General features: G+C 42.7%; 1 protein-coding gene across 3 annotated transcripts; it reads right to left on the minus strand.

The window, feature by feature from the left end:
- Positions 1 to 22976: 22976 nt before the first annotated feature.
- Positions 22977 to 93189, minus strand: grm4 (glutamate receptor, metabotropic 4). 3 transcript variants are annotated; one of them, XM_034537789.1, is made up of 10 exons: positions 93163 to 93189; positions 75161 to 75377; positions 56822 to 56957; positions 54377 to 54531; positions 53412 to 53552; positions 42279 to 42479; positions 35660 to 35796; positions 33163 to 34098; positions 27990 to 28236; positions 22977 to 24943 (listed from the first exon to the last, which is right to left on the minus strand). In XM_034537789.1, the coding sequence occupies exons 2-10, from the start codon at positions 75270 to 75272 to the stop codon at positions 24894 to 24896; spliced, it is 2115 nt and encodes a 704-aa protein (XP_034393680.1). In that variant the 5' UTR covers positions 75273 to 75377; positions 93163 to 93189; the 3' UTR covers positions 22977 to 24893. The 3 variants fall into 3 exon arrangements, with proteins under 3 accessions (XP_034393680.1, XP_034393679.1, XP_034393677.1); XM_034537788.1 differs by lacking the exon at positions 93163 to 93189 and adding an exon at positions 91598 to 91634; XM_034537786.1 differs by lacking the exon at positions 93163 to 93189 and adding an exon at positions 27105 to 27150 and having other exon boundaries at positions 75161 to 75262.
- Between the last annotated feature and the right edge of the window lie 50990 nt (positions 93190 to 144179).

Below are 144179 nucleotides of genomic sequence, written 5' to 3' on the forward strand. Positions count from 1 at the left end.
AGTCCCCTGTGGTTTTCCTCAACAATTAGTGAAACTGCTTTGAGGTCAATCGTCCAGTAAATCAACGCGACGACTTTTGACTGAGAGATCAATAAAGATGATGATTGGTGATTTCCCCCTAAATCCGTTCTGCAGTGGCACCCTGCTGCGATCTGAAGTGGAGCAGCGCCGTTAGACGTGTTAACCAACCGCAGAAGCCGGCCTTGTTCACGGACTGCAATAACAGCAGGACAGCTAATGGTTAGTCATCTCAACTGCTACAATCAGTCGAAGAAGTGAAGCAAAGATGACGTTGTCTGTCGCCCACCGGTTGAAAACCTGCTCAGCAGTGAGCGGCTAACGGCCCTGAGGAATTCTGTGTTTTAAGCTGAACCTAGACCAGAGAATATTTGGTATTTAAATCGTTATGGGATGTTGTTTTGCCCTCATTGTTCTCTGTGAAGTTTGCCTGTAATTATGAGCGCCGGACTCCCTTTAAAAGATTGCCTTTATAAATGCTACATTGCTTGTCAGCAACCGGTCATACGGCAACTTAGGAGGCAATTTGGCCTCATGTGCAGTTTAACACGCCAGTCGTAATTCCGTTCTATTAAAAACTCCCCTGCTGGTGTTTGCTCCTCGTGTTCTTCACCTCTGGTTTTTAAGCAGAGGGAAATAACGGGAGTAACAAGCAAACGCACTTTAAAAAAGGAATAATTTCTTTTAAAATACCCTGGTTTGCTAGAGATGATAGAAGATGTGCAAGCACAGCTGTTACCTAAATCAGTTGTGCAATCCTGCCTTAATGGGGAAAGAAAACAGTGTGGTTTCATTCAGGGGCAAGAATTGCATCCCGACTGGATTTCTTGTTCAGTATTTCGGTGTCTGAACAAATCTCCAACAAAACAAACGTTAACCGTTGCTCTGTTTAGCCGGGGGGCTGCCGGTCGGAAGGAAGGCCTAAAGATTCTGATGGACTTGACTGGCCGTGAGTGAAGCAGTTCCAGCGTGCCTCTGGTTTGCCACGCTCGGGAATGGGGCTTTTCTTTTTCCTTGTTCCTATCCAACGGTGTTTATTTTTTGTTGGAAAAGCTAACAGCCGCATTTCACAATTGTTGTCCAGTGTCTTCTTGAAGGTATACGAGATGAGCGTCACTGCCCTGGGAAGAGATCACCTGTGAACTGTGATAACATTGTCTCCAATATGTTGCTCTTCATTCATCATCTGATATCATGTTAATTCTTACCAATTTCTGTCGGCGATGGAAAGATGTTTTCTTTATTCCACCTACAAAGCTGTGATTGGTAGGTTGTTTCTCCAACTGTGGGGAAAAATAGCGTTCAATGAGCACCGACACCAAGTCTTGAACTAATGTGGGCGGTGATTCAGAAGTCTGGAACCTTTTGGGAAAGCACATTGCAAAATGGTTTTCAATTTTGAACTTTTAATACAGCATGAAACCCCATGAACCCTAAATAAAGACAGTATTGTCTAAAAGATATACAAGCATGAACCAATTCAAGGTTGATGCATTGTACTGTTGCAGCAGCAGTTTGAAACCTTGGTCAAAGGTCCGTTTAAAGTAGTTCTGTCGGATATTTCTTTATTTCAAACTTGTTTTCTAAATGATTATTTATTGGACACATGGAGCCACATCCTGTAACTAATCTGCTTTGACAATGCAATTTACAGACCTTGACAGAATAATTCTGACTGGAGATGTAACCGTCAACAATGCTAATCCTGTTGTTCACTTAACTCATTAGTGGACTAAGCTCTTTTTGATCGTACCCGGCGTTTCTGATCCTACGCTGAAACATAAACTAGACTTGTTTGTGCTTGTTCTAAGCAAACAAATCCTCCCTGACATTAAGAAAACACTTTGTTTGTAAGGTGTTCGTGTTTGATTGGGTTCATTGTGTTGTCGAGGAGGTTTTCTGATTCTCATTATGTTATTGTTGATGGCTGAACTGTATATTTCTCAAGCAGGGCAACTTAATTCAAGTGAATCATGCATAATTATGTTTGTGGTACATAACTGTGTATCATCTGGTGATTTTAGTAAACATGTAAGCAGCTACTTTCTTTGTGTCGCACCCCAAACACACTCGGTAGATCTACATATTACACATTTAAACAGGAATGAGGGGGTGTTTGGGTTTGTTTGTTAAAAGGTAGCTACCACAGAGGTGTACCTGTATTTGATGGAATTTATATTACCCTCCTAATAACAAAGAACCCCTTTAATTTACCTTTTATTGTGTTATTTAATTATACCACACTATATTTTAAAGACTAACCACAGACAACAGCTTTCAGTTAAAAAGAAAAGAGTTTACTGACTAAATAATATTTACCCTTTCGGGGCACAAAACAGACTTCTCCAACCTAAGAAACAGGACTTAAAAAACTAATCCTTAATACATTTATTGACTAATAATTCATTAATTGACTTTGCTTCATGAGCTATCCTACCCGGAAAGTCCAGTTGCTATGGGAGACTGAGACATGCCAAGTATAAATTGTAAATTATAAAGTGAAGGCACTCTAGGCTGCTTCGTGCAAGAGCAGACTCACAGTCACCTTCATTCTACACAACTGAACACAACATCTTATTTTAACAGCTGTAACTTCATGAAATAATCCAGTCTATAACTGGATAGACTAAAATTACCGTAACAACAAACACAGTGTGAAGAGAAACGCTCAGGATTAAACAGCTCAGTTCAGTTCATTTGATAAAGCACCATCTCTAAATAATTTAGTAGGCGTTACGACGTGCGGCACAAATTTATCAAGCTATCTTAAATGTGAAATGTTATGTTTTGAGGCATTTTATCACTGAAACTGAACTCTTTTTGATTGTGTTGTTAGACGTGCTTGCGTCGGCAAGAAATTATCTGATTCCAAGTGTTGGGATAAGTCCCTTGTTAGCTTTTTCCATCATGTTCCCTGTCACAAGTAATTGACTGTGATTAGCATGGAGACTTTTGATCATTGTACCTCGTAGCGGCTGCAATTACTGCCTCCATGTACAGCTTTGAAAGTTCTACATGCCAGAGAGCAAACCTGTGTTCTGACCTTTTATTTCAGAAATATTCCCTTACAGTCAGACTTGTTGAATATTAATTGATTTTACGCATTTGTATGCACTTTCACAGAGTCACTTTGACAAAAAGATGAGCAGGAGAATAGTGTGAATGGAGCCATCAATTAACCCCTCAACTGCAGGTACACACAAAGAGTCAGACCCAATTACAAGGAGTCTGCTTAGTCGGGTTTAAATTGTTATTGTTTCAACAGCGGAAAACAACTTAAAACAAAAGAAAATGCCATAATATGGGTTATTTTCCAATACATTAATACATTTCTTCTGTGAAATCATAGAGCTGCTAATAGATGTTAAGCGTGCTCTTCACTGACTGTTAATTGAGTAACCCAAGACCTTTTGCCTGGACTAGATTTTACAACATAATGCATAAATCTGTGGGTCATTGTGGGAAGTAAAGTCTCTGTCTGCCTTGACAGTAGCATTTTCATTATCTTTTCCATGCAGATATTGAATATTACATTTGATCACCTGTCTTTTCCTGGCAGTTTTAGTGAAATAGTCTTGACAAATGTGAGAAGGAATTACGAGGACATTTTGGCCGACGTTCATGTTCCCCTCAGGATGTAATTTGTAACCAAATTCCTTTACCTTTCATCCAGGAGCCATCATCACCTCCAACTTTTTAATTTTGAAGTCCTCAAATTCTTTAACTAATGACATTCCCATCAGCCTCAGCTGAACATTGTGCTCTAATTAGCTGCTAACACCTGCCCAGCATTAGCATGTTAGCATCAGGTGAAGCCTCACACTGGACTCAGTCATGTAAGCTCAAATATATATCTGTGATATTTGACTTTGTACTGCTTTTACTCCTTAACAACTTTTGTTATTCGCATGCATCTACCTGATACTTGCTGCAAATGAACCGTACACTAAAAGGGTTAACGGCGGATTTAACTGAGACAGACTCAGAATCGAGTATGAACATGTTTCCCTTCATCAAGTGTCAGTATTAAAAGCTAAATCCCCTCCTCGGCGGTGGACAGGACCGAGCTGCCTGTCGGAGCAGAGTAATGCAAAGAATGAAATGCTGAGGAGAGTTCAGTCAGTCACACGCTCCGTGTGATTAAATGGCGCTGGACTGTGAAACCTCGGAGGGCCTCACAACAGCCGATTCACCTGGGAGAGAAGAAGCCGCAGTCTGTCTGTTACACTTTCAAAGCTGAAGTAAGTGGGGTAACGACGCCAACGTGGAAGAAAGCCCGACACGAGACGATGTCACGAGGGACCAAAAAATGCCGAAAGCCAGAAGCAGCGGTTTCCTTTCCTTGTAGCTGCTGTGACCTTCCAGGACCTCGAACCCGTTCCGGTAATACTGATCTCTCATGAGCATACGTCGTTTTGTGTTTTCTTCCCTCACTGGAAAACAACATTACACAACAAAAGCATGTTTTATTGACGCGACAACGAGAGAGCACTGTTGATGTCCTGAAATATTGATCACAGGAGAAATTTATGCTCAGCATTTATTTAGAGCCGTAAAAACAAAAAAAATGTGCAGCCTTCATCGCCTGGATGGGGATCGTTGGGAAGCAGATGCGAGAGCCAAATAATTAATGTCCACTAAAAGATTTTGTGAATGCTGCGCTTCAAATATTTAGTAAAAGGATAAATCACTTACAGCTGAGACAAATAAGGCAAATAAGTCCACATTTTAGTGTTTAACTTCTGTTTCAGGGCTCGAGAGAAACTTCTTTCTCATGATTTTATTATTATTATTATTATTAATAATGAGTGGTGGAAAGTAACTAAGTACATTTACTCAAGTACTGCTTAAGTACAGATTTGATGCTACTTTCTACTCCCCTCTAAGGTAGATGTTGTACTTTTTACATCACTACAATTATTAATGTGTATATAAGATTTACTGCACTGTTTTACAGTAAATTAATGCACCCAGCAGTATAAAAACAAAGATGAGACCAATTTTATTTCTGATAAAAAGTCTGTCCCGTGAACTTGACAGCAAGTCTTTTTTCATATAAGTCATATATCATCACTAATATCTGATTTATAATGATGTGAAAACTGCATTTATTGGGATAGTATTAGGAGAGCAGATGCTGCCTTTCACTGGGAGGATCGGAACCGAAAGCTTATTACGCTTAGAATAAAAATCATGACTCCTAATAACAAATTAGGATGATAAAAGCCTCAAAGCAGGAAAAAAAACAACTTTAAAATTAGGTTCATGTTTTTGTGGGTCTCAGGGAATCAAGTTCATCCCAGATATTGATGCAGAATCACGTCAGTAACGTCGGAATATGTTCAAATCGAGAATTCAGGTTAAATCTCGCATGCGAATCCTAATGAGCCCAGCGGGACTAATGACAGGGATGTGTTTACTCTCATCAGTACCCATTTGTCCTTGTTCTCTTTACCAAAGGGTAAACTATTGGTCATAAAGACACATACTCTTGTGCGTATCATTGTACAGTTGGTCATTATATTTTGTAGTCATATATTGGCCCTGTGAGGCAGCTTTATCTAGACACATGACTCCATCTGGATGCTTTAGCTGACAACTTTGTGCCGTGAAAAGAAAAAAAGTAAGTGGGCTTAATTCCCTTATTGTTGAGTGTTGTTTAAGCTTCGTCAAATGCTACTGTATGACACATATTTAATATATTAAAATGCGTTGGCATCAATAGTTGTACAAAATGGCAAACAATACACTTTCAAAGATTTCTATTTGGAAAATAGAGTATTTTCATGAAAATGTGATATTCAATATTGAGCTATAAAGCAAGAATACTTGTTCCAAGGAAAAAGACTGCCGTTAAAATATTAACGGCTTTGACAGTACTCCAAACAAATTAATAAAAGTCATAATGCGGCAAAGTGAAGTACACAATTTTCAATTCAAGTGCAGAGTGAAGGAGAGGCATTATAATGGTGGATAGTGTAATGAATAACAATGTAGCACATTTCAATTACTATATTTTGTGAGCTGAATCTGCAATGTATGTCAATGTTTTCCTCTGAAGTTGAAGTACAGAGTAAGTAGTACTCTGGTGAGTTGCATAGTTGCACTGCATTTTCTGAGGTATGTTGGTGTAAAAATGATTGACACATGATTCAACGTTTTTCACATCTAAACATAATAAATCTATAGATGTCCGGGGTCCATTAGTTTGAGGCCCCCGGGCAGTTGCTCACCTCGACCAGAGTGTACTTCACTAGTGATTTAGGTTGGCTGTAGCTCATGCGGATGAGTGGTCCACAAGGTACCCGGTTCGATCCCCGCTCTCCCCATCGTTTCATGTCGAAGTGTCCTTGAGCAAGACACTGAACCCCCAGTTGCTCCCCGGGTGCTTCACCGCTCCTTAATGACTAAGGATGGGTCAAATGCTTTCTTTCTCTTTTCTTCCTGATGAGCAGCAACTCGGGCGTGTGATGTCATGGACGGTGTCTTGCTCCGGACATAAGAAAGTGGCTTAGGTTAATAAGCATTCGGCCCGTTCCGAACAGGCACGTTTTGAACGGGCACGATACGAAGTCGTCATCGTCACTCATTGGTTCGTGGACTGTCGTTTTGAAGCCCCGAGTTCTCCAATTTGTCTGTGGCCATCTTGGCTTTTTTGTTTGTAATGCGGTGGAGTGACGTAGAGACGCTGTGTACGGCGACAGCAACCTGTCAATCACAGTAAACCCTCCCATAACATACTCCAATTTATGGTCTATTTTACTCTAAATGAGACCATAATTTAACAAACGAACGTCACGCTGTATTGAAGAAGACTTGAAACTAGCAATTGAGACCATGAACTCAGTTATTAAATCAAGTGAGAAGTAGGGTCGTTTCTCATATACTTCATTTTGCAAAACCGGAGGAGTCGCCCCCGGTGGTCAGTAGAGAGAATGCACGTTGTAAGATACTACTGCATCGGCTTCACTCGGCAGAACCGGAGGTTCCCGTCTGGTCAAAAATCAAATCGCAGGAAATCCTCCTGTGTGTTTTCCTAAATAACCAACTATATATCTAGACCTGGAGCAGATGGTTTATTGCTGAACAGAAATGTCACGGCATGAATATGCAACCATTTCTATTGAAGCTGCTGGAAGGATATCAAGGGAGGAGAGGAAAGCTGCATTGTTCACCCGGGCCAGAGGAATTGAAGTCCAGAGAGACGTTTTTTCATCCTGTCGTGTGGTACTGTGCACCAGCAGGTTCATAATAGTTCTGCTTAATGAGGGCTATGATATACCTCCACCACTTTATTGGTAGGACTTGGATTCTTTCCCTGCAGGAAACCATTACTCACTATAAACGAAGCCCTGGCTTCACAGTGCACCATGCACTCTGTCTGTGAGGACAAAAAACCCCAAACCACATATATGAAAATAGAAACTGAAAAATTCAATTTACTGTGCACTTCTGATATACCGCGTAATGAAAAAATGGAGGACTTGTTCCTCTCGTCATGAATAAAAGGAAAGTGCCAAATAATACCATGTTGGAAATGAGTGGCATGGCATACGCTTATATAACCTCTTTTATTATTTGGGCTTTTTGCCATATATCCAAAATTCAGGCAAACCATAGCTCGTAAGAAAAAGGGGGAAAACAAACCAGCTCACTATCTATTAAACGTTTGAAATAAAGCCACAGATGATGATGAATGTATATTTTACTATAAATATTGTGCCTGTTTATGACCACCCAAACTTTTTGTTCAGCACGGTCTTATCCAGCGGATTCTATAGTAGTCCTCTTTGCTTTGATATCGTCTGAAGCCCCGGGTGGGAGTCCTCTTATGTGCCGTTGTGAGTTGTATTTGATTGTACGACATGTGGTGAGACATTTCATCTTCTCATCTTTCCTGGAGTTCAGGGCCAAGACAGGCTTTGCAAACACACTTTAATCCCCCAGCAGCTACACAATGAAGTCCAAAAGCTGTCTGATCCCATCTATATCCCTTGAACAACAATAAATATATTTTTTTATTCTGAGATCAGACGAGGCCTTCTGGATAAGATTTAAACCCAGCTATTTTATTCCTCACTTCCTTTAACTCAAGTGTTAATCAGCATGTTGTCTTCAACTATAACGAAGAGCCGCTAGAGACTCGTCTTGCATTAATCCTCACAATTTTTTTTCATTTCACATTAGGCATTTCAATTCTGTGTCATCATTTGGTTGGCTAAATGATCTGTTGGTTATTTGCGGTCGTTTTTTTGAACAACAATAACCAACTTTTACACGTATATTGAATTACCTTTAATATATATACTTGTGTCGGGCTATGCGCCAAAACATTCAATTCTTTGTGTTTTTAAGAATCTTTTTTATATGTGAATTGAGATTATATAAATGACTGTTTTAATGAATTTGTATGATTTGAAATGAAATGCTGAATGACTTTAAAACAGCTCGGTTATTTATTTATTCTATTTGAGAATGTCTTTGTTTCTGTTGCTCAAATGAATAACAGAACAAAAATATTGGCTTTTGGCCAAATTGTTATTTTAAACATTGGTATCGGCCACACATTTCAAAACCAAATAGTTGCATCCATGGTTTCTAAAGGCTCCTAAGTAAATATAGGGATTTGGACATTATTTTGTATCACAAATATACATCATATAGTATATTAGATTTACAAAAGGAAGCCTAACTGACGGGAGTAAAGATCTGAGGAATGACGTTGAAATGAATTGAAATGCAAATATATACTTCATCAATATTCTACTGAACATTCTGTGGTTATTGCTTTAAAGGCTTAAATAATTAATCAGATAAACCGGTTATTCTAAAGATTCACTCGTGTGTTGCACTTTGTAACTCAGACTTCTTTGAGGAGTTTTTGTTATAATTTATTTCATCTCAACTGTCAACATTTATCTACTTGAAATGTCTCATTTCCTGTACACGTAGATGGTTCTATTCCCATGAGCAATCATTTCCTCTGCTTTTAATAAAGGATTAGGTTGCAGATTATCTGCATGAAATTGAAAGATTGAATCATATCTATTTCTCAAGGTTTGCGTTTGTCGCTGTGTCAATAAACAGAGTTGCCACGCATTACTCATTTGTGTGATGCTGAGTAGCATCATAATATTGTCACTTCCTCCCTCCCGCCTGTGGAGAAGGTTACTGTTTTCAAATACCTCTGATGAAGGCACTCAAAATAAATAGTTCATCAAATACTCTTTGGCAGTGAAAACCAGCAATTTGAAGAACACGTCTGAAGTCTGTACAGTATGGTGGCCCTGAGGGTCAAAATACAACGATGTCAGAAAACGCAACAACATTTAAGGTAACGCACAAAATAAATATTAAAAGGCGACCACATTTGAGGAAACATTGAACTAAACACAACATATATATATAAATATATATATATATATATATATATATATATATATATATATATATATATATATATATATATATATAAATATGTGTTATTTTATATACTATATAATTGTACACATACAGCTACATATCTATCTATCTATATATATATATAGATATGTAGCTGTATAATGTGTACAATTATACTGTATAAGCTGTGTGTTTGTGTATATGTATATATATATATATATATGTATATGTGTTATTATATTATTTTTTTTTGCTGGGTCACTGTTAACTAATGCCTACAGGAGCGGTTGGCACTTGGCTTAATGTGTCGTGTAGCTCCTTTTGGACCATCTGTATCGCTGTAACAACAAGATCCTCGAGACACACGGTGAGTTCAAGAAGTAGATTAATGCTGCTGTCCCACAAGATGAGGTTCTTGTCATGGTAGGTTTCTGTCAGCGGAAGAAAAGCCGTCCGCTGCGTCCCGCGTCGACACAGAATGGTGATTACAGCAGTTTTACTCCGACTGCCAATGCCAAAATGCATCGAGGAATAATCTCCCGGGTAAACTCATATTCTTCTAATAGACTAATAGATATGTCAGCATAGCACAGACAGGACAGGTGGCAGACAGGAACACACACTGTTTCACTGGATGCAAGCTGTTGCACGCTGACAGTGAATAACGGCTCCATGCACAACACCATTATTGTGGCATACAGCAGCACTCCTGGAGGAGTTTTTTTGTGCTTGGCCATAAGGATTTCTTTTCTTTTGGTCATTTTTTTCTTTCGGTTCTATTTTTATTTCCCGGCTTAATCATTTCCCACGATCATTTCATTAGCTCTCGAATGAAAAACCACACTTCTGCTGATGAAAGTTTGGGCTGTACACTGCTCCCCTCGGTAAGTGAATTACTAACCATAAAGACAAATGGCCAGCCGTGGCAGCAGATGCTCTGCTGAGGTATGGCATAGTGTTATTGGATGTTTATTGGAACGAGAGAGAGAGATATTAGACGAGTTTTTCTGCACACTCTACTCTTCAGTTAACAACCAGTGGTGATCAATAGGTGATTTCCCCCCACAATGGCTTCATACTGGAGCTGTGTTTGAGCCTGACGCATTATAGAAGCTGTTGATCCTTCAGCGGTATTTCACAGCCAATAATAAACCTGATGGAATAGCGCGGGAGCGTGAAGAGCCTTCACTTACAGTTTTTTGCAATTCAGTTTTCTGTTTTTTGTCAACTCTAAAGAGAAGTCAAGGCACAAACCTTTGCGTTAAATTAAGGAATGAAAAGAAATATGCAAACTATTTGATCTACTTCTTGTTATTGATAAAAAAAATGAAATGCTGCAGCAGGGTAATGTCATTAGACAGAAGAAAGGAGGAAGTTAACTCCACGCCAGTCACCCATCACCTCATGAAAGCAATCATCCAATTTCCCAAAGTAATTACTTGCATCTGAATCCACTTGAACAAAAGCCCCCGATGTTCATGGAATTTCCGGACTTGTACTATTCCTCTCCGTCGCGGCACTGACGGTGTTGGATATGCATGTTAGTAGTTCACATGAAATCCAGCTGTGGACAAAAAACGGAGCAGATATCCAAAACTCTCATTAATGATTCAAAGTGAGTGCTGATGAGAAGTAAATTGATCCCTGAGTACAGCTAACTTCGCGCCACTGGACCGTGAACAAACAGCCTAGCGGGCGGAGGAGCTTTATTTGACTTCAAAATGTTTGACTCAAAATGTTTGACAAGATATGAATGCTTGACACGGGGAACGTCTCAGCCCAACGTGCTTCGTTAGACCGTGAAACAGCATGTTGAGGAGGCAGCGTGCTCATTCGCCAATCGACAAGAGGCAAGTAAATGCTAAATTACATTACTTTTTTTTTTTTATCCAAAGCAACTTACATTCACACACACACACCTACGGGGAGCAATTCAGGATTAAGTGTCTTGCTCAAGGACACATCGACTAGGGCAGGAATTCGAACCGCCAATCCCCTAGATTGAAAGACAGACCTGCTAACCACTGTCCCACAGTCGCCTCCAATACCGTTATGAAACATAATAAAAGTTGCAGGGACTTGTGTCGTCTTGATAGAAGAACATTTCTCTCACTCATCACGAAGGCCTCCGTGGTTTTTGGACAATAAACGGAGGACATTTTTTTAGAGTTTTATATACACTTTAAAGTTCAAAAGTTGTGTTTCCTGATCCAAGAGAACTGTTACCTGAAGTTTAAGGTCTTTCTAGAATAAGGAATGCAACATTTTAATTTTTTTAAATGAATAAGTGTAAATGAAATATTTCTTCTTTTTTTTGTACTTTTTGGGTAACACGCGTCATTATGTTTCTCGTCAGTGAGCACGGAATATGGCTCCTCGGTTATGTCCGTAATGATCTTTGGCCTCATTCACGCTGTTGAGCGCGAACGGATCCAACCAAAGGATATAAACCGACTGCCTCACGAATGGGCTGCGTCGTGTTGGAGAGTCTGTGGCAGCACGTGAACACGCAAAAGCCGACCGACGAATGGGAGGAGGTGTGATTTATTTATTTTTTTAATTTTATTTTTAGACCCGTTTCTCACACCGTATCTACCCTGAGATCGTCTGGGCGAAGGCGGGCTTTCTACGACACCTCGAGCGTGATGGAGGGACCACGACTGGCATACAGCGACCCCAAATGGTTGGAGGCTGCTCATTAATATAGATGGGGTTTTTATAGGAATTGCTGTTGGTCTAAATTATTCAGAGGGTTCAGGGAGACATATGGGCCGGCCCCCTTTCTGCAGCTTACTGAACACGTGAATACCTACTGTGGGGGCAGGTGAAGCAGAGTGCGAGCAAGAAATCGGGTGTCAACGAGAAGAGTAATGACATCCAGTCTTGACAGTCCTAAATAATAAATAATAAACTTTACAATCTGTACACATGCCACAACCTCTGTCTCACATCGGATTAGGAAAAACTGCCCCCCCCCCCCCAAAAAAAGGAAGAAACCTTCGGAAGAGCAACAATGTGAACTGTCACATCCTGTGTGCTTCCTGTTTTATTTTGAAGTCCTGTCTCTCGTGTCCTCTGTTTCCCTGCACTTCCTGTCCCTGTGATTGTCTGCCCTGTCCCTGATTGTTCATGCCCTTCACCTGTGTCTCGTTACCCTGTATGTCTACTCTGTCTACTTGTTCTGTGCCAGATGGTTTTGTACTTCCCGTATGTTCCTCGTCCTCGTCTGACTTTTTGTAAAGTAAAAGAGAGTTTTTTTTCACCTCACCTCGACTCTGCTCCTGAGTTTCAGTATTTGCTAAATATACTTCCGTCTTCACAGGAAACAACTTAGTTCGGCTCAGGCAACAAAACTACTTAGTTAAGTTAAGGAAAATATCGTGAACTACTTGGTTGTGTTTAGGCAACACAGTTAGGTTTAGGAAAAGATCGAGGTTTGGGTTTAAATAACTACAGAAGTATGGAAATGGCGCTGTAGTTAATTTCCCACGAATATAAAGTCAAAAGTAAAACGTGTGTCTTTACAGTTTATAGAGTTTATGCATAAATACTGAGCTAACATTGCGTCACAGTGACATCATTTGCAGTATTGGTTTAGAAGCGTTATTTTGTTTTTGTTATAGTGATGCCGTGTTGATGAGTGTGTTCATGTTATAGTAAAAACCTTAGACTATGTACGCACGTCAAAATGAGCATAATATCTCACCTACTTAAATCTACAGTTGATCAGTCATTTCAACCTGACATGTTGTTAGTCTGTGCGGGTGTTCCAGTTAGATGATGATGTGCAAACCAGACGGCAAGGCTGAGCAGGAAAAGACAGCACGAACAGCTGCGGAGGCTGGTTTAAAAATAGCAGCGATAATATTACTAAAGTCCTTTTCAGAGCATGGACACATTTGATTGACATCTCCTCACAGAAGACTACTGCAAATCTACAAACACAGAAAGTGTGACGATCACCTGACTTTTCATCTATCGGGCATGCACACAAATGCACAAACACTAGCTTATGCACACACACTCACACACACACACACACACACACACACACACACACACACACACACACACACTTACATACTTGAAGATAAATGAGGGAGTCTCATCCTGTGATCTGGTCCATTAAGTCATCCTGTCAGTGTGACATGCTGTTATTATTATTCAAGGAGTTATGGTAATGTACACATGATGCTGTCTCTTGTACTGTAACATGCGAGTCCCGCTGCGTTTATGTCTGTATACAACAGTTATGGAGGAAGTATTACAATCCTTTAGTTAAGTCAAAATAGTAACACTTAAATATAAAAATACTCCAAGTCAAAGTCCTGCATATAAAAGCTTAGTTATTGAGTAAAAATACAAAAGTATAATTTGCAAAATGCACTGAAACTAGTAAGTAAAATGACTCATAACACTGTTATGGTATTAGTAAATTAAAGTATTGCATAATTATGCATACCAACGCATTAATGTAAAAGCATCATTTTAATAGTGGATTCGGGTGACACTTAACCATTTCATGAAAAACAAAAAGTTCATATTTTATTAACCGACCGTACTCTTGGTTTGTAAAAACTTCATCTGCAAGGTAACTAAAGCTGTCAAATTTAATATAGTGCAGTTAAGTACAATATTTGGAGGTACACAGTAGGATAAAAAAATAAATACTAGTGCAGTAAATACATTTGTGTCAACTTGTTTTTTATTTAACTTTGGGGGAATTGTTCCACATTGTCTTGTGGATTTTCAACAAATAGATGATAAGTTACAATAATAATATTATAGTAATGTATAATGATAATAATGATGATAATCATGCATTGTTGATCTAATTCCATCCTTAAAAACCAGGCGAGAGTTGTTGTTTTTTGTTTGTCTCTGCGGTTTTAAAGAGGGACTCTTGCTGATGGAATATTAATCTTTCCTCAACAGGGTTCCATTATGCTGTCATGGAGTTTAAGAGTGTTTGAGGTCCAGTAAAAAGGCTGCCGTGATGCATAATGCGTTTCTTCCCCGGGTGATTTAAATGTGTGTAGTAGATGTGTGCTCATTTGAATTTCAATTATCAGATTCCAGCGCAGGGACTTATTCTACCTGACTGTGTGATGGAGCATGTCCATAAACTCCTGAACTTGTTGGGACTAATCACAATAAAGATGCTGCGCACATATATAACGTCTGCTAAAATATCACGTGTCATCCTAAGATGCACGATCCCTTTAAACATTCATGAAGAAGCGGACGGATGCTCTTGTTTGAACAAATTGAACAAGCCCGTCTTCCCGGGGAGGAGCCGTCAACTGTTAGTGCCTTTCATTTAAGACCAACCGCTTCGGTAGCTCATTTTTATGAATATTATCATGGCGGGGGATGCTTTGTTTCCTCTACATCTGCTGTTAACCCAAAAGCATTTCCTTCAGGCCACAGTCCCCGTTTCAATGGCTTCGTCTCGGTGGCCAAATTCCATGTTACGTGGTTTGAACACTTGTGGACGGCCAGCTGTATAGACTCCGGGCTCTTTTTAAATTGGCTTCTGATCGATCACACACGCACACACACACACACACACACACACACACACACACACACACACACACGGTCCTGCTGCTGGGATTTGAAGCGTATAGAGACAGAGAAGCATGCAGATGCCACACTTTAGCTCAGCACAGTGTATTTTACTGACATTCCTGTTATGTTCACATTACACCTTAGATGCTGATCTAAATGCACGGGCCGGAGGGATTTTAGATTATTTATTTACACTACGTTAGGATGGCCACCTAGCGGCTGGATTTTGGAAGCGGGAGGTTACGTGGTGTTTATTTTACCAACACTTAAAACAAACAAGACATTCATTGTGTAAGGCTCCCAGCGGCGACGAACCCCGCTCTATTTTATGAGGCAGCTTTATGTATATATATATATTAGGTTTCTTTCCTTTTTCCCTTGTGAAAGTTTTTTTTTCTTCTATTTTTTTGGGGGAGTTTTTCCTGATCCGATGTGAGGTCCTGGGACAGGGATGTCGTATGTGTGAAGATCGTAAAGCCCTCTCAGGCAAATTTGTAATTTGGGATTTTGGGCAATACAAAATAAATGTAATTGAATAGCCTGTTACTGATGAGGACCTCGCCATCATAGTACAGGTAACGCTGCCCCTCCCCACACATTTACCCCCCCATAATTACATTCTTAACCTCTAACGTCAATAATCTGCATGATCTCTATTGGTGCCACATGTCACCATAGAGATGATATAAAGCCCAAACAGGGAAAGATACTTTACAAACACCCCTCTACTAATTATCACTTGGTATCTCCTGGAACCATACATTGGTGCTCAGGTACCCGGGGAACAGAGGGGGAGTGACTTGAACACACTACACATTGCATAGCATTTGATTGCACCAAGAAACCGTTTATGTAAAGATTAGCCAAACTAATCTTGCAATTGTCTTCACAGGTAGCTACATTAAAATAAATCATTAACCCTTTTGAGTGTCGTCTCGTTCCTTAAAGCTGTGTTCCAATGTTTGTAATGGAGGGTCTCTATTACACACTATTTAGCATGATTCTTATTTTCTCCAAGTATTCAGTGTCTGCTTGTTGACAGAATCATGGCGTGGCGTGCCAGAACAACCCTCTCTCCTAGGAATGACATTTATATATTTACGGTTTATTTCCTCCAATTTACGTTGCTGTGGCGCGTGGATCTCTGTTTTGGTTAAATGCTAATAAACACGTCAAATCACTGCAGACTCCCCCCCCCCCCCCCCCCCCCCCCTCCCACCCGGCTGTGTTTCTAGAAGTCACGGTTGGCAAGGAACAGACCTGGTTGTCAGACTTTCTTCAGAGGGCATCGCCTGAGAACAGATTGTCACCTAAAATATCTTCACGTCACATCTGTTTGCATCTCTCCTTCCACATGCCAACCAGATGAGCATGTCACCACCGCATGAGCTAAGTGACAAATACAACTCGTGTGCACCATATTCTAGGCTGATGTTGATGTGTGATAGAGGGATATTCCAGTATGCAGACTGGGTTGCTGCTTTTTAACTAAATTCAACTAATTTATGAATATTATCTAAAGTTTTTGAGCACTTTGCGCTTCACAAAAACAAACAAACACAAAAGGCAGAGTGCAAAAACGGCAACGCGAATTGAAATAATAATCCTTTTTGTGACAAAAAGCTTTTTACACGCATCCGTCTGTCTTCTAAAAAAACGCACTAATTGGTCTGATGTTTTACAACTCGAATATATTTCACACAAGACTGGTTTTATTTCTTCAAAACCTGGATGTATGATGCATTATGGCAGTCTGTTGGGGAGAATGTGGGGATTAATGGAGAGACATCTGCAGCACAGACCACAGGGCCGAAGCATTAGAATCCTCTGTGTGCTGGCTTCATGTTGAGCTGTACTGTACCCTCACAGACGGTTTTGTTGCACCTTATGCCCCTTCCAAACCCGACAGAAATCACCCGCTATCACCCACTAACATCTGGCTTTTGTCTTCTGTAGGAAAAGGGTTCAATCCCGGGATAATTGTTGTCTCTGCGGCGGTCGCGGCTATTTATCGGCTCCGAAAAGATGTCACCTGGGTGGACACGCTAAGTGTTGTCCCCTTTTTTGTTCTGGTGCAATTCTTTGTGTCCCTGATTAAAGTGGATATATATATATATATATATATATATATATATATATATATATATATATATATATATATATATATATATATATATATCCACTCTGGATGGATGGAGACTGAATAAGTAAAGAAAAAGAAGTAGAAATGTTCACTTTTTACTAACTTGAAGATAAAAACATTTTGGTATGTGAAACTTAATATGAATACTGTATGCACTATTTGTATAATGAGAAAGTACAACCTTACACAGCAGACAGGTAGTTCCAGCTGGCCTAGTTCCATTCCTTTTGTCATGAGAGCTGTGCAGCCTTCTAGCGCCATCACTCTCGGTAAACCCCTGTCTGGTGCCAGCATTAGCTGTCAGAAGCATCATCACTCACTCAAATTGGGACAAGTGCACGGAGTTAGGATAAATGAAACGCCGCGCGGCGCAGTCGGGGGCAACTGTCGAAGAGTTTGAGGAGAAGACGGACAACCGCATCGTGTTTGACCACAAACAATCCGGATGTCGTTTGACCTCATTCATTCAGCACGGTGTGATGCGCACGGTGCAGGAGGGGGAGAGTCGGCCCACACTCACCGGCGCCTTAGCGTCCCGGACGTATCCTCGCCACATCCAGAAAGAAAGAAACGCCTCATTTTAATGCTTTTCTCCCGGGGACAAAAATTAAGTACCCACTTGCTGGTTAGAGTGGAAATATGAAAGTAATATTTCAAGTGGCGAAAAAAAAACCTTTTTTTCATTTTCAGCATGTATTCCCTAAATGATCTCATGAACAGTACTTATTAATTTGCACAATGGGAATGTTGATGTGGTAGTATTACTTTTTAAGGGGGAAAACTTACAAAAGCCCTTTTTTCTTGGTAATTTGTCGTAAATGATACGGAGAACGGGGCATTCTGGGCTGATAAACCATGCATGAAAGATGTAACAGAAAAATCCAATTCAGAATCTTATTGCCTACTGTATGATTAAAGGGTTAACGGGTTTAGAAACAATTCCGCAGGAGCTAATAATATCTAACTAAGACCTATCTCTTTTAACAAAAAAGCCTTTTGCTTTTCCCTAACCCGTGCTGTACTATTCTTTTCTTTGGCAATTACCATATTGCTGTATCAATATGCCAACTTCTTGAACTGATTTCACCATCTCAGAAAAACTAAATCCTAATTGGGGTCCTCGACATATACTATTTATTGTCATTGCTTCAAGTCCGCTTGAGGAAACCTTTGTTGAATATTGTTGTTATACTGTAATGTTATGATTGTCATAATTGGACAAACGTAAACAATGAGCGTTAAAAATCAGACGTGGAGTTTCAACGTAATCCCCCCTCCCTACATGTCGGAATGCACTTTTTTTTGGGATGTAATGAACGCATTCATATTCGTCTTCTGCATTTCACAAAGCTGTCTGGACGAGTCCCCACTGGGCCTTCACAACGCATCAGGTGATGAAGGCAGGCATCTGCTAATTGGTTTAAATGATTATGACTGATGACAAATGATCTAAATGATACCAGTTCCAAACAGGTGTGTGTGTGTGTGTCTGGTGGTTATCAAAACAGCTTGCAGACAAGTTGTGTTTAAATTGTCTCTTTCTAAAGTAGTCTTGCATCGTCAGTCCTTTGGGGGACCTCCTTAGTCCTGCTGAGTATTAAGGTGGCTGGACACGTCTTGAAAAGAAAATGCCAGGTGATAACACGAATAACATTATTGATCAAGTCTGCAGCCAGTATTGGTATTTGTATTGGTATCTTGCATGGATGCTCACTGTTGCATTCTGAGACACGTGACATTGAGTTATGTCACCTTTTTTAATATGATCACTTACACCTGTGCTACCGCATCAATACATTTTCGGTGAGAGCTTGTCTGCTGCGTGTCCGCCGGGCGGACTCTGTCACGGTTCCCACCAGCGTGGCGTAATGTCAGCGTGGACGCCGGCGTGACGTAATGTCAGCGTGGACGGCGGCGTGGCGTAATGTCAGCGTGGACGGCGGCGTGGCGTAATGTCAGCGTGGACGGCGGCGTGGCGTAATGTCAGCGTGGACGGCGGCGTGGCGTAATGTCAGCGTGGACGCCGGCGTGGTGTAATGTCAGCGTGGACGGCGGCGTGGCGTAATGTCAGCGTGGACGCCGGCGTGACGTAATGTCAGCGTGGACGGCGGCGTGGCGTAATGTCAGCGTGGACGCCGGCGTGACGTAATGTCAGCGTGGACGGCGGCGTGGCGTAATGTCAGCGTGGACGGCGGCGTGGCGTAATGTCAGCGTGGACGCCGGCGTGGCGTAATGTCAGCGACGCTGAGGATGAAGTTACCAGTGACGTTAAAGCTTTCTGCTGTAGCGTTGCATCAGGTGTACATTTTATTAGGCCTTTGCCCCGCTGACAGCCACTGCCGGAGGCATTCTGCGTCCCTCTGGTGTTCAAAGGTCAAGGTCACGGTGACCTCACGTCGGTGCCATTCTCGTGAATGCAATATCTCAGGAACGTCTGGAGGGAATTTCTTCAAATTTTAAAAACAAACGTCCACCAAATTGTAGGGTGTCTGTGAATAAATGCGACACCTCCTCAAGACCAGGCAAGATCTACTTTAAGTGGCAAGCCACTTTATAATTGTTATTATTAATCATTTCTTTGAACTAGTAAACTGATCATCATTATCAATTAGTCAAACTAATTATTGTTGGTTGAACGGTTACTCTTTGACATCCCTAACTATTGCTTTTCCTGCTAAAAAAAAGTTTAAATGTCTATGGTGTGAAAGGTTTATTAAGTAACTCTAGTATTTATATTTTATGATAAAGTCATTAGATTTCATTGCAGGTTAACAAGATGACAAATTGCTTGCTGATTAATTTTTCTTGATTTGAAGCCTGAACAGTCTGATTTAAAAGCAGAATCAAGCATTTATTCCTAAATTTAGTACAATACAGCAATGTATTTCAAATCTACAGGAAGCTTACCTTTTATTAATCAAAACAATGATATGGTTCTTGTTTATTAGTCTGAACCCTCTGTGTCCTTGTCTTTTGCTGCACATCTATACATCCAACATTTGGGTAGATGTCCACAAGTGTTATCAATGTTGGCTCCACGTGTAATAACTAACTACTCACTTGTTAACCTCTACTTCCAGCCTTTTCTGTCCTGCAGTGTCATGGAATCGTTGTCACGTTATTGGGCCGCGAGATTTTAAACATTAAAATGCTGTCGATGAAATATCACAATTTTGAGCTTTAGTTTCAATTTCTTTTTCTGGACTGTTTTTTGCAGCTTCTGGCTATAATAAACAGTGTAGTTGTGATGATCATTTTAAGAATACATGCTTTCCCAATCCGCCGGCAGGTTGCGACTTTTTTTTCTTTTCATTGGAAAAACATAAATGACATTGTAGTTTGTAGATGGAGGCTCCACTAATTAATTACTCCTCAGTAATGTGATGCCTAAGGACAACAGCGCGGCGGTTCCCATTGAAAAAAGACGTGTGCGCGTAACTATGACGTGTAATGCCGATTAAGGGCCCACTTCTTAGACATGTTTTTACATTAATCCTCTGCTCGTATTTGATAGGACGACATACAAAAAAGAAATATACGTTTGCTCTCACAGACGACAACAGCAACAACCCTTTGAATTTGAGAGACCTGCTTTTGTACGAAACCCCAGCAACGCTTTGTCGTAATCTGGTGGTGAGCAACAGGGAGTAGAGACTTTATTAGGAGTTGAAAAATGTACACAACGTCCTCGGGAAGCCTCCTATATATCACAGAGAAAGAGAGACCATACAGTGGTGGACATACTGCTGTGTTGCTAATTGTGCAGGGCAGGAGATTCACTTAGGGCGCCATCATTAGCGTTGTGTTTTCTATCGGGGATCAGCCAGCTGGCATTTCTTAAGCCTGCAGTAAAATGCACTGCGAAGATAGTTTCACCAGCTCTACTTTTTCATTTCGATTGCCTCATCATTCTGTCAGCTTTTATAGATAGTGTGGTATTTTCTCAATTTGTTCGAGGCGTACGCCGCAGGTGTCGCTGACCATAACGATCCACTATTAAACCCGGGTTAAGGACGCCGCTCCCCTGATTACTGGTGAAACTCACAGTGAACGGGCAGCGTTGTCATTCAGTGTTGACCTTGACGTATTGTCGTGTTTGACATGTTCTGACGTCAACACATTGGTTCAGAGGCACGTTCAGAAAGAAGTTTCAGCTCAGGAAGTGGCCTTGAGATCTTCCCCACGTTGCTTTACCATGTTGCATCTTGAACTGCGGTTGAAATCCATTTTTTTCCTCAGCTCCCTGAGAGTTGCTCCTCTGGCAAATCACATGGCTGTATGATTCAGCAGTAAAAAAAATAATAAAAATGACGAAATGGGAAAATCCTGATTTATTTCGCGGGACGTACAAGTCTTTTTAGCTCTGGGCCCGTTCCATTGGTGAGACGTTGTGTATGTGATCTGAATGTGGCCGCCCACTCTTAAATCATGATGCATCGTGGATCAGTCTCCGGGCGCAACTCCAACTCTTGTCCTGATATCGATACACATATCTGGGTTTTTGGATATCGAACGATTCCGAGCAACAAATTGGTCAAAAGTCAAAGAGGAATTTAAATTTCAGTACATAATGTCATATAAACATAGATTGAATTGAATAGATGGGCCCAATTGTCACAGATCCAGTTATGTGAGTATTGGCTGGTTATCGGTAAACGTTATCTCAATCTGCCAATCAAAAAACAGCCATAATGACAACCAGGTCATGAATTCTTCAACCGATGAGCTAATTGCTCGTTCAGATTTAATCATGTCTGTGCATCATGCAATTAAACATAGCATGCCTTTCACTTAGTCTTTTATAAAGTGTCAACTTTGTGAATGCTGTAATTAGGATGTAATTACTGATAATGATGATTGTGGTCATTACCAGGTACTTATGGAAACACTTTTCTTTGTGTCTAAAAATGACACACTCTGTTTTGTATTATATTGATAAATAAAACAAGAGTCATAAGAACACACGGCCACACTATATTAGCAAAACAGTCTTTTATTAGAAATATCTTGTATAAAAATGAACATGCTCTACACATTTGAATTTTTTCCTATAGATAATTCATAAATATCCAGGCACTGTATTTCTTTTTTTATCTTTTTTTGATTTTTTTTTTTTTTTATAATTTAGTACATAAAGCAGACAGGATCAATCCATTTTAATAACGTACATTAACTTGCCACTTAATTTCAGTCAGCACTTACATATTCTATTTTTGTAACACAGACAAAGTGTTTTAGAAAAATAAAAGGGAGGTAGGGGGGTTGTGGCAAAAAGCAGTAAATTATCATATTCACAAACACAAACAATCCCACAAACAATACTTTATCAACCGATGAGAAAACAACATTTGCAGCAACACCGTTAGACTTTTTGTTGAAGTTGAGAGAATCATTGATTAAAACCAAAGTATTTCTTATTTATAATCCTCTGCAGTAGTTTTCCTTCTGGACATAACACCATTTCTCTCAAATTGTTCACATGACTTGTTATGAGTTTTTGACATGCAACATACATATTTTTGCATCGCTGAGGATAACATTTAAATGAGAGAAATTCCAGAGTCACTTTTTATGACAAATACTTGGGACAGAAATGGAGTTTACACACTTAATTATGAATTGTACATTGGGTCCGCCCCCGGCTCCTGTTTGAACAGAACACACTTGAAAGGTGACGGATGCAACAGAGACGACACCATGACAGATCCATGGAGGTAACGGCAGGAGAAGTTGAATGGAAATGAGGCACAGGATGAAGGCACTGGCCTTTATTTATCAAGCAGTTGTTCACCCTCCCCCCTCACCCCCCCCACCCCCCTTTGCATCTAAAAAATGAGAGGTTGTCAATATTACTGTGAAAAATCAAGACAGATTCTTCTCGTTCGACACAATGAGAAATGATTATCAATTTAAAGATGAAAGAAGCTCAAAGCTGCATAGAGCTGTAGACGCCATTCACAACCCTGTCACTTAATGCAGGCTAAATGAAGTGATTCATCTTGTTATGTCTTAAGTCTGACAAAATACTATTCTTTAGGATTGTGGGAGCGCTAGTTACCCCCTAAAGTGGTCGTATTGTGTCTGTTGAGAGGTAACGCACTCCTAAGAAAAGGAAAGGAAATCATCCACTTAATTATCTTTGAACATTTCAAAGGTTTGCACCTTTTTCTAAATGGGTCTTCATGCCGAGGAGCAGCATGAGCCTAATTTTGTACCCAAAATATTAAAGCTCTCATTAGCTATTTCCACTGTGGCCTTAAAATTCATGACCCAGAAAGGGAATAAAGTCATTTTGCAATGAACACATATTACCTGTGCATCCATCACTAAATCATAAGCAGTCCCCATGTATCCCCCCTGGCCGATGTAATCCATCATACTGTAAGCTCTAATATATATTATCTGGTACGACGGCAGACTGATGTGTAGTTTTATTCCTTCACAAATCAAGTGTTAAGTGAAATAATTTACGGTTATTCTAGCCCCAGTGCTATAAAAAAATGCTTAACACATTTATTTTTAAATTTAACATCTTGAAACCCGTGTTAAAATGGAAATAACACTCTGTGTAATTAATTGGGGGGTATTACCAAGTGCAAATGTGTTATTTTTGTCAATAATTGTACCTTTTTGAAAGTTTAATGTACGGCGTAATATTAATTCTCACAATCATTCAACTGCTTGCATTGGCGAAGGCTTCAATAAGCGCGTGATAAATAAAGGCCAGTATATCAAGGATGTTTAAAGTATGCATCGACACATCTTTAGGTCTTGGCTGACATTAATGAAGTGCGGTGTAAACTATGAAGGTATTCCATGACAATTTGCTTTTTTTAGATTTGCTCCTTTTTTTTGGTTGTATTTTTGAAATGACTTCTCTATTCAGCAGAGGGTAACGCGGAGGGCAATGGTCCAAAATGACATCTCCACTGTGAATGACAACCATGACAAATGTTGCATTCCAAAGACGTTGACGACACAGCACAGTACACGTGATGCTCCCAACAAGCATGCTCTGGGACTGTACACTAGGTTTGCCAACATGATGGCATCATCATCATCATCATCATCATCATCATTATTTTTCATGAAAAGAATCCTGGGATGACCCCACTGCTTTTATTGTCCAGGTGTTTCAGGTATGGTTAGTTCATGTAGGAATTCTGGATGTGCTGTCGTAAGGCATGTACAGTTTTGAAGAGTACTGCAGCTTTCAACCCCCGATAATATCAGTAACCAAAAATAATGACTTTATTTATATACTGGTTCATCTTGTGGACTGCATTGGACTTGAGCAGAACCAAAACCTCCCCCCACCCCACTCCCTGTTGTTTTAAATTTTTTTAAATTTTTTTTTTCTTAAATAGAAATGAGACAAACTATTCAGCCTCAGATCTGAACTGAAATTGTGTGCTTTACACTTCAGAAGGACAACATACTGTGGACTCCAGGTGGTTAACTCAGCCTGCATCTGGAAACGTCAACGCTCAGAAAGGGTGGGAAGAGGACAATTAACTGTCAAATCTTACATATTCCAGCTCCCTCCTGCAAAACTACTCATTTCTCATCAACCTGCCATTCACGTCTTTAGAAAAATATGACATCCTTTCTATTCATGGAGTGACAAATTCCCATCTTTCCACCCCAGTCCCTCTATGCAGTTTGGAAGTCCTCCAGTATTTGTTCCCCAGTATTCCCCAGAATCAGGTGACTTCTCCTCCGGCAGGCCCTGGCTCCGCCTCCTCTGTTGGTCCCTGGCTTAGATGGCATGGTTACTGTAGCTTATGTATGTCTGCTTGGAAGCCAACGCTGGAAGTGAAGGTAGGAGGTAGGAGAAAGAAGGAAAGGGTTAAAAAAAAAACAACGCAATGGGTGAGCTTCAAATAGGCGTGCAATGGTAATCTTTCAGGGCACACGTTGGTGTCCAGATTGATGGGAAGTTCTATTTATGGATGCCTTCATCAAATGAGTTCAGGTGGAACCAATCATAATAGCAGGGTGTCGTAATGGGAACGCTGTGTTTACAGCGAGGACGCCTCCTCTGTCGTCGTAATTACATTTAATCAGAAATGGGGAATCCGAAGGAAGTAGACATTTTATTGATTTTGGAACAAAGTGTTGCAAAAATAATAAAGATCTGAAATGGATTCAGGCTGTTAAATAATCTTCCGTCAGTTTTCTCCAATGAATGGATTCGTTGGTTTACTTCTGAAACCTTAAAAAATAGACTGAAAAGAAATGCTCATCGTAATTTCTCAGAGCTCAAATTGACTTCTTCCAACCGACCGAGACGCTGAAAAATATTCAATGTACAATGACAGAAAATAGAGAAATACGCACATTTAAGAAGCCTGAATCAGAGAATATTTGGGATTTATGCTTGAAATCAAATGCCTGGAACCGTGAATAATCAAAAATAATTACTGATTGATTTTCTGCCAATTGAGTAATCGCTAAATCAATTCATTGTTTCTTCTCTAAAACTATATTTTGCACAACTCCATACGCATTTGGGGATAGAAGAACTACATTTGGGTCTTGAGATTGAACAATTGACTGTTATTGTACATTGCAGACATTTTAACATGGAATATTCGTCAAGACAGTGATGAGGATGGAATCAGACTCGTAGTCATATCATGGTAAGTGCCATTAATGAAATCAGGGGAATCCTCTTAATGTTTTCCTCACAGCTGATTATCTCATTTGATTGTGTCGAGAAAACAAAACCGCATCCTATCGAGCCACCAAGCAGATCACGGCATTGGTATGAAATGCAATAGTAACCATTTGAAAGTCTTTTGCAGCATGCAAAAGGACCTGAGGTTTCTCTGTGCGCCAAGCAAAGCATGCAGCAGTCCGTGTATTACGCCAACGTTTAGAATCGTAAAGCAGAGCAGACAATATGTGATCTGACTTGGCACTGAAAGTGTTTTCATCAATGTTTGATGATGGCGCTCAATATTCTTTCACACTCTTTTTTTAAAACATTTATTTAGGTTTCATGGTATTTTTTTTTTTATCAGCTGTGAATAAAACACATTAGAGAGATGACCGCTGGTGAAGCACGACCATCATACAGTGCAGTACCGGTGTGCATGTGTGCAGCCGTGTCGTGTGTGTGTGTGGGTGTGCAGCGTGTACGCGTGCGTGCCTTTTTAAATTTTTTTATTTGATAAAACTGTCCTCAACGAGCATGCTTGGTTTCATGGTAATCACACTATCAATCTGCCAATCTGCCCACAGCAACCTTGGCTGATTGAATATGTCAGACGGGATGAATCCAATCAGAAGACAGCTGAAAGCCAGAGTCGGGCCAAAAGTGCTGTAGAGGAGAGACGTGTAAATGGTAAATGTTTCCGTATATTTGTTGGTGCCACAATGGCTGTATGAAGGGATGGGGGGGCGGCGGCATTCTCGCCATTTTCATCCAAAGCATCGCTTCCAAGAGAAGCATTGATAGATGAATCTTATTTGAATATTTATGTGCTGCGAGGCCAAGATAAAGAATAGATGGTCCAGAAAGAATTGGAGGTGGCAGACCCATCTGTTATGCCTTTTCCCCTTCTTATTGTTGTTGTTGTTGTTATGCCGTTAACGCAAATTCCTCCATTTTGTCAACGCGGAAACAAATTGCAGGCGACACATGGCTATCGCGTGTCTCCTGCACTCAGACAGAGTGGTGTCATCTTCCCACATTAACAGACTTTACCTCGCTCATTTGCCCAGTTTACGGCACTTGTTAAGCCAATGTTGTCCGCCCGAGTTAATGTCAGTCGGTCAAGGGTGCATTTGTGAGGGTGCGATTTACTGCCGTGTGTCATTCAGGGTGCTGCATTTTAGCCAAAGGGGCAGCCGGGGGATAGGCAGGCACGGGTGTTGTGCTGAACATTAGCAGAAATTAACAGGGAACAAAGTGGTCACAGATGATAGAAAAAGAAAGGGCAAAGTCATTGTCTTATTATGTTACCTGAGAGTCTAAAGTCCCTCACAAGGCTCCCCTCCCTCAACACAGTCTGACACATAAGCACAAAGAGCAGTTGTTAGATTCACAGTTCAAACCAGAGGGCGAGATCAGCGCCTATGAATGGGCTCGGTAATAGGATGAGACATACTGATTCCATCCTGAAGTAAAAGGCATTAATAAAAGTGTGGGCGCAGGCCTTTTTGGGTCTCACACACATCATTCTGCACTGTTCAGCCTGTCAAGAGTATAGAATCAGGACTTTTCAGTAATCAGAGCATGTGCGGTTGCTTGATTGGCTGTAACTATGCCCCCCCGCACACGACTATGCCCCCCCTCACTTCATCTTGGTGATTGAAAATCACCTTTTTTTTTCCAACACTGAGCTACCTCGTCGCCTTAGTTCCTTTTCAAGAATCAGAATAGTGTGGCGCACCACTGTCACACCTCCTGATTCACAAATTCAGTGTGGCTTGAGTTAGTGGGAATGGAACTACTTTTCTGTTGCATGCAATTCAAATACATGGATTATCCTGGTGAAACAGAAGAGTTCCTTCTTGTGTTTGTCAAGCACATTTATTTCGATACAGCATATGGGCTGCCATAGGGCCGCCCACTATTAGTCATTAAGTCAACTAATTGGTTGTTTTGGTCTCAGTCAACTGAGAATTCATTCAGTCAATTAGCCAATTTGTTATGCTTTTTCATGCTAAATGACCTATTTCCAAGAAATGTATGAGCTCATCTCGGGTAAATGGAGATTCCTTTGGTTGAGGTCAGCCTTACTATTGTTTTAATGACATCTGCATTGGATCAGAAATAGTCATTTAATAGCACTTGAGTTGAAATGCTGAAGCGGTACCCTCATTTTGCATAAGGGGTCATACCAACCTTGTGTTTCAAGACTTTCACAGAGTTCAGACTTGGCCTCTCCGTTGGGCCTCAGGCCGCCTTTGGGGTTGAACTTGTTGGACATCGTGGCCGCGGTGACCACCGCCTTCAGGCTGCGCTTTCGCTTTGGTACGTTCTGCTCTGGATGGAGGAGGATCACGTAGACCTTGGGCATGTAGAGCATTCCCAGAGAGACCGACGCACTGAGGCTTACGGAGATGGTCAGGGTTGTGGTCTGGATATACAACTGTATTATGGAAGAGACACAAGCGAGCAGAATCATTTGTTAAAGGCGACGCTGACTGATGGACAATGATGTTCCAGTTATAGATTCCTCGGGTTAAATTGAGCACACTTACTGTAGAGCCTGCACAGTTTGAATAAGTCCATAAAGGAAAATCTAATTCATGTATTTTATTCCGAGAGGCAATTTTCTAATAAAGCTGCAGGAAGACGAATGGTTTCTGGGCCATGTGTATTGCCTGAAGGACTGAATAGAACATGTTCATGTAAAGCTTCTACATGTGGGACAACTTTTCTTTGGACAGCACACAGAATCAGATTGCCTTTTTTATTCATTTTTTTTTTTATTTCACGTGCTCGGTTCATCGCCCCCCCACTGAGCTCTGCTTTCACTGATGTGTTTGCTTGTTTATGATAAACAACTAATAGCACTGCCGCCCTGATGGGTGTCTATGTCGTCTGCGCGGAGATGTCTTCACCCCGAGGTTTTAGACAACGGCAGAAGAATTGTGTGCTTTCTGAAGCCAGTGACAGCTGCAGCATATATATATATATATATATATATATATATATATATATATATATATATATACATACACACACACAGATATAGATATATATGGCCGCAGGCAACCACTGTGGAGCAGAGAGAAACATCCTCCAGCATATCAAAAGTGCCTGCAATGGATTTTTTTTCATTCACGATAATCATCCCAGAGCTCAGACACAGTCCATCTCTGATTTGTTGACGTAGGGCATGTGGTGAGTCCAAAAATATAATAAAAGGTAGATTATATTTATATACAACCATATTAAATGTGAAAAGCGTCATTTCTTTAGATTACAAGTGAACTTCCAATAGCAAACCTTACAAAAGTGACAGATTTCATCAGCATCCCACTCCATCGTTCACAGTAATCTGGTGTCAAAACCATTAATTAGAGAAGGGTTGACTTTGCCTCTTGGAGTAAGATGGCGGGGGTCGTCAGAAGTTGATGAACACAAGGCGGAGAGTGTACAGTGGGCGCACAGCTGGCAGACATCCTTCAACTTAGTTTTGCCGGAGGTTTTGTCTGACATTACATTTGCAAACATCACAAATGACTGAGTCTTTTGGCATGGGAATAGCCCACAGGGCCCTGAACCAGCGTGTCAGTCACAAATTGTGTTTCCTTTCGTGGGGTCATGACATATGTTGTTTGTATAACAGCATTTATCCTCGCATTTCAAGATGCTTACAATTTGTACTTAAAAAAAATTAAATAAAAATCTAATTTTACAAACCTTTGCAGCACCGTGACCATCTTAAGTCGTAGGTAAATGCCCATTATTCATTTTTATTAAATAAATTAGCCACAATTTACGGTATTACAGCATTCTTTAAGTCCTCTGAGGGTTGTTGTATTCATAATATAGGTAGGGACTTATTTTATATATTCAGTTCAAGGGAGGGGAAAAGCAAAGATGTACAATATAAAAATAAATAGCATGACTTGTCATACAGTGACGATGATACATGTTGATGCAATAACAAACAAAAACTATACACGCCTTGCACAAATTAAGTTCCCTAAAGCCATGTCAGTTGAGAAAAAAAAGATGTCAGTGCCAAATGGAAGTCAGGGCATTGTGCAATGCCAGCAGTCCTTGGTGAAGGGGGCATGGGGGGGGGGGGGGGGGGGGGGGGTAGGGGGTGTTGTAATCTCCTGAGAAGATTACACATGGCCTGTGGTTCCGGACAATATTGCTACCCCTCTGGAGGACAGGAGGGGAGTCACTCTGTGAGGAGAGCCAAGACCCTTGTCCACTTCCATCGGCCCTGGTGACATAAATTTTCTCTGACACGCCGATATGATTGCCAATCTGCCCCATCGGTACAGCGAAGGGAACGGGTCTGGGGACAGGGACCTCAGAAGACTCGACCATTATGAAGTTTCTTCAAAGCAGGATTGCTCCTTTTATGTCATTAGGCATCAAATCCCTGGTCCTGACAGCTGCCAGAGCTGTCTCTACCTATAGAGCACGCAAACAGGAACACACTCCCACAGCTCTTCCAAGTCCTTGCTCCCAAATAGTTTTGCTTTTTGTTTTTTTTTGTCTGAATATAGATGAATACAATTATTTCAAATTATTGTAATTTTTTTTGCCTATACTTCCAATTTTATTACCAAGACTTTTTTTTATTTTCTTACAATGGATGCACCAAATTATCATATGAACATCGCACGTGGCATATCTGCATATAAGATGCCGTTCACCAATGGCAGTGGCCAACGTGTGCGTGTTATGTAGCATTTATTTTGTACTGGCTAAATGTTGTTTGGGGCGAACGAAAAATATTCAGACACGTTCCAATTACATTTCAAGAGGAGCAACTACAAGCAAGAATTTGGACGGATCAAATGTGAAAAACGGACCTCTAGAAATATTCAACGATTACCTGAAAGCCGATACAAAAACCGAGAGTTTGAAATGGACTTCAAGAGAGCACGGTCCACCGTTGAAGAATGGATAAGATATTAATGGTGCATATGAGAGAATGTGTCACGAATACATAGGATACAATCCATCTGGGGGGAAATTAAGTAAACCGCTTCTCTGAAGATAAATAAACGTTTTCGGGACCTTTCATAATCCTGATAGGGTGTTTCTTGAATAACATATACAGCTTGTATCATTCCATGGCGTGCTGTTAGCTGATATGACCGTCATCCTATGTGATAACAACACAGCAAGTCTTGCCAATTGGATTGGATGGAAAACGTGTTGGATTGAGAATGATTGCCCGGCTCAGTTTATTCACCTGTTATTCCACCTCTTCAATGGTATTTGTAATCGGCTGCTTGTTTTAATTAATTAATTATGTTTTGGGCCACAATCTGAGGGAAACTGGGCACATGCTTCACAAGCTCCCAGCATTAGCATGTTGATGCTAAAGGAATTCCACCGAACTCCAGAAAACACAGCGGGCGCGGAGGACCTAATGGATCCCGCCACGAGCTTATTCCAAATGTATTTGTGTGTGTTAGTTACTGCTGAGCGTTGAGTTGCTGTGCTGTTAATTGGACCATATTGGACACGGCACACAGAGCACAAAGAACAACTTGAAAACACGACTGGTCCAATTCTTTCCTCCTGATCTTCTCTATGATCACATCCTGTGTTACTCGTCAGGCTGATCCTGAAAGCAGGAAGAAGTGAAGACGACCGTTTACCAGTGGCACTTTCCAATCAGAACTTGCGTTTAATTGATCAAATGTTGTTGTTTAATACAAAACTAGTCATTTGGAAAAATGAATCATTTTGTAGTATTATTCTTGTTTAAACTGAGGAGAAGTTTGTCCGAGAAACACTACTTTTTTTTTTAGGCATGTGCCCCTTTTATTACTTTACTAAAACAAAATGTAAATGTACACTTTTTCTATTCTTTTGTGGTCTTCCAACGTACTCTTTTATGTTGTTGCCGGTATTATGGATTCTGTTACGTTTATTGTGCAGCGCCATACAGTAGAATTCAATTCAATGGCCCTCTGTGTTGAGAAACCTCTAACTTAGCACTTCTAAGAGGTTATTTTTGACAGGAAACATCATCAGCCACAATATCTTTGATGCCACTTTCTGCGTGCCTGAACGTGCAGTGACTGACTACTCGGTAGTGCTGCAACGGATCATAAACCTCACGGATCGGATCAAATATCGGTCAAAAATGTATCAAATATGAATCTTAGAGATCCCTGATCATGTTTTCTCTTGCCGCCGACACTAATTGCCGATCATTGATGATCCATAATGTTGTTTGATTATATCAGCTAGTCTACAAGGCTTTAGATTTATTCTTTTTGGCCACCGTCTTAACAATAATGTCAACCAGTCTGTAAACCAAAAAACATTCTAAATGTTATTCTTTTACTTTATTTAAGTTTTTTTTTTCTTCATGAAAACACAATTCAAAAGGATAAGGAAATAAAATATTGTACTTTTATCGATTTAAAACAAATCTTGTCATTATTACTTTTAATGATGTATCATAAGCTACTTAGAGCTTAATGTAAACAAGTCATATATCTCATATCTATTTTATATTGCTGGGAAAACATCTTCATACAACTGGATTTATTCAAGTTTCTCATCCAAACTAAATTTGACAAGATTACATGTAAACACATCATGATATGTACCCATAATTTATTATTAATTTTCACTGAACCGAGATTGAACGCATCATAATGTAACAACGGAGCCGTCGTTCTCCTCGTGTCAACATTTGATTTGTTTACAATGTAACATTATCAGAGATCGGCGACTAGTAAAACATAAAAGCCGATGTCCTGGTCACATATCGTACAGAATTCTGGCGGCTAACAATCGTCAGTGAAAACTTTATTTCACACTGCAGTGGTTAATGTTAAACTGTGTGATTAATCCGCGGTTCACGCGCGTGCCGAACTGCGAAGGGATGATCCGTACCCGATCACGGATCAACCGCGGTCTGTTTCACCAGTCCTACTCGGTATTCCGAGCTGATTCAAAACGTGCACAGAAACACAATTAAAGAAAAGACATCCGAGCAAACTTGAGGTGAATGAATTATCCTCACAAGACGTCTTCAAAAGCCTCGTAATCCCCACAGCGGCGCACGAAACCCATCATCTCATGATGAATAATGGCAGTATCCACAAACACAAGAGGCTGTTGCTATTCAACAAACATCATTCGAGAGGCCATTTTCTTCACAATGAGGCGCATCGGAAATAGAAAAGAACTCCAAATTGAAAACGAGTGAATCAGATTGACCCGCCGTCCGTTGTGTTCTTTTCAGATACAGTGCAATTGAAAGCTAAATGACTAAATTGGCATCTGTGTACAGTTAATTTGTCAAAAAGAGGCACAACTTTTCCACTTTCGCCACATTTGAACACACAATATTCACCTTTTCCGCTGATTGCGAGGTCCCGAAGAAGATGGGGATGAAAGCAAGCCATACGATGCAGGTGGTGTACATGGTGAAGCCGATGGGCTTGGCCTCGTTGAACGTCTCGGGGACCCCCCTGGTCTTGATGGCGTAAACCGTGCAGGTGACCATCAGCAGCATGCTATAACCCAGCAGACAGATGAGGGAGAGGTCTGATATGTCACACTTCAGAACGCCACGGGCCCTTTTGGGATTGGATGTGCGCTGATCCTCATAGTCGATGATGGCTTGCGACGGGTCGACGCCAAACCAGATGCACACTCCGAGGAGCTGCACTGATATCAGGCTGAACGTGAGCACTAACTGGGAGGCCGGGGAGATGAATCGAGGGGCACTGACCGACATCTTGCCCTGCTCAAAAATCCTGTAGATCCGATTCGTCTTGGTGAGCAGCGCCGCGTAGCTTATACTCATACCCAGGCCCAGGAAAATCCTCCGCAGGGAGCAAATAACCACGCCGGGAGTGGAGATCATGAGGAATGTCGTGGCGTAGCACAGGAAGATACCCGTCAGCAGCACATAGCTCAGCTCTCGACCCGACGCCTTCACGATGGGTGTGTCGTTGTAGCGTACGAAGGTGACCACGACGAACAGAGTGGCCATGATGCCCAGGACGGCGATGAGGACCGGGATCACTGCCCACGGGGAGCTCCACTCCAGCTTGACAATGGGAATGGCGTCGCAGCCGGTGTTGTTGGCATTAGGCCGCAAATCGAAGCGGCACATCTTGCAGGTGAAAGTGTCGGCCTGGTACTGGTAACCGTCGCAGTTCTCGCAGTGCCAACAACACGGAATTCCCTTCACCGTCTTCTTGCGCTGCCCGGGGCGACAGGGTTGGCTGCATATAGAGGAGGGGACCTCTTGCGTTGCACCGGGCCACTGCATTTCATTGGTCTGGAGAGGGAAAGTAGAGAGAAATTACCAGTTTATTCCACCTCGCCATACCGACAATCTTTCACTCGTATTTTCACGCCCCCTGAAACCCAGACGCGGTGCATGAATACAGAGCAATTACTCGGTATTATCACATTTTGACCAGCTCACAATCGCAATTAATGAGCACCTCAAAAGGGTCAGTATAGAAGAAAAAAAAAACATGAACGCAATGTACTACTTATTGTTACACTGGTTACATAATGCATAATGCATGAGGACACATTTCAATTAACACTCGGTAGATTAGTTTACGCACACACACACACACACACACAGAAGCGCACGATCAAATGAGCAAACTGTAATTTGGATATTCGCCACGTGAAAGCTGCAGTTTTAGTTTTTTTTATGAAGACATCATTGTCTTAACTCATCGAATGATAACTCAACAGGAAACAACTTTGTCGTTTAATTACTGATGAGGAGTGTTGCACTGACTGGAGGACCTAAAGTCAATGGAGCCTGCTGCAGTCTCGATGCAGTATATCCTGTGACGTTATTTCATCTTTGTAATAAAGCCGTTTGCCTGAGTAAGATAGGACGCAGAAAGGGATTTGGGGATATTCCATTATTCACAGAAACATCTGGATGATTTAGATGTGTGTCTAAAATGAATTCTCCATACGGCATTTTTGATTTTCCTCGGGTATCTCTGCCACGCAGATGAAGTTGATCAGAATGCAGCAGAAACAAAGGACCTCGATGTCTACAGTAATCTGTATTGTGTATAAATGTATAAATGATGCATAATAACAAAAGGATGCGTACACACTGTTCCTCACAAAGTTTGGCATTTCAATTTGGATGATAACCACATGCAGAACTACATATTCATGCATTATGTTTTGTATAGTGAACAAGGAACTGGTGTATTACTGTACTATGTGGTGGTGGCAAATGTCCAAATATGGTTAATGCAAAAAAAGATGGCTTTTTACTTCATTGGAGACGTACTTTTAGGGGCAAAGAACCATCTGTGTTGACCCAAAGCATTTGTTTGCCTTCATGTTTATAAATTCGAATGTCAACCAGGAAAAGGATGATTTATTATTAATAGTATTCCGTCGACGGGTTGCCCTATAAAACCCGACATAAGCTAGATGCATTCAGCATTATGAGGGGATGAATAAATGAAGCTCTTCTACCTGCATTAATATTAGAGTTGTTGTACATGTCACATAAAATGGTTAAGAGGCCGCATTGGCACTGTTGGAAGAAAAATGAACTAAAATTAGAATGCACATTTCAAGATAGTTTTGGCTTTTTCTGTTAATTGATGGATTGGGAATTCCTCCATTCAATACCTTTCTACAGCAGTAAAGGTCACAACATGCATCGTTCCAGTTGGTGAAGATGCATATTACATTTTTTATTAAATTAGTAGTAAAATGCTAAACAACCAAATATTGGATGTCTGGTGGATTATTAACTGAAGGAGGTATCGAGTATGAACACTCAACAATCTGGCTCTCTGAATGCTTGACTTTTCTAACGATCAATCTCTCAGACATATTCATACGTTTAAGTGGAGCTGATCCGTCCAGTGGCCAATGATCTTGTATTCCGTGGCGTTGTTCGTCATCTGGTATTGGTAGATTTCGTAGCGACCAGGAGCGTCTCCGTTCACGTTGAAGATCACCGGCGTGCCAGCAATTCCTGAGGACGAAAAGAAAACGATTACAAATTGTTTCATTGTTCGTTTTAAGCGGAAAAGTCCTTTGTTGCGCAATACAGCACAAACTCAAGCAGTTCCCACAATGCTGTGAGATGAAATGAGGCTGCAAGGGGACTCCAGGCTAATGCTGTTCTAGTGTTAATGATGGGAGCAAAATAGATGTTGACAGCCATGTTGTCCCGGTCCTTTGAGGAGGGCCGGGGCTGCTGTCTGTTGCTGTTCCCACATCATTTCACACTCCTTCATTCTGCTCATTGCCCCGTTTGCTTGTTATCCACAAGGTCCCTTCTCGGAGCGCTAACGAATGACAGCGCCTGATTTTGATTAGCACTTTGAGGTCTCTTGTCATCCTCGTGGTTCCTGTTGCCGCGCCAACCGACACATCCCTCTCCAGCTTTCGCAACGTGTTGATGAAAATCGTGGCGAAAGTGAGCACAAATTCACAGATTCAGTCACACCACAGAGCGTCTCTGAGGGAAAGCACCATTAATAGCATCCCCTTCTCCGTCTATTTGCTTCTGCCATATTTGCTTTCTCTCGCTCAATGCTACCCTCTAACACTCAGCACTTTAACACGTGGGGGCTGTGAAGGGGAATAAATGAAATGGGGTTTAGATTGCCCACAGTCAATATTTGGATGTTCTGTACAGTCAATTCTAGAGCTCCGCCAAAGGGATACGAGTGCATTTCTTTCTGCAACAGAAAAATGTAAAATCATCATATCCAGAAACCACCTCAGTGTTTTCCAGCATTTGGGAGGGAGTTGCTCTTTGTTCCACACATATCGACTACACTCACCTCTGGTATAACATTAGAGGGAATTGTTTATTTGAGTGTGTTGTTCCCTTGAGTACAGGTCACACTATCGATTGTTGCTTGGACCTCTGAGTCAGAGTTGGAAACTTGCGAGTCAGGCTTTGAGATCATTTTCTCCCTTCTGCAGATTTCCGTGTGTCAGAGGTCTGGTGAAAACCCGTAGGATCTAAATGCATTAGTGTGATCCTGCTGCATTATCTAGAGGACATGTCTAAGACAGCAGCAGGCAGTCATGTGCAATTATGAAAATGTTCTTGCTCATCTCAGCAATACGGGGAATTGAGTGGGATGTATGTTACAACTAATTTGATCGCCGTAATCGATTAGTTTCACCTCTACCAAAAAAAAAAAAAACAACAAGACATTGCATGTTTCATGCAGAGCCAGCAAACATTGGCAAACTGCTTGTTTTGTTAACCAGGTCAGGTTTTTTTTTTAGGAAACGGAGCATATAATGTGTTTCTTTTAAAAGAAATCTTGGAGAAAAAAAACCCACATGATTCAAAGGGCAAAGAAAACACACCGCCATCAGCTGATCACAGTAAAAATAAACGTGTTAATTAAACTCTAAAGTGGGTAAACTGGGTTCATTAAAGTGTGTGTGTGTGTGTGTCAAATTCTATTAATACTGATGTGAATACTGACATTTACAGATTTACTTATTGCTGTTATGACTGGTTGTGAACTAGTGAAGCTGAGCCTTGATGTGTGATCCATCAAATCAAATGTGGTCTAAATCCTCCCCATGACTAGTCTGCTAGTTCCAAAACCTCCTCATGTTTATTGTAAAGCTGGCTTAGTGAAAGGATACGCATTTAAAGCTCTACTCAGCCTCCCATAAGAATTGATAATGTATTTAAACAAAACCGTCATTTTCAATTTGTCACGTTTGCAGTTTTAAAAAAAAACGATTTACTCCTCCACTCCATTAAAAGCCATTAGCACCAAAACCGCGAGAAATCTAATGTGTTTGCGAATGCTGTTTAAAAATCATCAAAACAAGATGCAGATTCTGCCGTTGACCTTTAAAAAGCACAGAGGTGGCTCCAGTGAACTCGGTGAAGGCATTTGCTGTAAATCTTTCCTCATAAATGCAAAGCTTTGATTTAGAACTACCAAGATTCAGAGTCGTGGGAGACTAATTAATTTCTATTGTAAATGGAAGCGTGGTCTTACATGGTTATTAGGCGTTTAATTGGCCAGACTTAAGGACCAATCGTGAGGTTGATTATCTTTTCAACTTCCCCCTTTTAATGATGCTGACCTCAGGAATAGTTTTGTCTCTCAAACTGTGTCCTCCCGAGTTGCTGCACTGTTTAATATTCCTACTTCCATGGACAGGCCATATCCATTATTAAGCTGTGTACATATTCTTTCATCTGAGCCCCTTTTTTTTTTTTTTACGGGTAGTTTGCACTCGTCTGAGCAGAGAAATAAAATCGACCATGCACCCACTGAATAATGTACGATCATGTGACATCCAAGTTACATCCAAATGAAATTAATAATCAAACGGCATGAAAACGGGCAGATCTAAATGACATCATAAACCCCGATGTTAGAGACAACTTTTAAACACAACCCTTTTTCACACGGCTTCACTATCAGGTTTATGTTTAGCGGGGTTTACTCCGTAAAAACAAAAATGCCCTCAGGACGACTAGCATCGAGGACTATTGGATGCATTTGTGAATATAACCAGCTTTACTGGGTCTACAATATCGGCCGTGCTTGGTTTTCCTCTGTAGAGAATTCCCAGAATGCACTGGGACAACCCTGTGAACTTTTTTTTTTTTTAAATACTCCATTCCCCCCCCGTGCCCGAAACATTCCGGTAATGTGCAGCATTGATTTCCGAGCCATCCCTGTAGTATAACCCCCAACGGCTTCAGAGCTGACAGGCCGTCCAGTAACACGACAACCACGAATACAGGAATGCGTAAAGAATCGCAGTTTAATTCCATCACACAAGCCGGCTGCACCGTACTTCAGACGAGAGCTTTACTCCAACGCTGGGAGAAAAGATCGATCTTCCAAATATGACTTCAGGATGCATTCAGGAAACTATTCCGTGCTTCTTTTCTTCTTTTTTTTTTCTTCGCCTTCGCAGCCGAGGACTGACCTGCTTACATAATAATAAGCACACTCGGTGCAGGTAAACAATGTTTTGACTTTGAAGATGCGGCCTACAGTAAAGCGCTGCTGAGCGCTGCAAGGTTTCCTTTCAATATCCATTAGTGATGAAAAGTAACTGCTGTAAACAAGTTAACCTTTATTATCCACAACAATAAAGGTTATCTTGACTACATTAATACAAAAAAAATAAAAATCATCCGTACTACATTCATATCCATGTTTCCTCAGTCCCTTCGCTACTACTTTAAAAGTATCTTCCATGAAGTGAAAAACCAAACCCCATCTAAGGAAGTAAATCAACGATTTAGCACATTTTCTCAGATCTAGCCTAAATTTATTTACCAACCAAACATGTCCTTGTTGCAGCCACCCCTTTCCTCTGTTGCCCTTTGGAGGCTGTGCACTACCACGCCTTCATAAAACAACAATATTGTCATTCAAATTAATGCCTTTCGATTTTTTTTAATTCCTGAAAAATGGAATCGGGGACTCGGAGCAACGAGGATGGGAAGGTTAAAGAAAGTAAGCTCTACGTCCTCCCTCCCACTCCCACTTATGGATATACGCATTTTCAATCGTAAGAAACATAATGACTTGCAAAAATTAGATGTACAACATTGGTCCGAAAAAACAACAAAATAAAATACGTTGTTTGTTTTCTGGAGAAAAAAAAAACACCACTAGGTTCAGTTTAGGCACTAAGACTAACTGGTTGAGATTGAGGAACCTTATTGTGGTTAAGAGAAGCAATAGTTTGTCACGGGAAATTAAATAGTTAGTCAAAAAGTGGGCACGCGTTTGGCTTCATCCAAAAGTTCCTATTAATTTTTCTCATTTCCCGTAAATTATGACCACCTTTTACTTTCAGAGGCGTGACTGCCCCTCACGCGAAGATACCACACAGTAATTATCACACATATAAATGTATCCTTTACTGTATAATCATCTGTGAGGGTGGCGCAGGTTTGCATTCTGCTTGATTGCATAAACACTTTGACCCTCAGTTCATCTGATGAATAATCAACTCGAGTTAATGCTGATCTAGGACCTGTTCAGCGTACATTTATGTTCTTTCCTAACAAGCCTGGAGGGTCAAAGTCAATGCACATGCTTCTGTCGTCACCTCTTTAGTGCGCACCTTTGCTTCTATCTGTAAGCCTATCATTATTTGTTCAAAGTTTTTTAAGTGCATCTCACTTGTTGCTTTGTTATTATAGTGGTACATTTGTATAATTATGGGTTAATTAACACCAACATCTTCTCAAAGTCACTTTCTACATTCTTGAGCTGAATATTTTACAATGTTAATTCTCTTCAAGATCTCCAAAAGCAGTCATCAAAGATTAATAGCAGGAGACACAACACTGTGTCTAAAACAAGTATGCTAACAAAGCTAACCCCGCGCAACAATCCACAAACAGGTAAATGTGCAGAGGAGACTTTTGTCATATATTAATAATTTAGGCACGACCCACACATGCAGAAACAGGAATAGATAAAGTCTTTATTTAAACGTTGTAGTTGTTCTCGACTGAGGTCGACAAACAGAGCAGCTTTAGCGATGAAATGTGCAATTTTAACAATTCTCAATCAAGTTTGGCTTTCATAACACTATCATGCCAGAAATGTTTTTGCGTCACTGTGATACGACAGCAGTTCATGCAGATGATATATGAGGCTGTCCACTTGCTTTTAAGTTTTACAGAAAGCAGTGACACAGGAACTTCTGTTGCAGAAATTGAAAAAGAAAATCATTAAAAATCACAACAAATACCAAAATACCCAACGGTATGTTGTGAGGTTCACGACTTTTATATATATATATATATATATATATATATATATATATATATATATATATATATATATATATATAATCATATTTTAGGAAAAAATATAATCTAATATCTGTTCAATATTGTTGTTTATAGCGGCCTTAAAAGAACACCATTTCCCATAAGCCCTAGACCACTGGCAGGTTCAACATCACAGCTCAGGAAAAGAGTCGAGTCGGAGGGCGAGCGCCAACAGAAGGATTGAGAGGACGTTTCAACGTTGCCTCAAACCTAGCTTAGTGTTTCTGGACTGACATTTATTGTTACACATCGGCAACACAACAAATTCGCTGATACGATGCCTCTGCTGTTAGCTGATATACCGGCCCGGCTGATCTAAGGGTCTAGCTTAAGTAGTGGATGCCTATTTGTCTCACAATATGTAAAGTAAATGTGTGTGTGTGTGTGTTTAGTTTAAGTAAGCCTTACATACTGTTAAACTCATTATTGGTAACATCACATGGGCACCTTTTCAGACTCTCACTTATAATTGTCTACATTTTAAACAAATGACTGTGTTTGAGAAGTTCAGTGAGTAGTTTGATTTTGTTTTTAAAGGTGAAGGTACGTGTCCTGAAGACCACAGTGAGTATGACGAGACTGAAGATGCGTCCGGCAGAGCAGCACATTCAAGGCGTAAAAGACAAGGACCACTGATCGAAGACGTGCTGATTGGTAAGGAACCTAAAGTCAGAGGAAGAGGAAGAGGCTCCAACTGGATCAGTCTGTTGATCCAGTATTCAAAGGTCCACATACCTGCTGGTTCCATGTATGACTTCTCATGGTTTTAAAGACAGTATTAGTATTCATAGTAGGCCTAACTTTATATGCATAGAATCTGTATGGACTCATGACGTGTGTGTATTTTATTGTAACTGAAGAGCTCGGAACTGCAGACAAACTAAAAGCCTCGTAAAGTATAATCATTACTTATAACTCATAGCTGTATGGGCTGCTACTTTGGCACAGCGGGGAGCCGCCCCCAGGAGCACACACTGCAATGCCACATTTTTAGGCATCTTCATTTGTATATGACATGAGTGTTCCTGATAGATTAATTTGTTTTGCTTCAGGGAGCTGTCAACAAAACAATACACATTAAATCATTGTAAAACAGGTCTGCTTTTGGATGCAAGTAAAAGAAATCCCAGCGCCCAACTGTTCACTGTGGGTGTGTGTGTGTGTGATGTTAGCCTTCATACGTTCATCTAACTATTTGAGATGAATTGGTCAGCATTCAAGCCACTGGGAAACTCCTGCTGGCTGCTTTAGACGCTGTGCTGTGCGTTAACTCTCTTCCCCTCTCGTTCATGTACCATTTTACCTCGGCAGCCGGTGCCCGTCGAGCAGAAGATCTCTTGCGTGGGCAATTCAATGCTGACAAGATAAGGCGGGACATTCCTGCACATCATCAGCGATGACAAAAGACCCGCTGTCGTGCTGCTGATTGTCAACCTTCCTACGTATCTCTGCCTCTTCGACGTGCTCGGGACTAATTTGCATTCAGTAGCCTGATAATTAAAAAAAAAAAAAAAAACGGGACGTACACGTTGCAATGCACTCAAGGTAAAATAGCTTTGCTAGAAAGAAGTAGATTTCTTTTGAAGACCATATACATTTAGGAAAAACATGGTCCACTGTTTGCGCCCACCTCGTGGAATCGGGAGTGTACACACCTGTGAAGTTGACGTGGCGGATGTACTTGAGCAGCAGTGTGCCGTTAATGGTTTCCATCTGGGGGCAGAGGCCGACCTTTCCAGGGCAGAGGTCTTTGTGCATGTTGTGCAGCGCGTGGGCCATGGCGTACACGGCGTCGATCACAAACTGGACCTTCCCCTCCTGTTCGTAGGACGAGTCTTTCCCGATCCGCTCGTGGTCTAAAAAGGAAACACGAGCACAGCTCCTGACACGATTCCACACTCTTACTCGAGTTCATAAACACTGCACAAGAAATCTTTTATCACAGATTAGGTTTAATTTATGCAATGTATGTTCCCGTGCTTTGTCGCACACGGCTGAGTCGATAGCAATCGAGACGAGAATATTTCCTGTGATTGACATAATATTCAGAACAAAAAAGCTGCACATTGATAGCTGGATGTGTAAAATCAAGCAAATGATAGCCTTTCAAGAGGGTTGATTTCTCAATTGTGAACACGCCATTTTTTCGCTAGATTTAATTTATTTAGAGATTGGAGTTGAATTGCCTGTTGATTATATGCCATTTGTTTTTGACATCAATCAGAGAACCTCCACGTGGGCCGCCAACAAAATATTCTTTATTTCGATATGTATTCAAATAGTAAAAAAACTTATTTTGATGAGGAAAGTTTAATATATAATATTTTTTAAAAAAGAGACGTGAGTAACTCGCCTTCACCCGGCTGACTGACCGCAAACATTTGCGGAACCAAAATAGTTTTCACTTCGGCTCCATGGGAAGAAATCAACATTGTTTATTGGCCCGTGTATATATTGATTACTGATTTTATTTCCCCTCCCAACGTGTAGCGCAAGTGAGGGGAAACCGAACCAGCTCACAGACTGGGAGCCTTTATCAATCTATATAGATATGATTTAAAATTATTAACTTTATATACAGCAGGATATGTGTGTGATTTAAAACAGCCATACGAATATTCAATGTCATTTTGTGTGCCGACTTCGACGGCCCTAATGTGCAACACTCTGTCCATCACTAACAAGGCCCACTCCAGATTTTTCAACAAGACTATTTTGGTGGACGCTCTCATGTCTTGTTTGTGTGATCTCTTTGTGCTTATCCCCACAAAAGGCGAGGCCACCTCCCAACCATTAATCAAGGGAGCAGAGTGTGATAGAGTAGTAGAGGGGGAGAGGAAGACACGGCAAGACAGGCCTAATCATTCTCCAGCATTAATGTAATTAGTTATGACAGGTGTATATTAATCATAGCTGGGGTTGCTCTAACGCTTTGGAAATGTGTTAACCGCCAAGCAAATTTTTCAATTAGCGGCGTAATGCTTTTAATAGCCAATGCCCTGCCGGATGGGCTGAGTGGCAGCAGCACACCGTGACGGCTTTCAAGAACCAGCGAGAACTGACGGGAAATGAACTCGCACGATTGGAAAAGTTTCCTTTTTAAAAAGTAGTAGAAATACACTCCTTTCTGACACGCACCTCCTTTTAAGGTTTAACCGATGGCAATTTAACACGTCGGTCACATGTCTGAAAAAAGCACTGTGCTCGTTTAGTGATAATCTGACCAATTTTAATTCCAACCGCATTTATGAATAAATCCATATCCAGAAAAGCACAAAAAGGTCATAGGTGTAAGAGGAGAGCCCCAAGTTACAGTTCTAAGCTGTCGAGACTGTTAGGTAGCAAACCTCACCTTCTCAACTTCATTACACCATTTTTAATTTTTTCCAAAGTGGAGATGAGTGACCTGCGCGAACTCACGTCAACGGTGATTAATTTATATATATATACACATATATACGTAATATGTAAATATACACTTATATTGTACAACAACAGAGATTCTCTGAGGTCTGAACCAAGAAGGCAAACTTTATTACTCCTTTCAACAACGACAAAGCCAGACCAGATCCACTTCTTTCTTTCCTAACTTTCACAATAAAAGCACAAGACAAATACAGTACACTACGTAAGCATTTACCAGAGATAACTCAAATTTACCCAGAGGATTTAGCCAAAAGAAAACTTAATTAAATAACTTGCATTAGCTCAGTTCATACAACAATTTACCTCAGACAAGTATGAGGGCTGAGTAAATATTATCCAATGAAGACTATATTATAAATGTACGCAATCTGAAAATAGTTATCCGCATTGTTAGTTCCCTGAATGTGAAGTAAAAAGTTATAGTTTTAAAAGCAGTTGTCTAACAAAGCTTCACCAACAAATCTCCCTTTGAAATAAGACACGAGTCAGAAAGACAAGTGATCGTTAAAGTGACAGATAACATTTGACACTTTTGTCTTCTCTGTGAAAATGCCTGAAGAGCTTATTGCTATCAATCCAAAACCACTGACACCCTGTTAAACGGGTTCATTTGTATCAATGCAGACACGGAAAAGAGGAAAGAGGGGCTGTCGTCACTTTGCTGTGCTCATAAGTGCTTTCGTGAGAATTGGCCACTCTATGCTTTTACAGGCTGTTCTTATTACTAAAATGTTCTTGTTCTATAACAAGCATGTAAAGGAGAAAGAAGCACTTGAGTCATCCGTGCCATTGCATTCAGTTAAAGGTGCTATGGCAGTCCTTGTTATTTATGACACCTGTGGCCGTTACGTGAACTGCAGTCAGCATCCTGTTGCTCGCGTGTCAACTAGCTTACCGTTTTGGGAGTTAGCTAACGTCCCAAAGCAGACAACACCTGACCCGTGCTGCATAGCTAAGTTAATGTTAGCTGAAAAAGTAATTTACGAATGACAAGTTAATTAGCCCGCCATGTATTCACCTCTTAAAACCAATTCAATCCCCTTCCATAGAAATCAATGCACACAGGCTGTTACATCACAGTCCTCTCACACATTGGCAACACAAAAGACACAAAATACATCTAAACCTTTTCACGCAGTACTTTTAGGGTTCACGCAACATCACAAGACGCCGTTAACAATGCATCATGATCCGATAACAAAAAAAGCGACACGAAGCAGTTGATGAAGTGAAATTAGATTTTGTAAGATGCCTTGTAAGATGTCTGTGGCAGCCATTTCTTATCTCCAGAGACACTTCATTCAAAACAAGTGCCAGCTTCAAACAGATGAATAGTTTTTGTTAGTCTTGTTGTTATTATCTATATGCTCCCCCAGTATTTGCTGGCAAAAGAAGAAGCAATTTAACATCAGTGACAAGGCTCTGAATGTTTAAGCAGCTTGAATATCCCTAGTTATTCTGTAGATGTGTGCTACAGGCAAAGGGAAGCATGGATAGACAGTCTATCTCTTTTTGGTAATGTGTTACTCTCTATCTCTTCGAAATGCTCTTTATCATTACACAAAGATATACATGGACATTTTACAAATTAATGCCAAGATGCCTCTGAGGTAAGCACGACCAGAGAAACGCCAAAAGCTCCAGTATCCAGTTTAGATGTTTCTTTCCTTCAGTTTTCCTTTCCTGTCCAAAGACGTGCAGGTCAGAAAGATGGTGGTTCCCACATTTTTTGGCGGGCTTTTGGCCCAATAAATGTAGAAGTATGTGCTAATGATGCCTAGTTTATGACCTCATAAAGTGTTGGATTCTAAGGATTTTTATGGGCGCGAACAGCTGATAGGATCAAGTATTTCAACGAAAAAAAATCAATGAAACAGAATTGTTTTTCTTTCTTTCTTTCTTTTTTTTTGCCACTTTTTTCCCCACCTGGTCTTTTATGAAGTATAGTATTTTGGTGGAGACGAAGGGTGAAAGAGTGAAGAAAAGGAGGAATGAATGTTTAAAATGCAAGGCTATTTCTGACAATTTCAGCTTCAGGCCTCTTTTTTGCAGACATTTCGACTTGTAGGAAAAGAACAGGTGTTTTCCGAAAAACACTGACGATGGCTCCGTTCTATTCAAATGGTGGGACGGCATGCACAATAACATAAAAATGAAATTCACAGGGAGAAGAGCCACCGGGAAGCTCCAATGCGTAAATTAAATGGCAGCAGGTTTTTCTTTCCTTTTTTTTTTACGACACAACCTGCCCGGAGAGAAAAGAAAACTGTATATCAGCTGTATATCCGACTGGAATCTGCTTTCCTTACTGACTTAGTGTCTCGTAAAGATAAGGAAGTTCCCCATTGACACTGGTAACATAGAGCCTCTTTCCCTCTCTGTGTGTGTGTGTGTGTTTGTGTGTTGTTAGGCACTCATGGATGCATGATGTGTGATAGAGATGACAAATGGCACAAAGGGAGTGATTGTGGATGCATTAGTGTTTGCGAGCGCTCATTGTACTTCAGCATGGCTGATGTTTGTGTAGGTTAGATGCAGCAGGAGTTGAGTAGTCATGGTGCTTGGTGGTTAGGGGCCTTTAAAAGCCTTAGCCCTGAGGCCCATCTTACCTTGGCCTCATAGTTACATTTTATTGCATAGCCAATGCAAAGTGTATTCACCCAGTAATCCACAGGTTCAGCTGTGACAGTGATGATGAACCAACGCTACAGAGAAAGGACTGTAATGTTAGCTTGAGACTAACATTCGTCAACGGTGTTGAGATTTATGAGCTCGTAATGCTATTGCCATGTTCTTGTCAAGTCTTATTCTCTCTGTATCCTTTCCATGATCACAGCGAGGTTAAAAAAGGAGCGGCTTCTAATTAAATACATGAATGTACAATCAATAATGTCGAAAACCCATATCTGACCGAATTGTTATTAAAAGAGGATTATTTAAACTGTTACAGGGTGTTAGTTGACTAATCGGGTGTTTTAGTCTAAGTCTACTAAGATTTATTTGGTCTAGTAGTCATTTTTAGGTTTTTTCATTCTGAATTTCTTTCATCCCTACCACATCGTCTAATTATAACCCTATCATTTAGTCATTTAACCATATTTCTAATTTGTCTGTTTTTAAATATGACTGCAAATCTGTTTGATCTTCCACTTGCCGTGGTTGAATACATCTTTAACACAGTAGTGCCTTTTGATATTTAGTTTCAGCAGATATCATCCTTCCTGAAAACCTGAAGAAATACCGGAACCCATCCACATTAAGACTGCGTGTTCAATGTCGTGCCGCCATTGGCTGATGGATGGAAACAAAGATCAGCAAATGGATTTGGAGATGTGCTGCGGGAAGGTTAGTCAGCGAGTGGGCGAGAAGTTTTCATCTTGAGCATCTGAAAGAACACAACAATCCAGAGAGCTCCAGGTCACACTGTATGCCTTTTGATCGATATAGTCCTTTCAATGAAGGGAAATTGTTTCTTTCTTGCGTCCTTTTTGTTCATGGGTCCGTTTTTTTTTTGCAATCTTCGTCTAAAGTGTACACCATTTAATTTGTATTAAGTTAGGTTTGGAAAGAAATGTATGACCGTTGAGAAATTAGCAAGCAGCAACTATTTTAGTGAATGATTTTGGGTCAAAATCCTTTTAAAACCACTGTGGTGGCTGGGGCGGGGTGTGGGGGGGTGGCTCAGGGAACAGGTGTCGGGAAGAGGCCTAATTGGCCTCAGCTGCAGGGGATCAGGTGATTGTGTCACTTCCATAGGGATGGAGGCACGAGAGAGGACAGTCTGCTGCATAATAAAGGACGTTACAGAATATACCCTGAGTGTGCTCATCCTTTGGTTCTGGGGAGGGGGGGGAAGAAAACCCATAGGCGACAGCTAGGAGCTTGATACAACCACCGTTCAAATTTTAGGATTTGCTACCTGTCCTTGTTTTACATTTGCATACATATGTCTTTTGGGTTTCCTCCAGTTGTCTGGACAAAAAGAAGATATTTGAAGCCCCCTCGCATTGGACTCTGGGAAATTGTGACTTTAACCAATTTAATTGATCAAACAATTTATTGATTAATCTAGAAAATAATTAGTAGATTAATCAATTATGGAAACCGACATTAATTATAGTCCTTGTCAGGTGTGTGTAATTAGTTGTCACTATGCCAGATCTTAAATCAAGTCTGCAAGCTCAATGGATTTTTAAAAAATAATTTGGATGTATAAATCTTAAATCATCGTAGGTTATTTTTATGTAAATGTAAAATGCAAGGCGGAATACCCATGTGCCCTCCTCTTTATTTGCCTTGTTTCTCAATGATATCCCAGTGGTTGACGTCATAAAGCTACGAGTTGTGGGTAATTCCCTCAGGTAAAGTCTGCAGAAATGCAGACACATGGGAAATGTACAGAAAGGGCTCAGCATGTCTGCGAGAGGACCCTCGGGCACTTGACGCCTCTGAACCGCTCACAGACTCTGCAGAAGCGTGCCTCCAAGTCCGTGAGTCCTCAAGTGTGGACATTGGGATCCGGCCAAACTTTGGTTGACAGCCATTGCAAGCCCCCTCCCATTTTCTTGTTTTAATTAAGGGCATCATCACCCAAAGGGACAAAAATAGACCCTGGTGTTTGTCGTCAGTCCGATGAAATGGACTCATTGTTGCAGCTGCGAGCTATAGATAGCAAATGAGTTTTAACTGTCTTTAAAAGGAATGTAATTATAGGAATCATCTCAGCTAGGACATTGAATATCACAAAAGGGAGATATATATGTTCCCCATTGGTATCATAGAGTGATGATTCTAAAACTCTGCAGGCCAATCTCTTCGTTGTTGTCTGGCTTCTCTTTGGCTTGAACCGTGACCTTTTTTGTGTTGCATCGTACGAGAATCAAATCGGAAGGGGGGGGGGGGGCGAGAACATTGCTTAGCTGTTGGTGTCCTTGGAAGTTTTCAGTGAGCAATGGACATCAGACAATTGAGCAGGCATGCAGGCATATACTCCTGTCTGGTTGCCTGGGTGACTCATGCAGGGATGCGGAGCAACAGAGTGACTCAAACAAGTTCGGCTCCAATCAGACGTTGAACCTCAGTGTGTGCTGGAATGACATGAACAAAAGGCAGTGCACCTGCAGAGGCTGTCATCGCTTCCCCAGTAAGAAACGCTTCATGAAATGGCCGGACTGTCGGCAAATTGATTTACTCTCCGCGTCTACTTTTCATCATGTTTTCATATTTTAGAACACAGGAATGTAAAAGCACGACACAATGTCCTCTCCTGCTTTTTATGCAGTGTCACTTTCAACCGGGTAGATTTGAGGACCTTCGTATACTATCAGCTCTGCTCATTTCTGACACTGTGATGAAGAATATTCTTCTATTCCGACCGATTTCTCTCTCCCTTCACTAGTTCTCTGTTGTATGAGCCAATTCCCTGTTCGTGGTGCATCGTGTTTTATGGTTCAGCAGCGTGAAATGGTGTGATGTACAGCGAGATGGTCTCAGCAGATCAGATCAGCAAACTTGAGAATTATTGGATTCTACACGGCAAACAATTCACATTTGAACCAGTGAGAAGGTAAAACTTCTGTTTGTGTTGTCTATAAACCTCAAATGTGTAATTAACCAGGAGCTTGTGGGATTCCACCAAAACCAAGTTGTTTTTATGAGACCGATAGAAAGGTTTTAAAAGAATGGAGGGCAAAGTGACTTTGATAGCACAGTTTTCAAAACTGAAATGTAGACATCTGAAAATGAAAGCTATAGTAGTAAAGTGGAATTGACTGTTTGCTAAACCCCGCCTCCAAACATTAATTGTCCAGTCATATCCATAACCATAAAAACCCCGTTTGAAAATATCAACAACTTTGCTAGCTCAGCAGCCAAATTTGAAAAGGGAGAATTGTCTGATAGTATATGTTCCATTGTCACCAGAAAGAGCCTTGTTAAGTTCGGGATCATGTTAATTATGACAATAGTATTTTGAATAGGCTTGTTGTGGCCGTCTTGCATACCAGGTTGCAACCTTTGGTTCTGAAAAGTGAAGCCAAAGTATTTTAATCTTGCATTCCTTCAAATTGCCAATAGGGGGCGACTCCTCTGGTCACAAATAATGTCAGATTGTATAGAAGTCTAAGAGAAAATGACCCTATTTCTCTGATTTATTAACGTAGTACACACTTTAAAGATGAGTTAGTGGTCTCAATCACTAGTTTAAAGTCTTCTTCAATACAGCATGATGTTAATTGAATACATTGTTGTCCCATTGAGAGTAAAATAGTCAATATGTAGGGTATGCTTCAGGGCTCGGCTCCCTTTAACCCATTTAGTGTCCTTTTCAGTGTGTGAAATGTTTTCAGGATTCCGGTGTTCTTCGAGCCACCATCTCGTGTCACTTCTGGTTGCCTAGAGCCAAGATGGCGACAGCCCACCCAGAGCACTTCTTATATACTGTCTGTCGTGCATGCTACACAGAGCCTTTGTGTTAATATTTTATTAAAGTATAGGCGCAACGTAACCCTCGGCTGCACAAGGTAAAACAAGAGCTGTCTGTGTAGTCTAACTGTTGCTTAGTTTGCCACGTATCTTACTTTTTGGCAAATTATTATACTATTCTTATGCTGACTGAGACAAAGCAGCCCCTCCTCCCTCCTCTCTCCTCCCTCCTCCCTCCTCCCTCCTCCCTCCTCTCTCCTCCCCCTCTCGGCGGTCCACCTGCAGGCAGTGATTCACGTGTCCAGAGGGAGAATGACAGAGGACAGGAGGAATGAGTGGAGTGATGTTTGCGTTCTTTAAACTTCACTTTTATTGACATTGTAGATTAGTTTCATGCGGTACTATCTGAGTATATATCTGTATATGTGGTGTTGATTCAACTTAATGATCATTTTGGAGGATGTAGTTTTTGGGGTAGTTTTACTCAAGATCGTATTTTTGCGATATCCACACAGCAGTAAAATGAACTGTGAGTTGTGGGTGACATCGTACAGCTGAAGCCACGAAGTAAATCGCGGCCTCCAGGGCAGCAGATGCATGTACAGTGGGGAAAAATAAAAGAAGCAATAGCTGCTGAATTTTCCATCTGCACTGTGTTGTTCTCTTTGCTGTTTAAGCCAGATACACTTTAACGTGTCAGCCCTGGAACACGACCTGGTACTACCATGCTCTTATGGCACGGAGGCTTGCATTGTGCGCTTTAATGAACACACAAATATAATAATTACGTGCCCATTGTGTTAGTGCATTAACAACATGGTTTTTTTTTTTCAACCCCTTTACACCGATTTTTCAAGAGAGGAATTTATTTGTTCCTACCTTTTAAATATGTATGTATTATGTGTCATCTATACAATTCAGTATTATAGCAGGTAAAAAAAAAAAAGCATAAGTGGGGACAGGAAATGATGGTGCTTACAAAGGGAGGCTAGTGATAGTACTTGCATAAAAGCTCTTGAGTGAAATGGTTGTACCTCTTGTAAAACAGACTGTGCCCCAGAGGCTTCTCAGAGGGAGACAAGGGGCCTGCAGCAATTAAGGCCAAGAGCAGCCACCATGACAACTGATAAATAAATAAATTATTTAAGATGACGGTATTCTCCTTAAACCTGCAAATGTAGATTGTTGGAAGCATATTTCCCTTTTGCCGGAGCACACACTGTTGTTTCGAAAGGCGCCAATTAAATCTCATCCTAATTGTTTAGCCCAAGCCCGTTCGTGTGGTATTTGGTGACATTTTGAAGGTGCAGTTTCCAATATTAATCTAATAATTCAAATCAAAACAACTTAATGAAACTGTTGTTTCAGGACAAAATGTATGCAGAGCTACCGACACAATATACGCTGCTTTTATCAATATTAAATAGTCAACGTTATGACTAAAAAGTAGGGTATGGAACATTATTTTGTACCCGTATTTTCAACTGAATAATTGCAGGTGGATGAGAGAAGTTATTGGTTGGCAAGACAACTATTATTCATCATTTTTGTTCAGATTTGTAGTTGTGAAAGTTGCTAGCGAAGATAACTTCCCCTCTTATTAGTATTGTAAGATTTATTACCTTGCCCTTATTTACATAAACTGTTCTCTTTTTGACCTTTGGTTAGTTAGAGACTCCATAAGGGAATGTGCTGCAGTGTTTTATGTTGGATACCATTGTTACCACCGTTCCTACTCCTTGAGGAGGATGCTTCTGTCTGTTTATGAATATAATATCTGATTAAAGTAAAAAAATGTAAAAAAAAGACTAATATTAATAAGATTAAGATTCCAGCGGTAGATACAGCGTGAGGGAGTTTTCTCGTTTGTATTAAAATATTAATGAACATCCCATTGTTACCCTCTCTTGGAGACTGATGGCAACCTCTTCTTAACACCATCGCACTAGTGAGGGCTGTTCTGGACCAACACTCTTATAGTTCAGTTAATTTAATAACTTTAAAACTAAGTTTTTCTGCAAAGAATCACACGAAAGCACCACTCTTAATCTCGGGTTCACCAGACATGTGCACATAAGTGTCTTGGAAATATGTAATATAGCATGAAAAAAAGTCAACTGAAGAAATTGGGTAAAATGACCGATTAGTCGACGAATGGACTTTGTCCATAGACTCTAGTGGAAATATCCTCCACCTGAATTTCTTTTTTATGTGTGGAACTGAATAATATTTTTTCTATGCCTCGGTAGGCAGCAAGAAGTTCACGTGGCCTTTTCTCTTTAACACGAGCAGCATCCGGGCCAGTGAAGGACAGCCGCCAGTAACCCAACAAGCCGATTGGCTTCTCACGATAGCGGAGAACAAGCGTCTTCCTCGGCGTACGTCTTGGTTTTTTTGTACGCCGCTCCAACATACATAATGTAACGTATTGCCTGGAAACATTACGGCGTGGCAGCTTTTAAATCGGTCCGTCTGGACGACTTGAGATGCGGCGCTGCACTGCCCACCGGGATGAGACGGGCATGCAGAGCCTACTGATTTTTACAACCCGAAAGCTTGTTTCTAACGGGCTGATTGAATTTACTATTGATTATGTTTTCAGCGCATGCGGTGGCAGAGTTCTGTGATTGCTAATGTCGCCCCACTGCAAATTGAAGTAGCCAAGAGACGAGTTAATGTGAACATTAATTTCTCTCGGACGAAATTAGAGATTCTCATTCACTTATATAGGCGGCCATTACATTTAACCTAAATTAGAGGAACGTGATTGTTTTCTCCCCGGTGACAAATGCATTTACTAATGCATACCAAGTACACACACACAGACACACACACACACACAAGTAATGTATTCACAGAAGAGCCAATCAATGTACTTGGTCATTGATTGAGTGCTCTCCTTTGACCGAGCACCTCTCTGCTATTAGGTGTAGACTCACTTGTGCATTTCTTGATGCCCGATCCTTTCTTCACAGCGTGCCGACTGAGCTTGCATTGGAAGTTATTCTCCCAGAATTCCGCAAACCAAATATTCCTTCTGTTGTTCTCCAGCGTTCGGCTGACGAAGTAGCGGTCAAAACCTGAAAGAGGGGGAAACGCTGTTAGAATTTAATCTTCTTCTTTTTTTTTTGGGACATTTGAATATGCTAAGCGAAATGTAAACTCTGTTGGGCCCCGGTCTTAGTGGATGACTTTGGAGTATTTGCTCAAAGCCCAGCTAGAACAGAAGCTTTGCAATCGGGTATGTCGGTAATCCAAAGTGGTTTGCTCTTAGCTTAACAGTAAAATAGTTCAATGAAGACCTATCTTTAAAAAGAACAGGTGGATTTATTCTTAAAATGAGGGGAAATTTGGGCCGTAAAAAATAGTCTTGAAAGATAAAATAACGTCTCACTTTAGGTCGGGTGATCTGGGACAGAGCTGAGAAGGAGCCCTGCACAGATGAAAATGAGAGCATACTATACCCATAGGGGATACAGGGATTTGTGATTCGGACCATTTGGTTCTTCACCCCCCCCCCCCTCAATATTAAATAATTCCACTGTGCTGACGTTGATGAATTATCATGCTATCTGAAGAATTTTCTCTGGCTTTGAAGCGTACAGTAAAGATCTACTACTATATTGATGTTTTTTTTCACATGGCTACATTATGCTAAAGTCTGTTCAATATGCCACAATCTTGGTTTCATCAATATGGAAGGTTAGAAACGTTGATAATGTCCAATGTGGCTGGAAGTGGTGGAAAACTGGAGATGGTAAAATACATTAATGTTCATCTCAAGCTCTCTGATTAAAGATCATTTATGTTGAATGTAGAGGGGGAAAAAAAACATTTTATATGAGGAAAAATGAACCAATATGAGCCTTTCTGCAAGGTAAAGCTATAGCAAGTGTGTTAATACCTTTTATGGATTGTCGTTTGGGCAGAATGGTGACGGCGCCTTCTGCCATCTCTTCCTGGTTCAGTATCGGGGAGATTTTGGAGCCCCAGCTGTCTGAGCCGACCCAGATGAAGTGCCCGGTTTGATTGGCCTTCTTGGCTGCTTCGAGGAGCCGCCTTTGGGACAGAAGGAGGAGAGAGCGGTTCTTTGATCGTAAAAAAATGTTGCGTCGTCGAGCGTCGCCATTTATTTACTGTACACACGCACACATTCTGCGATGTATTGAAAGAAAGGCTCCTATTTGAACATGCTAATCCTAAAGATGGAGTGTGGCTGTCACGAGGGGCGATTCCCTAACTAGAATATTCTATTCTGAGTCCGGACAAAGTTGCACCGAGGCACTTTTAATAGAATAGGAAAAGGCGCCGCCGCGCTGTCCAATCCCGGCGCACGGCCGTTCTTCTCGGCCTTGGCAGGATGACACCCGTGTCACATTTGTCCAGGCTCGCTGCCAACGGAGGTGAGTTTGGGGAGCTGTAAAAAAAAATTAAATACAAAAAAAAAAAAAAAAAAAGCTCTGCCGGAGCAGCGGAGCTACATCAAGAGCGCTGGAGCACAGCAACATCAAATTTAAACACAGCCACCTGGCTTGTGATGTGAAGCATTACCAACACTCACATCTCCCCGAAGATGCTGGGACAAAAGATAAATATTGAGCTTCATATTGCATTGTCAGCTTTTCATTTATTTATTTTTTTATACTTGGCATATGTTTTCTTAACTTCTCACAGAAGACTTTGTAGTTGCATAAAGAAGGATGTATTTTTCTGTAATATATGTGGAGTGGGCGAGCAGCGAGGCATCCAACTAACTTAATATCTCTTTACATTAGTTTTATGACCCCTGGGACGCGTGTTTGATTGATAATGATTTTTGACTGAGTCTCCTCGCCACTAATTCAGTGGAATGAGCATGTCTCAAGATGCGATTATGGGCTCTCCATGTAGGAAAAATAGAAATAGATTTTCTCACCATCAGGAGATTACATAACTGAGACATGCTCAGACCGGCTGACGAGTCTAACACAACGTAACGGTGTCGAGGTCGTGGAGGGGCGTGTCCTGTACATTTTCCCTCCCAACTCGTGAAAAAAAAATGCGATATGTGTAAAATAATCGGGCGGAGGAATAAAATATTTTGCATAATTGAAGCGCACAGTACGACATGATTTAGTTACATTTTAGTGAAACCATGTTGTTTTCCCTGCAGAGCAAAAAGACAAATCTACCTCCCTGGCTACATCGTTTAAAGCAAACCCACAAAAAAAAACCTCATAAAGCTAAGACTAGGCAGTATATTTCTATAATGTGTAAGCATCAAATTATAGCACATCTAGTCCCCTTTTTCCTTCTATAGCCAATCTGGGGCTTTTATTTGGCTCCTGCCGGCTCACTCCGACTGGGTTCAAGGATAGAGCAGGAATGCAGCGCCCAAATCCTCCTGGCCTTCTGTAATTACTTTATATCCAGACTATTACTGTTATCAGGACCGGATTAAGTCAATGAGCGCTGGGACTCCTGCCCAGGTCATCATCAAAAGACCGCCCCAAATCACTGCCCACTTCCACCAGGAATACACTGGCCTACTAGCTGGTTGCCTGGGAAACGTTTCCCCCTTGCAAAGCCACAACAGTGCTGTGTGTGTGCGTGTGTGTGTGTGTGTGTGTGTGTGTGTGTGTGTTGATTCAGCCTACAAGTAATTACCTCGCTCTTAATGCGGACTATCCGTCTAAATAAACGGTAATGAATTTTAATTGATACATTGGAGGGAAAGCTGTGCGAGTGGAGATTGTACTTTTGCATCGCGTGGCCAGAAGAGGAACCTGCAGCGAGTCGACGCTGTTTAGTCGGATAAAAAGGAAACGGGACAGTCGTCATGTTATCGGGCTGAACTGATTCCTCGGGAAAATCGAGTAACCCGATTACTTAAAATCATCGCTGATCATCAATTATTTCATCTCTTGATATTTTTTTATATGCAAATAACCACTATAGATGTAAAATGATTAGAATTTTGGACGGTTTACATCCGATTTGAAATCATTTTTTAAATACTTCATTTAGCTTCTTCAACAGATTCAGTGAAAAGAATTTAACACACCCGAATGTAATCATATTTGCCATTTTATGAATCACGAGTATTAACATGCGGCCAGCAGACTGTTTTTCACACGCAAAAGGCAATTTAATTTCTTTCTGCACACAGGAGACATGTGTGACATATTAATGCCGGCAGCAGAGGACGGCTCATTTAGACAGAAGCAGTTTAACTCCTAAAGCTTTACCTCGACTTATTACAACGATGTGTTTTCATTGGAGGAAAAAACTGGCAGGCGAATGTTATAAAGAGAATATCAATCGGTGTTGGTGATGAGTAAAAAGTTCGCCGACAGACAATTAGGCTCACCTGATGTCGTCCTCGTTGGCGAAGATGATGACCACTCTGGCGTTCGGGTTCTCACTCAGCCGGCGAACGATCTTGTCAAACTCTCCGGTTCTTGGCTCACGTGGTATTTTCACAGACTGGGAAATGCACAGACCGCCTAGGTGGAAGACGAAGGAGAAACGTTTCAAAATGTGACATTTTTAAAAAGGGGAGGGAAAAAAAAGTGCCTTTTTTTTTTCTTTTTCTGCAAAGCGTCCGAGCATCTCAGTAGCAGACATGTTTAACGTCATGTTTAACCGCTGTTTCCAGCGTTTCTTGTTCAACAGAACTATTTGTTGTTTTGGGTTTTTTTCTTCATCACAAACCTTTTTCAATCCTCTGGGCTTTTTTTCTTTTCTTCTAATAACATGTGCACGGGTACCATATTTCACAGCATGAGCGATGATGCAAGGTATTAAAAAAAAAAAAATCTTTCCCTGGACCACAAGGGACACACCACTTTGAGACATGGAGAGCCATCAATTCAGTTTATGGTGCTGCCAGTGAGACGGGGAGGGAGGGAGGGGAGGGAGGGGAGGGGGGGGGGGGGGTTGGTAGCATTTGAAAGTCCATAAATTGTGTAATTGAAAACCATTTGTTCAGAGTCCCTTTTCTAATTACAAAGGTTTTGTTCGAGGTAAAAAAATAAAAAAAAAATACTGTTTACAAAATGTCTTCTGCCTGCAGATTTGGGCCATTTTTAAAAGAGACAGAGAGTAAACATACGTAAGCTACATTCCATTAAAATCCCATGCTGGTAAACCCGCAGCATTGTCCAGTGACATTGATTAGTTTAGCTTGTTAGGCACTGGCCAGCACAATATCTACAGTAACTGTCCTCAGATCAGTTCAAACAGAGCCCTCGGCATCTTAGAAACGCTCTGGTATTGAACGCTGGTCTGGAGTCAGCAAGTGGACGTCCCCTGGTTACCAACAAAGGCTTTTTAATTCCAAATGCAACAATTCAGGATAACAGTTTCGTGCCACAGAGAGTACATGCGCACGCTCATGAATTTCCCATTCGTGACCCGGTACAAAGCCAACGCAATGGACTCGAGTTCCAATACCCTCTAGTTCACTTCGTGGAAGCCAGACTCGCACCATGAAACACGGCCTGGCCCCGGCTCGGATACCATTCGGTTGGAAAACTGGAAATATGAACAAAGAGTAGAGGGGATGCCATTGAATGAACAATGACGTTGCGCTGCTCTGCTCGCGGGTACAGAAAGTCACTTTGGGTTAAGCGAGGGGCTTCAGTCAGTGGCAACATTGTTCTGATTGTACACTGGGGAATAATTTAATGATGTTTCCTTTCTCTTCTTACTCGTGCTTTTGCCATTTCAGTTTGTTATTTTATTTTTTTCTCCCCGAAAGGCCGCGTGCGTAGGTTTCCTGTGCTGAAGCGCGACAGTTCTGGCCCATACATCCACTTGGCTGGTCAATGGATTAGCACTTCCTTCACTGGAGGAAGAGATTCCTTTTTGTGTGTGCCGACCCATGTCTGTTGTTAGGGGGGGGACGTTTGCTTCTGCACCCAGGCAAGACTTTCTTTTTCTTCTTTTCATCAAAATTGCATAAAAACTGGGTGTATAAATAACATTCAGAGTAAAACGTTGTTTGGGTTGCTACTTTCTTGCATCCCTCACAGCAATCAAATACCTTTTGTGAGCTCAATTGTATCGGTACATAAGAGGCGTCATTATATTTGATCTTCCCAGTTTATTCTCGATTTGCGAAGCACTTTGTAAAGTCTGTTTTGTGCACCAGACAGAAGATATATATATATATATATATAAACATCTGCACACTTTGATCTATGCAGTGTGACACGCGATGACAGAAGAAGATGGAGAATATCACCGTTAAAGCTACGTTTTGACAAAATTCACGACGCCCGTGCCATAATTAGCCGCAGCAGAGTACGTACAGTCGTGGTCACGTTGCTGCTCTCTACGCGTTGAGAGGCGCAGTTATCGACGTGCAAAAAAAACAAAATTGAACTATAAATACATGAAAATAAACAAGCGAGTTGTTTTAAAGTAAACAATATGTGCGTGTACCTTTTGTTTTCCATCATTGTTGAGGCTGAAGAAGAGGTTTATCTGTCTGCCTCTCTGTGTCATTACACATACACACTTCCAAGACAGACACATGGGAAATTTAACAGCAGCAGGAGCTCTGTGCTCTCAGAGGCTCTATCAATCATTGGATTCTATGTCTTTGCCCCCCCTCTCCCTCTCCCCTCCCCTAACATCTGCTGTGTGGAAGCAGAGCGCTCATCCCTTCTTTGCGTTCCTTCTCTTCTCACACAACCAGCAGCAGGCTGCAGCATTGCTTAACCTCTGGAGAGGATAGCAGCAGGAGCCAGCGGGGATGAGAAGCCGGCCCCCGTGGGAGTTGGATGCACACTGAACTAGTCCCTCCGCGGGCCCCGGTGTTGTAACTCTGTGAGTTGTTGGGTTGACACTGCAATTTGTGTTATTGCTAACACTACCCATTCATCCATGCATCTGTCCATCCGTCGCTCTCTAAGTGCAGGGTGTTCGACGACAGCCCCCCCCTCCTTCACTCGAGGACCCCAATTCAAACTCCGTGACAGGGAGCAGCTCTCCAAACAACACACACTCACTCCCTTACATGCTTTCTTTTCCTTGTTTCCTGTTCGGCTAGCGAACACTTTTGGGGCTTTTGTTTTCATGACACACACACAGAATACATACAGTGCATACAACCTAATAATAATAATATCATGTTTTCACAGTATTTGCTGACATATCTCTCTCAGGTTGATCCAGCTACGCCGAGCTTCTCCAAAGGACATTTTCATATCGCACTAAGTGGCTTTTAATTTGGCCTGGTAATTATAGGTCTTCCTCAGTACGAATTTTATATTAATTTTATCTAATTAAACAAGTCTCGCAAGAGGTATCAGATTTTCAATAAAACACTTTGCCGTATTCCATTTTGCGATCGGACAGGATGTAATTAGGGAGGACCCCCCCACCCCCACCCCCACCCCCTCTTGTCTGCACACCGCTTCTCATCAGACTTCCTACACTGAACTATACCGCCGTCTCCCGTCTAATGTTACTTAACATAAAGAAAAACAATTACAAAGCAATTAATTAGAAATGTGTAGCAGCCCTGAAAGCTGGCTTGAACAAAACACCTTTTACCTCAGGTGTGTTTTGGGACTGACTGTCGATTAATTACAATTATATATGAAAATTACCTAAACATTATGCAGATTAACAATCAGTGGCACGTGTAAAACCTAAACTGAACAACTGGGTTATGATTTAGGTCTCACAAAGTGAAGAAGAAAAAAAAATCGTCATGCCACTTTGGTCATTTTCCCAATAGCTTGTACTTAACCCCTAATACATTATCCAAATCAAATCTACTGGTATAGTGAAGCAGTGCGTTTCTCTCCCAGCACTCGTCCTATAGAGCCCTTAACATCTAAAAAACCACCTCTAAAAATACCCGTTGCTGAGGAGATTGCGAGCCTCCCTCTCTCTCTCTCTCTCTTCCATTCCATTGTCAGCCTCAGTCGCTGCTCTCCTAATAGCTCAGAACACTAATATTCCTTCTCATTTGACACCCGTGGGAGAGACATGCGCTGCCATGAACATTAAATACTCCCTGGCAGCAAAGCGCCTCTGCTTGGTTGAGAAGTGGTGCCGAAGCACGCAAAATACAACCCAGGTGGGAGTTGTACAGCCACGGTGCAGGTTTTATAAATAGCCTGTTTTTTGATTTTTTTTTTGGGATGCCCTTAGTGGCGATACCTACACATGAAAATGTGTGTAGGTATCAGATGTGATCAAAGTGTGAACCAAAACAAGCTGATGTACGGATGGCACGATACACAGAGAGATACATAATATCTCCTCTGAGCTGGTAAACTGATTTATGCAAATCAGTTCATCAGAGGCCTGCGATAAACGAGCAACATGCCCAGTGTTTCGCTGCCTCTCCTCCCAGGTGCATGCTGGGAAACGCTCAGAAATAGAGCATTGTTAAAAAAAAAAGATTTAAAAAAAAAAGCTGACCGATCCCCGGTAGCAAAATGTTCCCGTAGATGAACTGCAGGGAATGTGCTGTGTTTTAATATTGGTGCATTAGCTATGGATTGTGTTCTTCTTCTACAGCTGCGAGGGAAGTGGGAGGGAAACACCGGGGGAGTGTGTGAAAGACTGGGCTCAAATCATTAGGGAGGCTGACCCTGAACAGAAAAGTCCCCGGTTCAGTCCTCGGGTCTAGCGACCCCCCCCCCCCCTTGCTCAAGTGTCCTGGAGCAGGACTCTAAATCCCCCACAATCGCTGAGGCGCAGTTGTGTCGCTGACTCTGTGCTCCGGTACCTCACCGTGCACGTCTGAGGTGATAGAAAAGAACACTCTGGGGATCAATTAAAGTACAAATCTGCCATTACAATTATTAAAGACTCCTGAGACACAAAGATAGCCCCAAACGACCAAATTCCACCCTTCTCTGCATTATTATTATTATTATTATTATTATTATGAGGATGGCTGAAATAACTGGCCTGCTCCTGCCTGCAACATGGGGGGGGGGGGGGATCAAACAAGTGGGGAAAAAAATCGACATGATGCGCAAACTTTGGAAGAGAATACAATTTATTTGAACCACATGAATGGCTTTCATATTGGAGAGGAGAAGACGGATGACCCCAATTCCACCTATGGATCACTGCAATTTGTCTGGATTATGCCAAACATGTGTCATTTTACATATCCACAACCTTCCACAAAGAGCTTGTACAATATATATATATATATATACTTTGTGTACATTTTTCATTTGAAACTAACCGGCCACGTCGGGGACTTGCTGAGTCCACAGGTTATTATCAGAGAGCAGCTCTGGGCTTGTTGAGGTCCTGGACTGTGGCTACACGTGAGGCTGAAGTTTCTCCTCTCGTTCTTCAATCAGAGGATCGGCGGTTCGATCCCCGGTTGCGCTAGCCCATGTCGACGTGTCCTCGGGCAAGACACTTAACCCCTAAAATGCTCCAATAGCTGTGCCTATGAATGTTAGATAGTCCCGATGGGCAGATGGAACCTTAGCTCCTCCCATCAGTGTGTGAATGGATGTGAATGATGTCATGTATTTATAATATTTGAGGGATGACTTTTAACTTTTTACGAAAGCACCACTGGTCTGATGACATTTGTCTTTTTCCTTATGGACGAGCAAATTGCACCATGGCTTCTCAATATCTTCATAAAACAGAATATTGATTCTGAATTTCAACAGCATGGCAACATTACAAAACCAATGAATCAATCTACTAAAGGGTCTCCCTGCAATATGGTTTGAGAATAGCAAACTGGGTTTGGACATCTCAGTTATTGGCTGATGCTGATTGTCCTTTAATTGTCACCTCCCATTTTAATCTGAATCAGTGTAGAAAACATAAGCGTCTTTATGCATATTCTGAATAACTAGCGGTACACTTCCTCCGTAACCGGTCTTTGTTGTGTTATTGAAAGAAAGTGCTGCCCAATAAGTCGTGTGTCAAAGAAGCAGACATGAAACAAAAATGAAAGGGAGCTATTTTCTAGCTCATTTTATAAATGGGGTTTCAGATTTACTCGTGCAGAGATCAGCTGGCGTTAATAAGAGAGACATCTGCATGGTGATGTGTGAAATTAGATCGGATTAGATTGAAGTCGACGATGATAGCTCGGATGCATCGTGCCATATGTTGACTGCAAAAATAAATATGGCACTATTTCTATTTAGAAAAATATCTGAAAAAAATATCAATAATCATATGACTGTAACATCTAACGCTCAAAGTAGTTCAGGGCACCTTAATTAAACGCATGGTCGTGGCTTTCGTGTTGACAAAATAATGCTGGTAATTACATCAACTTAATATTACTGCCCAATAATAAACTGAGAAATCAGTTGAAAGCTGGTCAGCGCTGTACTCATTGAGCAAAATTATTATGGTTTGTATTTCGTACTTGTAATGGTTTTTAATACTCACATTTAATAGTTTGTATTACTTACTTTTAATGTGCTGTACTGTAGCTTTGCATTGTGTGTATTGTGTGTTCTTCTTACCACATATACTGTTGTATTGTGTCCTGTACCGTTTGTATTGTTTTATGCTTGTTATGGTCTGTCCAGGGACTACAGGAGCTGCGTTTGAGTGCTTGTCTTTTGTTAACGTTTCAGGTCTATTACTTTGCTGTGATGTCATAATTGAGTATACTTACTATTTCATTTCCTAAAGCTATATGGTCATTTTGCCTTTTTATAATGTGTTAATTAAGATTTGTGCTGTTGTTGTTTTTTTCTTCTTAAAGTTTTGCATACTGCGTTTTCAAATTCACAACTGCAGGTCAAAATAAGAAAAGATGAATTCATTAATTTTGTTGCCGACTGAATACATTTTTTTTTTTTTTTTTTAAAGTTACTACACGAACAAAAACATGAAAAAGCTTAAAATTACTGAAGAAAATCTAATTGGAGGCACGAACGGTTGTCAGCGTTAAAATATGTGCACATAAGAATGGTAATTAGGTAAATGACAATTAAAAATGCCTTCATTATGAACTTTAAAAAAAAAACTTGTTTATGCTACCAACTGTCAAGTGGTAATTAAATAATATAATTTAATCTAGGAGACGTGCTAATTCCACTAACTTGACTCTTTGAATTACATCACAAACTGGATCTTCTCTGTTCCATTTCAGCCGAGATGAAATTGGCAAAACCCACTAGATTTTTTTTTTTTCAAAATTAATGTTTGAGTTCATATTTTTGTAATTTTTATATGCTTTACATGTTCAACATGAGCTGGAAAAGAGGACCGAGTGGGCGTTAAGACTAAACCCGGCCCTGCATCTAACTAAAATGGACCCAAAGAAGAGCGGTTTGATCTGGTGAGAACTATGGCACGCATTTATTAGCAGTGGGTGATGTTCACATTGTGGTGTGTATTGTAAAGTGTCTTTGAGTATCACGAAAAGCGCTATATAAATTAAATTGCATTATTATTATTATTATTGAAAGGGAACGAAAATTACCAAGCGGCATGCTGGGTACAGCTTTGTCGAGTGTGAAGCCGTGAGGCCGTTCCTCCAGAAAGCTGAGGTTGCATTGGTTGATAATGAAATATGATCCAGGGTTTCCAGTTTGAGTCATAGATCCATGGTTTTATAGGTTGTTCGATAATACCGTGAGGATTATCCTGCACTAGAAAAAGTATGCAGGCGACAATTTATTTATCATTTAATGTGACGATTGCAAGGTAATCAGCTCCTATGCTGCTCAAGTTCCAAAAGTACTCAACCACAAATGTGCGCTGGCATCTATTAAATCAGCGCAGTGCTTCGCAAGAGGAAGTTGAATTTGCAATCCAATGTAATTGGAGCGAGGTTCAACTTTTTTTTTGTATTTGCAATGTTTATGATTGGCCGATGGGTTGTCAATTCTTGCACCAAGAGCTGAAGCAATTGATTTGAGACTGACGACTTCCCATGACCATAACAAAGGTTGTTGGACTAGCTGGCTGAATTGAATGTTATCAACTGCTCGGGTCTAATCTTCGGTCTCTGAAAGAAAAAAGAAAAGAAAAATGATCCACTCAAGCTTGTATTGATGACTCCGCTAACAATCCGCGAAAAGTCTGTGTGAGAACACGGACCGCGTGGCGTTGTAGTTGCACCCTGGCCTCAAAGTTGATGGATCAACTGAAAGTATTTGTTGGCATGGCTTTTTTCTTAAGCCAAATGGCAACCAGTGCTGGTATTACATCTGTCAGCAACTCGGCTCCGGTATCAGCCGCACGCTGTAAGTCCCTGGAGGGGAAATGGACCTTCTCTCTGTTTATCCCCCCCAGAGCACGGGGAGCTCACGGAGGGCCCGAGGGAAGCAGTGACGGAACATGTTATTCCCTACATACTTCCTTCAATCTGGTGCGTGCTCGAAATATAAATTTAATAAAAAAAGATATCGGTTAGTTACAAATATGACCGGCACGATGAACGCTTATCGCATACCGTTTTGTGTATAAATCCTCGGCGCTAATTTTTGACTAAATTCCTGAACTAATTGGAATTCGCTTGCCGCAATCTGAATGGATGACGTTTGTGTTCATCCTGTTGTTCCAACATGATATTTTAGGCGATATTTAGTTTGAACGTTAAAGATTTCAAAGAAGTTTGAAAGCAGTTATAACACCGAACATCAGTACCAAGTAGTGTGTGTGTGTGTGTGTGTGAGGAAATTAAATCTTCGAGAATCAATCCGCCATGCCATGGGTAAAATACACACGGAAGCAGTTCCTTCAAAAACATCTCTGTACCATTACCGCTGCTAAACCGTGACATCACATTAGAAACTATTATTTTGTTCCGAGCACAAACGGTATGTCTGCGTCGGCGGGAGCCGGAGACATCCAACACCGGCCTCTTTTTCCCCAGCGGCTCCAAAGTTCTGAGCGGCTTTAAGAGCAGATGTGTTTGTACAAATGTGTCAGTTTGACCGTAAGATACACACTCCATGTACACACACTCCATGCACACACATTCCATGTACACACACTCCGTGTACACACACTCCACAGTTACTATTCGAGCAGGTCATATGACCCCGAAATTAGTTACAAGAGGCACCCACAGTAAATAAGAGTCTTAGCTGTATACCTTACGACTTACTGTGCACTTCAGATTTGAATATAACAAAATAAGATCGGATTATCATTCAAATCAGATGCATTATTATTCATTAAGCTATCCTGAGTGCACTTGAATTCTCCACCTTGAACAGGCATTAAGTAAAGTCAAGAGCATTGTGCCGATAATGCTTTCACTCTGCACTTGAGGAAAAACATTCGAATGCTTTTTCTGTGATTAATAGTCTTAATGGTTTTACCAACATTCCCGGTTTGAGTAAAATACAGGGTTTGCCTGGAGCCCCCGAAACCACTAAATCTGTCCGTGGAAAACACCCAGTTCAGGGTCACTTGCTGTCAGATACAACGGTGAAATACACTCAGCGGAGGTATAAGGCATATTAATCGCTTGCCTTCATGATACCACCCCGATTGTAAAGCAGAGCGTGAATTTAATGATTTGGAGGTATTTTGCTGGTGGTAAAACGTTATAAATCAGTATTGGCAATTCCATCCACAATTTGTGTTTCAAAGGCGGAGTGGTGCTGGTCATGTGGAGGCGATCTGCTGTAGTTTGGCTGTAATAATTTGCAGTATTTCGAGCAGCGTTCCAGGTCATATCCGGGGTCCAGCAGCAACAGTGAGCAACAGTGAATGAGCCGCTGTTTGCACATGCTGGACTGTTGAGCCCTGAAGCTCCGCCCCCTCCCCCCCCCCAAGCCACCGCGGCTTCACAGTGTTCTTGTCAAAGTGTATTGATACACTGTTCAAATTGCTCCAAACTCGGCAAAGCACGCAATGGGGTCCCCGGAATACGCACGCAAAGTGTGAAGTAAATTGGATTAGCGGTTCTCAAGATATGCGAAGAACACTCGGACTGACGGGCAGACGGCGCCTCCTCGCTTTACGGTTACAGGTGCATGACAACAGGTTCTGGGGCAACTGTAAATTAGATTACAAAATGACTGAATGACATTTTCCTTCTCGCCGCAAATGATTTATAAGTCAAAGACTAGGCCTCGAAGCGCTGTGAAATGAGCTTTTCTGCACCGTGGTAAAATGATTCACCTGACAACCGTGGGACCTTCCCCTTACCGAGGGGAATCTGCAAAGCTCTTAAGATGAACATGTTGTTAAAACCTTACAGCTGAAGAGTAGAAGTGTAAAAGTGCACCGTGCTTCCTGCGCACGAGGCAAAGCTAACGTTAAATGGCGCCGCCTCATCGCCGCAGCAGGCCTCGAGGTGCACGTTCTCACTTTGTCAAAGAGATGCTGGAAACTTCCCTGCAACAACGTTTGATGTGAGACTGTCAGGCTCTGTCAGTCGATGTGTTACTACCGTCACGAGCTTGCATATATTTCTGACAACAGATGAGGAAAGTATTGGATGACATTCTGAATGTAAATCCAATTTTTTTATTTTATTTTATTTATTTTTTTCGCCCCCCCCCCTGGCACATCACAATAGTTTCTTTACCCGTGCTTGAGATGTGATGAATAGCTTCTTGGCTTTACTGGCATGCGTCATTGTAACCCGCTGATGCAGCAGTATAAGTATAAGGTTTTGTTTTTGGGAATATAAGTGGAGCTGCAGCAATTATACAATTAATTCAGAAATGTGCTAGTTTTGTGTATATATATATATATTGTTTAATAGGCATGTCCGGCACCATTAAAACATTTTTTTACATTATTTTTACACGATTATTAATTGATTATTCAAAAAATAATCGGAAGATTTGTCGCTAATTAAAATAATTCAATACTTGCATACCATTCAACAGATAGTTGAGTTGGCTTTGTATCCAGTAAGTAAAATTTGCTCTTGAATTCATACAGTTAAATTTGTGCAAACGATGTATGTTTTTAACACACGAATCTCGATGATGTTACTCAAAAAAAAACACGGATGCGCTGTTGGCATGGAGACGTCAATCAAATGAATGGCTCAACAACTGGATGCTTAACTCTCCGGAGACTTCAGAGCTCTCGAACTGCAAGCGGCCTCGACCCGCTTTGCTGGGCACACCATTCCTCCGAGAGCCGGCACTGAACAATAATTAAATGCGTGCTACGTTTTGTGAAAATTATTACGCCGGTAAAAAATTGTGGCCTCAAAGTGGACAAGGCGGAATCATTTTAGGAACAGCTGGACTTCCTTCTGTAAATCGCAGCTTATCTTATTTGCACATGTTGCAGACTGTCAACCGAATCTTCAACGCAAACAAGAGGATTAGAGGGAATATCTGAGAAAAGTTCCACTCGATCAACCAAACCCACAGATCTGAGTTCTGAGTTATGATCGGGAAGAGTTTTGGGGAGTATCTGTGACGTGATTAAAACGAAGCACATTATGCAAAGAGGAGATCTGTGGCTTGACAATCGTTCTCTCTCTCTCCGCACACCTGCAGCTGAAACCCTTCATTGGGTTCCAACCTGTCTCAGGTACCACGTTCCAGGTGGTTGCAAGGAACATAAAGCAGTCCTGGGGAAATGCAGCCGTGACAGTTTTAAAAGACATGAAACCGTTTGAGAAATGCTGCAAAACTGCTAATCAAACAAGGTAATGAGCAGTGGAAAATGGAGGGGGGAAAAAAAAAAAAAAAAAAGTGCTAAATGGGCACAGCGGCATAACAATGTACCTTGAAGTGGAGAGCGAGGAAAGGAAAAAAAAGAAAAAAAAGAAGGAAATCCAGTCCAAATGTTTCGGGTTTAGTGAATTACCTCTTTTTCTCAATCACGGCAGTTAAAAAAAAACGCTTTGTGGTAATAAATAAAAATTTTCAAAAAATGCTTTTTCTGACTCATCACAACATGTCAACGTATGTAGCCGCTGAACCGCTCTGTGGCGTAGCGACATCACCCACATCTGTGCAGCTCTACCGGGCGATGCCAGTGTGGGGCTGATGGGTGAAATACCCAAAGTTACAGGTGGTTGCACAATCGTAAGCAAATTCCCCCCCCCCCCGCCCCCCTTTCGTCTCAAAACGCGACATTTACCAGGACTCAATGAGGCCTGAAGCAGGAGGAGCAGCTGTCTGAGCCCTGACAAGGATTTCCTGTGTTTGACATGTTGAGCCAAGGGGACATGAACTCCTACCCTCCTTCCTCTGTGCTGCTCTTCCACTTCCTTTCTTTCTTGCACACCAAGTATAAGTATAAGACAGGAAATTCTATTGAAGCCACACATTGAATTGTTCTGCTAATTTCTTTCATCGTTGCAGAATAAGACTTTTAAACATACAAAACATTAAAACATATATATTACTGACAATAACTTTTCACGAGGCGTTTCAGGTTAATGAATATTCCAGTCGTTCCTCTTGACATTTCCCTCACGACAAAGGGTACGGAACGCAACCCCCTCGTTTCTAACATTTGCATAATCTCCCTGTCATCCCCGTGCAAGCGTTGTCGTCCCTCTGCTCCTCGGCTTCAACTGTCGTTTAAGAAAAAGGGAAAAGGTCCCGATTTAATTGTGATTTGTAAAATTATCCGTCCAATAAAAAATAAATAAAAAAGAAAGCAGAAAAGTGTCGCGGTTGGATTTTATTGGATGCGATGGGATACTAATACTTTCATTTCAAAGTGTATCACCACCTGAGTCTAAATGTAATTACATACAGCGATATAATTGGAAGCGGTGCAATATCTACTGGAGGGAAAGAAAAAAAACACAAGGTGAGGGGGAAAAAAAATGGCCTCCATTTCCACAGAGGCACGTAGTCTCTCTAATAGGGACACTGGAGGCACAGCAGCAAACACAAAGAAATCTACTGAGGGAGCAAAAGACTTGTGCATCAAGGACGGTCTCGCATTTCAAGGGTGACAACAGCGAGTCATCATCTCTCTTCTTTTTTCTTTTTCTTTTTTTTCTTGTAATCATCTTCCATAACGACACTCCAGCCTTAATTCCCGAGGGGCGGCGTGATAGATGTTATACAATGGGAATAACCCAAATGAAACGACAGCTTTTTTTTTGTTGAGAAATGGCTCTTCCATCTCAAAAAAAGGTGGAGCTTTTCAGGGACGGTCCAGCGACTGCAGATGCAACTAGAAAGGAGTGCAGGTCTCTGCTGTGTGTGTGTGTGTGTGTGTGTGTGTGTCTTCAACAGCCAGTGCGGTATTGTGTGATTTGAATGAATACAACGCACAATTGGCTTACCCTGGTCCCGTCTAGACCCCCTTCCCCCCCCCCCCCCCCGCTTCTCTGGTTAGCAGAGTATCGGTGATGCAGCCAGTGGCCTCTATCGGCCGCGGGTCGGTTATAAGGGCGCCGAGTGCCGAGTCAGCGGACGTATAAAAACAGGCAATAAAAGGGTTGTTTTGAGAAAAGTGTGCACCCGCGATAGGTCCCTGAGTACGCAGCCATAACTGGCCACACCAAAAAAAAAAATAGCATGCAGACGGATGCAATAATTAGCCGTGGAGCGGGATGCATTCACCCAATTACAAAATGACACAGTCGAGGGGAAGAAAAGCTTCTTTTTTTTTTCTCTTCTCAACCAATTTATTCTCACTGGAAGTCGAACACATTTCCCCATCGGTGAAGATGCAGACGAGGGAAGAGAGGCATGAATGTTTAAACGTCGTCAGACTTTCACATACAGAACCTGTTTCGCATTACTCCTGTAAGTGTGTCAGGCCCCCTGGATTTGTTGCTCTTTTTTTTCTGTTGCTTGCTGAATGGTGTCATCATCAAATGGCAATATGTCAGACATAATTATCTCCGGGAGGATCATGCGATTGTTCCGCCGTGTGCGTGCGCGCCTGTGACTGAGAGTGGCTGTGACAGTGTGAGTCGTGCTACCGTGACAGAGTGAGAGAGAGTGAGAGAGAGCACCCCTTTGTTTGTCCGCGGCTAATCTCGCATCTCCTTCTGCAGCGAACTGCACAACATTTTTGGAGAGCCAATGACGGCTGCATGATCAAGGATATGACTCACGCTTTTGTCAAAACACCTCTTACAGTCGTTTCTCTGCCGGCCTCCAGGTACAGGGGGGCCGCTACGCTACTGATAACCCAGCTGAGTGCATCGCCCCAAGCAGCACACACACACACACACACTCTGCTGTGCCCGGCCTTACCTTTTTTTTATTTTTTTATTTTTTTATTTATTTTTTGCTTGTGTGTCTGTTGTGTGCAACGTGCAGGAGACGCACACATCGGATGCTTTTGCAGTGTAGACAGGGTTCGTGGGTCGTATTCATGGCATGACAGCGGTCGTTAAAGACACACCTGGCGGCAGTCTGAAACTCTGGTGCTCCTTTTCTAGTTTCTTGTCTGCAACAGCTGCACGCATTGTGTCATCTTATTGTGGCTGAATGATCAAATATATGAGATCCACGGATGTGTTACTTCACAAGAAAACAAAAATTCCATTAAAACGGGAGACAAAGAGCAGCAGCTAACCCGAAGTTAACGTGGGAAAAAATACAAAGGAAGAATTAAAGCTTTCTTTTTCTCCTCGTAGATCACCAGAGTCCCAGACTCTACACTTCCTGCAGACAAAATATCCTCAGGAGTAATGCATTTTTTTTTTTTTTTTTTAAATCACAGAAAATATGATTATTTTTTACCCAGGACAAAACGGCGGGGGTCAGCGAAACCCATTAAAAAAAAGTCGCACGCAGCATTCAGAAAGAAACCAAAACAATTGCGTCATAATGTCAATGTTGTGTGCGCGACGCTAATGCATCCCCTGCATTGTTGCAAAAAAAGCTGTTACAATTTAATTTAAGAGTTGGCACATATCGCTCACATTTTGTGATAAGTGCCATCTGGATTATCAGAACACTGTCGAGAACACATAATAACTTAATTTTGAGTCTAAACATTCATGGTTACACATTTGTTCACGGTGGATGCTGCAAGTTTGCCGTATTTAGAGGAGACAAAACTGCCGTTCAGAATTTTCACTCCGTCTCAAACTTCTTTGAGGGCCAAACGCACAAAAAAAGGCAAAAACGGCAGAAACATGCGAGTGCCCCCTCAATTGTCTTAATTGTCTTTTCTCACTCTTTCCAGCTCGAGTTCATGCTTCCTCTCACACAACTCTAAAGGTTACTTTCAACCCCCCCATCCAATGACATCGTACCGTCATCTGTAACATCCAACGCAACTCCTCAAAAATACCACACACACACACACACACACACGCTAATAGCCTATTCAGTTAAGTTTATTAAATAATGGCTTTTTAAAGGGTTAAAAATAATAAATAAATAAATGGGCTTTTGGAAAGCAAATGGACAGACGGTAAAACTAAATGGATATTTGAATGGCTGGAAAACTTTGGATATTTTTTATTATTATTCTGCCCCTTTTTTAATTTTTTTTCAAATTAGGCCAGACATTGTGACATTTGTCCTCCAGCTAGCCTGAAAGAGAAACGTTAAACTGCTGTACGCTGTGAAGTAGAAGGCCATCATATATATTTATGACAACAAACTGCTCTTAATTGTGACTCTTTATTTATTCCTCGGCCCATTATGTACCGTTTCTTATAAACATCAGTTAGACATATTTGAACATCAATGTATCACCATACATTCATAACAAATACCACAGAGAGACTAGCTTTAGATTGTGCTGGAAAAGACAACTGAATCTTCTCACAGGAACACCAGCTGCAGCGTGTTGATTTTAGGATATCACAAGGATATGGATGTTGGGAGCATCTGGTCGGTCTGTGGGTCGACACATCTGCTTCTCTGCGAGGCGAAAGAAAAGCATCTCGGACTGAAATGGCCTCGAAAACAAATAAAGCACAAAGTCGTGCTGAGATTCTTCTTCCTTTTTTCTTTTCCAAAGAAATCTACATTTACAATGATACAACAACTCTGTTTTAAGAGGATAAAACCGTGTTGGTCCTACTTTTGCAAACAGCTTGCCCTTTCTAGTTATATACAGCTTCCAAGATGTTAATTTGTATGAAATAAATAATAAAGAATCTACATAGTTATACTTCTACTTCAGCCATTCGCAGCTACATTCCCCCCACAGTGGAAACAGGTCCGCTGTGACATTAGGTGGGCGAGACTGCAGCTCAGCACGGCCTTCGGCTGGTTAATGAGATAGAACATTTGGCCGGTTTCTGATCCGGCTGTTTTATTATGTGAGCAGACAACTGCAGAACCCGTTTAGCAGCCAAATACCTGTGTGGCTTTTGGTTTTGGCAGCGGAATATTCATAATATTCACATATTTAACATAGCCAATGTTACGCGGAGCCTTGACATAATACGCAGGCGGTAATGTAAGGACATTACAGGCTTCACTCGTCCCCAGACGTCGGGGGGTTAATTTCTAAATCCCATGAGGTCCTCTGCTAATACGAGCTCTGTGTGAATAAGGCTTAAGACTGTCTGGTGCCCCGTCGGTCATCTATAAAGACGGCGGTTTGACCCCTCTGTGCCGAGACTTTAACAACTAGAAGCAATCCTCTTCTTGTGGTTCACGCTTTGGTCTTCGTGACATTCAGGAAACTGTTGATCAAACCAGACAGCGATTAGGCCGCAAACTCAAGCTGAGGCCCCTGACCTGGAGCCGGGCGAGTGTATTGTGACGGATTACTGTCTATCACACATCACTGCACGATGACCTCTTTCTTTAGTCTGCATTTTTTTTTAAATTTACTTATAGATTCAACTTTGGACGATAACAAAAGCTGTGAAATGCACGTGGGTTGCACATACGGTCACCAGATGTGACTTTAAAACGGACCGAAGCCTCCTCATCTCTCTTCGGTTCCCTGCGTTTTGTTTTTGCTTCTTTTTCTTTTTTAGTCAGTTATCGTGCGAAGACTTTAATCAAACCGGTTCTAATTGGTTGCACACGCACAGATGCTGTAAGACTTTGCTTTTTTTCGGCAGTTGGATTATAACTCAGGACAGGTAAACGCGACGCCAGGACCATTAGACAATTAAACGATGTCCAATTTAGTCTGAATCGCCCGAAGTTAATGAGCATTTGCCGTGTGCAGTGGCTGTATTTTGTGGAAATTGCTCCGCTTTTCAATAAATTTTGCAGAGTACTAAGGGCCCCAGAACGCCGATTTAATCCCAACACAACATACCAAACCTAATCTCCATGTTAAAAATACATAACCGACATGATGCAACGAGCGCATGTTCCCCAAAACGTTCCTAATTAAGACCTGAACCCTTAGAAAGTATCAGATCTCTGTGGCTAGACACACACACGCGCTGGAATTAAGAGTTTTCAGGATGTCAAGCATTCATGACTGAATTGGGGCTCCATTTAATGAAAGGCTGTGCTGAGTGACTCAAAGGCCCCTTTAGGGATTCTACAGCTGTGCTTGAGAAAACAACATATGCAGAGCAGGTTATCCTTTTCATCGTCAAAGGTATTTATATCCCTGAAACACGTTGTATGATTACAACCTGTTGTATCGCAGCTGTGTTTTTAAATGCCTTTCCTGTCTCATTTAAGTCCTATTTTGATTGTTTACACTGTTTTACGGTTTTCACCTAATGCCACCGACTCGTTTATTTCATATTCTATTTCTATCTTTCACAGATATCTGCATCAATCTGTATTTTATTCCAAAAAGATTTCAACAGATTTTATATTTTACTTAAATCAAATCCATATGCAACATAAGGCCTTAATGAGCATTGAACACCAGTGTCTTTAAAGTATCTTTTTTGTCTTCTTTTTTTAAAGAGGAAAAAGCTCAAATCATATTGAAACTGTCATGTTGGGTTTTGAGTCCCTTTTGCATGGGCTGTTAGGCACATAGGCACATAGGCAGCTGAGCTGGACAGACGGGAGGGCTCTCTCTCCCTCTTTCCCTCTTTCTCTCTCTCTCTCTCTCTCTCTCTCTCTCTCTCTCTCTCTCTCTCTCTCTCTCTCTCTCCACACACGAGTAATCTGCTGCTGGTTCTTCTGTACGACGGCCGGTGATGGGCTGCAGCTTAGAGCTGGCAGGAGAGAAAGGGACGGCGGTGGCACCGAGAGTACTGGACATGTCGGTAGTAATTACACTCGGCTTCACAAAGGGTCAAGGGTCGGACTGAACGTGCGGCCGGCAGCTCCCTGCTCCAAACCGACTGTATTCCCGACACCGTACAGTACCATCTCCTCGTCCCTGAAGACATATTTATACGTCTTATTCTACCACATGATTAATGTGAAACGAGAGCCAGTCATCAGCCTAGCCAAGTTTCTATTGTATTCAGTTACAGTACTTTATTATGTTATTCGATAGAACTACTGCACCATAAGGTGTTTTTGGACCAGGAGGAACTTTTTCATAGTTAAGAACTTAGTTCTAAGAACCCCCATTTCTATTGAGTCAGCACTGCAAGAACACCGACTTTTTTAGCTCCTATTTCAGAGTAGGTACTCTCCCAGCACAAGAGGAGCCATTACATAAGGGTAACGGATTGAATGAATCCACATCTAAGCGCAGGATCCTTCAGCACCAAACAAACTGTTCTTCTCTCGAAAAAATAGCAACTGTCGCATGAGCACCGACCTAAATAAGTGGATTGGGATAAGTTGGCCTCCTGTTTAAAGATGTCCAATCAGAGGGAAACCCCTCTCTGTGGTTCTCAAAATGAAATGGACGACGGGTACCGCTCTCACATCAGTCCCGACGAACCCCTGGGAGGCTTGAAGGAAATGTTTGAGGGAACACTCACCGTCCTCTCTGGACTTTTGAATAAACGCATCGACGCCACTTTCTCCGTAGTTCCCCTCGGAGGCCACCGTGGAGACGTAGTTCCAGCGCATGGCTTTGACAATGTCCACCATGGCCTGGGCCTGGTAGGTGTCCGGCGGCACCACCCGGGAGAAGAAGTCGTAGCGGGTGTTATCACTCAGTTCCGGAGCTGTGGAGGCGTAGCTCACCTGAGGGATCTGAGGGAGAGAGAGATAGAGATGTGTGGGTTACACACTGTCTAACGTATGAATAATGCAATACATGTGCAAACGCATGACTATGATATGACACCTAACATCTGCCGAACGGCTCCACGGTTGTTTTTTCACCCGCCACAGTTGGCGCGCTGTTGTTTTAAATAGACCCGATCATCACGGGCTCAGCTGTAGCTAAAATATGCCTTTCCCCACCGGTGGAGCAACACGAAGCTGCTGTGGAATTCACACTCGTCTCCGACATCATGTGAGGTTTGAAGAACATATGATTCGCCGTCGGAGCTTCATTAATACCCCGTGCTCTTGTCATAAATCACAAAGCCGTTATTGTTTGATATGAAAGGCTAGAAAACTATAAGTATGATTTTACATTATTGTATTACTTGCAACAGTTAGAGATCAGTGAGCTCGACTGTTGGGAGATACGATGGAACATCAGGAAGTCAAACTTATTGAATTGTAACTGCTTAAAATAATCTTGATATTCTTGTCAATTAATTCTGATATTTTTATGTTTTGTTTAAAAAAATGCATTAATGAGATGTGAAAACAGCTTTGCTGTAGATGGTAATTTTCAGAGTTATGCTCTGTTAGTTATTCTCCAGGAGACTTTTTTTCGCCCTTTTCCACCAAAATTCACACGTATGCAGGTTGTTTTTTTAACATGAAAAAAACCTGTAAAATACGATAGACTGTGTGCTGTTGCACGGGCCTCACTGCTTTTCTTTTCCTGGTGTGTCAAACGGTGACTTTCTTCTTCTTTTATTTAGTTTCTGTAGAGCTTGAGTGAAGTTTGATGATCAGCGAAGGTAGAATTACTGTTGTCTGACTGGAGTCTGGTTTTCCTTTTGTACATTTCTACAATTATAATACTTTTCCAAATTCCTGTTGATTTTATTTACACTCCAACGTCACAAAGCATCGCACCAGAAAAAGGGGATAAAAATAAGCATTTCCACTCACTGCCGATGAAGGCTAGTCGATAAAAAGCCTACTGCAGAGTCATAGAACCCCTTTCCACTGAAGGCAGGATGTCAGTGGGTTTTTTGTTGAGTGGAAAAGTAGTTTGAGTTGGTATAAAATGTTATTAAAGTTATTTCAGATTTATTCTTTTCATGGCTTCTGTGCTGCAGTCTGGAAGTAAACTGACCAGAGTTTATGACCTTCATTAATGTGTTTCATGGTTTAACTTCAAATATGGACATTTCCTGCTTTTTTTTTTGGTCCCGATTCTCCAGGGTTGATGAATAGAAAATATGGGCACGTGCGTATACCTTTTACAGGATACTAATTGCCAATCATTGATGATATTGACAGATACGGATCCCTTTGTGGTTTTGATTATACAGCTGCCAACGTCCCAGAAAATCATTTCAACGGCTCTGAAGTCAATGTGAACCATCAAAAACTATAAATGTTATCCTTTTTAGTCTGTTATAGTGATTAATGATGTCCTGATCGCATATATTTTACTGAATATTGGCGAATAACATAATAATTTCACACTGGATCGACAGCGGTCCACTACAGCAGAGTACTTGTCCTGAAGCCACTTCTGCCTTTTAAAGACGTCTTAATCCCAGAAAGTGTCATTTTTACAGTGGAAAAAAGTAACACAAATTAAACATAATGTTGAAAAATTATATTTTTAGGAATCATCTGGACATTAAAAAATCAAATACAGTTAGCCACATCCAACTCCGTCCCATGCCGTATTCTTTTCTTTCTGAATTCTTTCAGTAAAATGTTCAAAGATAAATAAGGACTTTGCCTTCTCGTTGCATGACTGACACTTGAATGAAATGTTGTTTATCCTTTCCAAATACTATTTGTCATGGTACCCCAGAGACACTTTGGGGATTTTGACAAATACTGTCACCTCTTGAGCGACCGAGATGGAGGTCGGTGCCAATCATGAATATGACACCGAGAAACACTTAAACACTCAATTAAAACATGAATTTGTTCCAGCTAAGAAGACGGGCCCCTTTTTTTCCCATGCGCTTTGATTAAATCAGAATTTTCAAAAAATGTTATGTGCATAGCGCATAGGGGGGAGAGAGTTACATTACATCCCTGCAATGCTCCATCAAAGTAAACTTTACCCTCCAACACTTTACAGATATTGACTGCATTCTGCCTCACCTCACACAGCGAAGGCCTTTAAAGTGGTCACGCCCCTATTCGGAGCACAGGTGTTCAATCTGTACCCGTGACCCACAGCTCCTACCAACGCGGAGCCTCCGGTTGAAGCCCCGATGCACAACATACAGTAAATGAATGTCAAACACATCCCCTTGAGTCTTTTTTAGTTTGGAGTTGTGCTTCACCACCGCAAGGCGCGGCTTCAGATGTCGTGACTTGCGACCACATGCCGGGTCAAAAGCCGCCTCGTTAACTTGATTCCCTTTCTGGGGGCAGAAAAGGGAGATCTTGTTTGTGCGCTAATGGACCATTGTGCATGTTGCATGTCGGCCTCCCGCGCTGACGGCCCTTGGTCGTCGCCCCGCGCCGCGTGCTCGCTTCATTTCTCCGTCGGTTGACTTGTTAAGAGCCAGAATCGCTTGTGCGAATCACTCCGCCTCGTGAACTGTGAGCGCTGATTGACATCCGAGTCGCGCTTCATGCTCGAGTCCCTGGACTTGCGGATTGGCAGCAGGCAACACAACTTGTTGATTTGCAACACCTGACCTCCTGACCCCCACTCCCCTTAGGTTTGCTGACTTCATTTAAGCCTCGGCGCCGGCAGGCGGCACTCCTCTCCTTCCATTTTCCGTCTGTGTCTCTCTCCCTCTTGTCACCAGTAAAAGTGAGAACCTGTTCCAATTCTTTCCTCGCGCTGCTTTGACGTCATACGACGGGGATCTGGCAATCTAAAAAATGTGCTGTGCGAAGGTGTTAATAATGTCTCCTTTTAGACTATTTCAATGTTCTATCTTAAAGCACACGGCAGCACACTGATCGTTGTGCACCATTATTTAATTAATGTTGGATGTGGTTATATTTAGCTAAATAAGTATAGTACGTTTTATTAAGTGAAAGTGTATATAAATGTCACCCAGCAGCATGAATGTAACCCTCCTCCCATGGGGGCTTTTTAAAAAAAAAATTTAAAACACAGAGAACTTATCATCAGGAACGTCGCCTGTAACATTCAGTCCAGTTGCTGGCATGAATTTACACTAAAGTGTAATGTAGTTTAGTAGCTGAGTAATTGAACATTGGTTTTAGGAAATCTTGTCTGAAAAATATCTTGAGTAAATGTTTTTTTTCCCCCTGATTTTGAAATATTGCGCTCTCGCTCTCCCTCTCTCTCTTTCTAGGTGTTTTGTGGTGACGCCGTGGCATGTTGAGTCCCATATCTGCCAAACAAGCGGGGAGCTGCCCCGTGTTGTATTTCTCACCTGAGAGATTTCTCACCGCTGCAACAATCACACAGTTGCAGCGTTCTGTCGAGAAGCGGGACAGGCAGGGCTTATCGTGTGTTTGTGTTTGTGTTTGTGTCTCGCTCACTGGACTACGGCTCATTATACTTGCAGCCAGAGGTAAAGATCTTAGCAGGTTGTTCATAAATGTTCTTGTGGCGGTGAAGCTGCATGCACTCCCCATCTGTTCAGGCTGAGCTGCGATGTCCTCTGATGTGAGCTCTTTGTGACCCCGTCGCCTCATACAGAGTATACCAATTCACCATGTCACCCCCCCACCCTCAAGTTTATAGAATTTCTTAAATCTGCACACCCGCCCACCCCCCCTGCCCCCTCCAACACCATTCATTTTAAGTGCCACTGGGCTTGGGAAATATGTTTAATTGCTGTAATGTGAGTCTCAAGCAGATTTATGATGCAGATTTGACGTTCAAATCGTTTGCTTTAAATAACTGTGCTTTTTTTTTTTATTATTCAATGAGCTCATTTGGCATCGCATCAATGCAGGAGTAATGATGCTCATTAGAACTGTAAGGAAATATTGTACATCTGTACTGTTTGCTGGAGAGAAAAAAAGAAAATAATCAAAAGCTTTCGTCAGGCTCTGGAAATGTTCCAGTAAATACTTCCTGCAAATATGTTAGCAGCAGTATATATTTCATCTATAAAAAAAAAAAAACGCAAAGAAAAAGTTTTGCATGAAATTCATTCAGAGTTAACTTGTGGAGAATCGTTGGCCATTAGACTCCAAGTCCTAATTAGGGAAGTTGTGATGCCATGGTTTCTACTGAAATACAATATTCCCACAGTCTAGAGACGGGTTGTGGTGGCGAAAATGTTGGCTGAAAATCTGGGATGATGAGGGTCAAAAAGAAAAGAAGGATTCTAAATTTTACAGCAATGATATGATTGTGTTTGTGAGAACGTGGCAACATCTGTACGGTTTAAGAGTCAACGCCCAGAGTCAGCTGGTCCGGGACCAGGCGCCGTTGTATTTGGACTAGATAAAATATGAGAAATATGAAATAGTTTATAGTTTAACTGCCGCAGCTTTGTAATCCTAACCCTGATGTCAACAGAGAAGAGAATAGAGCTGAAACAAGTGGTTTCAATAACCACAGATAAAGTGCCTTCACACAAATTTCTCTTTTTAGAAAGCTTTACGAAACATTGAAAAAAAAAGCAGCTGGAGAATCACAGTTAGCGTTAATTAGCTTGCTAGCTAAGTTTAATGAAATAAGATAACGATGGTTATTTCATCCGTCGAAATCAACAGCACTCAAATGAGTAGCTCACTGTTGTTTACTTCGGCGTGGAAATCAAGAGAACCGTTGTTTCAAAAATGATCCTCAATGTGCTAGCATGCGCAGCGCTAGCATGCGCAGCGCTAGCATGCGCAGCGCTAGCATGCGCAGCGCTAGCATGCGCAGCGCTAGCATGCGCAGCGCTAGCATGCGCAGCGCTAGCATGCGCAGCGCTAGCATGCGCAGCGCTAGCATGCGCAGCGCTAGCATGCGCAGCGCTAGCATGCGCAGCGCTAGCATGCGCAGCGCTAGCATGCGCAGCGCTAGCATGCGCAGCGCTAGCATGCGCAGCGCTAGCATGCGCAGCGCTAGCATGCGCAGCGCTAGCATGCGCAGCGCTAGCATGCGCAGCGCTAGCATGCGCAGCGCTAGCATGCGCAGCGCTAGCATGCGCAGCGCTAGCATGCGCAGCGCTAGCATGCGCAGCGCTAGCATGCGCAGCGCTAGCATGCGCAGCGGCAGAAACCAAGAGGGCCGGGGTTTAGCTAGTGGTTAGGTATCCTTGAGGGGAAACTACAACCACCCCGATAACGGTGCCGTGGCTTCTAATTCACAGGATGTTTTTACTCCGGGTTCTCACGTTCGCGTAGAGGCGAATGTGGTTTGCTCTCACAGGAGCTCCGCAGAGCAAAATGGCTGACACTCGCGGGCACCTTCAGGCACACCCGGTGTAGTCTTCACCATTCAATTAGGAAGCAGTTGAACGTTACACTGGATGTTATCCAAGGTGAAGCCTCCAGTCAGTGAATCTCCACGGTGAAGATTACTATTCTCCCCGCGTGATAAGTGAAACAATGCTCTTCCTGGCATACTGATGGATCAAACTATTGTGTTGGAGAGCATTTTGATGTGCTTTCTTATTTTCAGCCACTCAACAGTTTCAGTGTTTGCGTCATTAAGAAACTTTGTTTCAGGCGAGTAAAGAAAGAAAAAAAACTGCAGAACCAATCTGCTGAGTCATAAAGCGCATTGATGTTTTTCAACCTATTGCTACTGAAATCAATATGGTGAGACTAAAGTGAACAATGCAAGCTCCTCACAGATGCTCGGGCCAAGGATCTAACATCCCCCCCCCCCCCCCCACACACACACACACACACACACACACACACCTCTGCAAGGTATCATCATGGCTAACTTCATATTTTCCAACATTCCCTCCACACCACTCTATAATATTTCCTCCAGATTAAAAGCCTTGAATTGTTTTCGGAGGGCGGTTTTGCCTTTAACCTGCCACATTTCATTCTTGTGGTATGAAGCTCATCTCTAAAGGCCTTCACGCAACAACGGCGTGACGGATAAACACAACGAAAATGTGACATACTGCAAATATTTTTGCATCAAAACTATTCATACTGGCGGTGATGCAAATTTACGACAGCATTAGCACTTTTTCAGTCAAAGGTTTGAGTAGATTTGCGCAGGCGGACCAACTACCAGGATCCTATTAAACCAGGTAAATTGTCATATAGCCTAAACTACTGTGAGCTAATTTATTGAGTTTAATGAATTTGAGTTCCCTCTGGTAAACAGTTATGCAGCGTATATGTATAGGGCTTTTATTGTGAAAGGAAGTGGATCTGGCAGATGTGGTCCCATTGTCAGGGTTGAAAGTAGTGATAACGCTTTAAATTGTTCTGCTCAACGTGATCGGTTGATGGATTTATTCGAGCTCAGAAAAGTCAACGTCCCTTTCTTTCTCCGCGTAATATTTCTCATTCTGTGTGAAAGTACACACGACAAAAAAAATCAATTGGAAAGAAAAATATTATACGTGAGCAAAGGACGAGACCCATGTGTGACAATAAAAGTTGATTTAAAAACCGTCACCCCATTTTCACTGAACTCTGCTATGCCAACAAATACAGTCGAAGCCCCTAATGGCCAGTGTACATTGATAAAGTAAGAATGCAACTCACTGACAGCAATCTGTAACGTAATCATAAATCAATGAGCAGCCTTTGTACACGCTGTAATCCCTGATTCTGGCTGGATTACGCCTAGCGTAAAAGTGACGGATTGTCTCTCACTGCGTCAGACCGGCTCTATCGTGGACGTATAAAGGGCGGAGTAAATGCTCAGTTAAAGAATGAGTATGTAACCAGCTCATAGATAGTCATTTCAATGTTCATGTTTACTCACTCCAACTGATGTGTTTGTCCTCTTTCTAACCATTCATCCATTCTGCTTTGCTCTCTACGCCTTTTAAAGTGCTTGAAAGGCACTTTAACAGCGTTCAGGGCACCCAGTGTCCATAATTAATTAATAAGTTTGTGTTCTGCAAATACTCATCTTTCTTTTAACTCTCTCCATTTAATAATGCATGCTCTCAATTTAATATTGTCTAATATATTGTATTTAATTGTATTTAAAAAAAACAACCTAAAGCCTTATCAATACTTTCTTTTGACCCTCCCTTTGACCTTGAACAAATACAGCCGCTCTCTTCTTTCTAAGAGCACTCTTTCTCCCAGATGAGTGCACCGAGCTCCATCTCTGCGGCTCCTGAAGGAGTCGAGCGCCGCAACATTTTTCACCGCACTTCCAATTACAAATAATAGTCTTGACAACAGCGGATGATGTGCACGAAATGACACGATGCCCAGTCTTACTCCACTGACCGCTCCGAGCTCTGTTACGCACGGCCGAGTCGGTTTTCACACACGACGAGGTCAGCCGTTGTTACTCCTGCAACCGAATGGGCGAACGACGTGCCTGCAGTTTTGTTTTTCCACACCACATTAAAAAAAAATATATTGAGTTTATATATTAAGCATTTGTTTGTGTCTCTTTGTCCAGTTGACAGTCGAGATATAAATTGAACAAAGATTTGATAGTGTGGCTGCTTTGTTCCAAAAATATTTGTCCGGATACATTTTGAAATCCATATAAATAATTCAGAAAAGAATCACTGCTGTGCCATTTTTGGAGACCGTCGTATCGTTCCCGCTAACGCTTTACAGTCTGAAAGCATCTTAACTCAACATTCAAGAAGGTTAACGGGTGATTTTTTGGCAAGGTCGTAGTGTGCACTTCCACCAATTAAAGCCTCACACATAGTTTGGAGTTTGGCCTTCAGGCTCTCTTCCACATTCACAGGCGGTCTAGTTACGGCAACCGGGTACTTTTCATGGTGGTTTAGCTTCGTGGTCCATGTGTCAGCAGCAGGAGAGCGAGAGACTGAACTTGAAAGCAGGTGTCCCACGGCAATAACAATATTAAATCCAGAGCACAAATCACTAATTTGAGGGCACAAATTAGTGATTCGAGAGCACAAATTGCACGGCTGGAGCGCGACTCCACTACTGTTCCCTTCTGTTGGCTAGCAGCGCGGTGTTGATGCCTCAACTTTAGTGTTCTTAATAAAAATCCAATTCTTTATGGATTCAGGAGACACGAAAGCCCCAGACAGACGGAAAGTGTGACACATTACTTTCAATAAAATGCATGTATTGTTCTCAATGGGATTGAAGCAAAGCAGACATTAATAAGGGCTGTGGTAGAACCCTTTTGGCACTGTTCCCAGTGACAGTCCACCAACAACTCCAGCAACGCTCGACTGGTTTAGTGCGCATGGAAGTATGCCTATGAGAGCTACGCTGTGTCACTCACTTGTTTGCTGCTTATATTTACCATCCACCATTTTACTCAAGTTCAAAGATTAGTAAAAGTAATACAAGTTAAAAAATAACATTTCTACTGAGCCAGACAGTCTTATTAGAAGCAGCAGTATTCTGTATTCATGAATGCACCAGGAAACGCTGAATATAATGTGCTCCATATCAACGGCTCCCTGCTTCCCTCTCCCCACACAGCCCTTGGCACCCATGTTGTTTAGATCCATAAGTGTGACAGTCATGTTTACAGCCTACTGGAAGAGGAAGATGTTCATATATGCTGTATGGTAAATGCGGGACTTCTGTGAATCTTCTGCCTGTGTGGGATTCTTTTGATTTTTCTTTTTAGAGACCAGGACATTGAGGCACGTAAAAAATGTAAAGTTAGTACATTTCTGCTTATTTTTTCCTCTGTGCTTTTACTGCTTTTATCGCTATCCTACTACATGTTTTCCTCACTGCTGTGCGAAGTAGGTACACTACTTCATCATTGTGGCAGATAGTTAAAGCTTTATTTTACATTAGAAAAGGAACTCTAAAAGGAAATTTGCCCTGTGGTTCATCTCGTGGGCTACAATAAGCGCTGCCATAAATATTAGGCTCACAATTTCAATTATCGAGAACAAAAGGTAAGATGGCCTCTTGCTCGAGGGCTCTTGGACATGTGGACAAGAGGAGCCCGGGGGTCTGAAAACCAAGCAATTAAAGCCCACCGCCAATCAAACTCTAGGTGGCTTGCAATTTCTAGATTAATCATTGAATTTTCTTGATAGAGAAAACAGATCTGATTATGCTTCTCCTACTGAACAAGTGACCTTTTGGTGTGCCTTTTTATTTCTATGGAGAACAACATGTTTGAGGGTTGGAGCGTATTTGATTAATCGCGTTGTGTGCAACTTCCACCTTATTTTCCAGGGTTAAACTATCGGCAGTTCGGGCACCAAACATCCTGAAGCCACTTCCACCTCAAAAGTTCCAAGACCTGATTCACCAGTTGTGCAGCTGTGAAAGCCCTGGATGTGATATGATGTACACAACCAGTCTTTACCCGTGTTTATTCAATTGCACACACACACACACACACACACAGTAGCCAGCAGCCATTTCTGCATTGTTCGGGTTCGCATAAATCTTTGTATCTCTGGAAAAAGAGAACAGACAGGCAATACTAGATTAAATGTGTTTCTTTTTCCTTCCCCCTCCATTCTTGCTGTTCCATTTCATTTTAAACCTTTTGTCACAAATAGGTAGCTCATCTTTCACACTTTGCCTCAGCAAAAACTAAACTGAAATGTTGAAATGTCGCGGCTGAATTAAATATTTGATGTGCCCTGGCACTTATTGTTTATCCCCTGTTCCCAAAGCCACTCTGTGCTGCTCCTCTACTGGGTTGTTATTCTATTTGTTAAGCTGTGGCAATCATCAATTTGGACAGTGGCGACTGTGATTAATTATCTCATCACAAATTGAATTATCACTTCCGTTAAACATGCAAATAATGTCAACTAAAGGTTGAGCATGAGATTTGAACTAAATGACGTTTGTGATAAATGAATCTCCGCATAAACAATATTGTACTTGTTCACCACACAATTTGAGTTAAATTCTAACGTTATCATGACGCGTTCACACGTAATCTCATAAAATGTAGTGTTGGTGAGAAACTTGAATACATAATAATCTATAGTAAATAGATTTTAGAGATGAATTATGACTTATTTAACTGCCTAACACTAACTCTAAGCATCTTATAATACATGATTAAAACTACTAATTTGTCTTAATCCATTTAAAAAAAAAACTTGTATTCCCTTATAATTTGAATTGTGTTTCCTTATGAAGATAAACACTATAGATGACTATCATATAGTAAAATGATATGGTTTAACTGACTTCAGAGCGGTTTAAATGATGTTAGGGACGGATGAAGCCGTGTAGACCGGCTACAATAATCAAACAAACAGATCTGTATCAATATGGATTATCAGTGATGAATAAAAGAAACATGGCCAGGGATTTATATTGGTTCCCTTTTTTCTTTTGTGCCGATCTGATCCGTGATACAGTCCGAATCGTGAGTTTTATGACCCGATGGACCCAGATTTAGAACCCCGGCATTAAAACCACACAAAGAAAGTTGCGTGTATGCTCAAATGTTGACATCAGAAGCCTTCTTTTTTTCAAATGGTCGTATTATCAAGTAGATGACACAGCGATGACAAGCCAGCCTCTTGTATTAGAGCTCTGGGAGATTGACTACTGATAATTAATAAAAAGTGAAAGATAATGAAATGTCTGAATGTGTCTGCAGTTAACACAATGGATATCTCTTTTGTATTCAACGTCCATGAACTGGTGCCCTCCTCGTCTCCTCTCCCCGGGCAACACACATTTTCTACTGCATTGGTTCAAAAGACATCAATGAAGGAAGGGGAAAAAAGGGAAATTCTCAACAGCGCCTTGGGATATGAAGGGATTTAATATTTCCGGGGAATATTCTGAACGAGTCTTGCACGCTATGTCAGATTCATTTATTCATCGATCTAGGCCAATCTTAAAAGTGTCTTAAACATCATGAGGTCAGTGGTCCCAAACCCATCTATATTATATTAGGCTGCCCGTTGTTTTTGCATACATTTCATAAATTCTTGAAGAGTTTTACATTAAACTTATTGCAATGCTTCACACCAATGAGCACTGCCAGTTTTGTTTGATAGAGCTACACTAGAAGCAGCCAGGGGTTGTTTTTTTCCCCCTCCTTCTCGATTCCTTTTCACAACTTCTTTGTATAATTACATGCCTGATTCACTCTTCTGTGTCACTGATTTTTGACATAAAAGAAATACAGCCCAAGCCAGTTCATTAAGGCTTTTGCATTTGGGGCTCCGGCTTGCTGGCATTACCCATAATGCTCAGCAGCAGACACAAACACACGTGTTGACTGACAGACAGTGTTATCGGTAGAACTGGTGATAAGAGGCCGAGAGGATGGAGCTAATTAAAAATAATGAGTTCATATCGAATCACATTTTCCTGAACATAAACCCTAACCTGATGGGAAATATCACGTTTAGAATTAAGAAATGTGTAGGAGACACATTGAAATAGGCTCATTTACAGTTTTTTCTTTTTAATTCAAATGCAGCTTATTTAAACCAGTTCCATTTCCTCCTGCATAATAACCGTGAAATTCATTCTAAATTATCACTTTTCTGTGTTAGAAAGCTAGCAGGAGATATGTTTTTTTAATACAACGGGACTGCATTAAAAAACGATATTTTTTCGTAACAGCTGCCTTAATAGCCAGTTTCCCAATATTTGGATCCATCCGGTAAAGAAAAAGCTTTTAAAAGCGTGCAAAAAAATAAATAAAACTATTTGTTGATTTAGTTTTTGGGTGAGAGGCAAGCATAAAAATAGCAGCAAATAAGAAGTATTGAATTAAAAATAAAACAAATGTTAGTTTTATAGAAGCCAGTGTTTTGTATTATCAGTATAGGTGAGGCCCTGTAATGGCTGGAAAACAGAGGAGCAACTGATCCTCAGTGGGTTTACTAGAAGAACCGGTAATCGCTTTATAAAGAGGCAAACAGCCTCTTTTCAGCCATGCTGGTTCTAGGGATGACATCGTCGGTCTGTTGGTTCATCCATCTGCCAGTTGGTCGATTGGACCACCACTTTGGTCCATACACTGAAACATCTCTGCAGCTATTGGATGGTCTGTTGTACAATTTGATAAAGATATCCATGGTGCCCAGAGGATTAATGCTAATCACCTTAGGGATCCACTGACATTACCTCTGGCGCCACCAGCAGCAGAGATTTAACTGTCCTCTGATTCTTCATCGAGGGCATCATCAGGTCAAAGTTCATTGTGTCCAGTATCGTGGTTTACTAGAAATGCACTGATTGCATTTTTCTTGTGTGAATACAATTTTTCAAAATTCTGACCTGTTATGCCAGCATGGCTACAGGCTACCTTTTTTTATTTTTAAGCACCATCCCACACAAATTATTTCAACAGTTCCATCGTCAGTCTGAAGAATTCAAATTATTAGGAAATAAAAGATTGTATTTTATTCACATGTTTTCTTTCATTTAAAATATTTTATTTAATTGGATATTATAACCAGCTTAGAGCTAGTGTTGGTACGTTAAACAGGGAATAAGTCCCTCTCTATTATCTATATTGTATTGCTATGAAAATATCCCTTCCATTACTTTTGAAAACATCATGACAGCATTATAATTGAATTCTCCCAATACTCATTATTACTGGGTAGAGCCAGAACGCATCATAATGCAAGTCAATGTAACCTCTGTAAACAGGTCACTGAGATTACTGGAATGAATGACACTATAATAAGTCTCTGATTAAGTTAGTAGTTTCAAATGTTTGTAAAATTGACATTGTGAGCTTTTTGACTCATTCACTCACCGACACTTATTGTTTGTGTGTGAAAATACTGTCCGTCTGCCTCGTGATGGTTTTACGTAGCCACACGTGTGTAAATGTGACTGGTCAGTCTCATATTTCTGATATTTTGCCGGCGTGTCTCTACTTAATATCTGCAATGACTTTGTGTTTAGTGCTAATTAGCAAATGCTAAAATACTCAACTAAAATGGTGAACATTGTAAACCTTGTTAGTGTGAGCTAAATGCTAAGTATAGCCTCACAGAGATGCTAGCATGGCTGCACCACGACTCAAAGTCCTCAATGCAAAACAAAATATTTATTTAAAGGGGTATTAATGTCTAACAGCCTGTTTGTAGAACCTGAGATGTTCTGACTGTGGTGTCACATGGCAGTGGTTTGAAAATACATCGACAGCTAGCTGCAAAATACAGTTCACAGATGATCCGTCTGTTAATATGAAAGCATGGACTCCATGCATACATCCGACTTGTATTTAGTGACACCATTCTTCTAATCTAGAATAGATAAAGACATAATCATCTAAAGTGACTGAACTCAGATAAGTTTTCCATTTGCATTTGCCAGCCACATGCACGGTCTTCTATTACAGAACATGTTCTATCTCTTATCTTAAGGAACTATCCCAGTCATACATCCTCCTCTTCTGTTCTCGACTATAGATTTACATGCATAATCCCGGTTGGACCTGATTATCCGGACATTCACTTCCCACTCCCATCCAGACGTTACCCCGTGACACCGTTATCCCACACTTAGCCATATCCCATGTATGAGACACTCATTACTCCACCCACACAGCTCCATCCTCTGTCAGCCAGATCCATTGGACAATCATGATGTGTTAAGCCCCGCCCTCGACTCGAGCGCCACATTCACACACACGGGAGCGACAGGAGAGAAGTGATTTCACCTGTTGCTCCACAGAGAAACGTGGACAAGAATGTGCGGACTCTTAAATGTCTATTGTTCACACGACATCTGAGTACGTACTGATATTGATCAGATACAAATAATAACATTAAAAGCACTTCTCCACACTTGTTGTGAACAACATGGTGACGTTATGTGTGTGTTTGAACCGCTCTTAGTCTGGGCTCAGGGTCACCGAGACATTCAAACTCCTCCATAAGGTGGCGGTTCACCGGGGAGAGAAGAAGAGGTTTACCAAGTCCTGTCGTCTCGTTATGGGATGTCGGTAGTTCAGCCGCCGTCCGGCGTGCAGCAGCTGGTTCTGAGGTTGGCCGCCTCTCCTCAGCTTTTGCATCAGTATGTTGACGGGAGTCTTACATACCGTTGGCCCCCAAGGGGCCGCTGCCTTTAAAAGGACACTATCACCCAATCCCACCGGACTAGCTGCGCTCGCTTCTATTTATACCCTCTGGCTCAGTGTTCCGTGATGTCACAGAGTTCCTGTGATGTCACTGAGATGTCACTGGGAGTTTCCCGTGATGTCACTAAGAGTTTCCGTGATGTCACTAAGAGGTCACGTGATGTCACTGAACCGAATGTTTCAAATGGAATGTTTCATCGAGGGCATCATCAGGTCAAAGTTCATTGTGTCCAGTATCGTGTCGAGAAACGTGGACAGGAATGTGCGGACTCTTAAATGTCTATTGTTCACACGACATCTGAGTACGTACTGATATTGATCAGATACAAATAACAACATTAAAAGCACTTCTCCACACTTGTTGTAAACAACATGGTGACGTTATGTGTGTGTTTGAACCGCTTTTAGTCTGGGCTCAGGGTCACTGAGTCACTCAAACTCCTCCACCGCGCTAAGGGAGAGAAGAACAGGTTTACCAAGTCCCTTCGTCTCGTTATGGGATGTCGGTAGTTCAGCCGCCGTCCGGCGTGCAGCAGGTGATTCTGTGATTGCCAGCTTCAGAACCATTCTGCTGCGTCAGTATGTTGACGGGAGTCTTACATACCGTTGGCCCCCAAGGGGCGGCTGCCTTTAAAAGGACACTATCAACCAATCCCACCGGACTAGCGGCGCTCGCTTCTATTTATACCCTCTGGCTCGGTGTTCCGTGATGTCACAGAGTTCCTGTGATGTCACTGAGAGGTCACGTGATGTCACTGAGAGGTCACGTGATGTCACTAAAAAGGTCACGTGATGTCACTAAAAAGGTCACGTGATGTCACTGGGAGTTTCCCGTGATGTCACTAAGAGTTTCCGTGATGTCACTAAGAGGTCACGTGATGTCACTGAACCGAATGTTTCAAATGGAATGTTTCATCGAGGGCATCATCAGGTCAAAGTTCATTGTGTCCAGTATCGTGTCGAGAAACGTGGACAGGAATGTGCGGACTCTTAAATGTCTATTGTTCACACGACATCTGAGTACGTAATGATATTGATCAGATACAAATAACAACATTAAAAGCACTTCTCCACACTTGTTGTGAACAACATGGTGACGTTATGTGTGTGTTTGAACCGCTCTTAGTCTGGGCTCAGGGTCACCGGGGAGAGAAGAAGAGGTTTACCAAGTCCCGTCGTCTTGTTATGGGATGTCAGTAGTTCAGCCGCCGTCCGGCGTGCAGCAGCTGGTTCTGAGGTTGGCCGCCTCTCCTCAGCTTTTGCATCAGTATGTTGACGGGAGTCTTACATACCGTTGGCCCCCAAGGGGCCGCTGCCTTTAAAAGGACACTATCACCCAATCCCACCGGACTAGCAGCGCTCGCTTCTATTTATACCCTCTGGCTCTGTGTTCCGTGATGTCACTGAGATGTCACGTGATGTCACTAAGAGTTCCTGTGATGTCACTGAGATGTCACTGGGAGTTTCCCATAATGTCACTAAGAGTTTCCGTGATGTCACTAAGAGGTCACGTGATGTCACTGAACCGAATGTTTCAAATGGAATGTTTCATCGAGGGCATCATCAGGTCAAAGTTCATTGTGTCCAGTATCAGGGAGAGAAGAAGAGGTTTACCAAGTCCCGTCGTCTCGTTATGGGATGTCGGTAGTTCAGCCGCCGTCCGACGTGCAGCAGGTGATTCTGTGATTGCCAGCTTCAGAACCATTCTGCTGCGTCAGTATGTTGACGGGAGTCTTACATACCGTTGGCCCCCAAGGGGCCGCTGCCTTTAAAAGGACACTATCACCCAATCCCACCGGACTAGCAGCGCTCGCTTCTATTTATACCCTCTGGCTCTGTGTTCCGTGATGTCACAGAGTTCCTGTGATGTCACTGAGATGTCACGTGATGTCACTAAGAGTTCCTGTGATGTCACTGAGATGTCACTGGGAGTTTCCCGTGATGTCACTAAGAGTTTCCGTGATGTCACTAAGAGGTCACGTGATGTCACTGAACTGAATGTTTCAAATGGAATGTTTCATCGAGGGCATCATCAGGTCAAAGTTCATTGTGTCCAGTATCAGGGAGAGAAGAAGAGGTTTACCAAGTCCCGTCGTCTCGTTATGGGATGTCGGTAGTTCAGCCGCCGTCCGGCGTGCAGCAGGTGATTCTGTGATTGCCAGCTTCAGAACCATTCTGCTGCGTCAGTATGTTGACGGGAGTCTTACATACCGTTGGCCCCCAAGGGGCCGCTGCCTTTAAAAGGACACTATCAACCAATCCCCACCGGACTAGCGGCGCTCGCTTCTATTTATACCCTCTGGCTCGGTGTTCCGTGATGTCACAGAGTTCCTGTGATGTCACTGAGAGGTCACGTGATGTCACTAAAAAGGTCACGTGATGTCACTGGGAGTTTCCCGTGATGTCACTAAGAGTTTCCGTGATGTCACTAAGAGGTCACGTGATGTCACTGAACCGAATGTTTCAAATGGAATGTTTCATCGAGGGCATCATCAGGTCAAAGTTCATTGTGTCCAGTATCGTGTCGAGAAACGTGGACAGGAATGTGCGGACTCTTAAATGTCTATTGTTCACATGACATCTGAGTACGTACTGATATTGATCAGATACAAATAACAACATTAAAAGCACTTCTCCACACTTGTTGTGAACAACATGGTGACGTTATGTGTGTGTTTGAACCGCTCTTAGTCTGGGCTCAGGGTCACCGGGGAGAGAAGAAGAGGTTTACCAAGTCCCGTCGTCTTGTTATGGGATGTCAGTAGTTCAGCCGCCGTCCGGCGTGCAGCAGCTGGTTCTGAGGTTGGCCGCCTCTCCTCAGCTTTTGCATCAGTATGTTGACGGGAGTCTTACATACCGTTGGCCCCCAAGGGGCCGCTGCCTTTAAAAGGACACTATCACCCAATCCCACCGGACTAGCAGCGCTCGCTTCTATTTATACCCTCTGGCTCTGTGTTCCGTGATGTCACTGAGATGTCACGTGATGTCACTAAGAGTTCCTGTGATGTCACTGAGATGTCACTGGGAGTTTCCCGTGATGTCACTAAGAGTTTCCGTGATGTCACTAAGAGGTCACGTGATGTCACTGAACCAAATGTTTCAAATGGAATGTTTCATCGAGGGCATCATCAGGTCAAAGTTCATTGTGTCCAGTATCAGGGAGAGAAGAAGAGGTTTACCAAGTCCCGTCGTCTCGTTATGGGATGTCGGTAGTTCAGCCGCCGTCCGACGTGCAGCAGGTGATTCTGTGATTGCCAGCTTCAGAACCATTCTGCTGCGTCAGTATGTTGACGGGAGTCTTACATACCGTTGGCCCCCAAGGGGCCGCTGCCTTTAAAAGGACACTATCACCCAATCCCACCGGACTAGCAGCGCTCGCTTCTATTTATACCCTCTGGCTCTGTGTTCCGTGATGTCACAGAGTTCCTGTGATGTCACTGAGATGTCACGTGATGTCACTAAGAGTTCCTGTGATGTCACTGAGATGTCACTGGGAGTTTCCCGTGATGTCACTAAGAGTTTCCGTGATGTCACTAAGAGGTCACGTGATGTCACTGAACCGAATGTTTCAAATGGAATGTTTCATCGAGGGCATCATCAGGTCAAAGTTCATTGTGTCCAGTATCAGGGAGAGAAGAAGAGGTTTACCAAGTCCCGTCGTCTCGTTATGGGATGTCGGTAGTTCAGCCGCCGTCCGGCGTGCAGCAGGTGATTCTGTGATTGCCAGCTTCAGAACCATTCTGCTGCGTCATTATGTTGACGGGAGTCTTACATACCGTTGGCCCCCAAGGGGCCGCTGCCTTTAAAAGGACACTATCAACCAATCCCCACCGGACTAGCGGCGCTCGCTTCTATTTATACCCTCTGGCTCGGTGTTCCGTGATGTCACAGAGTTCCTGTGATGTCACTGAGAGGTCACGTGATGTCACTAAAAAGGTCACGTGATGTCACTGGGAGTTTCCCGTGATGTCACTAAGAGGTCACGTGATGTCACTGAACCGAATGTTTCAAATGGAATGTTTCATCGAGGGCATCATCAGGTCAAAGTTCATTGTGTCCAGTATCGTGTCGAGAAACGTGGACAGGAATGTGCGGACTCTTAAATGTCTATTGTTCACATGACATCTGAGTACGTACTGATATTGATCAGATACAAATAACAACATTAAAATCACTTCTCCACACTTGTTGTGAACAACATGGTGACGTTATGTGTGTGTTTGAACCGCTCTTAGTCTGGGCTCAGGGTCACCGGGGAGAGAAGAAGAGGTTTACCAAGTCCCGTCGTCTTGTTATGGGATGTCAGTAGTTCAGCCGCCGTCCGGCGTGCAGCAGCTGGTTCTGAGGTTGGCCGCCTCTCCTCAGCTTTTGCATCAGTATGTTGACGGGAGTCTTACATACCGTTGGCCCCCAAGGGGCCGCTGCCTTTAAAAGGACACTATCACCCAATCCCACCGGACTAGCAGCGCTCGCTTCTATTTATACCCTCTGGCTCTGTGTTCCGTGATGTCACTGAGATGTCACGTGATGTCACTAAGAGTTCCTGTGATGTCACTGAGATGTCACTGGGAGTTTCCCGTGATGTCACTAAGAGTTTCCGTGATGTCACTAAGAGGTCACGTGATGTCACTGAACCGAATGTTTCAAATGGAATGTTTCATCGAGGGCATCATCAGGTCACAGTTCATTGTGTCCAGTATCAGGGAGAGAAGAAGAGGTTTACCAAGTCCCGTCGTCTCGTTATGGGATGTCGGTAGTTCAGCCGCCGTCCGACGTGCAGCAGGTGATTCTGTGATTGCCAGCTTCAGAACCATTCTGCTGCGTCAGTATGTTGACGGGAGTCTTACATACCGTTGGCCCCCAAGGGGCCGCTGCCTTTAAAAGGACACTATCACCCAATCCCACCGGACTAGCAGCGCTCGCTTCTATTTATACCCTCTGGCTCTGTGTTCCGTGATGTCACAGAGTTCCTGTGATGTCACTGAGATGTCACGTGATGTCACTAAGAGTTCCTGTGATGTCACTGAGATGTCACTGGGAGTTTCCCGTGATGTCACTAAGAGTTTCCGTGATGTCACTAAGAGGTCACGTGATGTCACTGAACCGAATGTTTCAAATGGAATGTTTCATCGAGGGCATCATCAGGTCAAAGTTCATTGTGTCCAGTATCAGGGAGAGAAGAAGAGGTTTACCAAGTCCCGTCGTCTCGTTATGGGATGTCGGTAGTTCAGCCGCCGTCCGACGTGCAGCAGGTGATTCTGTGATTGCCAGCTTCAGAACCATTCTGCTGCGTCAGTATGTTGACGGGAGTCTTACATACCGTTGGCCCCCAAGGGGCCGCTGCCTTTAAAAGGACACTATCACCCAATCCCACCGGACTAGCAGCGCTCGCTTCTATTTATACCCTCTGGCTCTGTGTTCCGTGATGTCACAGAGTTCCTGTGATGTCACTGAGATGTCACGTGATGTCACTAAGAGTTTCCGTGATGTCACTAAGAGGTCACGTGATGTCACTGAACCGAATGTTTCAAATGGAATGTTTCATCGAGGGCATCATCAGGTCAAAGTTCATTGTGTCCAGTATCAGGGAGAGAAGAAGAGGTTTACCAAGTCCCGTCGTCTCGTTATGGGATGTCGGTAGTTCAGCCGCCGTCCGGCGTGCAGCAGGTGATTCTGTGATTGCCAGCTTCAGAACCATTCTGCTGCGTCAGTATGTTGACGGGAGTCTTACATACCGTTGGCCCCCAAGGGGCCGCTGCCTTTAAAAGGACACTATCAACCAATCCCCACCGGACTAGCGGCGCTCGCTTCTATTTATACCCTCTGGCTCGGTGTTCCGTGATGTCACAGAGTTCCTGTGATGTCACTGAGAGGTCACGTGATGTCACTAAAAAGGTCACGTGATGTCACTGGGAGTTTCCCGTGATGTCACTAAGAGTTTCCGTGATGTCACTAAGAGGTCACGTGATGTCACTGAACCGAATGTTTCAAATGGAATGTTTCATCGAGGGCATCATCAGGTCAAAGTTCATTGTGTCCAGTATCGTGTCGAGAAACGTGGACAGGAATGTGCGGACTCTTAAATGTCTATTGTTCACATGACATCTGAGTACGTACTGATATTGATCAGATACAAATAACAACATTAAAAGCACTTCTCCACACTTGTTGTGAACAACATGGTGACGTTATGTGTGTGTTTGAACCGCTCTTAGTCTGGGCTCAGGGTCACCGGGGAGAGAAGAAGAGGTTTACCAAGTCCCGTCGTCTTGTTATGGGATGTCAGTAGTTCAGCCGCCGTCCGGCGTGCAGCAGCTGGTTCTGAGGTTGGCCGCCTCTCCTCAGCTTTTGCATCAGTATGTTGACGGGAGTCTTACATACCGTTGGCCCCCAAGGGGCCGCTGCCTTTAAAAGGACACTATCACCCAATCCCACCGGACTAGCAGCGCTCGCTTCTATTTATACCCTCTGGCTCTGTGTTCCGTGATGTCACTGAGATGTCACGTGATGTCACTAAGAGTTCCTGTGATGTCACTGAGATGTCACTGGGAGTTTCCCGTGATGTCACTAAGAGTTTCCGTGATGTCACTAAGAGGTCACGTGATGTCACTGAACCGAATGTTTCAAATGGAATGTTTCATCGAGGGCATCATCAGGTCACAGTTCATTGTGTCCAGTATCAGGGAGAGAAGAAGAGGTTTACCAAGTCCCGTCGTCTCGTTATGGGATGTCGGTAGTTCAGCCGCCGTCCGACGTGCAGCAGGTGATTCTGTGATTGCCAGCTTCAGAACCATTCTGCTGCGTCAGTATGTTGACGGGAGTCTTACATACCGTTGGCCCCCAAGGGGCCGCTGCCTTTAAAAGGACACTATCACCCAATCCCACCGGACTAGCAGCGCTCGCTTCTATTTATACCCTCTGGCTCTGTGTTCCGTGATGTCACAGAGTTCCTGTGATGTCACTGAGATGTCACGTGATGTCACTAAGAGTTTCCGTGATGTCACTAAGAGGTCACGTGATGTCACTGAACCGAATGTTTCAAATGGAATGTTTCATCGAGGGCATCATCAGGTCAAAGTTCATTGTGTCCAGTATCAGGGAGAGAAGAAGAGGTTTACCAAGTCCCGTCGTCTCGTTATGGGATGTCGGTAGTTCAGCCGCCGTCCGGCGTGCAGCAGGTGATTCTGTGATTGCCAGCTTCAGAACCATTCTGCTGCGTCAGTATGTTGACGGGAGTCTTACATACCGTTGGCCCCCAAGGGGCCGCTGCCTTTAAAAGGACACTATCAACCAATCCCCACCGGACTAGCGGCGCTCGCTTCTATTTATACCCTCTGGCTCGGTGTTCCGTGATGTCACAGAGTTCCTGTGATGTCACTGAGAGGTCACGTGATGTCACTAAAAAGGTCACGTGATGTCACTGGGAGTTTCCCGTGATGTCACTAAGAGTTTCCGTGATGTCACTAAGAGGTCACGTGATGTCACTGAACCGAATGTTTCAAATGGAATGTTTCATCGAGGGCATCATCAGGTCAAAGTTCATTGTGTCCAGTATCGTGTCGAGAAACGTGGACAGGAATGTGCGGACTCTTAAATGTCTATTGTTCACATGACATCTGAGTACGTACTGATATTGATCAGATACAAATAACAACATTAAAAGCACTTCTCCACACTTGTTGTGAACAACATGGTGACGTTATGTGTGTGTTTGAACCGCTCTTAGTCTGGGCTCAGGGTCACCGGGGAGAGAAGAAGAGGTTTACCAAGTCCCGTCGTCTTGTTATGGGATGTCAGTAGTTCAGCCGCCGTCCGGCGTGCAGCAGCTGGTTCTGAGGTTGGCCGCCTCTCCTCAGCTTTTGCATCAGTATGTTGACGGGAGTCTTACATACCGTTGGCCCCCAAGGGGCCGCTGCCTTTAAAAGGACACTATCACCCAATCCCACCGGACTAGCAGCGCTCGCTTCTATTTATACCCTCTGGCTCTGTGTTCCGTGATGTCACTGAGATGTCACGTGATGTCACTAAGAGTTCCTGTGATGTCACTGAGATGTCACTGGGAGTTTCCCGTGATGTCACTAAGAGTTTCCGTGATGTCACTAAGAGGTCACGTGATGTCACTGAACCGAATGTTTCAAATGGAATGTTTCATCGAGGGCATCATCAGGTCACAGTTCATTGTGTCCAGTATCAGGGAGAGAAGAAGAGGTTTACCAAGTCCCGTCGTCTCGTTATGGGATGTCGGTAGTTCAGCCGCCGTCCGACGTGCAGCAGGTGATTCTGTGATTGCCAGCTTCAGAACCATTCTGCTGCGTCAGTATGTTGACGGGAGTCTTACATACCGTTGGCCCCCAAGGGGCCGCTGCCTTTAAAAGGACACTATCACCCAATCCCACCGGACTAGCAGCGCTCGCTTCTATTTATACCCTCTGGCTCTGTGTTCCGTGATGTCACAGAGTTCCTGTGATGTCACTGAGATGTCACGTGATGTCACTAAGAGTTCCTGTGATGTCACTGAGATGTCACTGGGAGTTTCCCGTGATGTCACTAAGAGTTTCCGTGATGTCACTAAGAGGTCACGTGATGTCACTGAACCGAATGTTTCAAATGGAATGTTTCATCGAGGGCATCATCAGGTCAAAGTTCATTGTGTCCAGTATCAGGGAGAGAAGAAGAGGTTTACCAAGTCCCGTCGTCTCGTTATGGGATGTCGGTAGTTCAGCCGCCGTCCGACGTGCAGCAGGTGATTCTGTGATTGCCAGCTTCAGAACCATTCTGCTGCGTCAGTATGTTGACGGGAGTCTTACATACCGTTGGCCCCCAAGGGGCCGCTGCCTTTAAAAGGACACTATCACCCAATCCCACCGGACTAGCAGCGCTCGCTTCTATTTATACCCTCTGGCTCTGTGTTCCGTGATGTCACAGAGTTCCTGTGATGTCACTGAGATGTCACGTGATGTCACTAAGAGTTCCTGTGATGTCACTGAGATGTCACTGGGAGTTTCCCGTGATGTCACTAAGAGTTTCCGTGATGTCACTAAGAGGTCACGTGATGTCACTGAACCGAATGTTTCAAATGGAATGTTTCATCGAGGGCATCATCAGGTCAAAGTTCATTGTGTCCAGTATCAGGGAGAGAAGAAGAGGTTTACGAAGTCCCGTCGTCTCGTTATGGGATGTCGGTAGTTCAGCCGCCGTCCGGCGTGCAGCAGGTGATTCTGTGATTGCCAGCTTCAGAACCATTCTGCTGCGTCAGTATGTTGACGGGAGTCTTACATACCGTTGGCCCCCAAGGGGCCGCTGCCTTTAAAAGGACACTATCAACCAATCCCCACCGGACTAGCGGCGCTCGCTTCTATTTATACCCTCTGGCTCGGTGTTCCGTGATGTCACAGAGTTCCTGTGATGTCACTGAGAGGTCACGTGATGTCACTAAAAAGGTCACGTGATGTCACTGGGAGTTTCCCGTGATGTCACTAAGAGTTTCCGTGATGTCACTAAGAGGTCACGTGATGTCACTGAACCGAATGTTTCAAATGGAATGTTTCATCGAGGGCATCATCAGGTCAAAGTTCATTGTGTCCAGTATCGTGTCGAGAAACGTGGACAGGAATGTGCGGACTCTTAAATGTCTATTGTTCACATGACATCTGAGTACGTACTGATATTGATCAGATACAAATAACAACATTAAAAGCACTTCTCCACACTTGTTGTGAACAACATGGTGACGTTATGTGTGTGTTTGAACCGCTCTTAGTCTGGGCTCAGGGTCACCGGGGAGAGAAGAAGAGGTTTACCAAGTCCCGTCGTCTTGTTATGGGATGTCAGTAGTTCAGCCGCCGTCCGGCGTGCAGCAGCTGGTTCTGAGGTTGGCCGCCTCTCCTCAGCTTTTGCATCAGTATGTTGACGGGAGTCTTACATACCGTTGGCCCCCAAGGGGCCGCTGCCTTTAAAAGGACACTATCACCCAATCCCACCGGACTAGCAGCGCTCGCTTCTATTTATACCCTCTGGCTCTGTGTTCCGTGATGTCACTGAGATGTCACGTGATGTCACTAAGAGTTCCTGTGATGTCACTGAGATGTCACTGGGAGTTTCCCGTGATGTCACTAAGAGTTTACGTGATGTCACTAAGAGGTCACGTGATGTCACTGAACCGAATGTTTCAAATGGAATGTTTCATCGAGGGCATCATCAGGTCAAAGTTCATTGTGTCCAGTATCAGGGAGAGAAGAAGAGGTTTACCAAGTCCCGTCGTCTCGTTATGGGATGTCGGTAGTTCAGCCGCCGTCCGACGTGCAGCAGGTGATTCTGTGATTGCCAGCTTCAGAACCATTCTGCTGCGTCAGTATGTTGACGGGAGTCTTACATACCGTTGGCCCCCAAGGGGCCGCTGCCTTTAAAAGGACACTATCACCCAATCCCACCGGACTAGCAGCGCTCGCTTCTATTTATACCCTCTGGCTCTGTGTTCCGTGATGTCACAGAGTTCCTGTGATGTCACTGAGATGTCACGTGATGTCACTAAGAGTTCCTGTGATGTCACTGAGATGTCACTGGGAGTTTCCCGTGATGTCACTAAGAGTTTCCGTGATGTCACTAAGAGGTCACGTGATGTCACTGAACCGAATGTTTCAAATGGAATGTTTCATCGAGGGCATCATCAGGTCACAGTTCATTGTGTCCAGTATCAGGGAGAGAAGAAGAGGTTTACCAAGTCCCGTCGTCTCGTTATGGGATGTCGGTAGTTCAGCCGCCGTCCGACGTGCAGCAGGTGATTCTGTGATTGCCAGCTTCAGAACCATTCTGCTGCGTCAGTATGTTGACGGGAGTCTTACATACCGTTGGCCCCCAAGGGGCCGCTGCCTTTAAAAGGACACTATCACCCAATCCCACCGGACTAGCAGCGCTCGCTTCTATTTATACCCTCTGGCTCTGTGTTCCGTGATGTCACAGAGTTCCTGTGATGTCACTGAGATGTCACGTGATGTCACTAAGAGTTCCTGTGATGTCACTGAGATGTCACTGGGAGTTTCCCGTGATGTCACTAAGAGTTTCCGTGATGTCACTAAGAGGTCACGTGATGTCACTGAACCGAATGTTTCAAATGGAATGTTTCATCGAGGGCATCATCAGGTCAAAGTTCATTGTATCCAGTATCAGGGAGAGAAGAAGAGGTTTACCAAGTCCCGTCGTCTCGTTATGGGATGTCGGTAGTTCAGCCGCCGTCCGACGTGCAGCAGGTGATTCTGTGATTGCCAGCTTCAGAACCATTCTGCTGCGTCAGTATGTTGACGGGAGTCTTACATACCGTTGGCCCCCAAGGGGCCGCTGCCTTTAAAAGGACACTATCACCCAATCCCACCGGACTAGCAGCGCTCGCTTCTATTTATACCCTCTGGCTCTGTGTTCCGTGATGTCACTGAGATGTCACGTGATGTCACTAAGAGTTCCTGTGATGTCACTGAGATGTCACTGGGAGTTTCCCGTGATGTCACTAAGAGTTTACGTGATGTCACTAAGAGGTCACGTGATGTCACTGAACCGAATGTTTCAAATGGAATGTTTCATCGAGGGCATCATCAGGTCAAAGTTCATTGTGTCCAGTATCAGGGAGAGAAGAAGAGGTTTACCAAGTCCCGTCGTCTCGTTATGGGATGTCGGTAGTTCAGCCGCCGTCCGACGTGCAGCAGGTGATTCTGTGATTGCCAGCTTCAGAACCATTCTGCTGCGTCAGTATGTTGACGGGAGTCTTACATACCGTTGGCCCCCAAGGGGCCGCTGCCTTTAAAAGGACACTATCACCCAATCCCACCGGACTAGCAGCGCTCGCTTCTATTTATACCCTCTGGCTCTGTGTTCCGTGATGTCACAGAGTTCCTGTGATGTCACTGAGATGTCACGTGATGTCACTAAGAGTTCCTGTGATGTCACTGAGATGTCACTGGGAGTTTCCCGTGATGTCACTAAGAGTTTCCGTGATGTCACTAAGAGGTCACGTGATGTCACTGAACCGAATGTTTCAAATGGAATGTTTCATCGAGGGCATCATCAGGTCAAAGTTCATTGTGTCCAGTATCAGGGAGAGAAGAAGAGGTTTACCAAGTCCCGTCGTCTCGTTATGGGATGTCGGTAGTTCAGCCGCCGTCCGGCGTGCAGCAGGTGATTCTGTGATTGCCAGCTTCAGAACCATTCTGCTGCGTCAGTATGTTGACGGGAGTCTTACATACCGTTGGCCCCCAAGGGGCCGCTGCCTTTAAAAGGACACTATCAACCAATCCCACCGGACTAGCGGCGCTCGCTTCTATTTATACCCTCTGGCTCGGTGTTCCGTGATGTCACAGAGTTCCTGTGATGTCACTGAGAGGTCACGTGATGTCACTAAAAAGGTCACGTGATGTCACTGGGAGTTTCCCGTGATGTCACTAAGAGTTTCCGTGATGTCACTAAGAGGTCACGTGATGTCACTGAACCGAATGTTTCAAATGGAATGTTTCATCGAGGGCATCATCAGGTCAAAGTTCATTGTGTCCAGTATCGTGTCGAGAAACGTGGACAGGAATGTGCGGACTCTTAAATGTCTATTGTTCACATGACATCTGAGTACGTACTGATATTGATCAGATACAAATAACAACATTAAAAGCACTTCTCCACACTTGTTGTGAACAACATGGTGACGTTATGTGTGTGTTTGAACCGCTCTTAGTCTGGGCTCAGGGTCACCGGGGAGAGAAGAAGAGGTTTACCAAGTCCCGTCGTCTTGTTATGGGATGTCAGTAGTTCAGCCGCCGTCCGGCGTGCAGCAGCTGGTTCTGAGGTTGGCCGCCTCTCCTCAGCTTTTGCATCAGTATGTTGACGGGAGTCTTACATACCGTTGGCCCCCAAGGGGCCGCTGCCTTTAAAAGGACACTATCACCCAATCCCACCGGACTAGCAGCGCTCGCTTCTATTTATACCCTCTGGCTCTGTGTTCCGTGATGTCACTGAGATGTCACGTGATGTCACTAAGAGTTCCTGTGATGTCACTGAGATGTCACTGGGAGTTTCCCGTGATGTCACTAAGAGTTTACGTGATGTCACTAAGAGGTCACGTGATGTCACTGAACCGAATGTTTCAAATGGAATGTTTCATCGAGGGCATCATCAGGTCAAAGTTCATTGTGTCCAGTATCAGGGAGAGAAGAAGAGGTTTACCAAGTCCCGTCGTCTCGTTATGGGATGTCGGTAGTTCAGCCGCCGTCCGACGTGCAGCAGGTGATTCTGTGATTGCCAGCTTCAGAACCATTCTGCTGCGTCAGTATGTTGACGGGAGTCTTACATACCGTTGGCCCCCAAGGGGCCGCTGCCTTTAAAAGGACACTATCACCCAATCCCACCGGACTAGCAGCGCTCGCTTCTATTTATACCCTCTGGCTCTGTGTTCCGTGATGTCACAGAGTTCCTGTGATGTCACTGAGATGTCACGTGATGTCACTAAGAGTTCCTGTGATGTCACTGAGATGTCACTGGGAGTTTCCCGTGATGTCACTAAGAGTTTCCGTGATGTCACTAAGAGGTCACGTGATGTCACTGAACCGAATGTTTCAAATGGAATGTTTCATCGAGGGCATCATCAGGTCACAGTTCATTGTGTCCAGTATCAGGGAGAGAAGAAGAGGTTTACCAAGTCCCGTCGTCTCGTTATGGGATGTCGGTAGTTCAGCCGCCGTCCGACGTGCAGCAGGTGATTCTGTGATTGCCAGCTTCAGAACCATTCTGCTGCGTCAGTATGTTGACGGGAGTCTTACATACCGTTGGCCCCCAAGGGGCCGCTGCCTTTAAAAGGACACTATCACCCAATCCCACCGGACTAGCAGCGCTCGCTTCTATTTATACCCTCTGGCTCTGTGTTCCGTGATGTCACAGAGTTCCTGTGATGTCACTGAGATGTCACGTGATGTCACTAAGAGTTCCTGTGATGTCACTGAGATGTCACTGGGAGTTTCCCGTGATGTCACTAAGAGTTTCCGTGATGTCACTAAGAGGTCACGTGATGTCACTGAACCGAATGTTTCAAATGGAATGTTTCATCGAGGGCATCATCAGGTCAAAGTTCATTGTATCCAGTATCAGGGAGAGAAGAAGAGGTTTACCAAGTCCCGTCGTCTCGTTATGGGATGTCGGTAGTTCAGCCGCCGTCCGACGTGCAGCAGGTGATTCTGTGATTGCCAGCTTCAGAACCATTCTGCTGCGTCAGTATGTTGACGGGAGTCTTACATACCGTTGGCCCCCAAGGGGCCGCTGCCTTTAAAAGGACACTATCACCCAATCCCACCGGACTAGCAGCGCTCGCTTCTATTTATACCCTCTGGCTCTGTGTTCCGTGATGTCACAGAGTTCCTGTGATGTCACTGAGATGTCACGTGATGTCACTAAGAGTTCCTGTGATGTCACTGAGATGTCACTGGGAGTTTCCCGTGATGTCACTAAGAGTTTCCGTGATGTCACTAAGAGGTCACGTGATGTCACTGAACCGAATGTTTCAAATGGAATGTTTCATCGAGGGCATCATCAGGTCAAAGTTCATTGTGTCCAGTATCAGGGAGAGAAGAAGAGGTTTACCAAGTCCCGTCGTCTCGTTATGGGATGTCGGTAGTTCAGCCGCCGTCCGACGTGCAGCAGGTGATTCTGTGATTGCCAGCTTCAGAACCATTCTGCTGCGTCAGTATGTTGACGGGAGTCTTACATACCGTTGGCCCCCAAGGGGCCGCTGCCTTTAAAAGGACACTATCACCCAATCCCACCGGACTAGCAGCGCTCGCTTCTATTTATACCCTCTGGCTCTGTGTTCCGTGATGTCACAGAGTTCCTGTGATGTCACTGAGATGTCACGTGATGTCACTAAGAGTTCCTGTGATGTCACTGAGATGTCACTGGGAGTTTCCCGTGATGTCACTAAGAGTTTCCGTGATGTCACTAAGAGGTCACGTGATGTCACTGAACCGAATGTTTCAAATGGAATGTTTCATCGAGGGCATCATCAGGTCAAAGTTCATTGTGTCCAGTATCGTGTCGAGAAACGTGGACAGGAATGTGCGGACTCTTAAATGTCTATTGTTCACACGACATCTGAGTACGTACTGATATTGATCAGATACAAATAACAACATTAAAAGCACTTCTCCACACTTGTTGTGAACAACATGGTGACGTTATGTGTGTGTTTGAACCGCTCTTAGTCTGGGCTCAGGGTCACCGGGGAGAGAAGAAGAGGTTTACCAAGTCCCGTCGTCTTGTTATGGGATGTCAGTAGTTCAGCCGCCGTCCGGCGTGCAGCAGCTGGTTCTGAGGTTGGCCGCCTCTCCTCAGCTTTTGCATCAGTATGTTGACGGGAGTCTTACATACCGTTGGCCCCCAAGGGGCCGCTGCCTTTAAAAGGACACTATCACCCAATCCCACCGGACTAGCAGCGCTCGCTTCTATTTATACCCTCTGGCTCTGTGTTCCGTGATGTCACTGAGATGTCACGTGATGTCACTAAGAGTTCCTGTGATGTCACTGAGATGTCACTGGGAGTTTCCCGTGATGTCACTAAGAGTTTACGTGATGTCACTAAGAGGTCACGTGATGTCACTGAACCGAATGTTTCAAATGGAATGTTTCATCGAGGGCATCATCAGGTCACAGTTCATTGTGTCCAGTATCAGGGAGAGAAGAAGAGGTTTACCAAGTCCCGTCGTCTCGTTATGGGATGTCGGTAGTTCAGCCGCCGTCCGACGTGCAGCAGGTGATTCTGTGATTGCCAGCTTCAGAACCATTCTGCTGCGTCAGTATGTTGACGGGAGTCTTACATACCGTTGGCCCCCAAGGGGCCGCTGCCTTTAAAAGGACACTATCACCCAATCCCACCGGACTAGCAGCGCTCGCTTCTATTTATACCCTCTGGCTCTGTGTTCCGTGATGTCACAGAGTTCCTGTGATGTCACTGAGATGTCACGTGATGTCACTAAGAGTTCCTGTGATGTCACTGAGATGTCACTGGGAGTTTCCCGTGATGTCACTAAGAGTTTCCGTGATGTCACTAAGAGGTCACGTGATGTCACTGAACCGAATGTTTCAAATGGAATGTTTCATCGAGGGCATCATCAGGTCAAAGTTCATTGTATCCAGTATCAGGGAGAGAAGAAGAGGTTTACCAAGTCCCGTCGTCTCGTTATGGGATGTCGGTAGTTCAGCCGCCGTCCGACGTGCAGCAGGTGATTCTGTGATTGCCAGCTTCAGAACCATTCTGCTGCGTCAGTATGTTGACGGGAGTCTTACATACCGTTGGCCCCCAAGGGGCCGCTGCCTTTAAAAGGACACTATCACCCAATCCCACCGGACTAGCAGCGCTCGCTTCTATTTATACCCTCTGGCTCTGTGTTCCGTGATGTCACAGAGTTCCTGTGATGTCACTGAGATGTCACGTGATGTCACTAAGAGTTCCTGTGATGTCACTGAGATGTCACTGGGAGTTTCCCGTGATGTCACTAAGAGTTTCCGTGATGTCACTAAGAGGTCACGTGATGTCACTGAACCGAATGTTTCAAATGGAATGTTTCATCGAGGGCATCATCAGGTCAAAGTTCATTGTGTCCAGTATCAGGGAGAGAAGAAGAGGTTTACCAAGTCCCGTCGTCTCGTTATGGGATGTCGGTAGTTCAGCCGCCGTCCGACGTGCAGCAGGTGATTCTGTGATTGCCAGCTTCAGAACCATTCTGCTGCGTCAGTATGTTGACGGGAGTCTTACATACCGTTGGCCCCCAAGGGGCCGCTGCCTTTAAAAGGACACTATCACCCAATCCCACCGGACTAGCAGCGCTCGCTTCTATTTATACCCTCTGGCTCTGTGTTCCGTGATGTCACAGAGTTCCTGTGATGTCACTGAGATGTCACGTGATGTCACTAAGAGTTCCTGTGATGTCACTGAGATGTCACTGGGAGTTTCCCGTGATGTCACTAAGAGTTTCCGTGATGTCACTAAGAGGTCACGTGATGTCACTGAACCGAATGTTTCAAATGGAATGTTTCATCGAGGGCATCATCAGGTCAAAGTTCATTGTGTCCAGTATCAGGGAGAGAAGAAGAGGTTTACCAAGTCCCGTCGTCTCGTTATGGGATGTCGGTAGTTCAGCCGCCGTCCGACGTGCAGCAGGTGATTCTGTGATTGCCAGCTTCAGAACCATTCTGCTGCGTCAGTATGTTGACGGGAGTCTTACATACCGTTGGCCCCCAAGGGGCCGCTGCCTTTAAAAGGACACTATCACCCAATCCCACCGGACTAGCAGCGCTCGCTTCTATTTATACCCTCTGGCTCTGTGTTCCGTGATGTCACAGAGTTCCTGTGATGTCACTGAGATGTCACGTGATGTCACTAAGAGTTCCTGTGATGTCACTGAGATGTCACTGGGAGTTTCCCGTGATGTCACTAAGAGTTTCCGTGATGTCACTAAGAGGTCACGTGATGTCACTGAACCGAATGTTTCAAATGGAATGTTTCATCGAGGGCATCATCAGGTCAAAGTTCATTGTGTCCAGTATCAGGGAGAGAAGAAGAGGTTTACCAAGTCCCGTCGTCTCGTTATGGGATGTCGGTAGTTCAGCCGCCGTCCGACGTGCAGCAGGTGATTCTGTGATTGCCAGCTTCAGAACCATTCTGCTGCGTCAGTATGTTGACGGGAGTCTTACATACCGTTGGCCCCCAAGGGGCCGCTGCCTTTAAAAGGACACTATCACCCAATCCCACCGGACTAGCAGCGCTCGCTTCTATTTATACCCTCTGGCTCTGTGTTCCGTGATGTCACAGAGTTCCTGTGATGTCACTGAGATGTCACGTGGTGTCACTAAGAGTTCCTGTGATGTCACTGAGATGTCACTGGGAGTTTCCCGTGATGTCACTAAGAGTTTCCGTGATGTCACTAAGAGGTCACGTGATGTCACTGAACCGAATGTTTCAAATGGAATGTTTCATCGAGGGCATCATCAGGTCAAAGTTCATTGTGTCCAGTATCAGGGAGAGAAGAAGAGGTTTACCAAGTCCCGTCGTCTCGTTATGGGATGTCGGTAGTTCAGCCGCCGTCCGACGTGCAGCAGGTGATTCTGTGATTGCCAGCTTCAGAACCATTCTGCTGCGTCAGTATGTTGACGGGAGTCTTACATACCGTTGGCCCCCAAGGGGCCGCTGCCTTTAAAAGGACACTATCACCCAATCCCACCGGACTAGCAGCGCTCGCTTCTATTTATACCCTCTGGCTCTGTGTTCCGTGATGTCACAGAGTTCCTGTGATGTCACTGAGATGTCACGTGATGTCACTAAGAGTTCCTGTGATGTCACTGAGATGTCACTGGGAGTTTCCCGTGATGTCACTAAGAGTTTCCGTGATGTCACTAAGAGGTCACGTGATGTCACTGAACCGAATGTTTCAAATGGAATGTTTCATCGAGGGCATCATCAGGTCAAAGTTCATTGTGTCCAGTATCAGGGAGAGAAGAAGAGGTTTACCAAGTCCCGTCGTCTCGTTATGGGATGTCGGTAGTTCAGCCGCCGTCCGGCGTGCAGCAGGTGATTCTGTGATTGCCAGCTTCAGAACCATTCTGCTGCGTCAGTATGTTGACGGGAGTCTTACATACCGTTGGCCCCCAAGGGGCCGCTGCCTTTAAAAGGACACTATCAACCAATCCCCACCGGACTAGCGGCGCTCGCTTCTATTTATACCCTCTGGCTCGGTGTTCCGTGATGTCACAGAGTTCCTGTGATGTCACTGAGAGGTCACGTGATGTCACTAAAAAGGTCACGTGATTTCACTGGGAGTTTCCCGTGATGTCACTAAGAGTTTCCGTGATGTCACTAAGAGGTCACGTGATGTCACTGAACCGAATGTTTCAAATGGAATGTTTCATCGAGGGCATCATCAGGTCAAAGTTCATTGTGTCCAGTATCGTGTCGAGAAACGTGGACAGGAATGTGCGGACTCTTAAATGTCTATTGTTCACACGACATCTGAGTACGTACTGATATTGATCAGATACAAATAACAACATTAAAAGCACTTCTCCACACTTGTTGTGAACAACATGGTGACGTTATGTGTGTGTTTGAACCGCTCTTAGTCTGGGCTCAGGGTCACCGGGGAGAGAAGAAGAGGTTTACCAAGTCCCGTCGTCTTGTTATGGGATGTCAGTAGTTCAGCCGCCGTCCGGCGTGCAGCAGCTGGTTCTGAGGTTGGCCGCCTCTCCTCAGCTTTTGCATCAGTATGTTGACGGGAGTCTTACATACCGTTGGCCCCCAAGGGGCCGCTGCCTTTAAAAGGACACTATCACCCAATCCCACCGGACTAGCAGCGCTCGCTTCTATTTATACCCTCTGGCTCTGTGTTCCGTGATGTCACTGAGATGTCACGTGATGTCACTAAGAGTTCCTGTGATGTCACTGAGATGTCACTGGGAGTTTCCCGTGATGTCACTAAGAGTTTCCGTGATGTCACTAAGAGGTCACGTGATGTCACTGAACCGAATGTTTCAAATGGAATGTTTCATCGAGGGCATCATCAGGTCAAAGTTCATTGTGTCCAGTATCAGGGAGAGAAGAAGAGGTTTACCAAGTCCCGTCGTCTCGTTATGGGATGTCGGTAGTTCAGCCGCCGTCCGACGTGCAGCAGGTGATTCTGTGATTGCCAGCTTCAGAACCATTCTGCTGCGTCAGTATGTTGACGGGAGTCTTACATACCGTTGGCCCCCAAGGGGCCGCTGCCTTTAAAAGGACACTATCACCCAATCCCACCGGACTAGCAGCGCTCGCTTCTATTTATACCCTCTGGCTCTGTGTTCCGTGATGTCACAGAGTTCCTGTGATGTCACTGAGATGTCACGTGATGTCACTAAGAGTTCCTGTGATGTCACTGAGATGTCACTGGGAGTTTCCCGTGATGTCACTAAGAGTTTCCGTGATGTCACTAAGAGGTCACGTGATGTCACTGAACCGAATGTTTCAAATGGAATGTTTCATCGAGGGCATCATCAGGTCAAAGTTCATTGTGTCCAGTATCAGGGAGAGAAGAAGAGGTTTACCAAGTCCCGTCGTCTCGTTATGGGATGTCGGTAGTTCAGCCGCCGTCCGGCGTGCAGCAGGTGATTCTGTGATTGCCAGCTTCAGAACCATTCTGCTGCGTCAGTATGTTGACGGGAGTCTTACATACCGTTGGCCCCCAAGGGGCCGCTGCCTTTAAAAGGACACTATCAACCAATCCCCACCGGACTAGCGGCGCTCGCTTCTATTTATACCCTCTGGCTCGGTGTTCCGTGATGTCACAGAGTTCCTGTGATGTCACTGAGAGGTCACGTGATGTCACTAAAAAGGTCACGTGATTTCACTGGGAGTTTCCCGTGATGTCACTAAGAGTTTCCGTGATGTCACTAAGAGGTCACGTGATGTCACTGAACCGAATGTTTCAAATGGAATGTTTCATCGAGGGCATCATCAGGTCAAAGTTCATTGTGTCCAGTATCGTGTCGAGAAACGTGGACAGGAATGTGCGGACTCTTAAATGTCTATTGTTCACACGACATCTGAGTACGTACTGATATTGATCAGATACAAATAACAACATTAAAAGCACTTCTCCACACTTGTTGTGAACAACATGGTGACGTTATGTGTGTGTTTGAACCGCTCTTAGTCTGGGCTCAGGGTCACCGGGGAGAGAAGAAGAGGTTTACCAAGTCCCGTCGTCTTGTTATGGGATGTCAGTAGTTCAGCCGCCGTCCGGCGTGCAGCAGCTGGTTCTGAGGTTGGCCGCCTCTCCTCAGCTTTTGCATCAGTATGTTGACGGGAGTCTTACATACCGTTGGCCCCCAAGGGGCCGCTGCCTTTAAAAGGACACTATCACCCAATCCCACCGGACTAGCAGCGCTCGCTTCTATTTATACCCTCTGGCTCTGTGTTCCGTGATGTCACTGAGATGTCACGTGATGTCACTAAGAGTTCCTGTGATGTCACTGAGATGTCACTGGGAGTTTCCCGTGATGTCACTAAGAGTTTCCGTGATGTCACTAAGAGGTCACGTGATGTCACTGAACCGAATGTTTCAAATGGAATGTTTCATCGAGGGCATCATCAGGTCAAAGTTCATTGTGTCCAGTATCAGGGAGAGAAGAAGAGGTTTACCAAGTCCCGTCGTCTCGTTATGGGATGTCGGTAGTTCAGCCGCCGTCCGACGTGCAGCAGGTGATTCTGTGATTGCCAGCTTCAGAACCATTCTGCTGCGTCAGTATGTTGACGGGAGTCTTACATACTGTTGGCCCCCAAGGGGCCGCTGCCTTTAAAAGGACACTATCACCCAATCCCACCGGACTAGCAGCGCTCGCTTCTATTTATACCCTCTGGCTCTGTGTTCCGTGATGTCACAGAGTTCCTGTGATGTCACTGAGATGTCACGTGATGTCACTAAGAGTTCCTGTGATGTCACTGAGATGTCACTGGGAGTTTCCCGTGATGTCACTAAGAGTTTCCGTGATGTCACTAAGAGGTCACGTGATGTCACTGAACCGAATGTTTCAAATGGAATGTTTCATCGAGGGCATCATCAGGTCAAAGTTCATTGTGTCCAGTATCAGGGAGAGAAGAAGAGGTTTACCAAGTCCCGTCGTCTCGTTATGGGATGTCGGTAGTTCAGCCGCCGTCCGGCGTGCAGCAGGTGATTCTGTGATTGCCAGCTTCAGAACCATTCTGCTGCGTCAGTATGTTGACGGGAGTCTTACATACCGTTGGCCCCCAAGGGGCCGCTGCCTTTAAAAGGACACTATCACCCAATCCCCACCGGACTAGCGGCGCTCGCTTCTATTTATACCCTCTGGCTCGGTGTTCCGTGATGTCACAGAGTTCCTGTGATGTCACTGAGAGGTCACGTGATGTCACTAAAAAGGTCACGTGATGTCACTGGGAGTTTCCCGTGATGTCACTAAGAGTTTCCGTGATGTCACTAAGAGGTCACGTGATGTCACTGAACCGAATGTTTCAAATGGAATGTTTCATCGAGGGCATCATCAGGTCAAAGTTCATTGTGTCCAGTATCGTGTCGAGAAACGTGGACAGGAATGTGCGGACTCTTAAATGTCTATTGTTCACACGACATCTGAGTACGTACTGATATTGATCAGATACAAATAACAACATTAAAAGCACTTCTCCACACTTGTTGTGAACAACATGGTGACGTTATGTGTGTGTTTGAACCGCTCTTAGTCTGGGCTCAGGGTCACCGGGGAGAGAAGAAGAGGTTTACCAAGTCCCGTCGTCTTGTTATGGGATGTCGGTAGTTCAGCCGCCGTCCGGCGTGCAGCAGCTGGTTCTGAGGTTGGCCGCCTCTCCTCAGCTTTTGCATCAGTATGTTGACGGGAGTCTTACATACCGTTGGCCCCCAAGGGGCCGCTGCCTTTAAAAGGACACTATCACCCAATCCCACCGGACTAGCAGCGCTCGCTTCTATTTATACCCTCTGGCTCTGTGTTCCGTGATGTCACAGAGTTCCTGTGATGTCACTGAGATGTCACGTGATGTCACTAAGAGTTCCTGTGATGTCACTGAGATGTCACTGGGAGTTTCCCGTGATGTCACTAAGAGTTTCCGTGATGTCACTAAGAGGTCACGTGATGTCACTGAACCGAATGTTTCAAATGGAATGTTTCATCGAGGGCATCATCAGGTCACAGTTCATTGTGTCCAGTATCAGGGAGAGAAGAAGAGGTTTACCAAGTCCCGTCGTCTCGTTATGGGATGTCGGTAGTTCAGCCGCCGTCCGGCGTGCAGCAGGTGATTCTGTGATTGCCAGCTTCAGAACCATTCTGCTGCGTCAGTATGTTGACGGGAGTCTTACATACCGTTGGCCCCCAAGGGGCCGCTGCCTTTAAAAGGACACTATCAACCAATCCCCACCGGACTAGCGGCGCTCGCTTCTATTTATACCCTCTGGCTCGGTGTTCCGTGATGTCACAGAGTTCCTGTGATGTCACTGGGAGTTTCCCGTGATGTCACTAAGAGTTTCTGTGATGTCACTAAGAGGTCACGTGATGTCACTGAACCGAATGTTTGTGATAAAGGAATCACAGAACCAATAGAATGACTGTTACTATGGAAACGGTGACATTCGTGAGTGGTGTGGGGGAGGAGCTAAAAGCTTTTTTTTAGCTCCTCCCCCAACCTTTTCTGTTGCAGAATTAACTGCTCAATCAAAGAGTGATGCAACAAAAAACAACACATTGTTGCTGTTTCAGGAAAATAAAGTGCATTTATTTTCATATTATATTATAATATATTTCATGTATTGTTTTAGAAATGCAATAATGGAAAAACACTGACTTAAAACAGTTTTTTTTTTAGAGGATGAATCCCAATTGTTTGGTGACCCCTGACCTCTCCTCTACTAGTCTTGTGTATAGAGCAAATAGTAAAAGATACAATTGCATTACTTATTAAACAAAGGGCCATACAGTCTGTTGATATTCTTCAAAGAGGATAATCATGATAATAATAATCCATTTTATTTGTATAGCGCCTTATAAGGTACTCAGGGGACTTTATATGGTAAAGATAAACAATAGAAGCAACAGCAACACAAAAAAAACCTTTGGGCAACATTACAAGGAAACACTTGTTGTACAATTTGATAAAGATATCCATGGTGCCCAGAGGATTAATGCTAATCACCTTAGGGATCCACTGACATTACCTCTGGCGCCACCAGCAGCAGAGATTTAACTGTCCTCTGATTCTTCATCGAGGGCATCATCAGGTCAAAGTTCATTGTGTCCAGTATCGTGGTTTACTAGAAATGCACTGATTGCATTTTTCTTGTGTGAATACAATTTTTCAAAATTCTGATCTGTTATGCCAGCATGGCTCCACGCTACCTTTTTTTTTTATTTTTAAGCACCATCCCACACAAATTATTTCAACAGTTCCATCATCAGTCTGAAGAATTCAAATTATTAGAAAAAAAAGATTGTATTTTAATCAGATGTTTTCTTTCATTTAAAAGATTTTATTTAATTGGATATTATAACCAGCTTAGAGCTAGTGTTGGTACGTTAAACAGGGAATAAGTCCCTCTCTATTATCTATATTGTATTGCTATGAAAATATCCCTTCCATTACTTTTGAAAACATCATGACAGCATTATAATTGAATTCTCCCAATACTCATTATTACTGGGTAGAGCCAGAACGCATCATAATGCAAGTCAATGTAACCTCTGTAAACAGGTCACTGAGATTACTGGAATGAATGACACTATAATAAGTCTCTGATTAAGTTAGTAGTTTCAAATGTTTGTAAAATTGACATTGTGAGCTTTTTGACTCATTCACTCACCGACACTTATTGTTTGTGTGTGAAAATACTGTCCGTCTGCCTCGTGATGGTTTTACGTAGCCACACGTGTGTAAATGTGACTGGTCAGTCTCATATTTCTGATATTTTGCCGGCGTGTCTCTACTTAATATCTGCAATGACTTTGTGTTTAGTGCTAATTAGCAAATGCTAAAATACTCAACTAAAATGGTGAACATTGTAAACCTCGTTAGCGTGAGCTAAATGCTAAGTATAGCCTCACAGAGATGCTAGCATGGCTGCACCACGACTCAAAGTCCTCAATGCAAAACAAAATATTTATTTAAAGGGGTATTAATGTATTTACATTTACTCTATCCAAACTGCTACACATTGATAATCGATGGACACGCCCCTGGACTACATGACATAATTGTTTTTCTTTTTCAACATTATAACAGTTGCTTCCCAACTGGGTTTCAATCCACACATGTGAGTGCTCCTGTACTTATATTGTCTCCGGCTAGGTGAGGCTATGTGGGTGAGTTAAAGTTGACGCACTCAAGTTCAATTACAGCTATAACATTTTCAATAGATGAAGAACACTTAATACATTTCCATTCCATATGTTTAAAGTGTTTCAGCAGCCTCTTAAGTACAGTGCAGCTACAGTAGATTTCATATCAGAAATGTTCCATCTCACCTGTTCCCAATTTAGCGGGCATGCACAACTTTTGATAATAAGCTCCTGTGAACTCCGTACCTGCCTCGGTACGCATCTTGGTTCAAATATTATTTGTGTGACCTAAGACATCATATTTTATTTATTAAACCTCCCAACAGGCTTTGATCAGGCCAGTTTTCCACCTTCATAACTGGGTACATTTGTAAAAATGTGTCAGTGATCCCAGAGAGGGAAAATGGATCACAGAGGGAGCACAAAGAACAAATAGAGGTTAGAGAAAACACGGGTGCCCAGCTGTTTTTCTTCACAAATACAAAACAAAAAGCCGAGCGAAATTGAATCCCGGGTTGTAACTTGAAGATGTGTCCCAAGTGAACAAGGTAAACAAATGCTGTCATTGATGTGAAGAGAAGAGATTGGAGCTCAGTCCGATAAACCAACACACGGGGGCTCAAGTGCTTCTTGATGAAAACTGTGCCAGTGGGGGGTGAAACGTAAAACCCCGGCAGAAAGCCACGAGAAAAGAAAACCGGATCGGGCTCTCGCTTCATTATTGCCATCAATGGAGCCGGCAGCAAAAAACAACACGCGAGGTATTTCTATCGTTTCCTGCCTCCATTTAAACCGAAATCCACTCAGACTAATTCAACCTGCAGGATTAGACAGTACTGGGGTCAGATGAGCGCACCGTATTCTCGTTGTTGATCTCATCAAAAGATTAATGTAAACTACATGCCTTGTGCTGCAACTTTTTAATCTGGCAGGGAACAAACATATAATTTTGATCTAATTTAGTTCCGTGAATGTGGGAACACTTGACTCCAGGCAACTTCCTGCTCTTTAAACCATTACATTAATTGTGTTTGCTTTGCACTGCGGTAACCCAAAACCTTCCTGCAATTTGTTCAAGACCGGCTGTTTCTCTAATCGGTGCATCAGTTAAGTGTAAATATTTCGAGACAACATGGATCGCTTTGATGTTTCGAATGTATTCCCGTGGGAATGTGCAACATATTAAAGGAATATGCACCACCTAAAAAGCATCTAAAAACAGTTCTTGTAGCTATACAAGTAGTGGTGTTCCCTGTACGTCCTTTTCATGGTCCTTACCTACGTGTTCAGGAAGGAGCCCAGACTCGGAGTGCAAAGCCATTCAACAATAGAGTGGCTATTATATATTAATGCTGTTATTCCACTTCCCCCCCTTCCCATGTCTCCTCATAAAACATGTCTCATATGAGGTATGAAGTAGCGTTTCTTCAGAACAGGTGATTACAGTAAGAGCAAGAACATTTATTAATTTGTGTTTTCCGTTATAAACCCGCTCTTTTCCAGTATAATTACTATTTTTTTATGACTCACCTTCAATTCGCATTCCAGCTACTTGTGGGTTGTATTCATTCATTCATTCACACAATACAGCAGTAGTTGTATACCTTGAATCTGGAGGGTGTAGTGCTTATTATACTGCATTATACAGACAGATGCTACTCAGACTCTTGGAGAGCTCCCTCAAAGAGCCTTTTCCGCCACATCCAGCTGTCCATCCATCACCTTTTTAAATGGTCAATTCGTCTACGTTAGTGTCTCTGACCTGAGCGCTGCCTATTACAAGCACAGCCTTCTGCAGCGCTACTGGAGAACAACCCATCACCCTTTTGTGTTCATAAGATCACTCACTGCATCTGTGTTCTTCATGTTGCCTGTAATTAGATAGATATGGTGGATTCATTGTGGAATATGACGATTGCACATCGCTGGTCTGGTCGAAACCCTTTTGAAAAAATATAAAGACACATCATCCATCCCCTTCCTCTGCCCCTTATTGATAATATAATCATTACACTAACCGGTCCCATAATCCGATATGTAATTATGTTAACCTTTTAGACACTCCCTAGATATTGTATTAGTCACCACTGAGCAGGCCTTATATATACATCTTAATGTGAAGCTCTGCATCTTTTAAAAACATTAACATATTCAATAATATAACTTTGTATGTATAATATAGCACTATTTGATATGCATGTTAATTCATATATATGTATATATACACATAAGTATTTAATTATCCTTTTTATTAGAGAAATGTTTCATTTAGACTCATTATTAAACAACTGTCTAATCAAAAGCTATTTATTATAGGGAAAGTATCTGAGAACACAAACGGTTATTTCAAAAAAATTAAAAGCACATAAAAAGCATTGTAAATTGTGTTAACTTGCCTTTATCTGTATGTCCCCAGTGTTCTCTTGACTTACAATGTACTCAGTGTCCATAATAGTCCATGTAAATTATAGCAACTTGTATGATTGCTAGAAATGATGAGTGGTAAATTGCAGTGCTTCCTAGGAAATTGCAGTGGAACCGATTTCAGGATGAAACCAACGCAGACCCTATGTGCTTTTTTTGTCTGCAATACAAAATAATATGGTGCATTTGTTATGTTAGCCATTAGAGCAGTGCCCTGCATAAAGCAAACTCTCAAAATTCTGCAAAGATGGGGAAGTATACAAATGTGCATTTCTTTCTCTATTTCAAGCCTTCACATGCAGAATGAATCAACAAGGAATGTGTCTTACACACTCACAGGGCGTCCAACAATGAACCATTATCCGGTGTACAAATTGTGTTGTTCACCCAAATATGTTTAGGATATTGTTATATCTATCCAATTTAGCTTTCAACATCAACTAAATCTTTTCTTTTTCCCTGATGTTGATTCCTTCTGTGATTGACAAATTCGGTGTCTAAACGCACCGTGTCGTCACACACCATGCATTTTCTTCTCTTCTGTAACATGCAAATCCCAACAAATGATGTATCTTCACACAGATGGACTATTCACCCCTTAAGGGCTTTCCAATTCGGGGGGGGGGGGGGGGGGGAACTCCCTAGCTCAGCGAAAAAGCAGCAGAGATATGGCTGTAAATAAGAAAGTGATGCAGAAACAGGGAGGAGAGTGCTGATGGGCAAGCACAACCTTACAAGACAGTTCATTAAACACCTTTCACAGCCACCGTGGCACGATGCCTGGAATGAAAAGCACGACATAAGCTCGTGCAGGTCGAGGGGTCAGCCCACTATAGAAGTCCGCTGATAAATGCTGAGACCGGAGCTCGGAGGGAAGAGCCACACAAGAAGCAGCCCGAGGTTATCAGTCACCGAATGCATTACATGTATCTAGAGAGCATTTTATCAACACTGGAAAACATCTGGTCGTCCACTTTGTTCCCGACCCCACATATCTTGTTGCTTTGAACTTTTGTAAAGAATATTAAATAGAAAGAAAATCAATACTGCCGAGTGTTGATTGTCCATCAGTGTGTGACATTTGCCACTATGCTATGGCACTGTTCTATGCCACTAAGATAAGTTGGTTTTGTCCTATTTTCCAGAGCAGTCGGTTATGAAATGTTCCATAAATGTGAATCCTGTTGGAAATAATTAAATTCCGTCTGAAGCGAACACACTAGAAACAAAAAAAAGAATAAAGAGGGTGATCTGTCTTGTGGGCTTCTTCCAGCATTTGTCATGACGTAGTAATTAAATGACTTCTTTCTAATGAGAATACACACGGCTATAATTTCTAGTGTGGCAAATGTAGCCTTTATAGATAAGCAGCCTGCAAGTTTTGATGGACTTTTTGTGGGGCATAGCACTGACAGAGAGGCAAATTAATGACCTCCCTGGAGAGTAGGGCTGGTGTATGGGGAGGCTTATAAATAGAGCAACGGTATGATGGAAAGTCTGTGATATCTGTGTGTGACTCCCGCTGACTGTAGACGACCCACTAATTAAGACTGGGGGAAAAAGTCCTCTTGAGATAAAGCAGGTATATATGGTATTGTTTCTTAGAATGAGTCATAACCACAGAATGTATGTAAGAAGTGAACGTAGTCATCATGACGTCGCCCAGTGTTTTGTGGACTGCCTCAAGTTTTGCCCGTCACCATCTTGGATAATGGTGGTCACCATCTTGACTTTTTGCAACCGCTGAATGGACGTTACCAAAATCGTGAATGCGGAAGAGTGACGTAGAGACGCAGTACGTGGCCCCGGTAGCTGCAGTGACCTGTCAATCACAGTAAGCCCACTCGAAATCATACTACGCTTTATGGTCTATTTTACTCTAAAAGGGACCATCATTTACAAAATGAACATCACGCTGTATTGAAGAAGACTTGAAACTAGTGATTGAGACCATAAACTCATGTTTACAATGTTTACTGAGGGAATAAATAAAGTGAAAACTAGGGTCATCTTCTCATAGACTGAAGTATGATTGTATTCCATACAATCATACTTCTTTTTGCAACCGGAGGAGTCGCCCCCTGCTGGTTAGTAGAGAGATAAGACACGTTTTAAGACACTTCCACATTGGCTTCACTCATAAAACATCTGTTATCCCAGGATGGTGGACCGACATATTTACTAAACCAACAAAATAACTATGGATCAAGGCCTGATCACAAAATTGTTTTAATAAGGCAAAGTGTCCATTTCATTAGAATTGCCACACTCAATAAATCTGTACGGACTTTTTGCATCAAGTTAAATCTTTATGAAATTTGACTGGCCCGTGTACAAAATTGCTTATATTGCTGGAATACTGTTTTGATCCAATGTTAGCTGGGATCGGCTCCAGCACCCCCTTAACCCTGAACAGGATAATTATGGATAATGAATGGATGCATGTTTGAAGTTATCGCCCCATTTGCAACCAAGTTGGCTTGATAGCAAGCAGTTAGCAAACTCAATAGCTCAGAGAATATGTTTCCCTCTGATAAACTCCTTTATTGAACTAGATTTAGTAAAATCCTGAGAACAAAATGCCGGAGCTGAGTAAAAGTCGCAGTTCAAAGCAAACAGAAAGAAGCTGAGGGAGCTAGCATGTCTCAGCTGGCTAGCGTGATAGCAGTTAGCTCACCAGCTACAATAGTTTACTAAACTTCTAGAACCAAATCATTCAAAACGTCTCCAAACCTAGGCCGTCTTGGCCAAGTATGAGGCCCCATTCTTATGACGAATCAATATACTTGAGGGTGGAGGGCAGAGACAAGGGTACTGGCAGTTAATAGGAAAGTGAAATGAGTGTCTCCTCAAGTACCTCTGTACCCCCGTGAGCGCTACAGGACTAAAGTGGTCCCCGAAGAAAGGTTATCACATCAACTTTTCTTTGCCTTCGATGGTGGAGAATAGCTTGAGAGCTTTTACTAATATCCTCCTGTCCTCATTAACACGCTTGTAAGTCTCAGTAACTCATGGTTCTGCATTCAGAGGCTGGAGACCTTCAAACTGAGTGTGAGGCTTTTTTTTGTGTTTTATTACATTACATTACATTTGGCTGACGCTTTTATCCAAAGCGACTTACATTCATACACCGTAGACACAGCTACGGGGAGCAATTCAGGGTTAATTAAGTGTCTTGCTCAAGGACACATCGACTTGTACTAGCGAAGGCGGGGATTGAACCGCTGACCCTCTGATTGAAAGACGGACCTGCTAGCAATCAGTGGTTTTATAAAAGTGTTAATTCTTACCCCTCTTGTCATTGCATTTGCATCGCAATTTGTTTCACTAATATCAATTCTGCCGCGACAACTCATCAAAATAAAGGCTTATGGACACATCAGATATATATTTTAGTAAACGAGAGCAGGATGGTGAAATTCGGGGAGGCCAGCAGAAAATACCGGCATCGGCAGACACCATTGCTATCCTGCATTTACGATACAAATAAGTCAAGAGCAAGAGTCTGGGATTGACATGAAAAAGTTGTTGTTTGTTTAATATATGGGTGTCAGATAGCGAGATGAGATTGTCTTTCTGGTGTATTTTCTCACTATTTTTACAAGCTCATCTTAGCAAGAGTTACTTTTTGACTCGCAGAAACAAGCCAGGGACCATTGAGCTCGAGAGCATGTCACAGGCTTTGTCAGCAGTTGCTGGAGCTTGTTACCCTGCATACTCCAATCTTCTGTAACATAAGTCGGGTTGACACAGTTTGGAAATCACTATCAAAGAGATTTGTGCAAAGTTTCTTGCAATTGAACAGCTCAGAAATCCTGTATTATGAGGACAGTAGAAACCTCCAATGAAATCCCTTTTTACTTTGATTAAACTGTGTTCTGTCTGTTATTTACCTTGGAATGGATCTAAGCTGGCATGAAGCACGAACAAGTCATTACACATGACCTTTTCTCCAAACCAAAATCAATCACCTCAAAGTCATGGCCTTGCCTTATCAATACTCATGCTGCGTTTCATTTAACTCAGAAATTAGTCGCTGGCTATGACGTCAACCCCCGAGTTCACTGCGTTAAAGTTGGAAGACTTCATGGGGTTTTCTCCAGCCCGGTTAGCCATTATTAGAAAGACCAGTTGATCGCAACACATTACGGCAATATTTTGCATATACAACCGTAATAACATGTTCACAGATAGAAGATGGACAGTACTGTATGTATGACTGATTTAATGAGGCACTGAGACCTAATTACAACAACATATTCCGACAACCATTTTACTTTTGACGTGTGGATCAGCCATCTTGGATTTTGAGGTCGGGTCGGTCGGGTACATCTGACTTTCTGAGTCGGAAATCCGAATTCAGACCACTTGAAATTCCAACTCCCCAGTTCCAATGAAATACAGCATTAAAACCAAATGCCATGTGCTACATGCATTAGGAGTGTTTGCATATTATAAAGATCCCAGCTCTTTACCAAAGAGTATACAGTATTTAAGTAATGTATTTCATTGTTCTGCTGTAGTGCTCATACAAACAAGATTAAAGGTCCACTTGAGACCAGTGAGAGTAAAGGAAATAATGCACCGATGGTCCTCCCATGGAGTTGGGATCTCTATCACCGATAATATGTCATTCAAAGCATTTTCTAGGGTACATGTGGGAAGCCTGAGGTTATAAAACCCACAAAGCATATCATTTTAGTTAAAGATTCAGATGAATATGTGGTGTTGGACCCACACTTGTTAATCTGCCATGAAATATGAGGAGGTAGACTGAGTCTGTCATCTATTATTATTTTTTTTAAAAAGCAAGGTTGTTATCTATGAATGTTGCCATGAAAGCCAAGGCAAGGTATTTGGATTAATTTTGCTTTTGACACATTTCCGTCCGCAAAATATTTCCAAGAGAAATCAGAACCTATAATCCAGCCAGTCTTTAATAACTAGTTGGTCCTTAATGGAAGAGACCTTTCTGTGAACCTCTGAACATTTTCCTCTCCTATTCATTCCACACAACTACACTTCAGCTTGATATGGTAATTGGCCATTGGTAAACATTATTTATCATGCAGCTGCATTCGGGAAATTGCAATTTGAGCAAATCCTTCTCTTAAAAATCTCTTCATTGTGCGGCCTTGTTCAGGGAGAACCCAGCCACTAAGCAGCTATGAGGGCCGAAACAATGAAGACTGATTTCTGTCCCTCTGTTGGAAATAACCTTTTTAAGGCACAGTTCCCCCCTCACATAGATTGCCTGTCTGCCTGTCTGTCTGTCTGTCTGTCTGTCTGTCTGTCTATGTCTTGTCCCTGCGGTGGATCGTGAGCTAAATGACGGGTAAACAATATGAATGAATATAGATAACCACATTTTAGGAACACTTACTTTATATAACTCACTTGTAGAATCATAGATGATGAAAACTAGCAGAATTGAGAGTCACATTTGGGAAATATACGTCCTACTTACACTGGGAATAGTGTGTCACTACTAATCGAGTTAAATTGAAATGAAAAAGTATTCTTGTCCTATCAGAAGTCTGGCTTTATGATTGCATAACTAGTATTCGAGCCACTGTGCCACAGCATAATGTCAGATTCACGCCTGTTGATTGCCGGCCACTTTGATGAAAGTGACTGGCCACTGATTATATTCACACAGCAGCCAATGTATACTGAGATGAGTTTTTGTCTTTAGCAAAACAATCATTATTTATGCATGATGCACTTCACATGCTAACAGGATATGTACGCCGGACAAAATAAACAATTCCAACCCGTTCTTCCTTGATCATCCTCAAAAAAAATAGTTGGACTTTCCATATTTGCCTTGGCTATCTTCCAGCACAGGGGGTACAAAGATAAATAAAGAGGACACGGCGTTTAATGAAGTGTTGTTTTGGTAGGCTGAAGGCATTTGTTTCCCCCCCCCCCCCCCCTTTCAGACCGGCCCTCTTGCCCGTCCCCCCGTGACACTTCCTGATGGATTGAGACCAGGCGACCTACAGTTACCCTTTGCCCAGCCAATGGGCTTTCATTACACGTCTCCCCCCGTCCGTCCCCTGTGTTTTCACACATGCCCCTCAGACATGCACAGTCGAAGCCGGTCCGGTCTCGGTGGCTCAAATACAAAATCCCTCCGGGTCTTGTCCGTCGCCGACCACGTGGACTTTCTCAGAACAACACCATTGTTCTGAGAAAGCGTTAAGCGCGGACCGCCATGGTTGTCGGGCACATTGCGTACGCGCCCACACGAGAGCGCTTGAGACGGCTTCGGTGCTAGCACCGTCTTACAAATGGAGGGCCCGTTAATCAATACACTGCCATGGTTCAGTTTACCCCGGAGATGTAATATATGCCCGGTGCTGAGGTGCTCAAAGCTCTGCACATATAGCAGATATATCGACAGCAGCAGCATGTCTGGCTCTCGTCGGCCAGCGACTGATTTCGTCCTTAGCCCGTCTTGTTATCTCCGGTGCTGCGAAACCATATACGTAGCTCTGTGCATTACACCTGTTAGCAACGGGCACACTACATCATTTGCTTTAGCGCTTTTTGGTAAGAGCGTCCTTATTTAGTTTGACAACTACATCTGCATTGCCTTTTATTTCATGTGTGCCTTCAGCCAGTAATATAACAAAAATAAAAAAACTGAATTATTTGATCAGGCAATAAGCAATAAAGTGGTTCCCTCATGCACTTGTTCAATATAAACCTTGAGTGACCTTAACCACTCTGTGTGTTTATGGAGTGATGAGGGGAGACGATGGAGGGATGGGGAGTGAGAGACAGAGTCAGTCTGTGGTCAGAGAGATCCCTCTGCAGCTAAGAGTGATGACATGTTTGATTCACTGTTTGATTGAGTTCAGTGCTCCCTTAAGGTAGCTTTGAGAAAATAATGTGATTTCCCCCCTCCCAAAAAATATGACTCTGCATCTCTCTTCCAAACCATCCGTCAAGGCCCTGTACTACTTAGCCAAATTCCACCGATCCCGCCAGGCGCTCTTGCTCTCCGCCTCACCTTCTCTCCCACCCGTCGCTCTGAGGCCGAGCTCAAGCTGTCCTACCGACCCTCCGTGTGTTCTTCGACGCCCCGGAGAACACACGGAGGGTCGGTAGGACAGCTTGAGCTTGAAATATCGGGCCTCTTTAATTATTTACGCGGCGAACATAAATTCCGGTGGTAACGAGAGGCTGTATACGCACCGGCAGCTCGGCAGCAATGCACGCTGCTGTGTTGCAGCAGTGAAATTGCATTCTCCGCTGTGCAGTCACAATGTGTCACAGCTTGAATGTGGCAGCCGGCTCCCAACAAATGGCACGGAGTACCACATGCCACTCGCGCTCGCTGTTATCTATCATTAGGGTGAGGTAGAAGAATATGACGGAGGTCTTTTAGTGCGTGTGGTGTTTATTTTTTTGCTTTATTTGTTACTTTCGCATTTGCCTTTTCAAGCGGGGAGCGAGCAAAGCAAAAATACATATTGCCTTTGTTTGCATCAGGCGGTGTGTATTGTGCTCTCGATCTGTCAACCTTTTTGTAGACGTCCATCCGTCTCTCGTCGCTTCCCATTGGAGGACACTTGTATAAAAACTGTGCCGAGCGAGAACACTCTTTGCCTTCTTGTCATTTATCATACCCTGGTTATTAAACGTGCTCATTGATTTTCTTTGTTCTTAAGTTAAATAGATCTCCCTGTGTTCCACCATTGTGTTGAGCTGTGTACATGGCTCTCATTTTTACAAGTAGGTATCTACACACACTCATGTTCCTGTCGTTTATGGCTTTTTATTTACTTTTCACTTTTGGCATCATGTTCCCTTCTATTGTATTGCTACTCTCCGCCATAACGCATTATCATATGTGGAAACCATAGAGGACATTTCTTTGACAATATCTTATTTGATTAATGATTCGATATTCAATATCTTATCTTATTTGATTGATGATTCGAGGTATAATTTATTGTCTCATATGTGCATATCGTTGTTATGCAACCATGCTGTATATTATCTGTAAAGTGATTTACTCTTCCAGACAAATAATGTGAATCACGTTCACTTTCAATGGTTACTATCATTTTTTTTGGTATTAATTCTTGTCGACACATTGAACATGGAAAGAAAAGATTAAAGCTTTGAGGAAAAATCTTAAAAAACAACTTTTGCCTTTGACATTGTCACTTTTTCTTCTGCAAAAAGAGGACATATGCTCATATGTTTTTCTGCACATGGAGTGTTTGAGCATATATATACGACCAAAGGATGTTTTGAAGTCTGCGTGACCAAAGGAGAAGTGGGGGAGAAAGAAGAAAAAGAAAAAAAACCTTCTCTCTCTCTCTGGGGAGAGGCTCGTGTTGTGCTTGTATCTGTGAACTGGAATGTACTCTCAGTTATGTCTCGAGCCTTTACTTGACTCTATTCTCTCTGGCCCGATGGGTCTCTCTCCACCCATAAAGCCAGATTGCTGTTGCTTACCTTGACATGAAGGACATACATAAAAAACACATTAGTTTGGGTTATGACTTCCTGCTCCGTGTGCCACTGCAGGTCGCCGCCGTGTGGAAGTCTTCTTTATTCTTTTTTTTTTTACTTTTTCGGCTCCAGAGATTGTCTTCACAACAAACACGGCATGAGTCACTAATCCATATAACGGTGCCGGCATCAGGAAATATCTGAGATATCAGACTTGGGTTCAAATCAAGGGCAAAGATTATGATGAAACTCAACTTCTTTGCAAATGTACAAACTATCTGATATACACGCCACTATCAATTGTGACGGTTGTCTCTTAAGGATCCGTCTTTTCACAGCTGTTGACGGGCGAGTTTCTTGCAGTGTTTAAAAGTGCAGCTCCTCTACCTCCCGACAGCAGCACGGTTCGGATCTCTTTGATCACGTCTCGGCCGTTGGCTCCTTGGCTCTCTCTCTGCGAGCGACGCTCTCAGATTACCATCACACTCAAACTCCCTCTGGACGACTCGGGCAGGGGATTTGATTAGCTTATCGTCTGTGCGGCGACGACCATGCAAGTTGGTGTGATTACGCAACAAACAAAAAACCCGGGGTTGGAGTCTAGACGTCAAGCCAAAGACTATGAGGATGAATCGGATACAGCTCACATGCTGCGATGTAATGTTGAATGAATGTTTAGAAAACTTGTGTGAGTTCAGAGCAAAAAAAAACAACATATATATTTGTACAAGAATCTGGGTTCTAACTCGTCCTATTAATCATATCTGTTTCCTGTTTGGTTATTTAGCAGTTTTTACAGAGGTGAAATCGCTCACACAAGACACGCTGGGTAAACAAATGACTCCAAATTATACAATCTATCAATTCGAGAGGGACCTGCAAATACCAAGCTGTCAGATCCAAATGAAAGCCATTAGTTTGCAGCGATTTTGAATCCCTCCTACATGGACGCACTGCTGGAGTGCAGTCAGCAGCGGTTCTATTAATAAAGGCTATGATGGCACCTGCCACAAAGAGGAAGTGATCAAGGTCACGGAGCTTACAGGTGTTCATTGTAATCTGTTATTAAGTCTGTCTGTCAGCGCTACGCCTTATTTCTCATTTCATCACTTGAAAAGTGACAAAACTAAGAAGATATCCAAATGCATGCTGACTTGGATATTTTAAATTCTTTAAACAGCTTTTTATCAAAAGAGATATTGGTTGTACCATATTGTTGAAGTAGGACAGAAGCCAGAGTCTTACTTTTGGTTTAAATATAGATAAATGCTGTCATCGTCTCCATATTTACACATATTTACACTCCATATTTACACATATTTACGCAATAGTAAAACGTAACTGTTACCCCACTTAATGTCCACATCTTCTGGGAAGGATATGTAACTGGATGGATGATTGATAACGTAGCTATATAGCTGTATATTAATACACATGTCAACATGTATTAACTGTTTGTTCACGTGCAGGTTTAAAAACATTTGAGCTCCTTTCAATTATTCGTGATCTCAAAAATGATGATGACTATAGATCAAGATCTACTTCGCGGATTCATCAGGTGAGTAGGTTATTCTTGTTTTTCATGGAAGATTTATGTTTTTTATGGATAAATAAATACTTCATGAATAGATAAGTTGAGCAAATACTTCATAAATTGTTGTCATTAACTGTGTTTGGACCAGAGACAGTTGCTTCAAAGTAGGAGTATTAGGTGTTGCCAAATCTCTTTACATTGGTTTATACAACAACATTTTGTTGTCATAAACAATATATTAAAGCTAGACTGCTACACTTTCTGTCTCCCCCCTCTGGCGGTGAGAGTAATTACACTATCTACGTACGCTTTTGACGCGTGCCTGCAGGTTTTTTTTTTTTTTTTTTACTAATCCTTCCTCTGAACTCTGAGTTTCTTTCTTTCTTTATCTGATGGGATCCAACCTTGAAACTGTCCTTGGACGCTTCTTACGGCAGAAAGTCGCCACAGACGCCAGACGCCACAACCCCCGTGAAGAGCAGAATACAGAGAGCGTTCCCTGACGGCGATATAGCGCAATCATCTTTGTGTGAACTGGTTTGGCTTGAAAGTGTTCATTAATATGGTAAAGACCCGCACTCTAGCTTCAAGTGTTTTTATCATAACAAATGCTAAATAAGCAGTTTGATCCAAGTATTTTTGGTCCTTTTTATGTTTCTTTTGTGCAAAAACAACCTGTGAGTGTGTGCTGAATACTGCCATGATCACCTGGATGGTGCTTCATCTATAATATTTGGCTCCATTTGAACTCATCTAATTACCAGAGTGTACACACATTTTAGAAGATAAAACAGAAGATTGAAGTGAGCGTTAATTAAAACCTCTGTATGTCAAACCCACATTTTAATCCCTCAGCGCATCACAAAAATAACCATCTACCGTCCTCCCGACTGTATGTGTCGAATGTCTCCAGGGCTTTGCTGTTCAGTATCCAGTTCACCATTTTGGAGCTCCTCGTCTAACTGAGCTCCTATTTTTCCTTTCCACATTGTTTGATTTAATTATGTTATCTATATTTGTCTTCTCTGTATTTCTTTTTGTGTGCGCTGCAGAAGACAGAGTTCTTTGTTAAAGTAGGGCACCTCTTCCTCATTAGACACTCCCAGGGAGAAAAAAAAAATAAAAAATGTAAGATGGTTTTGCACTTCATTATCATTCTTACCAACAAGAAAGTACTCTTCTTTTTTTTCCCTAAATGATTAAGCAGGTCCTCTCTGGCTCGGCGTGTTTAACTGACGTACTATAAGCTGGTTGTTTCGGAGCCATTAGTGGGAGGAGGAGAAAAAGTGGAGCTAACGTTTAAACAAAAATGGTGCACACTTACCACGCGGTCTCTTTCTCCGTGGGTTTCCACTAATGTGTTTCCATCACTCTCAATCTGCAGTCCCTCATACATTCAATTTAAAAGAACAAACCGGAGTGACACGAGCTGTAATTACAATACAAGAGACTCCAATTTGATGTATAATTATTTATTTAATGAGCAAACTGTTGGCATGAACAACAGAAGCAGATAGCCCCCCGGTGAGTGAATCGGAGTTACTCAAGATGGAGAGAGACAGGGAAAGAGAGAATTTAAATAATATGTCAATATTTGAGAACGTTCGTATATGTTTGCCTTTGCATGGACTGGTGACACGACACAGAGAGAGACAGCTCGGGTCTAACCGTTGATCCGTGTTGACTCAAGCTAGAGGGCCTGGCTGGAGAATCATGGGGATTTCTTTTTCCTTTTTAATCATAATGGATTTCAGTTAAATGAGGGATTTGTTGAGGATGACTGTGGCTTGACGTAAAGATTAGGCAAGGTTGTACAACATATATAATAAAATCCTGAGTTGTGAAAATTAGGTCAACAAGAGAGATTTTAGCTTTTCTATTGTGTATAAATAAAAAGATTTCCCCTGTTTAACCATTTATTCATTCTTTAAGTTGGTAGTAATGTTGTATACCTTCTGTTCATGGACAATATATTTTTTGTATGAATGTATTGTTGTATATTAGGAGTAGATATTGTATTCTATAAAGTCACAACTATGCCTCTAGCATTGTCAATGTTGTTATTAGAGCAATTTACATTGTTCACCCAACACAGGGTTTAACAGTAGTAACTTTGACCCCTTATTCACCATTAATAAGAAGAGTATGAACCTTAATAAATGGCTTTTTAATGCATTTGTCAACAAGTATTCCTTCTATGAAGCATCTGTAACCGGTATTAACAGTTAAGTACAGGCGCAACTCAACCACTATCCTCTCCCTTTGCCCGTAAACAGACCTGAAAGCGGGGCTTAAAGTGTCATTATTCAATAGTCATTACATTATGCAGCCAACATCGTCTTCATAATGATGACGTTAAAGCAATAACCTTGTCCATTGCCACGTTAACAAATACCATTTCCTGTAAGCCCCAGACAAATGTCGCTCAAATGTCTCCATTGGACAGAAGTGGCGTGTCCGTGGGCAAGTCGAAGAGCAAGGCGGGTCTAGACATGTCTGTAACACCAGCGGGACAGCGAGGACAGTGTGGTGCAGAAGCAGAGTTTACAGCTACGCTAATAATACCGACGACGCTGCCGTATTTACGCCTACATGACGCTGTTTGGAGCTGCTACAATGTTAGCGAAGCCGATCAATCCGAGCTCCATTGTTGTCGTCTTTGCGGAGAGAACAAACAAAACATGAAGTCAGACTTTTACCAAATCTGCATCAATATTTAGTTATTTCAGCAGCAAAATAGTTCATGTTTGGTTCATAGAGCTGCCGTATACCAAACCCGTGGTGTGGTTTGCTCGATACAGTGAAGACACCTTGACGGAAAGCCTCTGGAAGATGTCGACAACATTTACAAAGTAGCTATAGTGGTTATTTCTTTGACGGTTTATTTAAGCTTAAATGGCTTTGCAGATAACGGAAACAGAAACGATCCCGCGAGTAATGCAATGTGTTTTGTTATGAACGCAGCATAAAGGGGGTGGAGATGAAGGCGAGACAGAGAATCGTTTGTTTAATTCAAGAGCCGGGCAATATTTTTGATTTTGACGGACACTTAAAGTCACATCTCCCTGTGTATTTTGCTCTCAGAGTGAGTAAGACACATTGCTGTAATAAAGTCAGGGGATGGATTGGTTTACTGTACTGCGCAGTGATCCTGGATGTCCTCTAAAGATTTCTGGCCTTTTTGCGTGGAGCGGTATTGAGCCACAGGGCACAGAGATAGAGAGGCCCTCCTGCAGCCAGCGCCTTACAGCTCCTCTATGTGGGTCTGATACTGCACACAGCAGCACCCAGGGCGAGAGACACTGACTGTTGGATCAGAGCATCACTGTGTCAAAGTGGGCTCCAGGACATCGTCCCATCAGCGGCCGTATCCCCGGCGTAACTGAGCTAATAGGACTTCCCGGACAGTTTGAAAACCTCTAAAGGACGGGAGCAGCGGGGGCCTTTGCTCTGCCGTCTGAAAGGTTTGGATCTGTGCTCCAACGGAGATTTAAATTCCAGCGAGAGCCGCGTGCTGAGTCAAAGAATTGTCTGGGTAGCGGTTGCCGTTATCTGTGACTGTGACTCATAATGTATCTTCTATTTTTGTTCATCATACTGTGTATCATAAGGCCAGTTTTTAGATATGAATCTCCTCGGGGCGGACAAAAGAAAGTGCGTGCATTCATTTCCTTTTTGATACGTTATCTGTGCGACTATCCAGAGTGACAGATTCTGCTGTAAGAGGGTAAGTACTGCGGATAGAGAAGACGATACAACATGCGATATTATCCGCTGCAGGAGATATTTCTGCAGTATGTAATGCTCCCTCATCCCCTCTCCCTGTGGAGGCTCTCCTACTTATTGGTCAGAGTTCCATGTGTACACAACCAGTTCTCATGAGTATTAAGCATTAAGTAAACCGCGACGGGATGCATTTGTGTTTGAGTGTTAATGGCCAAGATGCATTTAAATCTGAACAATTGTTTGGTGATAATCTGGAACTCGTGGGGAGTTTAAGTTTTTCATTTTGTAGTTTGGGCCACATGTTTACAGTTATTTATACAACGTCCCCGTCCAGTGGATGTATCATTTGTCTGGAGAGAATGGCATGACCAATGGGTATTCTAGTGCTGGAGAATCTCAGGACAATATACTGTAAGGCAATTTAATGTCGAAAAACCAAAACTCTCAAAAGTGGGTTGATGTCACGCCATTATTATTCAAACAAAGTGTTGGTTCTGAGTGGTACACGCCACATACATACAATCCACTTTTTAACCAGCAGCTACTGTGTAAAACTTATAGCCAACTCCATAACACCATACCGAAAAAAAGAAGAAAAAAAAAAAAGAAGCTTGTCATTTTGGGCAGCTGTGCCTGCTAGCGGAGCCATTATCTGTGTGCCAACTGGATTTATGTCAGAATGACACTTTTATCCACATAAGTTAGTGGAACGGTATGTGTGTGTTTGGTATACTGTTTTCCACAGGCGCATATGTCAAGTAAGGAATCCTGACGTGCTGGTGGGCAGTGATATCTGGCAGTGGAACACCAGTGATATACTGTCGACCAACAGCGCGCCGCTATTTAATACCACTGAAAAACCAACATATGACAGTAAAAGAGTTGCACACAACATGATGGATGGGGAAAAAGATGTCTCCCAATAACACAGGTCGTATATATACAGCAGCGGCATATTATAATCGGCGTGTGATAAGAATAGTTACATGCTGGTGGGAAGTGGTTCGTGACTACAGGCCGTAGGACAGTGACAACGCATTCAGAATCGACATGCGCCACTTGAACCAAAGTGGCGTACCGTCAGCCACTGAAGCGTCGGCCTGTCTCTTCTAGATAGTGAAAGAGACCCACCGAGGATGCCGTAGGTATTGTGGGATGACGAACTCCAGCCGTGGATGTTGTTAGTGTCGCTCGTGTTAACTATCTGATGAAGAGCAGAGCAGTAAAATAAAGTCTGAGCTAACGCTGCTCACCCAATCTGTTCCCAGTGCATCCAAACTGCCCTTTTTTAATCTGTGCTCAACGTGTTTCGTTGCTCTTTAGGGAGACGAGTTGCTTGGTTACCGCTAGGCTAGCAGGTGCTCCTTCCTGTCATTCGTGGCTGACTCAGCCACCCTCCCAGAAGCCCTCAGGAAGCCACGGCGTTTAGCATGACGTGGAGCGTTGAATGCTCTCTGAGTCATTTCTGGAAACACTAATAATATGCATTTTTGGGCATATTTGTCTGATTTCATTAAAACGGTCGTAGATGCTGCATCATCTCAAGCTGTAGGTCTGTGAACATGAGCAGTCCCAAGAGTTCAGCACAGCACTTTCTCAAAAAAGATGCAAGAGAATGTGAGTGAATTTGCTGCCGGAGTCAGCACTGAAGAAGATCCCTGCAGAGCATAGCCAGCACCTTGTTGCATCTGCATCGGTTTCCGAGGCAACAGCGAGTCCTGTTTTCTACAGGCTGCTGGTTTGGGATACGCTCGTGGATATACGGGGTGTGCAGCTAAGCCTGTGTGTGAAAATGGTGTTAAATTAATAAACTTTAGCTTTCTCAAGTATCCATATAAGTTTTTTATTTTAAAAAAAATATATAAATGTTACGATTAATTTTATTATCCCATAAAACTGAGAAAAAAAATCCTAATCTAGTGAATTAAATCGTAATCATCTGCTAGGTTTAAGTTGACGATGTTTAACCTCGGCTAATTAGTTCCTCCATCACATTCCTGTTTAAGTACACTCACATGAGGGCTTTCTCCAGTAAACTGTGTTTTGCTGTTTGATTAATTGATTTAGATGATAAGATTTACTTCCTCCCAGCTGGTAAATAGTGCACTGGGGAGGGGAGAAAAACAAACGATAGCTCTGCTGATATTTCTGCTGAAGGGTAGAGAACATAAATCCCCTCCTTGGAATGCATCACTGCACATTTATTCCAAATCATAAGTCAACACTGCTTACATTTGTTGAACCCTGCTTTACACTCATCAATAATGCTAAGGGAGACACATTAGTTTATGGAAATGAGCTGATTAACTGTGTAGGAACAAGTCATTATTGTGTTTTGATGACTGAACCTTCTTCAAACTTTGCAAAATAGATTTTCTTTTTGGTTTATCCACTGACAATTATTGCATTTAGGATTTGGTGCCAAAAAAAGGGAAATAGGATTTTTCTTTTGCACAAATTAGACAATCAATATTTGTATTGAAGACTACGGTAATATCGGACCTTCAGTATTACTTTTCTGCATACCTCAGAGCCTGACTAAGCTTATTTTCCTCTAATATTCAGCCTTTTTTCCATTAGGCTACGAGTTACTGTATGCCTGTTGATTTCTCATTCTGAATTTTAAAGCTGGTCTCCGCCCCAGGTGTGTAAACACTGATGAAATCCGGTCTAATTTGGTGAAATACGATTTGTACCATGTGCCCGCCGGTGTTGCACCCTCTGAATTAGCAGCTGTTTATGTTTCAAGTTTTATGAAACTGTGGGCAAAATACAGGCATCTTTCAGGACACGTAGTCTCATGATTTCATTTTTTTTGTTTTGAATCAATTCCCATAACAATTACAACAACGAGGGACACCGATGGGTCAACATCCCACACCTGCAGAGATTAACGCAAGACAAGAAATTACATTTTGTTTTGGATTAGCAGTTTGTTGGTAAAAACTCATGCACCACTGTGACAAACATGTTGACTGCTGTTTGAATAATGGGACACAACAACAGGAGGTTTATGAGCTTTCGTTCAAAGTCAAATTAGATTTTATTTTCCTAAATTAAGTTAATTACTCCCGAATGCCAAGCAATTCTTTGGGTGAAATCTGGGGATTTGAGATCATAACTGGTAACTGCAAAGACATCTTGGCTTCTGAGAAATAGTCACACCTCCACGTGACAAACGTGAAAAGAACATAACCAACCCCGCTGAAAGCTGAAAACAGTGAACGTCGAAAAACATCCCATTTTATGGAAACAGATTCCGATCCATTAACTCAGGATATTTTTTTCTGCAGGTGCACTCCGTTGTTGTCTACTGTCTGCAATAAAATATGAAGTGGACATGCAAGCAGATACAGATGGCAGAACCACAAACTATTCATTCCTGGGATTTTGGGGGATTGGCCAAGTAAAAGAAACATGTAATAAACATTCCCATCAGCCTCAGGTGCATTTCATGTGCAGTTTAGCCCTCATTTATAAATGGCAGCATGCTAACATAACATAAAAAATAAGACCACAGCTTAAACATTCTACATACCAACCATCAGCATGCTGTTATTTTGAGTGCGTTACCATGGTGACATTATCTGGAGCTTAATTAGAACAACAATATGATAAATGGGACATCAGTTGTTGTGCCTTTTAAGTAAAAGGAATAACACAAATAGTAACTCGTTTCATTCCTAAAGAAAAATCCTCCCGTATTACCCACTTCTGAGCGCACACCAGGGTTGGACATTAGCACCAACCAAATGCTGGTAAAACATGCACGTTGCTGCTAGATTTGCTTCCCTCACCAGCCACATAAACAATGCTAATCTGTCCACCGGCTGCAGATGTTGGGAGTCCACCAGCCACAGTGGTAGGTGGACAAGTTAAATTCCAACCTCCGGTGTACACAGAAGCACACCATGTAGTCGTACTGCACGATTCCACTTGATACTGCCACTTGACTCCAATGCTCCTTGCTACTGCACAAGAGAAAAGAAGAAGAAAAAAAAAAAGAAAGAAAGAAAAGCTACACAACTGGCACAGAAAAAGAGAGAGAAAGCATTTCTCTGTTTTGTTTTTTTTTTAATCGAAGAATCAATTGCTGCCTGCGTTTGCTGCAAACAATATTCATGCTGCGTCTCGGCTTAATGAGCCCTAGTGAGGCTAAAATGAGCTCCGGTGCCGGTGTAACAGAGATGGTGCGTCTGCTGCCGTGCCGGCAGATGCCCACGAAGACCGAGGGCAAGTATGTTTCAGAGGGGACGGTAATAAAGACGAGGCGGTCAGAACATGAAAGATGACACCATAGCTGTTCCCAGTCAATAAGGAGTATCGTTTAATTTCTCAAGCTGGACGAACAGCTTGAGTGTTTCATTCACACGCATGTTCACGCCGAGCTTCACAAGGAACTTTTGGATTGGCTGAAGAGACGGCTGTGAAACAAGCTGCACCTTCTTAAACTTTGAAACAACCGTCGCATTGGCATTTGAAGCGGAGGTGACTTTTACTTGAGACCATCTCCCTCGACCCCGTCCTTCACCATCCCAGTATCCATCCCAGTACTTCTGTCATACAGATGTCTTCCCCCGTCTATGTGGAACACACCATGCTACTTTAGAAAATGTCATTTCCCCTTTTGGATGAAGAAAACAATGCATAAAATATGCTTTTAATGCATATAAGACAATACTTAAATAATGGATACTCTTATACATGTTCAGTATAGACATAGAACATGCACTAAGTATTACAATTTTCAAATAGAAATAGACCCCTATGTGGTGAAATGCCCCATTTTACACACAATAGGAAGAAAAGTACTCCTCGTTTCTGTACCGCAGTTTCTTGTTATTTCCAGACATTTTGATATTTAGTAGAAGAACAGGTGGAATAAATGAGGGTGCAGGTGTTAATCAGGCTTTGAGTGTTTAGCAAAAGTTGCCCAGAACAGAACTTTGTGATTTGAGGAGAGTCAGACTCTCGAACCATAAACAACACATGACGACAGTTTGTCTTTTTCTCAGTAACGGACGGTCCTTCGGCTTTCAACCGGGCAACCAGCTCGTGCCGTGATTGGATGGCTCGTCAGTGCCTACAAAAAAAAAAAGGTAATAACGATAGACGGAGTGGGGACGTTTTGAGCCATTTTCAACCAATGAAATGCAGATTTTTTGTTTTTGGGTAATTTCTTTTTCTAAATATCAATATTTGCACCAGCATTGGAGCATTCGTCAAAGTCCAGTCATATCTTTTAGTTCTTAAAGCAGCTGTTGCTTCAAGGAGGTTCATCCATTATGTGTGATCATAATGCCTCAGTGTCATTTGTTGTTTAAACTGGAATAGAAGCTTTACTTCCTGCCTTTTGACACCAGAGGTAACATATCTTACAAGCATCACATGACGTGTTGGGCATTTTGTGGCCTGTGTTTTGGGGCCACTCTTTCCACTGTCCCCCCTCATGGCATGCAATCTGGGGCCACCATCTATTCTAGGTGTTTATCAATAATTCATGAAGAAGCGAATCTACTAAATGACTTTGAATCAAAATTAGCATTTGAATAGAAAACAAAATGTATCCTTTCTGGATTTAAAAAACATATATTCTGTTTGGTAAGCATGAGAGCGATTTGAAGTTATTATACTGCGTCTGTGTATAAGCCCATTGGATTCATCTAAAAGGGTATCCCTTGCTTTTGCTTGTATAAACTCCATCAACAGCGACTATTCGCCACTCGGCTTCAATGTAGTATAATCCCCATTCACCTACTGCAGACGTTCCACTGAATCTCCATGCAATGTTCTCAGGAATTCACAAGTGAAACAAAAAAAATCTCTCTCTGAAAAATATAACTCACACTTTGTCCTGAAATCCCCCTAAAAGAGAGTCCTGAAGTGTTCTCAATGCCCACTGATGAATTGAGAAGCATACGGTATTTAAAAAATAATCTATTATTCATGAGACGACAGTCATTTTTGTCTCTGCGCCAAAACAGACTGCAAGTTTATTCTATTCATAATTAGAACAAGGCTAAAGACCATGCCAAGACATTACGTCCGATTATTAATCAAACAATGCCTGAACGATGTTGTTCGTCATGTGTGAGCGTAAAAAAGGGGCGTCCCATTCTGTCTACTGCTGGAGCCACGAGATGCTGTCGTGTTGGTTTTTAAGTGTGTCCAATGCTAATTAGGAGAAAATGGCTAATCACACCCCGATGCTTACCTTTTGTGTCCAAAGAAGACAAAGTCAAGAACCGCCATTTCTCTGGCTGTGAAGTGGCAATGATTGACAGATGAAAGACGATTGGATTATCTAACCCTTTACACGAAGAACCAAAGCGAGGAGCCCACTCCACGAGGAGTACGGAAGGGTACGAGTGTCAACAACAATATCTGCGCAAATAGTTGCAGATCAATGGCACCTGCCACTCGGTGCCCAACCAGTACAGTGGTGTCGTTATTGGCTTGAATGATCGGCAAAGGGAGCATCGAGGCTGCGCTGTCAGATTACGAAGACCACCTCATTGACTTTTTTTTAAATTTGATTGGTGACCGTAGGAGCTCATAGTGATCGCCTGATGGAGTGCATGATTGCTGTGTTCTGCCTGAATAAATGCAATGCTCCATTTCACCCAGAAACGGTTGAATTTGGCAGATAGGGCTACGCTCCCCCAAGTGACTTCCATCAATGAATACAAGCAGTCGTGTGAAAGTCTGTGGTTTGCACAATAACAACAAAAAAAACAATAAAGTCGATACCGCAATCTTCATCCTGGTGGCTCGTGTGTGGGAGGGAGCGAGCACATTGTAATTCTTGGTGGATGCTTACAAATCTTTTCACTTGAGGTATGAGTTCAGCAAGCATCCCGGATGCCCTCAAATGATTAAGATAGCAGCAGTATATTTATACGAGCAGAAAGTTTTGGACAACTTCTAAGCTTGAATATAAAGTTGCAAGTAGCTGAGGCGTCACACTGAATGCTAAATGGTCGATCTGTGTGCAAGCGCGATGTCTTCCTCTCACTCGGCGTATACTGATCTGGAGTCGTCGTATAGTTTTAAAAGTAAGCAACTGGTGATGGTGGTGTCACATTTAATGTCATTTCTGATTCTATTTTTTCTCACGGCAATTTTTAAATTGAACGGTTAATTAATCATTTCGGGAAATTAACTTATTTGCTTTCTGGCTGAGAGTTAGAAGGAAAGGATCGACACCACTCATATCTTCCTATCTTACCGTCGGCAACAAGAACGTGATTTAAAAAAAAAAAAAGCAACAAAAAAAAAGATCTTACAACAGGAAGAGATGTGGGGGGAAAAAATAGAAATTAAGATTTTTTTGAGTGTGAATGAACCTTGTGAAGTCGGCTAAATGAGGGTAAGAATACTGCGTATCCCAGCAGTCTTTTCTGGTAAAGAGCCATCTTTGTGTCCAAGATTCCTGGGGAAGTGAAGGCCCTGGCATTTAATAAGTTCAAGGGAAAATGTTCTCTTCTCGGAGCTCCAATGCATGTGTGGCTGGCGGTGAAAGGAGCAGGCTAATGAGCGGTTTCCAGGCCCTGAAGCAGGACTTTATGCCTGAGCTAAGGCCTTAATATAATGAAAGGCCATTGGCTTAAAGCAATCCGAGTATGGACCCTCTGCTTCTTAGCGGGTGTCGCGGCAGATACTGGCAGCAGCTTAATTAGTTACGGTGGCTGTCTAGCAACGTGGGAGCAAAACCAGGAGCGGCAGGAAGCATCAGCTGAGTTATTAGTAGCAGAGTTATTAGTAGCAATTTGAATTGGGGGGGAGGATGGGGGGGGGGGGGCGATATGTGCCGATTGGTTGAATCAGCTGATGTATAACTTCATCGTTCGGCCTTTTGAGCATCCGGAAGCAAAGCAGCTTGTTTTACGTCGGCGTTAAAGCCAGCAGTGATTTCCTACCTCACTTCATTCAATAATGATCCCGGTCAACTCTTGAGCAGTGGGCTGCTGAAGTGCCGCGTTAATTAGTTTGGCATTAATGGTAGCTTTCCCTCTGCTTAACTCCAGCTCATATGAATGGTCTCGGGGGGGTCTAGGGAGAGCTGGATTTTCATTCCATCAGGCTTAGTAAGGCCTCTGGTTTATTTATCATTTCAAGGTCGGATTCCTTTTACCCGCAACGGACTTTCTTATTTTGAACATCCATTAAAACAGGTCGTCCTCTAAGCACCGGCATATTGAGGTTCTGAGACAGAACAGGCAGGTGTGTGTGTGTGTGTGTGTGTGTGTGTGTGTGTGCAGGATATATTTCTAAATAGGAAGGGAAAACAAGCCATGAATTACATTTCTGTATTGCATGTCAATATTTTGTATTGCTAGAAACATTATTTTGATGAGCCTATGGCATATTGTTCAGTCTTTTCTTTTAACTCGAGAGTGGCGTCACCCTTCCGTTGCCTCTGAGAATGTGCGCACGGTCAAATTAGCAGAGCAGCAAACGCATGTGTCGAGGACAATTATACACTGCATTAGACTGGAGCAGCACCTGCCCCCTTTGAATTCTCTGGCTCACGTCTTAAAAGACAAAGCGAAGCTTGGTACGGTATGACTAAAGCTGTTTGTAAACCCTGTCATAGCCAATTCAAAGCTGCAATAATCAATATTTGTGTATTACCCATGGAGAATTATTCAGCGGCTCTTCAGTTTCCCTCAGCTCTGCAGAGCTTTCAGCGCCCTTTTGTTTATATTCTCTCTCACAGCTCTCATGAGCATCGTTTTCGAAAAAAAGCAGCGGGCAGCTGTTTGTACCAAGAAAATAAAAGCTTGAAATGCCCCCCTGCACGCCTCCTGACCAGCAACAAACAGCACAGTTGGCGACAAGCTGTTGAACGTGGTGGTGCATTTAGCAGTTGAAGATGTTGAAGCTTTGGGGACAAACTGCCTCTCTTATGGAACGTGCTTGAAGGCTTCACATGGACTTGTGACGGTCTGGTATTTGGCCTCCGTTGAGACCCCCCAAACAGAGAGCTGCGGGGCTGATGGGTTTTTGTATGCCAACCCCGGAGGTTAGCATAATGCTCCTGATGTTGTTAGATTTGTAGATTAATTGCAAAGAATGTGCTCTGTGGCAAACAGTTAATGGTGCTAAGATGTTTTGTTCAGCAAGATAATCATCACAGTTGAACACCACTTTCAGGATTTGTGAAGCGTGAATGCAATCTGGAGAAGTAAAACGTTGCGCTATAAACAAACGTGATGGCGTTTAGTTGTCTCAATTGGCCACAGAGGAATATTTAATGACATATTTCATATTGTAAAACAAAACATTGTGTGTGTTAAGCACGGACCTAATTTCAAGCATCTAACCAAAGACCCATTGAGAAATCCCATTGACTTCGAGAAGAGTGCAAAAATACAAACTCATTTCCGTAAGACTCATTCCTGCACCACTCTGTTGGACTCACAAAAGAAATGTGTCCATCGGCTTCGATGTGGGGCTCTAGAAAAATAGACCTGTAGTCATGTGAGTCCACAAGCTCAACGTGGGCTCCTTGGGGTGTCTCCTTATGTGGGCTTTGATTAGGCCACAGTGGGCTACAAGCAGAATTAATGTGGGCTCTTAGGTGGGTCCTGGGTGGGTCCCTGGTGCCCTTTCAATGGTTTGGATTCTCCTTCAACTCACTAATAGTATGCACAAATGTGATTTATTTCAGTAGGGACCACTGTAGTCGTTGTTTAACTCAAGTAATCCTGACTTGGCGATATTGATATTGATGAGATGTGAGGCTTTCTTGAACAATGCCGCAGGATGCAAGCTGACAACAGCACATATTAGATGAAGCTGCACAACTTTCCACTGGGAACACGGGAACAAGTTATGCATCCCAGGATTTCAGGAAGCATCAATAAGTGCACGGTGTCAGTCAGCATCTCATTATTGTTTCATCGTTGTTTCATCTTTGCATCTGTTCCCTCCATAAAGCACCCATTTTAAAATGGATGGCTGACATATGATGACAGTCATCAAGGATTGCTTGTGACGGAACATGCACACAGGGAAGGAGTGGGAATGTGTTCTGTACTGGAAATTCTTGTGTTTTTCTTGTCAAATTCCATCGACGTGTTTCTGTTCTGAGAAATATGTCCAAGTAACGTGAGGAAATGCCTCTTGCCAACAATCACAACAAACAGAAACACCATTTCAAGCAAACCAAAACATCTGGTGTTTATTTGTTTCTACAGTTTTACTAAACACATCACTCAAACGTTGGCAGGTAGTATACATAGTACCTGCCAGAAGTCTTTTTTGGGGGGGGTAAGTAAGTGTTGGTGCACCTGGTTGCATTTTTGCATGCAAAAAAAAAAAGGATCCATATTTCTGAAGGCATTAAGTGAGGCTCATGTTTAATCCTCCCTGGCCAGCTTGTTACTCCACCATTCTTCCACACCCTCGGGTGCAGTGTTGTTGCACTAAATTACACACTCGCACTGGACCGCCATGCCAGGGGCCATATCAGTAACAGTCAAACTCACCAGTTGAATACACAGGCCTCACATGGAGACAAAGAAACTCTAAAATATGCAGTTCTTTCTCAACCATGATATCAGTGGCACCAGAACTCTAATCCATTACCCCAGACGCCTACACTGGAAGGGATCTGTGGATGCCTGATAAACACAAACAGCAACAAAGCCTGAAGACTCTGCCCACATTAACTGTACGCTTTCCCTGCCATCATCGCTCAGTGGTTTAGTCGGAGGTGGTGGTGGAATACACACCGTTATACGAAACCCCTTGAAACAATTTGGGGTTACGCGACCCAAGGAAGCCATTTCACGGGCTGCTAGGGCACTTAAGGAGTTTTAGGACTTGACGCCTGTGAGTTCGGCACCCTTCCTCCCCTGCACCACTGGAGAATCCGTCTCTTCAAACCCGTTCACGTTTAGTTCCTCTTCCTTTGTGCGGCTTTTCTTTCACTTGTCTCTCCTCTGACGGATAAGTCCTGAAAGATAGCCTCAGGCGACAAACAATGGAGAGTTTTTTTTTTTTCATCCCAACCCCCGCCCCTCCCCGTTCTCGAGGGAAACTAAGTATCCAACCACTTTATATTTTGTCAGCAGCAAATAGCAAAACAAATAGCTAATAACAGTGGAAGTTGATAACTTGGAGTGTCGGGAAATGAGGTATAACTCCCGTTGCAAGATTTTAACCCGATAAAATAAGATTCGAAAAATGAAAAAAAGATATTTTATTCAACAACAAAAAACAGAACTGAATCAAAATTATATTTAAACCAACACAACTTTTCATTCATGAATTTTCAGGTTCGAATCTTTTTTTTCAAACTAACTAAAACTTTTGGCCTGGATTTGGCGTGTGACGTTTGAGTCGAGCTTTGCCCTGCAACTTAATGTGTGGCATTGTGTGTCCGTCAATATTTTGTGTCAAACTAACCAATGAATACTGAGGACCTGCCCACCGTACGCTTGGGAAAAACACTGCCGTTTTCAGTTAGTAGAACGTTTGTTTTTATATTGTATATGGGACATATTCTGTTCTCCAACTACAGGAGGAAAGGATGGAGGAAAGGATGGAGGAAAGGATGGGGGATGCTGAGCGCCGCAGCCAGCAGAATTACAACGAGATGGTTGCTAAGTTTGATGAAGAGATCAAGGAACTCTGTTTGCAGAACACCAAAGACCTCAACAAGAAGGACCAGATCTTGGAGTCCAGTAAACAAACAATGGACTCCAACAACAAAGCTCTGGAAAGTGGAATTGGACAAAAACAACCAGTTGGAGGCCACTTTTGAAGAAAAAAAAGGCTCGGGACGATACGAAGAGCCTGGCTGAGATGCATCAGAGCCAGCAGACGGAAGTCCAGGTGCTGCACTCAAAGGTCAAAGAGTATGCAAGAAGAACTCCAACTACTTTTGGGGACTCTGCACCGCCAGAGCTTCAGAAGAGACGGCCCCCGCCATACCCTCTCTCTTCACGACCCCGTCTACCCTTCTCCTTCCGGCTGATAATCGTCCCTCGATCCCTCCATTCATTTATCTCGCAATAAACCAACTGTCAACTCGTATACACTTTGTTAGTGTAGAGTGTGATTGCATTGAAGACACATACGACATGTTACCATACTCTGCAGCCGAGTGTCTTCAGTTTCAAGAGTTCGTCAAATGTGCTTCCACAATCACGGCGAGAAGAATGAATATTCATATAGAGTTTGTGCTCTTTTGAAGTGTTTTGTTTCGCACCTGCCACCTTCCTGTTTACTTCTGCTTCAGTTTATGATAACTTATATTTCCTAGAATTAATTTAAATGCCTTGAGCTCAACGTTTGCTTGATATTAAATGGTGGTCAAAGCGTGTTTAGTGATGCTATTACTGATAAATAATAATAATAAATCACTTGAGGAGGTTCACGTTCTACTTCGCAACGGCCCTGTGTGTTCTTGTGTATTGTTGATGAGGTCAAGCACATCCCAGACTGTATTTCTGGAAAATGTATCCAACCAGTGCATCCGTAACGTGAAATGTGGCTTTGGCTGCCATGCCTTGTTAAAGTAAAATGCATCAGCATCAACTGATTGTTGTTTGGTGTGTTTGTTGTTGTTGTTAAGTTCTAAGTTATTACTGTCATCAGGGGACAAATTATGTTGACTGAATGCAGATTTAGCCACCGGCAGGTTTTGCATGAGAAGCAGGAGTCTCATTTTCTCCACCTGGACAGCTCTAGCGATATCATCAATGCTGCTCAACTGGATCTAATCTAGTCTTCATTTCACGGCTGTTTTAATTTTTTTATATTTTCCATACATTTCTCTCGTAACAAAACACAAATGAATAGCGCGTCTCAAACGGGAAAACGTATTTCTTGAATAGATAGCGGTGTGTTAAAGTAGTGCGTTAATGGGGTCTGTTATGATGTTCAACATCTTGGTCGCCGCTCTCTTCAATGTGGCTGCGTAAACAGTCCGGTCAGCGCAAAGGAGACACACAGCGCCTTTGAATAATTCAAAGCACTTTGCCATCCATTCATCCTGCCAGCTTTTAAAGCCTCTGACTTCACTATTGATCTGTATGCTTTGGCCGCACACCATCGGATGTGTATTGAATGACCAAAATCAAAACGAATGTGATTGTTGGAACGAAAATAGAATAGTTTTTGTGCTTTTAAACTGATATGGGAGATAAAACATTGTCTTTTATTCTCATGGCGAGTTGCTCAAGTCAAACGTATATGTAGATCATGTGTTTCCGTAACTAGGGTAGGTTTTATCTGTCCTTTTAATATTATGGGATTTGAGTCCCCTCTGAATATCCCTTAAGTACTTGAAGGCAACTGATTAGTACCACTTCATTATCTATTACAAAGCTATTGAGACCCCATTCCTAAATAATAAAAAAAAGGTTTAATGGGGTTATTTCATTCTTTTCTATGACAGACCAGAAAAAAAGGACTGTTGCGTTAAAGCAGAGGTTTTTTTTCCTTCTATTTAAACTAGTTTCTTGATCTTGAGGTCAAATAAGAACATTTTAGGAGAACACAACAAGAATGTGTATACAATAGAATACCATCACTGTCAAGTCCCCAGAAAATATGAGATCAGTACTTCCTTGTTCAGAAGCTTTGAGGGTTGACACAGTATTATGAATGCCGTGTGTCGGGGGCGGCCTTT

The sequence above is a fragment of the Cyclopterus lumpus genome, chromosome 7, assembly GCF_009769545.1.
Source record: "Cyclopterus lumpus isolate fCycLum1 chromosome 7, fCycLum1.pri, whole genome shotgun sequence".
NCBI classification, from domain to species: Eukaryota; Metazoa; Chordata; class Actinopteri; order Perciformes; family Cyclopteridae; genus Cyclopterus; species Cyclopterus lumpus.

Coding starts and splice junctions, on each gene's coding strand:
- grm4 (XM_034537789.1), bottom strand. CDS start 75,272: ATGGTGGACATTGTCAAAGCCATGCGCTGGAACTACGTCTCCACGGTG. Junction 56,958..75,160: donor TCAAAAGTCCAGAGAGGACG/GTGAGTGTTCCC, acceptor TCTTCCACCTAG/GCGGTCTGTGCATTTCCCAG. Junction 54,532..56,821: donor GCCAACGAGGACGACATCAG/GTGAGCCTAATT, acceptor TCTGTCCCAAAG/GCGGCTCCTCGAAGCAGCCA.